General features: G+C 37.2%; 1 protein-coding gene across 2 annotated transcripts; it reads left to right on the top strand.

Annotated features, from left to right (window-relative positions):
* Positions 1-73,610: 73,610 nt before the first annotated feature.
* Positions 73,611-132,841, top strand: LURAP1L (leucine rich adaptor protein 1 like). 2 transcript variants are annotated; one of them, XM_027863092.1, is made up of 3 exons: positions 73,611-73,890; positions 74,284-74,581; positions 132,076-132,835. In XM_027863092.1, the coding sequence occupies exons 2-3, from the start codon at positions 74,300-74,302 to the stop codon at positions 132,448-132,450; spliced, it is 657 nt and encodes a 218-aa protein (XP_027718893.1). In that variant the 5' UTR covers positions 73,611-73,890; positions 74,284-74,299; the 3' UTR covers positions 132,451-132,835. The 2 variants fall into 2 exon arrangements, with proteins under 2 accessions (XP_027718893.1, XP_027718894.1); XM_027863093.1 differs by lacking the exon at positions 73,611-73,890 and having other exon boundaries at positions 74,292-74,581; positions 132,076-132,841.
* Positions 132,842-144,179: the final 11,338 nt, after the last annotated feature.

Genomic DNA, 144,179 nt, shown 5'->3' with positions numbered 1-144,179 from the left:
TGAGCCATAATTTTCTCATCTGAAAAGTAAGGGACTTTGAGAAGGAAAAGAAATAATTTTCTTTAATAAATCCCCAAAAAGGGGGAATTATTCTAAAAAAGATAAGAATGAGGTTGAACTACATAGTCTCTAAGTTAATTTTCTTCCATTTCTAAATACTATGATCCTATACTATTTTAGCTAAATTGTATGTGTATGTGTGTGTGTGTGTGTTGTTCAGTTCTTTCAGTCATGTCCAGCTCTTTGTGACCCCATTTGGGATTTTCTTTTTTTTTTTTTGGCTAGGCAATGGGGTTAAGTGACTTGCCCAGGGTCACACAGCTAGTAAGTGTTATGTGTCTGAGAACAGATTTGAACTCAGGTCCTCCTGAATCCAGGGCTGGTGCTCTATCCACTGATCCACCTAGCTGCCCCCCCCCCCCCCCTTGGGATTTTCTTGACAAAGATACTAGAGTGGTTTGCTATTTCCTTCTCCAGCTCATTTTACACATGAGGAAACTGAGGCAAACAAGGTTAAGTAACTTGCCCAGGGTCACACAGCTAGTAAGTGTTTGAGGCCAGGTTTGACCTCGGGTCTTCCTGACTCCAGGAAAGCTAGGTGTCACAGTGGATAGAACTCTGGGCCTTCAGTCAAGAAGAACCATCTTCCTGAATTCAACTCTGGCCTCAGACACTTACTAACAATGTGACCCTGGACAAGTCACTTACCCTGTTTTCCTCAGTTTCCTCATCTATAAAATGAGCTGGAGAAGTAAATGGCAGACCACTTCAGTATCTTTGCCAAAAAAACCCCAAATGGGGTCATGAGGAGTCAGACACGACTGAAAAAAATTATTGAACAGGAACATCCTGACTTCAGGCCCAGAGCTCTACCTACTGTGCCACCTGGATTCTGTAGATAGATTGATAGATAATAGATATATCAATAGATGGGCATATGTGTGCATGTGTATACACGTACATATATATGTATATCTATATATGTGTGTTTATATACATATATGTGTATAAACTATGTGTGTGTGTGTATGTATGTGTATGTATATATAAATATATATATATACATATATGTACAGTCTTTGGTTAGTGGATTTTTTTTTCTGCTTTTTATGCTATGTCATTGGACTAATATAAGGAATTGTATTATGATTTTAAAGTGTTAAAAATATTACAATGAGATACTTGGAAAGAACAAAAAAAATATGCTTGATATTGAATGTTATATGCAATGACCAAATCTATCCCTAAAGTAATGTATGTTTCTCCTTCTTTGCAGTGAGGTGGAAGGAGGGAGACTGAACATTGAACATTACATATACTGTTAGTTCCACTTGATATGTTGACTAGATTTGCTGAACTACAATTCTGTTGTTCTTAGTGGTGGTGGTGGTGTTCTATTTCTTTTTAATTTCTTTGTTGTTCTTAAAAGGGATGGTTTGTTATGTAGGGGAGAGAGGAAGAGATAGTCAGAAGCAAAAGACATACAAAAACAAAAGATATCAATAAAATTAAATTTAAAAAATAATGTTCACCAACTGTCATTTTCTTTCTAAAGGATGATTATCTCATTTCCTAAGGTTTCAGTGAAATTAAATTCAGTTTCTTGCTCAGAACACAAAGAAATAAAGAGAGCCATTTTAGCACAAAAAGGACTAACCAACAGAAAACCCTGAACCAGTGTAAAAACCTCTGAAAACATATGATCCTTAAAGTTAGTATCCTCTAGATGTCAGTATAGTACTGAATCTTACAAATTATACTTTCTAATGGAAATAAAAAGCTGAATTTATATTGGACAAAATAAAATGTGTGAACTGTGCCAGTTAAGGCAATAAAAGATTTTTACTAAGTGTGAAACTAAAATATCTGTAAATAGTTTTGAGGTTCTTTTTTCCCCCAATTGTAATTAAAGTCATTAATTTCTAAAAATAAATAAATACTTTAAAAAAAATTCCATACTGATCAATTAGGGAAAATTCTAAATGTTATTAAATTTATGTTGTTAGAAGATACTCCAAATCAAATAACTAACTGAAAAAAAAACAAAATTGCAAATAGAGAAGGAATTACACAGATGAAGAAATTTTGAATGAAAATAACTTTATTACCATTTAGAATCAGAGAAATAGCACAGTTCAGTGGCAAGATAATGAACTTAGAGTTAGATAACAAATCCTGGGTGCAAATCCTATTTCACCTCTTGTCCATGTGTCTTTACCCAAAAAGTTTCCATCTCAATCATTTTGCAGAGTTCTTCATATATAAAGCAAAGAGGTTGGCTTCTAGACAAATGTTTTCTTTTCCTTTTTTTTTTTTTTTTTGTATTTGTATCACCAGTGCCTACCAATGGACCTGGAACATAGTAGGTGTTTACATGCTTGTTTATCGATTGACTCTATTATTCCTTTGCAGTTCTGGATGCTTCCATTTCATTCAAGGTCCATATTCTTTTCGCTCCACTGAGGTAAGAAATAACTCTAAGAAAAAATAAAGTTGTCAAGTTAACAATACTTACTATTAAGTATTAAGTAAGCATATATGATATACCAGGCACTGTGCTAAGTACTGGGAACACAAAGAATGGTGGGGGGAAAATGATAGTCTCTGGCCTCAAGAACCTCATATAGGAGACACAACACAAAAACAACCATGTGCATATAAGATACACACAGAGTAAATTGGAAATCATCTCCATGGGCCAGAGGCTGGGGATAGACTGGGAAAGACTTCTTATAGAAGGTAAGATTTGAGCTGAGTCTTAAAGGAAGCCAGGAGGTGGAGGTGAACATGCAAAAGGGTTGGGGAGGGGGAACTATGAAAAGATAGAGTTAGGAGATGAAATGTCTTTTGTGAGGAACAGCAGGGAAGTCCATATTAATGGATCTTGGGGTACATGGAGGAGAGTAAAGTAGGAAGGGGCCAGATTGTGAAGCACTCTAAAGCCAAACAGAGAATTTTATATTTGATCTTGAGGCCGCTAGATGGCTCAGTGGATATAGGGATGGGCCCAGAATCAGGAAGACCTAAGTTCAAATCTGCCCTCACACACTTATTAGCTATGTGACCCTGGGGAAGTAACTTACCTTCTGTTCACCTTAATCCACTAAAGAAGGAAATAACAAATCACTCCAGGATCTTTGCCAAGAAAACTCCATGGACAATATGGTCCCGAGGTCACAAAGAATCAGACATGTCTGAATGAATGAACAATATTTGACCTTGGGGGTAATAGTGAGCCACTGTAATTTAGGAAAGGAGTGAGGATAGTCAGATCTGTACTTTAAAAAGATTATTACAGCAGTGGAATGAATTATGGACTGCATTGGGAAGAGACTTGCAGCAAGAAAAACAACCAGAAGGCTATTACAATAGTCCAGGCATGAGATGATGAGGGCCTGTCACAGGGAGGTAATTGTATCAGAGGAGAGAAGTGATGTGGATGAAAAGATATTGTGATTGGATATTTGGAGTGAGAGAGTGAGAGGGGTAAGGATGACACCTAGGTTGCATGACTGAATGACTGGGAAGATGGTGGTTTCTGCTATAGTAATAAGTAAGTTTGGGTTTGGGGTGAAAGACAATGAATTTTGTTCTGGACATATTGAGTTAAAGATGTCTACAAGATATCAAGGTCAAGTTGTTCAATAGGTAGCTGGAGATTTGAGACTGGAGGTCAGGAGAAAGGTTAGGGCTTGATAAATATATCTGAGAATTATCTGTACAGAGATGGTGATTAAATCCCTGGGGACTGATAACAAGAAAAGGTCTCAAGACGGACTCTTGGGATGGGAGAGCACCTACAGTTAGTGGTCATGGCATGGATGAAGATTCAGCAAAGGAGAGTGAAGTGGGGAGAGTGGGGAGAGACTGGGCAGTGGTCAGACATATTGGAGTAGAAGGAGGAGAGAATAGGGTCACCAAAATCTACAGAGATTAACCAGGAGAAGAAAGTGATGACAATGTCAAAGACTGTAGAGAGGTCAAGAAGGATGAAGATTGAGAAAGGGAGTTTCAGAGTTGGCAAGTAAGAGATCATTAGTAACTTTGGAGAGAGTAACTTCAATTGAATGGGGACAGATGTCAGACCACAAAGAATTTAAAAGAAGAGAATAAGGAGAGGCATCACTTGTAAATGGCTTTCTCAAGAAATTTAGTCACAAAAAGGAGGAAAGACTGAGGATGAGAACTAGTGGGGAATAGCTGGATAGAGGGAGAGTTGTTTAAATATGGGGGTGACATTTTTGTCAGGAATAGGGAAGTATCTAGTAGATAGGGAAAGATTGAAGATTGAAGGACACATTTCAAGCGTCCTCCACTTAAGGTCACTGGAATCAAATGTGTAACAGACTTAGGTTGTGAATTACAGATTTAGGATTTATCATTAGAGATGTCTGATCCCACAACAACTATTGATGCAACTGGATGGACAAGAAGCAAGTCCCAGAGTGAGATTAAGTGATTAAATGACTTGCCCAATTTCACCCTGGTAGAAAGAAGCAAAACTCCCATTTAGACATTGGTTCTGCTGGAAAGGAGAGAAGATTGCAGAAGGCTTTACTGAGAAAGGAGACCCTAAGCTGAATTTGGAAGATATCTTCTTTTTTTGTTGTTGTTGGTGAGGCAATTGGGGTTAAGTGACTTGCCCAGGGTCACACAGCTACTGAATATCATGTGTCTGAGGCCAGATCTGAATTCAGGTTCTCCTGACTTCAGGGCTGGTGCTCTATCCACTGCACCACCTAGCTGCCCCCAAGATGTCTTCTTAGAATGCATAAGGAGAGGGTATATTCTAGGTATGGGGTTGGGAGGGTGGGGGTTATGCAAATGCCTGGAAGCTGGAGATGTTTAGTTCAGTTTCACTTTGGACAAAACACAGAGTAGGTAAAGATGAGTACTGTGAGATAAGGTAGGTAAGTTGGATAGAGGCAATGTGGTAACACAGTGAATAGCATGCTGGACTTAGGACCAGGCAGGTTGGAACCAAATAGTAGAGGACCTTAAATAATAGGAAGAGGAGTTGGTAGCTACTGAAGTTTTTTAAGCAAGTAAATAATTTGGTCATCTCTGTGCTTTAAGAAGATTATTTGGAGAGCTGTGTATATGATAATTTGGAGACAGAAGAAACTAAAAATATGGAGACCAATTAGCACTATTATAATCATCCAGACAAGAAGTGATGATGCCTAAAATAGAGTAGTAACAGTGAGTGAAGAGTGAGTCTCAAGTCTCAGCTAAAGTCCCACCTTCTGTAAAAAGCTTTTCCCAGTCCTTCTTAATCTTAATGTCTTCCCTCCAAGACTAATCCAGTGTATCCTTCATGTATATTGTTTGTACATATTTGTTGTTTCTCTCCATGTTATCCTTGTCATTAGACTGTAAGCTAGTTCAGAACAGAGACAGCTTTTTGCCTTTCTTTGTATCCCCAGAGCTTAGCACATTGTATTCCTATTAAATCAAATGAGAAAGTATTTGTAAAGTGCTTACTTAACACATTGCCTGTCACATAGCAGGCACTTAATAAATGATGGTTGACTGACTGACTGACTGAAGAGAAAGAGATGAATGTTATGTAGGTAAAACTGTCGAGACTTAGTAACTGATTCAATATTCAATTTAGTTCAATGCAACAAGCATTCATTATTTACTATGTGCCAATCCCTGGGTCAGGTTGTAGGGATGCAGAGGCTAAAAGTCCCTGCCCTCAAGAAGCTTTCATTCTATTAGAGAATGATGACTAGGGATGAAGGGGCTAAGGAAGGAAGAGTAAAAGATAACTCTGAGGTTACAAGTCTGGGTGAATAGTAGAATGATAGTGTCCTTAATAGAAACAAAGAAGATTGGAACAGCAGTAAGAGACATTTATTTGTTCAGTCATGTATGACACTTCATGACCCCATTTAGGGTTTTCTTGGCAAAGACATTAGAGTGGTTTGACATTTCCTTCTCCGGCTCATTTCACAAATGAGGAATCTGAAGCAAACAGGGTTAAGTGACTTGCCCAGGGTCACACAACTAGTAAGTGTCTGAGGCCAGATTTGAACTCAGGGAAATGACTTCCTGGCTCCAGGCCCAGCACTCTGTCCACTGCACCACCTATGTGATAGGTACTATGCTAAGCACTGAGAATACAAAGAAAGGTAAAAAAAAATAAATGCCCTCAAAGTGCTTACACTGGGCAGTTTGTTGTATAGAATGAGAATTCAGAAAAGAGATTAGGGCTAGATATATAAATTGGCGAAAAATCTGCACAGAGATCACAATTGAAGCCATAGAAGTTGATGAGATCACCAAGGAAAAAGAGGAGAAGGGAGGAGTAGGGAGATAAGGAGAAAAAAAGGAGGGAAGCTTGCTAAAATATTTTTGTACCTGTGGATTGTTCTCCTCTTTATTTAATCTCTTGAGGTATAGGCCTGCTGGTGGTATAACTGGGTCAAATAAGTATTCCCAGTTTAGTAACTTTCGGAACATAGTTCCAATTGCTTTGCAAATGGGCTAGACCAATTCATTGGTACACTAACAGTACCATAGTGTGTCTGCCTTCTCTCAATCCCTCCAATTTTTGCCATTTTCTTTTGTTTTCCTCTTTGCCCATCTGATGGGTAGAAGGTTCAACCTCATAGTTGTTTTAATTTTTTAAAATTTAATTTTTAAAAAGTATTAGTGATTTAGATTGATAGCTTGGATTTCTTCCTCTGAAAATTGCTTTTTCAAAACTTTTAACCATTTATGTACAAGGGTATGACTCAGTTCATTATATACTTTGTATATAATATCTTCATTAGAAAAACTTTTTTGCAAAGATTTTTCCCCAGTTATGGGTTTTCTTTTTAATTTTAACTGCCTCATTTGGACAAAACTTTTTAGCTTTATATAATCAAAATTATTGATGATCCTCTATATCATTTATTTTGGTCATGAACTTCTTCTTTCTCTCTGTCTATACTTCTAAAAATAATTTCTTCCTTGTTCCTCTATTTTGCTTTATGATGTCACCTCTAAGTCATGTATCTGCTTGAATTTATCTTGGTGTACAGTATGAGATGTTGATCATTACCTAAGTTCTGACAGACTGCTTTCCAGTTTTCCCAACAGATTTTTGTCAAACAATTAGTATTTACCCCAGAAACTGCGGTCTTTGAATTTATGAAATACCATGCTACTATGATCATTTCCTTCCATAAATTATGAACCTAATCTGTTCTACTGACCGACTTCTCTATTTTTTTTAACCAATACCAAATCGTTTTAATGATTTCTTCTTTGTGGTACAGTTTGAGATCTGGCACTGAAAGATCTTTTTCTGTCTCATTTTTTTTTTTCATCATGAACCTTAATTTCTGTTCTTCCATAGTCCTTTCCTTATCTAAGGTATTTTCTATCTTCCATGCCAAAATATCTAATAGTATCCCCATTTTTTTTGGTCTGTGTCAAAACATCAAGGGTATATCCATGTTCATTCAGAGAAAGGATAGCTTAAAATATCTTTAGGGCAGTCAAGTTTCATAAGTGGGAAGTTTTTTTTCTTTACATGCCCATTTTGAGCAATTGGATAAATGATTATATCTAGATGTAATGGAATCTAGTACCAAATTCCTGAATTTCTTTTTATTAGACAGTAATGAAAAGTTTGTCTGTGGTCACAACTCTGTCAGTGAGAGCAAATAAACTGGTAAACTCTTTTCTCAATGGTAAGTAGTCTTCTGTGAGTTTTCCCATAGCTTAATGGTGCAGTGGATGGAGTGCTAGGGTAGAGTCTGGAAGACCTGAGTTCAAATCTGACCTCAGACACTTACTAGCTGTGTAACTCTGGGCAAGTCAATTTGCCTCTTTCTGCTTCAGTTTCCTCAACTGTAAATAAGGATAATAATAGCACCCACCTCAGAGAATTGTTGTGAGGCTCAAATGAGATATTTGTAAAGAATCTGGCACATCTTGTAGGTACGTAATAAACACTTGTTCCCTAACTCCCCCTTCCTACATGACACTTTCCTCATTTGTACTCCGCCTTCTATTTCCTCTGCTTTGTTTTAACACTTATTTCTCTATGCTACTAGGGATGGACTAGTTTTAGTGCGATATATTAAGAGATTGAATGAATACTGGAGGTAATAAGCAGAATCCAAGATCTGTTTTGTTTCTGATTGTGAATCTCTTGGGTCTTGCACAGGTTTGGGAACATAGTGATTTCTTACTAACTCCTTGATGATTGATTTTTACCGATAAGAAACCTGAGGTTAAGAGAGGTCCCAAAGCTTACTTCAAATTACTCTCCTTTACTCACTCTACAGTAGAGTCAACCTGATCTTTTTGCTGTTCTTCACATACTCACATTGCTTCTCTTCCTTCTGTGCCTTTCCATGCTGACTATCATACATGATATATACTCCCTGTTCACCTTTGCCCCTTAGCATCCCTAGTTTCCTTCAAATTTTACTTCAAACAGCACCTCCTTTACAAGGCTTTTCTTGGTCCCTCAGGAAAGTATCCAATATTTTTCTTCCATATATTTTGTATATGCCCATAAGTACACAGGGTGTCCCTCCCCCTCCCCATAGCATGTAAGCTTCTTTTGTCCTTGCATCCCTGGTGCATAATAAACAATGAATATTTGATAAGTAGTAGATTGATTACCCAAGTTCACATTGCCTCTTTTACACAGTACACATAAATATTTATAGATAAATTAATACAAATATAGGTATATGCCCTTTAATTAATTTATTATAAATGTACATATATAATTTAATAAATAATAATATTTGTTATAATTAAACTTTTTCTTTAAGTTTTTTCTATCACTAGTATCAAAGTATCTAGTAGAATTCCTATTTCACTTGTGCCAGAACATGCCTGTTTACTCACAAAAAAAAGATATCTCATAAACTGAGTCTAGTTCCAGTTCACTATTCCAGATATCTGTGTCTATGCCTCAGGGTTCAAGTATTTCAAGGTACCCTTGAAGGGTTGTAGTGACTTTCACGACTTTCATTGGCTCAAGACCTCACCAGTTGTGCCATCCCCATCCACTTTTTAGCCACAGTTTCATTTTGCCACTTAATATCTATTAACTTTTACAAAGAGACATTTACTTTTAAAATATAGTAAGAACAAAAGCAAAACAAATCCCCTTTCACACCGTGGAGTCACATTCTTCCTTATACCACCTAGATCATTGGGCAGTGTGGACTCACTCTTAGAATAGTTTCTATAGATCCTTAATCCCATCAAATTCAGATCCAAATGCACCATCAATACCTAATTATTCCTAGTCTCAGCTACTTCTGTGTTAGGTCCCTACAGTCTTTGTTCCTCAAGACTGGCTGTAAAATCAGACATTAACTCTTGACTATTGATTTCTAGGCCTCCAGAGACTACTCCACTGGCCCTTTGTAATTCACAATGTTATTGCCTCCAAATTAATTTCCTTCCCCTTTACCAAAAAAAAAAAAAAAAAAGACAAGGTAAAGGACCAAAGATTGTTCTTATAGTATCACATGTCAGCCCCAAAGGGAGAGTGTATATGACTTGTCCCTTTACATCATCTCTCACCAGATGCCATCAGTTAAGGAGTCAAAACCAATCAAAGAAATCCTCTGAGAGAAAGAGAGAGAACCAATGAGAAATGATCAAGGCTCTGGTTGACTGGCATCTTTTGAATTCACCCCTAGTTCGTAGCTACACAACCAATCAAAAGTCTGCCATTTACCACATGATTAACATGCTGTTAATAGTAACTGAATATCTACACATGTTCTAAAGTTTTTCCAAGCTGCTTCAATTTCACAACTCTCCCAGAAGCAAGCCCCCTTCCCCCCACCCCTCTTCCATGTCTGGAATAACACCAAAGGCACTCTGTGCATTCACTAACCTTCCAGCACATTTATATATTTATGGGAGTCAAGTTTCCTAAATTTTATGTTCTTTTTGCCTCAAAGGTAGTAAGTTGTAGAGCTGGAATTAGAATCCATGTCCTCTGATCTTAAATCTGTCATTCTTTCCACCATAATGCACTGTACTCAAGGTTACATAAATGGTGAAATGTCTTTTGCCAGGGTTTGAATACATATCCTTTGACTCCCCATTTTAGGCTCTTTCTGATGCACCATGCCACTAGACAGAATATTTCTAGTTTTCCTTCCTCATCCATGCTGCTTTATTTCCTTTATTTTTTTAGCAAACCTGTTTTGTTTTTTACAATATCAAAATGGTCTAACCTCCCACACTAAAGAGAACCAAGTATTACCTAATTACTCTTCTAGTCTTGAATGAATGTCTGAAAGGGTTGATGTTTTGACTTTAAACTCCCACCAGATGGCAACATTTCAGAGCACTGTATCTATTTATGAACAGAAGACTACTTATCTATTATCTATCTATCTATCTATCTATCTATCTATCTATCTATCTATCTATCTATCTACCTATCAGTATACATGTATGTATATATATATATGTATACATACACATATGTGTATATATATGCATGTATGTATATTCATATATGAAATTTCAGGGAAATCATCTAGTTTACTTTGGAAAATTCTGAAGCTCTAATAAGATGGTAAAAAAGAAATGTGTGTGTATATGTGTGTGTATCCATATGTACATACACATAGATACATATATGTGTGCATATATATAAACTGTATGTATTCATACTATTGACTATTTTAGTATGAATATATATAGTTGTATGTATACACACACACACACATGTGTGTGTATACATTTCTTTTTTTTATCATCTTAATATAACTTTAGGATTTTTCAAAGTAAACTAGCTGGTTTCCCTAAAAACAGAAAGTTAGCACTATCCCTGAAGTAGTTTATGCTATTTTTCTTTTGACAAATTTTATCTTTTTTTTTTATTTCATGGAAGATATTATTAACATGATTTTGCTTTCTCCCTTTTGGTAAATACTTTGTTTTAAAATAATGCTACCAAAAACAGAAGTAGGAAGAAAGTAGGTGAAAAAACAGATTTCTTCCATTGTTTTTGTAAAAGCAAAACCAAACAAGGGAATTTCCATTAGACTAGACTTGGTAGGGGAAAAAAAGTGAACAAATAGGCATTTTTTTGGGTCTGTGGAATGTCCACCCATAGCAGGGAGTTCTAGCCACATGTTTGAGATGCTTCAGGGGGCAGTTCTGCCTAAAGGCAGGCAGCTGGATGGACCAGATTATTTCTAGGGATCTCATCTGGACCTCAAGTTCAAAGAGTTAACAAAGTGCAACTCTATGGTGAAGTGGAGCCTTAGGAATGAGATCACAGGGTTTACCCAGGGGACCTAAGACTAATAGAGATATATGTGCGCTATCATCTTTTCTGAACTTACTCACACTCATTTCAAGGCCCCACCCTGCTATTTCAATAAAATCTACTCCTAAATGCATAGCTTTTTAATGTCACCAAGTTAAAGGAAATGAGATTTGCTTTTATTGAATGAGATTTGCACAAAAGCTATTATTAGACTCACTATATTATATCTCTTTTTCCTGCTCTATATAATGCTATCTTCCCTCCCCCTCCCTCAAGTGCATTTGACTTTGCCTTAACTTATCTGAATATTTACCTAACCAAATTCAGTCATCTGAGGCCAGCGGAAGTTCTATTCAGAATTCATCATTTAGTTAGGTCTTAAATTTTTGTTTATGACAGTTTCATGGATAATAACCTAACCATACAGTACTGCAACAGTAAAAATATGAACTTTCTGGGAAAATGCCTCATTATTTAACATCCCTTATGGCCTAATTTGTATCACCAGAGCTTAGCACACTGACTGGCATATGTAGTTGCTCACGTGTATCTGACTCTTCATGAGTGTGTACCATCACATGCCAATACTGTGCAGAGTGTTTTCTTGGCAAAGATACTGGATTGGTTTGCCATTTCCTTCTCCAGCAGATTAAGGCAAACAGAAGTTAAATGACTTACCCAGGGTTACACAACTAGTAAATGTCTGAGGCCGAATTTGAATTCAGTTCTTCCTGACTCCAGGCCCAGTGCTCTATCCTCTGAGTCGCCTAACTGTATCTGCCTAGCACTTAGTAGGTGCTTGATACATGTTTATCAAATTGAATTGAAATGGAAACGGCACTTTGGAGAGCAAATTGGATTTGGAGTTAGAAAACTTGGATTTAATTCCTTTCTCTGTCACTTACTATCTATCTGACCTTGGGCAAATTTAGAGGTTTCAGTTTTGTCATCTATGATAAAAGATCAGACTAAATGATCTCTAAGTTCCCTTCTAGCTCTGCCAATTGGAGAAGATCTCATTCAGGAACAGGCAAAGCTTGAGTATCTGCTTCCCTTGCTCTCTCAGAGCATCAGCCTAAAACTCCAGTATTAGAGTTTGTTTTGTTTTGTCTTAAAACTTTTGGGGGGTGGAGTCAAGATGGCAGAGGGAAAGCAGTGACTGTTTTGAGCTCTCTCCCAAAGCCCTCCAAATACCTAAAAAAATAGCTCGAAACAAATTCTAAAGCAGCAGAACCCACAAAAAGAGAGAGTGAAACAAATTTCCAACCAGAGACAGCATGGATGGTTGATTGGAAATGTATATCGTGCCAGGCGGGGAGAGGAGTGCAGTTTGGTGTGGGCGTGCAGGCCTCAGAGAACCTGGAGCAGGCCTCAGAGGACTGAATTGCAGGCAGCTGTGGCAGTTTCCAGACTTCTCAACCCATGAACGCCAAAGACAACTTAGAAGGTCAGTGGGAAAAGTCTGTGCCTGTGGTGAGAGAGGAGCTAGGTCTCAGCCTCAAGTCTTGAGCGCGACCCGGGGCCACAGCTTTTTCCTGAGCTTCCAGCCCACAGACTGAGGGGGAATCAAGTGGCTGATCAGAGGGGGAGTGCAGGGATCTCTTTGCCAGTGCTGAGGCAGGAATCTCTTGCTTTACCAGTGCTTGGATCTGGGTCACAGTTGTGAGGGGCGGTCCTGGGCTGAGGAGGAATGCTGGTGTGGTGGAGCTTGTTGTGGTGGTGGAGAGAAAACACCTTGCCCCTTATCATAGCACCTTGGAAGAACTGAAAATTTACAGGTCCCTAGAAGTACCTCAGAAAACAGCTGTACAAACCCCCAAAGCTTGGGACAGTACACTCTTCACATTGGAAGCAGACTTTTACCTAAACAAAGAGTTTAAAACTCACGTAATTGGCCAGGATCATGAGTGAGCAGTGCAAAAAGAGTCAGATTATATTAGCTTACTTTGGTGACAAAGAAGATCAAAACATACAATCAGAAGAAGACAACAAAGCCAAAGCTCCTACATCCAAAGCCTCCAAGAAAAATATGAACCAGTCCCAGGCCTTGGAAGAGCTAAAAGGGATTTTGAGAAGCAAGTAAGAGAAGTAGAGGAAAAACTGAGAGTGATGCAAGAAAATCATGAAAAACAAGTCAACAGCTTGCTAAAGGAGACCCAAAAAAATACTGAAGAAAATAACACCTTAAAAAATAGTGAACCCAAATGGCTAAAGAGGTCCAAAAACCAATGAGGAAAAGAATGCCCTAAAAAGCAAAATTGGCCAAATGGAAAAGGAAGTCCAAAAGATCACTGAAGAAAATACTTCCTTAAAAATTAGAATAGAGCAATTGGAAGCTAGTGACGTTATGAGAAGTCAAGACACTGTAAAACAAATCCAAAAGAAAGAAAAATTAGAAAACAATGTGAAATATCTCATTGGAAAAACAACTGACCTGGAAAATAGATCCAGGAGAAAGAATTTAAAAATTATTGGACTATCTGAAAGCCATGATCAAAAAAAAAGAGCCTAGACATCATCTTTCAAGAAATTATCCAGGAAAACTGTCCTGATATTTTAGAACCAGAGGGCAAAATAGAAATTGAAAGAATCCGCCGATCTCCTCCTGAAAGAGATCCCTGAAGGAAAATTCTTAGGAATATTGTAGCCAAATTCCAGATTTCCCAGGTCAAGAAGAAAATATTACAAGCAGCCAGAAAGAAACAATTCAAGTATTGTGGAAACACAATCAGGATAACACACGACTTAGCTGCCTCTAAATCAAAGGACCACAGGGTATGGAATATAATATTCCGGAGAGCAAAAGAGATAGGATTACAACCAAGAATCACCTACCCAGAAAAACTGAGTATAATCCTGCAGGGAGGAAAATAGTCATTCAGTGAAATAGAGGACTTTCAAGCATTCTTGATGAAAAGACCAGAGCTGAATAGAAAATTTGATTTTGAAATACAAGACTCGAGTGGAACATGAAGAGGTAAACAGGAAAGAGAAAATCATAAGAGACTTATTAAGGTTGAACTGTTTACATTCCTGCATGGAAAGATGATATTTGTAACTCATGAGACCTTTGTCAGTATTAGGGTAGTTGGAGGGGAAAAATTATAGGTACATATATATAGATATAGATAGATAGATAGAGGGCACAGGGTGAGTTGAAAATGAAGGGGTCATATCTGGAGAATAAAATTAAAGGGTGAGAGAGGAACCTAGAAGAAGGAGAAAGGGAGAGGTAGAATGGGGCAAATTATCCCACAAAAAAAAAAAACAGAAAAGAAAAGGCTCTTACAGTGGAGGGGAAACAGGGGAAGGTGAGAGGGAATGATTGAATCTTATTCTCATAGGATTTGACTTAAGGAGAGAATAACAAACACACTCAATTGGGTATGAAAATCTGTCTTACCCTACAGGAAAATAGGAGGGGAAGGGAACAAGAGAGTAGGGGGATGATAGAGAGGAGGGCAGATTGGGAAAGGAGGTAAGCAGAAGCAAACAATTCTGAGGAGGGACAGGGTCAAAAGAAAGAATAGAATAAATAGGTGGGCGGGATAGGATTAAGGGAAATAGAGTTAGTTTTTCACAGCATGTCTACTATGGAAGTGTTTTGCATAACTGCACATATATAACCTATATTTAGTTGCTTGCCTTATCAATGAGGGTGGGTGGGGAGGGAAGAGGGGAGAAAATTTGGAACCCAAAGTTTTAAAAACACATGTTTAAAAAAAAATGTTTTCACATGCAACTGGGAAATAAGAAATACAGGAAATGGGGTATAGAAATCCATCCTGCCCTACAGGAAAATAGAAGGGGAAGGGGATAAGAGAAGGGGGGGAGAGATAGAAGGGAAGGCAGACTAGGGGAAGGGGTATTTAGAATGCATGCCATCTTGGGGTGGGGGGAGGGGTGAGATGGGGTGAAAATTTGGGACTCAAAATCTTGTGGGAGTAAATGTTGAAAACAAAAAAAAATAAAAATTACCATAAAAAAAGCTTTTGTTACTTGTTAAAAATGCAAATACAATTGGAACAAGTAACTATTTAATCCTTAAGAGTGATTTAGATCTTTGTACAAATGACCGTAAGACCCTTTTCTTATGATCAGATTTTGATACTCCAAAAGTCTGAGGAGAGGAGTTTGGTTGGAAGGAGAGTGTAAAGAAAGAAGAACTTGAGCTAGGCATATTTTGTTCATTCTGAGATTTTTCCTAAGGTGGAGACTAAAGGAAGGGAACAAAATTGGAGTGATATACATATAAGAAATATTCTTAAATGACCTAAACGTTTAATAGCATTTATATGTAGTAGATTAGGTAGTTCAGTGGACTTGGAGTCAGGAAGACCTGAGTTCAGTTCCTGACATTTATGAGCTATGTGACCCTGGGCAAGTTGCTTAAATTTTCTCAGCCTCAGTTTCCTCATTTGTAAAATGAGGATAAAAATAGCTCCTACATCAAAGGTTGTTTGTGAGGAACAAATAAATTTATGTATACATATATATACATATATATATATACACACACACACATATGTGTGTGTAAAATTATATATGTATAATATAATTATATAGATATGCATGTACATATAGATATATATGTGAGTATATGTATATTGCATATATATGTGCATATATGTGTATATACATATGCATATATATGTGTATGTATATATAATATATAGTGATTTACAAACCTTAAAGTATTATATAAATGTTGACTATTATTTCTTCAGACCTCTATATTTCCTGTCTTGCTGACAGAATAGTGACACCAAATATTTGCAAAATATCTATCCAAATTTAACATGTTTTCTTCATCCCCACTCTTTGAGGGCCAGGCCTGTTACATTCTACCTCCCCACCTCCCCACAGAAACACATAGGTTTCTCTGCTACTCTGAGGATGTTCAGGGGTTCTTTCCCTTGCCTTCAGCTTAAGTCCCAACTGAATATGTGCTCTCTATTTTAGGGTTCCCTGGGTCCATTTAAACACTTGACTTGACATTCCCTTTTACAAAGATATTTACTTTAGAGATATTGCAAAAATGAATATACAAACATTTTCCCAACTCTTCAGGAGTATTTCCCCCAAACCATCTTTGTCTCTGGAGAGGGAAGCTCAAATTCTCACACTTTAGCTCAATTCCTACATGAATGAATGAATGAAGCATTTATTAAACACTTACTGTATGCAGCTATGCTAAGTGCTAGAAATACAAAAAGAAAAACAAAATCATCCCTACTCTCAAGAAGCTCACCTTCTGATAGGAGATATAATACATATTGAAGCATTGTACTACAACACAGATGGAAAAGACCCATGGTCCTTAGGGTACAGTGTCAAAGCAATGAGTAAAGCCTCTTCTCTAATGCTATTTCCACTGAAAAATCATATCAGTTTCTGATGTTAACCATTTTACAAGGTGAAGGACTTTGGTGACAAGAACTTTTTCTTTTTCTGGGTCTCTAACAAGATGTGGTTATAGTACCTGCAGGAAAAGTTGTTAAGCTGTATCTCCATAGGTGTTGCTTCCAAGAATAATGGCTTTAAATATGAGACTAGAAGCATTTCTATTCCAAAGACTCTTGGGTTCAGGGTACATAGAGTTTCTCCCACCAAGTTCAAGTCAAAAGCTTAGTTAAAATAACAGTTTCCAACATTTGCTCCACTGGACTTCATTGCTGAGCTGGCTGCAGCACTGGGCTGGGGTTCCTGGATTCCCAGATCCTAGTGGTTCAACAAACGGGGCCAGATGAGAAACTCCACCCCCTGTAGCTAGAACAGAAATGAACCAACCAACCAAAAGGCCAAAACCTAGTTGCAGTTTTTCAGGCTATGTGGCCTAAGGGTGTATAGCTCTCAGGTTCCCCCCCACCCCAGTACTACATGATGTCACCTGCTCTGAGTGAAGGAGTCCTTCACCTTCACACATAAATGCAGGGGAAACTCCTGACCATTGCTCAGTCAGTTTTAAAGACGCTTTTGTCTAAGTTTTGTCTAACTAGCCCACAAAAAGAATTGCTCTCAACCACATGGCATGACAATTCAAAACATCCTATTTACACATGCTTCTCTTCTGCACTATTCCAGAAGAAGTTCCTCCAGCATCTTCCATGTGAGTGATGCCATCTTAAATAGCCTAAGAATGCACCAAAACAACCTATTACACAAGAATCTGTTTCTATTCCTACAGTTCTCTCTAACATAGGATTTAGAGCTAGTACAGACTTTGTAAGTCACTTAACCCAATCCCTTTATTTTATAGTGAAGAATATTGAGACCCAGAAAGGTAAAGTGATTTGTCTGAGGTCACACAAGCATTAAATAGCAAAGCTGAAATTCAAATCCAGGTCTTCCAGCTCCAACACCAGTTCACTCTCCACTATGACATACTGCTGGAGTCAAAGCTTCGAGCAAGAATTTCTAGCAAGAAATCAGGGTTGTTCCTTTGTATACATTGTATACATTTCTCTGTAAACCAGAAGATTATCTGTTGCAGTGTTCCCAAAGAGCTGCATCTTTCTTTTCCCATCAAAAAAACAGCTAAATGATAAGCATGATTGAATGGCATTGGTAGTATTTATATACTCCAATCTCTTCCCAGAACTGAAGTATTGGTTTACATTGATATCTATTCAGCTTTCTTTCCAAAATGTCTTCATTTGATATAACTAATAGCATTTTACAAAAAGTTTCAACTCTAAGACATTTGAGGATTTCTATCATAGCCCTGACTGATAGATGTTAACATGCTTTTTAGTGGGGAAAGGAAGAAAATGTAATATAGCCTAATCTTTTTGTATGCAAGTAAGATAATAAAGTACAATACATTGATAAGCAAAATTTCATCACTTTAAAAAAGGCTGCCACCTTAAAAAATTCAATCTTGCTCCAGTGTCCTTTCGTTGAGTATGACCCGTATAGGAAAAACATTCTTATTTGTTTGTTAACACGAGTCTCTAATTAAAGAAAGACTCAGGGCTGTATAGCAAGTTAAAGTAAATTCATTTATTCAACAAGTATTTATTTAGCAAGATACTATGGTTGAATATCTTGGGTGCTGGAACATATCTGAATTCTTCCCACAAGGAGTTAAGTTTCATGTAGTCTCAAGGATCATAAGATCATAGACTAATAGCTGAAATGACCTTAGAAGTCACCTATTCCAAACTCTTCATTTTGTAGATGAAACTGCTCCCTCCTCCTAGTGAGGTTAAATGACTTGCCTAAAGTCATGGGTACTAAATGACAGAGCTAGAATTTGAATCCAGGTCCTCTGACCTAAATCCAGCTATTTTTCCTCTACACTATGTTTCTAGGATTTTGCTAGAAGTCCTGGGGAGAGAAGCATTTCAGATAGAGGAAATGACAAGAATAAAGCTTCAAAAAGGCAGGAAAGATAAGGTACATTTTTAGAGAAAGGAATGGGGAGATAATCTCTAATATTCCTTCTAGTTCTAAGTCCTATAATTCTGAAGAGTCTAATTTGGCTAGGACACAGATAAGGGATGTGTTAAATAATTCAATTTAATTCAACAAACATTTACTGTGTTTAAAGTACTGTGCTTTGTTCACCCTTGTGGGAGATATACCAGTTAAAAGGAGGCAGGATGGCGTAATGGAAAGAATAATGGTTCTAGAGCCAGAGAATCTGAGTTCAGATCGTACTCTGACATTGGTTAAGTCATTTAATCTCCCTGGGCCTCAGTTTCCTCATCTATAAGATTAAGTAGGAAAGAGAAGATACAGTAAGTTCTTTTTAAAAAAAAAATAGATTTTATTCATGTCTTTTCCTCTTACATTGCCTACATTTTCCCCTATATCTGCGCTGTATTAAAAAAATCAAATCTGATTTTATATACGGTGTTCCAAACCCATGGAGCCCCACTTCAGCAAAAGAGAGGAGAGATGTATCTGCTCATATATCTAGAAGAAACAAGCTTGATTTCTGTAATTTCATAATTTTCAGTTTCAATTGTTTTCTGGTGATTGCTCTTCCCATTTATATTGTTGTAGTTACCATGTGTATTATTTTCCTGACTGTACCTACTTCACTTGGTATCAATTTATATAAGACTTCTCATGATTCTCTGTAGTTGCCAGGTTTGTTGTTCCTTACAGAACTATAATATTGCATTTCATCATGTACCACAATTCATTTAGCCCCAGTTGATGGATATTCGTTTCCAGTTCTTTACTATGAAAAAAATGCTGTTACAAATATTTTTGTATATATAGACCCTCTCTTTTCGGCAATGATTTTCTTGGGGTGTTATTTGCATAATCCTAAATTATTTTCCAGAACTGTTGCATTTATATGTATATATAACATATATACATATACAAAATATACACATGTATGCATATATGTGTGTATATATACATAGATTATATACATACATACACACACACATATACACACATACACATACACACACACCAATTCACAAATCCACTAATCATCACATTATTGTGCCTGTTTTTTTCACAACCCCTCCAACATTAACTATTCCATCTTTTGTCATCTCTGCTAATTTGCTATAGGAGGTCTAACTTCAGGGTTGTTATGATTTGCATTTCTTTTATCAGTTATAATTGCAGTGGATTCCATCTTTCCTCATGTTAAGGTAACAAGAGGGGTAAATACCCTGACTTTTTTTTTTGTATGTTTGTTTTTGAAGCACTGGATTAATATATCTTTACACTGCTTCACTCCCCCAATGCCTCAGAGGACAGACAGGCTGAACCATTAAAAGCAAATGGAAATTGTGTGTATGTGTACTTGTTGAATTATATAGAACCCTGGGGTTCAATTCAGTGGTACTGTGGTATGAGTTTTACAGATGTATTAGTGAACTAGTTTGGCGAGTTTAAAAAAAAAAACAAAAACATAGATCCCAATAGCTAAAATATCCTAAGTAACTTTCAGTTTTCAGGGGAAGGGGAAGGAGGCATGAATAATGAGGACATGATCTGATTGAACAGAAATCTAGCAGCTAAAATTTGACAAGACCTAAGAGATCAAGAAGTCCAGGAGATATTGGCCTCCTTTGTGTGTCATTCTGAGCAAGCCTAAAGACCCCCTTCTCAGATTCATGTTTGGCTTTTTTTTTTAATGGATAATTGATGAAAATGCCAAATTTAAATTTTAGATAGTGATTAGTGAAAAAAAAAAGGATATATTTTGCCAATCCAAATTCATGGATCCCCTGACATCTATCAACAAAATCTCTTGGGGTGACCATGGAATCCAAGTTAGGAAACCCTGATCTAGTCTAATTTTTATTACCCAAAATATGAATTCTCTTTGCAACAACCTCAACATGTATCAGGCATTGTGTATCTATTCTGAAATTCCTAGAAATTAGGTTAAAATGAAATTGAGTTAAACTACATCTACCCAGAGGTGTTTCTATATGCCTGAAATAAACTAAAAGTGATGTTTAAAAGTTTATAGTTCTACATATACAAAATGCTAGATTCAAAGAGAATCTGTGAGTTTGTCAGCATAAGTAGCTTCTAATGTGGGAATTCCCTCTACCAAAGCAAAGGGCAATAGCTCTATGACTTTTTTAGAAAAATCAAAGAGAATTTCTTTATGCAAATAGAGGTTAAGAGACTTGCCCAAGCTTCCTTTATCCCAAGTTGCTTCTATAACTAAAAATATTTAAATAGGTTAACATATAGAAACTACTTTGAAAACCTTCAAACCTATATTAATGCTAGCTATTATTATTGTTCTTGTTCTTATTAGCTGTTCATATACAACATTGCACCTCCCACCACTTTTCTGCTCAGGTGCCATCTCTTCTTTGAGACTCTTCCTTATCCCTTCCCCTCCTAGTATCTAGGACTCTCTTTTTCGTCTTGAAATTATTTTGCATTGCATTGCATATGAGAGCCTGAAGCGATAAAGACTTTATTTCCAAGCTATATAAAGGACTCATTCAGACTTATAAAAATAAGAATCACTCCCAAAGAGATAAATTGTCAAATGATATAACAGGCAGTTTTCAAAGGAAGACATCTGAGCTATTAACAACTACATGAAAATATGCTCCAAATAACTAATAATTAGAAAAATGTAGATTAAAGCAACTCTGAGCTTCTTCCTCACACCCATCAGATTGGCAAAGTTGACAAAAAAGGAAAATGACTAATGTCAGAAGGGCTGTGGGGAAAGACACATTAGGTGGAGTTTTAAATTGGTCCAGCCATTCTGGAAAGCATTTTGAAACTGTGTCCAAAGTTATTACCCTGTACTACACACTTATCTTCTGACCCTATAATGCCAAAACTAAGCCTATGCCTCAAAGAAATTAAAGAAAGGGGAAAGGACCTATTGTGTAAAAATATTACTAGCAGTTCTTTTTTGTGGTGGTAAAAAATGGAAATTAAGGGACGGCCTAGCTGTGGGGGAAGGGCTGAAAAAAGGTGGTATGTAAATGTAATACAGAATGAAATGGGCAGAACCAGAAGAACAATTTATACCACAACATTTTAAAGAAAAACAATTTTGAAATATTTAAGAACTCTGATCAAAACCATGACCAAATATAATTCCAGAAAGGTAATAATGAAATATGCTGCCCACTTCGTGACAGAGACATGAAACTCAGGGTTTACAATGGGATGTTTATTGTTGTTCAGTCATTTTTCAGTCAAGTCTGACTCTTTGTGACCCAATTTGGGGTTTTCTTGGCAAAGATACTAGAGTGGTTTCCCATTCCTTGTTCAGTTCATTTTACATGTGAGGAAACTGAGGGAAACAGGTTTAAGTGTCTGAGACAAGATTTGAACTCAGGAAGATGAGTCATCCTGCCTCCAGGCCCAGCATTCTATCCACTACTGCCCAGATTGGGATGTATATTTCTTTAATGTGGCCAATGCTGGAATTTGTTTTGTTTGACTATGAATATTTGTTATAAGGATTTTGATTTTGATTTTTAATGGATAAGGTAGGTAGGAGGAAGAGAGAATAAATTTTTTTTCAATTTTTTTTTTACATTGTTTTCCCCGATTAGAATATAAGCTCCTTAAGGTCAGGGACTGTGTTATGTCTCTTTGCACTCTCAGTGCTTAGCACAATGTCTGGCACATAGTATGCACTTAATAAATGTTTGTCATCTCTGGCTGAATTGAAAAAAAAATAATGAATTACTTTTTTTAAAAGAATATAAACTCCTTGAAGACAAGCACTTTTGCTTTTCTATTTGTATCCCTGGAACTTATCATAGTGTTTCATTCATACTGAGGCCTTAATAAATGCTTTTTTCATTTATTCATTTTTTTTAATGGATAGAAAGCCCACCTTGGAATCAGAAAGACCTGAGTTCAAGTCTCATATCTAACATGTATTAGAGTGCGTTTATAGGCGAGTTATTTAACCTCTCTCATCTGTATTTCACCATTGGACCTAGATGGCTCTGGAGAAGAAAGTGAGGCTGGTGACTTTGCACAGCCCTCCCTACCTTAAATCCAACTTACTTGCAGGGTGCGACCATGATATCACGGTCCTCTTCAAGCACAAAGGACAAACAATAACAACAAACAGCCTCTGATCATTATCTAAGAACACAGTGTGACTGTTGGGCAAATCACTTAATCTTCTAAATGCCCCAGGATATTCTTAAGATTCCTAGTTACAGCTAGCTAATAGCTAGCATTTGGATAGTTCCTATAATGTGTTAGACACTATGCTAAGAGCTTTACAAATATTATGCCATTTAATCCTCACAATAATCCTGAGAAGTAGGTGATATTATTCCCATTTTAGAGTTGGAACTGAGACAAAGGTTAAGTGACCAGCCCAAGGTCACATAGCTGGTAAGTATCTGAGGTCAAATTTGAACTCAGATCTTACTGACTCCAAGCCCTGGGCTCTATTCACTGCGCCACCTAGCTGCCTAGTTTTAGCACAATTGTTGATCCTCATTGGTACCAGTTTCCCTATAACAATGAAATCACCTGCTCTGACCAAAACCAAAAGCATATACTTCATATTGATTGATTTGTACAGATGTTATTATTGTTCTCACCACCGCCAACTACCACCGTCATCACAATAGTATGCAAACTCCTTGAAGGCTGGGACTGTTTAATTTTTGTCTTTTGTACTTTCAGGATCCAGCACAAAATAGTAAGGATACTATTGTATCCTGAGTATTGTATACTAAGTGTACAAAATACACGTTAATTGCATTCCATGTATCATGTTTTGTTGTATTGTTTTGCACTTTGGAATGTGAAATTTTCATCAGACTGGACAGAGAAAGCAAAGGGCCAGAATGTGAATATTCCCTCCATTCTCCAGATATGTTGAATAAGGGGCTATTTTTTAGAAATCCTTTAATGAGATTAGCATGCAGGATGTCTGAATTCATAATTTATACATTCTGGGAAGTGACAAAGTATGTTTCCTGTTGCTTCATGAAGACAGTGACTGGGAAACAAAACCATCAAATTAGATTTGCCAAAGAAGTATAACAAGATACAATGTCATTGTTACACAAGGTATCAGACATCTAACCATAAATCAGATTTGTTCATTGTAACACACTATGCACCTTTGCTTAACAAAAGTGTGTGCACAGTGTGAAATTAGCTACAAGTTGGAGATCTACACACATAAGAAAACACTTCTACCCATATAAACAGCTACACGGTGCTTACAGGACCATAGAAATAGAGCTAGAAGGGACCTTAGAGGACTTCCAGCCCATTTTACAGATGAGGAAACTGAGGTTCAGAAAAGTCAAACTTGTCAATGGCCACACAGCTAGTGTCAGAGGTTTGACTTACACATAAATCTTTCAAAATCTGACACTGTCTACTACATTATACAGCCTTTAATGTAAACCACTATTTGAATAGATAACCTTTCTCAATAAACCTGGATGTCGCAGGGAGGTAGCTAATAAGAAATCATGTCCAGAACTGTTAAACATCTATATAAACAAACAAACAAAAAATAACTGTCTGAATCCTTGAGACAAATGGCTATTTCAATCATTTTCTTCAGGAAAATTCAAACTTCTTGAAACGAAATTTTGAAAGAAAGAATTGAGGTTTAAAGAAAAAATAATCAGAATCAAGAAATTCCTTTTTTTAGTACATTGATTTATTGAATATGATTTAATTAAAAAAAAACAACACAGTACTGAGAGTCAAGGATCCATTTCCTCATTCTACTCAGATAATGCAGCTGAATCAGATGATTCAGCTTAATTTACCAGCTTAAGCTCTTTCCATAACTGAGCCAATTAAAAACTAATTCTATTTTTTCCCTTTTAATGAACTGTTTCCCAATGGCTTCTCATTTTGCACCCTTACAGGCCTTTGACAATTTCTTTCAAAACCCAGTTAGAGACATAATGACCCTTACATAGAAATCGTCACTATAACAAATTTAAGTACAGGCAGGGAGTGTTCATAGAAACCTTATTCTCAGCTTGGCCTTAAAAGAAGACGAACACCCCAATTTGCTAATTGTTCAAACATTTTGGAAAGTCTACCGATTCAAATTTCACATTCACTAAAATCAACAAGTTACAAGGGGCTGAAGGTATCAACTTGACTAGAGGAAGAACTATAAAGTTATATATAGAATCTAGAAGATCTGGCATCTCAGCCCTGCATGCCTGTGTGACCTTGGGCAAGTTATATAATCTTTCTGAGGCCTCTGTTTTCTTATCTATGAAATGGGTTGGAGGATAGTCTGAAAGATAAATTCCAGATTACATAATCCCATCTGGGACCTAAATTTTGACTCTCTTAGGCCAGTGCATGGCAAAATTGTGAAGCAAAGTCTGTCTTTAGCACCCTCTGCTGTCGGCCCCTTAGTCATCACCCCACTTTTCTCTCCTAAACCCTAAAGGTATATCCTGTGCCTCATTCGTACTCCCAGCTGGATGTTAATTTGTCATTAAGGTCTAGCTGATAACAACTAAGGTATAATATCCAGCTGTTAGTTTATAACAGCTAAAATGGAATCTCTTCCGGAAACATTTCCATTTTAGAAAGAGATGCAAAAGGTAGAGAAATCTTCAAGACCTGACCAAAATGAAACAATCATGTTGAAAAGAAAGGCAGTAGAATTAACATTTTCTAATAGTTGTTGAGGCTGGCACCTCTCAAATCATGTTATCATAGGCAAGAAATATGTTCCTTTTAATTCATGAGACCAGTCTTGCAATCCATTTTAAGTATATGTTGGGATTACATGTTATAGACACTGTGTTGCTGGCCTAAGTTATAAAAGGAAATTGTGAATGAGAACTACACTGTTCAAACTAGAGGGAATTTATAAAAGTGGACAGTAGTCTATTGCTCAAAAACTAATGACAATAATATTAAGGATATCTAGGAGAATCTTTCAACAAAGTTTATCCTCACATTTTCTATTTATTTTAGGGTGACAGTCACAGAATGAACATCTCATGCCTATTCATTTGGAATAACATAAATTTAACAGGGCAGCTAGGTGGCACAGTGGATAGAGTTCCAGGCCTGGAGTTTGGAAGATTCATCTTCCTGAGTTCAAATCTGACCTCAGACACTTCTAGTCATGTGAACCTTGACAAGTCATTTAACCCTGCTTGCCTCGGTTTCCTCATCTATAAAATATTCTAGAGAAGGAAATGGCAAACCATTCCAGCATCTTCGCCAAGAAAACCCCAAAATGTGGTCATGATGTGCCGGACTCAATGAACAACAACAAAATTTAATAAAATTAAGTCAGACTTTTTTGCATGTTACTGTCAATAAAAATATACCTTTCGCACTGCTTATATAGATGTGACACAAGAGTTTCAGGAATATAGAGTATGTTTTATGGTGCCAACTAGTAGTAAAACCCTTCAATCTGCTTAGAAAGCCACTAAGTTCCCTCTGTCTGGCCAAATTTAGTCAGAGGGAAGTGAACACTTTTTGAAAGGAAGTGGGTGTTCAATGTGATTGGCTAATGCCCAATAAATGGAATTGAATCAGTCCTCCTGCTTGGTTAAGGAGCTGACTTGGCCCCATCTCTTATGGCTATTATTGTGATCCACATGGCCAAATACATCATTATCCATTAGTGAGCTAATGCCTCAAGCAGTCTATTCTCTTTAGGAATCTTAACCATTTGGTATCCAGTGCATCTGCTGCCCATTTCAGATTTCTCTAATGTAATATTTTCAGAACGTGCATAAGATAATCATCTAATACACTGGTTTCATCTACAATACAGCTTTACTACAGCTCACATCATTCATATCATAGCTAATACAACATCATACTTGGTAGGGATCTCAAAGTCCATCTAGTTTAACCCAGACCCAAACTGAAATCCCTTTGAAAATATGCACAGTATAGGGAAGACATTGGAGAAAATACCACAGGAGGACCACCATATTGGCTAAGAACTTCCATTTCATAACATATGAGGTGAGGGAACTGGGGATATTTAGCCTAAAGAAGAGAAAAGTCACGAGGGATTTAAAAACTGTCTTTGAGCACTGTCATTTAGCAGGAAATTTTTATTTCTTCTGCTTGGTCCTAGATGGTAGAACTTAAAACAATTGATGGAAGCTGAAAAGACTAAGATTAGGTTTGAAGCCAGTTTAAAAAAAAAAAAAAAAACAACTTCTTAATAAATAGAGCTATCTAAAAATGAAGTGGATTGCTTTGGGAAGTAGAGGGGGCCTCCTCATTGTCAGTCTTCAAACAAAGACCACTTGTTGGGCACACTTTAATGGGTATTCTTTTCCTATTCCCATTGATTTCCTAGTCCTAATGTAAGTCAAACTAAATAGTTACTGTGGCCTCTTCCAACTCTGAAATTTTGTAATTTTATGATTCCAGAGATGTGGTCAAAAGATGGAAAGATAGTTGAATCAAAAGTTCTATATAAGTCTAAATCCCCTCGCCACCTCAAAATGTGTAGAAAGTAAATATAAAGCCACATAAAGTAAAATAATATCAACAAATAAAAGAGTAGAAAGGAGGAAAAAATCCTCACAAGGAAATTCTCACAGAAAAACAACAAAGAGACTGAAGAATCAAGGAAGTAAAGACAAACTTCCTAATATAATGTAGGAGAAAGTAATGAGAAAAGAAATGTCAAAAAAAATAATTCTGCAATAATCACATCTAGAACCCAAAAAATCAGAAAGGATGGACTATAATATCTCTAATCTGATTAGAAAGCCTTATAAAGGAAATAAAAGAAAAGAAATAAAACCAGAGCCCTTAATGAAAAGGTTGAAGGAAGGATCAAAGAACTTAGACAAGAAGGTAGAAAATCTTCTTAAAGCAATGTACACCTCAAAAAAAATGGAGGAAATGAAAGTTAAAAATGCAACATGACAAAAAGTATTAGATCATAGTCTTCTTGAAGAAAGTATTAATAATATGTAAGTATGTGACTTTTGGTTCCTCTACAAGCTTTTGTCTTCTGTCATTTTTTATTCTTCAGTTATGTTTTCTAACTTTTGTTTAGCCTTTTTCACTAATTTTAGTGAATATTCACATAAAAATATCAAATAAAATATTAGCAAAGAAGTGGTATTCAAAGTCATTTTGCTATGATCAGATTCAATTTACACCAGAAATTTAATAATGGTTCATTATTAGGAAAAATATGTGTGTATACATCGATATATAATCAATTATATAAATAACAAAAACAACAAAAACCCCACAATTATATCATTAGATATACAAAACATTGCACTTATATATTTAAAACACTAAAAAACATAGAAATAAAAGTCTCTACATATGGTTAGAAGTATCTATTTAACGCTAAAAGCATGTACTACTTATAACAGAAATACTGGAAAATTCTCTCATACTGTCAGTGATAAAGCAAGGATGAACACTATCTGCACTATCATTTAATAAGATGCTAGAAATACTAGCTATAACAATAATGCAAGGATTAAAAATTAAGGGAATAAGCATAAATCAAGAGAAAACAAAATCATCAACGTTTGCTGAAGATATGTTGATTTACTTAAACAAATCCAGAGCATCAAAAAAAAATTAAGACAATATTTTCAATAAAATAATGTGTGAGGGACTGTCTGATGTTGGCAGCTGCCAGTTGGGTGCTGTGGCATGGGTAAGGTAAGATCTGGGTATTTTGGAAGTCGAGGCAGGGACTGTGGTAGGCAGAGTAGTGTGTACTGGGATGGGCTGGATACGGAGAAGCCATGAGGCAATTGGGCAGTGCTATGAGATAAGCTGGGTGCTAGGAAGTAGCCGAGCCTGAGCTCCTGAGGCAAGGGGCGGTGCCACGTGGGAGTGGGATGGCAGAGGACTGAGCTCCCTCTGCTTAGTCCCCTCCCTATATGCAACGTCATCCCCAGATGCCTCTTGTGACCTTCCTGACTTTGTGCAGCACTGACCCAGTCCCCTCCTGAGTCTGACTTCCTAGGTCACGTACTCTTGTCTATGCGTCAATCCCAGATGCCTCCTTCCTGTATCCAATCCTGGCCTCCTACGTCACTCCCTCCCCCTTGGTGTGCTAAACTCAGACAGCCCCTTCCGGTATCTGACCCTACAATCATTGGCTAGTAGCGGGCTGGGGAGGAGGGGCTAAGTAGGTACTTAGGAACAAGCGTGGTCAGAACACACACGTGCGCTCTCCCCTGGCTCCTGCCTGTTGCTCTGGCCTTGCTGTTTGAGCTTGCTATGATGGTTTGCTGTGTTGGCCTCTGAATAAAGCTCTGGTGTTGGTGCCTCCCGATGGCTTGTCTCTGTGTGGTGATCCGGCTGAGGACCGAAGACCCGGGAGTGGGTAAGACTCTGGCAGTGCACTTCTTTTAAGAGAAGTGGGTACTGGCGCACGGCTGGCAGAGGGCCGGCGTGCAGCCCGTATAGTAATGGGGTACAAAATAAATCCACAAAAATAATCAGTTTTCTGAATTTTAATAACAAAACCCAAGGGAAAGCTGTAAAAAACAATCCACTGAAGATTATAACAAAAAGCATTCAATAAAAAGCCATTGAAACAGTTCAAGTGAGAGGTGATGAGGACCTGAACTATGACTGGGGCTCTGTAAATAGTGAGAAGACAACTTCCAAAGACATCATAGAGGTACAATTGACAAGCCTTGGCAATTGATTATAAATAATGATAAATTTGAGTGAAAAGCCAAAGATGTATGCCAGGTTGTATACATAAATGTCTGGGGAAATTGTGGTGTTCTTTGCAGAAACAGAAAATTCAGTAGAAAAAAAGGTTTGAGGGGAAGATAATGAATATTCCTTTGGACCTAATGAGTTAATGATATCTCCGGGATAGCCAATTTGAAATGTCCATTTGACAATGATGCAAACCTAGAACTTAGGAGACAGACTCAGTTAGATATATAAATCTAAGGGTTGTCTAAATAGAGATGATAATTAAACCCATGGGAGCAAATAAGATCACTCAGGGAGTTTTGAGAGAGGAAAAAGCCCAGAATAGAAGCTTTGAGTGTACCCCTAGTTAGGGGTCAGGATATGAATGATAATTCAGGAAAAAGATTTAGCAAGAGTGATTAGACAGGCATGAAGAGAACCAAAGGAACATATTGTCACAGAACCTCAGAAAGCACAGAGTATCCAGAAAGAAAGGGTGGTCAATAGTGCCAAGTGCTTCAGAGGATAAAAAAAGCAAACAATTGTGGAAAGGTCATGGGATGTGGCAATTACAAGATAATTGGTAACTTTGAATAAAGCAGCTTCCATTAAGAGATGAGGTCTAAAGTTATATTGCAAAAGGTTGAAAAGTAGGTGAGAGGAGAGGAATGAACACAAAGAAACTAGGTTTTTCTAGTTTATTGTGAAAGGCAGAAGAGATATAGGATGATAACAAGGGTACATTGGGTTAAATGAAGGATTTTCAAGGATGGAGGAGGCATAAGTGTACTTATAGGCAGCAGGGAAAGAACCAGTAGATAGGGAGTGAATAAAGTTTAGAAAGAAAGAAAATGATTATTCTAGAAATCTTCCAGAGAAGACCAGAGGAAGACGTCTTGAGGAAACAAATAAAGGAGCTGGCCCTGGTAAAGATAAGGTTCATATTTTCATCAGAGACTAAAATAAAAAAGGAGAGAATAGGGAATCAAATCAATGAGATATAGAGTAAGAGAGAAATAGCTGGCTCTGTGTCCCTATTTTCTCAGTAAATATTAATGTTAAGGACTTCTAGCCAAGATGGCTGCCTAAACAGGAGGCAGGGCACCCAGATCTTACAAACTTACTAGAAGAGAAACCTGAAATTCACAGTAGATGGAATAAAAATCAAGAAAACTAATGTGAAAACAACAGGAGTGACTTCTTCCATCCAAAAACTGCACAAAACTGTCCTGAGTCTCTCTCCTGAGCTCTATATGCCCAACAGCAATTATCTGAAATAGAAAAAGCAGAGTTGAACACACATACAGAGTCTGGTGTAAAAACACATAAAATTCAATAGGGAAACAAACTAGGGCTGGAGAGTGGCTTAATATATAGGATAACATCAGGGAAGACAGTCACAAGTAAAACAAACTTACTTATCCTGAAAAGGAAAATTAAAAGGGAGATAAAAATAAAAGCAATGACTTAGAATCTTAGGGTAAACATGGCAAGTGGAGAACGGCCAAACAAACTGTGGTTTATGAATGCAATGGATTATTGCCTTAAGAAATGATAAATGAGACAATTTCAATGAATCATGGGTATTGCAAACTATAAAGTGAGCAGAAACAGTAGAACAATGTATACAAGGACAACAACATTGTAAAGAATAATAAATATAAAAGACTTAAGAACTCTGATAATGCATGGACACAAGGTGCAGAAAGAAACATATATTTTTGGACATGGTCACTGTGTGAATTCATTTTCCTTGACTACGCTTATTTGTTAAAAGGTTTGTTTTCTCTCAGTTTTTAATTGGGGCAGGGTATGGGAAAGTTGGGTCTGCAACAGTGATGTTAAAAAGAAAAAAGATTTCTATTGAAACATTTTCCAAATGCACAGAAGGAAACAGAAGAAAGTTCAGAAGCAAGCACAGATAAGCAAGAAAGTTTTGAATGCAACATTTATAAGTAAATATGAATTTAAACCAAGCAGTAGGAAATGGAGACTCACAGTTTCACTTATAATCATCTTGTTTTGTTCTACTGTGTATATGGATATATTATTTGGATTAAAAAAATAATTGTAACATGAAATTCTTAGCTGAGAAGGAAAATGGAGAGAGTGGTTTGGAAGGCTTGAGGAGAAAATAAAAGGACTGATCTCTGTGGAATCAAGATATCATATAAAATTTAACATTTAGATGAAACACTTTGCTGGAGAAGAGTCTTCAAGCTTGTATTTTGTTCTACTTTTCTTTAATCAGCAAACAATTAAAACACAAGGAATTTGTATTCTCCATACTCCCTATCAGTCAATTTTGTGACTGAAAATACAATACACCATGGAAAATCAGGTGAGGAAGCTTGACTGCTTCCTTTTCATGTTTTCATCAAGGACACCTATAACACTTGAATAGACCTTTCTCACAAAGACTTTATATAGATCAGAAAGCAAGCACATGAGTCAATGGCTATTAATATCTTGGTAGCGTTTGTTGTTGTTGTTGTTTTTAGGCAGGGGAATAATAATATAATCTGAGATCCTTTTCATTCTTTAGGAATCTTTTGATTTTTTTTATAGGTCCTTAAACTTGATTCCAGAGTTCCCTTAAAATTAGGTGGCCTCTGGGGCAGGTAGGTGGCACAGTGGATAGAGCACCGGCCCTGGATTCAGGAGGACCTGAGTTCAAATTCAGCCTCAGACACATAACACTCACTAGCTGTGTGACTCTGGGCAAGTCTAACCATTAACTTCATTGTCTAGCCAAAAAAAAAAAAATTATGTGGCCTCTAGCATGGATTTGTGCTGCATATATTTGATCAGTTCCAACAGTATTTTTCAGCATCATCTTCTTAAGTGCCATTTCCATTTCTGTATATAGTATACCAGATCATTGATCTATTAGTCTATTGCAAATGTGCTAGCCTCTTTGTCATTGATGTCATGAGACTAGATTGCTGTAGAAACATGGGAAAAATTGCTCCAGTACTTCCTTGTCTCTTTCCAGTTTCACCCTTTGTTTAATATAATTAGTTGGGTCCCATGCCGAGTTTTCTACAGGCTCATTTCAACCTCCATTGCATTTTGCTGTTTTCAGAGGCCAATACTGCTAGTAATTTCCTGTCATCCTCCTACACAATATTTTGCAAACAACTTTCTACTCTAAGTTGGTGCTGATCTTGGCTGTCATGAGTTTTCATTTGGCAAGAAGATCAAGTATTTTCTGACTGAAATGGCTTCTAGACTGGGATTTCTCATCCTGAAGACTGTTTTGCATTCATTAAACTTCTCTAAGGTGTGGAATTAATCAGAGTCAACGTCTTCACTTTTATTCATTTTTTTATCTTTCAATGTCTACGGCTTATTTAAATGGGTATGGTTGGATCTGTTGTAATTTCGTGCTTTGTCTTCTCATCTTTACTACTTCTTAAAATGTGATGTTAACTTTCACTTTTGCTCTAATCATTCTATGATCTGACTATATGCACAGATAACTGATTCTGAAATGACTTCCAAATGCACAACCATTTTTAAAAAATGATGCTTTAAGTTAGAAAATTTCTTTTCCTTTTTTTTTTTTTTTTTGGTGATATTGCTTGGAACTTTCCACATTGAAGAAAGTATTCTCGATACATAGGCATAAGGTTCCTGAGTAACCTATAAGGTGGGGACTTTTTTGGGGGGGGAATTCTTTAAGTTCTTTAACCTGAATTAGATTTTCCCCAAAACTTTCCCCTCTACTCACCTCCATATTGAGGTCAGTAATGTTCAAGTTACAGCTCAACTTGGTTTGGAAGCTCTTCCAGGGCAAAGGGGAAAAGGGTGAGGAATAGGATACAGATAAAATACTACTTCTAAACAAATAAATATAATACAAGGAAAATTGGGTCAGGAAATAGCATTCCCAACTGGAAGTGTAAGGGAAGGTTTCACAAAAATGGTTCCTAATTTTGAGTCTTGCAATGATTCTGAGGGACAGAGAAGAGCAATGAATGCCATGGGAAATGATTTGGATGCATTCACTGAGACAGTTCTGCAAGAATGCTAATGTAATGGGAAACCGTTGAAATTTTGAGGAAATGGATTGATCATATCATCTGGTGGCTTCAGAGGGCAAACTAGAGAGGACAGGGAGTAGAATCAGGGAGCCCAATTGGGAGCCTAATCTAGGGATAGTATGGGGCCAAACTAGGGTAGTGACTTTGTGGTTGGAAATAAAGGGATGAATGAAAGAGGTTACAGAGTTATAATCAAGAAGATTTGATAAGATCTGATAAAACCTCATACCTCACCTCCAATATTTTCAGGACTTTTCTAGATGTCTGGGTTTAAGAATACCATGACATTACCATGCCTATGCTATTGCCCCCCCTCCCATCTGACAACAGCACTTTTCAAAGTTTCCTTCCTAGACTCAGTCCTTGCTTGATGACACCACTACTCTAAAGGGGGAGAGAGAGCATCCTTGAAAATGTAGTCCAACAGTCTCTCTCCCAATGACTAATGCTCACTAAGCCCCACCATGGGAAATGAAGCCCAGAGGATTTTGTTCCCTGTTGTTCCTCAGCTGTGCTCACTATAGTGATGTTTGCATATAAGCTATGGTTATCTTTGTAGCATTCTTTTCATTTATACTCATCATACATAGCGCAAGGAGAGATAAACAAGTAATCTCTGAAGTGATATTTCTTGTTTCCATGTCTGCATGATGAAATTAAGCCTTACAACACTTTCACTTACCTCATTAGGGAGAACTGGTACTCCATCCTTTCCTTTGGGTATAACTTCTCTGCCCTCTGATTTTATTTATTATTTCCATTGAGACCAAGCCTGTGATTTCACTAGTATAGGGTAGAAATTATGTTTCCACTGTTTACATTCCTACATGGAAAGATATTTGTAACTCATGAGAGCTTTGTCAGTATTAGGGTAGTTGGAGGGGAAAAAAATTATATGTATAGATAGATTGATAGATAGAGGGCACAGGGTGAGTTGAAGATGAATGGGTGATATCTAGAGAATAAAATTAAAGGGTAAGACAGGGTTATACTGGGAGAAGAAAAAAGAGAGAGGTAGAATGGGGTAAATTAACTTACATAAAACAGACAAGAAAAGGCTTTTACAGTGGAGGGGAAGTGGGGGAAGGTGAGAGGGAATGAGTGAATCTTATTCTCATTGGATTAGGCTTAAGGAGGGAATAATACATACACTCAATTGGGTATGGAAAGCTATCTTATCCTACAGGAAAATAGAGGGGAAGGGGATAAGGGGGGAGGGAGGGGATGATGGAAGGGAAGACAGATTGGGGGAGGAGGTAATCAGAAGCAAACACTTCTGAGGAGGGACAGGGTCAAAAGAGAGAATAGAATAAACAGGGCATGGGATAGGATGAAGAGAAATATAGTTAGTTTCCAACAGCATGACTACCATGGAAGTGTTTTGCATGACTACACAAGTATAATCTGTATCAAGTTGCTTGCCTTCTCAATGAGGGTGGGTGGGGAGGGAGGAAGGGAGAAAATTTGGAACTCAAAGTTTTAAAAACAAAAGTTAAAAAAAATTGTTTTCACATGCAACTGGGAAATAAAATATACAGACAATGGGGTATAGAAATCTATCCTGCCCTACAGGAAAATAGAAGAGGAAGGGCATAAGAGAAGGGGGAGGAGGGAGGAAGATAGAAGAGAAGACAGATTAAGGGAAAGAGTATTCAGAATGCATGCTGTCTTGGGGTTGAGGGAGAGATGAGATGGGGAGAAAATTTGGAACTCAAAATCTTGTGGAAGTGAATGTTGAAAAGTGAAAATAAATAAATTAATGAATCTTAAAAAAAAAAAAAAGAAATTATGTTTCCAGATGAGGAAATTACCTCTACTGATGCAGTTTGGTATCTTCTACACAATTTATAGTCTTGGAGAACTGCACGGGAACAATAAGATGTTATGACTTAACCAGAGGTCATAGAACCAGTATGTGCCAGAGGTAGAATTTGAACATATGGCTTCCTGATTCTGAGGCCAACTCTTTATTCATTATGCTATGACTCCTTTAATGCATGATGAGGTTGTTGATAAGGATGGTTTATCTCTTCCAGAAATTGATCATTTCTTTGGCTGCTCCACAAAGATCTCATAGTCACTGAATCATCAGCTAAAAATCATGTTTTTAGGTGTGTAAAAACTGTGATTCTTTGCAGCCTTTGCTTTCTTTTTTTTGTCATTCTATCACCATCACTATGGAAGCACAAAAGGGCCACAGAAGATTAAGGACAATTTTGTCTTTTTTTTTCCTATGCTTCATGAGTTATCATATCCAAAATAATATATCACCTAATGGTCAAACTTCAATTCTTTTTCATAAAGTCTATCACTAAGACTGTACTTGAAGTATTTCCAATTTGCACCCTACCAGAAATATCTTTGAGAAGCCAGGATCACCTCCTTTTTATGATGAGGAATTAAAGTGGAACTTTGGAGGAAATATTCTTTCCTTCCTTTGCATCAATGCCTCCCAATGGGATAGCCAGGCTACAAAGCTGTGAAGAAAGAGCAGAGTTTTACTTCCCTCAATATGAGTAGCCTTTTCCTTTTGTAGTGCTGCTGGGGGTGAGAGGGAGGGGGATGTTCACAGCTGTAATCCCAGTCAAGGGTTTTTTCCAAGCTGTGTCACTCATGTTAAGCTGGCTAACAAACATCCCTGGGCCTTGGATATGAATGAAGAAATGACAGCTATATTCACCACCCTACAATAACTGGGTCCAGAGGAAGAACAAAGCTGATAACATGAGGGACACCAGCTGTTTAAATGTGGCCTCCAGATATCCTTAAGTGACCCAGATCACTATGAGAATTTAAAAACATAATAAATAAACAGAATGCCTCTTCCTTTTCTTTTCTCTATTGATATTAAAAGAATCTTAGCTCTCAGTGAACTGCTCTGAAGATGGAACTTTGTTACTTCCCATTAGACTTAAACCTGGCAGATTGACTCCCAATTCATTTTCACCTTGAGCTTTTTATGACCTTGCTTAGAATTAACTTCCACATGAAGTTGCAGCAGAACGTCTACCAGCCCTTAACATTCAGACTTATCATGAAGTCTGATTGGCATCACAATAGACCCAGATGAAAGCTCTGCTGGTTGAGGGAAAGCATTATTATAAGTCAGGCATTAAGTGACCTGGTGCTGGCTCATGGGAACGAGTTTTATGATTTTTACAGGAAGCTATGAGAAAAATGTTAGGGGAAAAAAATGTTTTCATGATGACACACACTTTTGTATGAGTTTTTACAATTCTCAGTGTGCTCACTTGTGGTGTGAGGCACTGCTTTGCCTGGAAACTATTTATTTTGTGTGGTCTGTTTCATGTTCATAGGCAGCTGGTCAAATACTTCCATAACTACCAGTAAAAAGCTCACACTTGATAACAGTGTAAGGATACACTGGGATAAACAAATCCTATAAACAGATCCTCTGTATATATGTGTGCCTATGCATGTATGCTCAGGTAAATGGCTTTCTTAAGCTTTTTATATCTTAATCTTTAAAATCTATAACATAAAAACTATGACAACATAGTTCATTTTATTGTAAAATAAGATTAATTTAACATTTGCTATTTTCTGATAGAAAAAGTGAAGCACTCCAAATGGTCTAATAATGGATTGTTTGTGTAACTATTCAAAGAGAGAAATTAGGAAATGAAGTCTGGACACCCAAGAAGAATCTAGTAATCCTAAAGATCTAAAGATGCTCAGAATGAATGGGCCTAATTCAATGAACTCTGATGGCACTGGAAATAATGGCATTCATCAACCTCATCAGAAAAATGTTCAGCCTTGTACTGCTGGCCATGGGAGAGCCAGTGTAAACTAAGGAAAACAGAACTGGACAGCAGAGACCAGATCCCCAAGATGCTTCTTATTGATTCTGTGACTTTGGCCACAAATAGCTAGTTTCTTTGTGCCTCAGCTTCCTCATTTGCAAATAGCAATGATGATGATTGTACTTTCTTTAGTTCTTTCATAAGGCTCCTTTTTTTAGGTTACTGACATCAGTAAACCCCAAAGGAGTGTGTAAGGATGGGAACAGGGAGGAAAATGCTTATGTCTAAGTCAGTCATTCATCATTCACCCACCTGATTTGGGCGCTGTTTTAATGGTGGAGGAATGTGGCTCCAGGAAGTTGGCTGCCTATAAATTATGTGATTGAATAGTATTCCAGGATTATCTAATGGCTGATACTCTGAAGGAAAATGGCTATTTTCCACCATACTTTGCTGTCCTTGAACTGTGCTATTAAAAATTCCCAACAGTTTATTGCTAATTTTATGTACTAAATTATAATGTGACTGCACGGAATACTCATCAGAAGAACAATGATCTCAGTATCACTCAAGCTTGTCTCATCTTGCTAACAGCATTTGGTTATGATGGAAAACAACAAAAGCTAATGTGGTCTTAAGCTACATCAGAGTTTCCAGGTGCAGAGAGGTAGTAGCCTGACTCTATCCTTCCCTTATTAGACCTAATATGGAGAGCTATATCCTGTCCTGGGCTCCATGATTTAAAGAAAACAGTAATAAGCCAGATAATATCCAAAGGACAGCAACCAAGACAGTTAAGGGCCTTGAGTCCATTAAATATGAGGATTGAGTGAAGGAAGCAAGTATGTTTAATGCAGAGGAGAGTTGGAAAGGAGACAATACTTTTTTTCCCAAGTATTTGAAGGGATGTCATGTGAAAGACTTGCCCTGTTTGGCCATAGAGGTCAACACTAGGAATGATTAGATAAAAATTTCAAAGAAGCCAATTTGGAGTTGATGTCAGGAAAACTTATTAAACAAATGGATTGAACCAAATTATTTCTATGGTCTCCTGGAGTTCTAAAAGTCTACAATTTTGTGACATATTGGTTGTTTTTATTCTTATCTTTTCATGAAAATAAGTTCTTTGAAGGAAGTGGAGTAGTGTAGTGAAAGAGGTAGAAAAAAACTACTTTTGCATAAAGAAAAAATAATTAAATTAACTGATAAAGGATGTAAGATATTGCCTTTTTCACAGATGAACAGTTTAATGCCTTAAAAAATAGGGAGAATATCTTTGATTTCATTATTAAAACTGTTAAAATGTTGGTGTACATTTTCCAGATGAGATTCAAGCAGTTTGGGCCAGAAAATGAACTATGGAATAAATATAAAGACTTAAATTATCTTATAAAGGATGTAAGGTGATGTTTTGTTTGTATGTGAATAGTTCAATAGTTTAAAGGCATCCTGGTAGCAGCTAGGTGGCAAGGTAGATAGGACACAGGATCTGGAATTGGGAAGCCCTGAGTTTAAATCTGTCTTCAAAGACTTAATAGCTATGTGAACCATAAGCAAGTCATTTGCCTTCTGTATGCCTCTATTTCCTCATCTGTAAAATGGAAGTAGTAATATCACCTACATCCCAGGCTTGATTTAAGGACAAAATAAAATAATATTTGTAAAGCATTTTGCATATCCTAAAGTCCTATATAAATGTGAGCTATTATTGTTTAAAGGGATGGGAAAATAACTTCCAGTTATTAAAAACTGAAGGCTATTGTTTGGACTTAGAGCATCAAGGCATTATGGTCTCAGCTCATTTGCATATAACTGTTCTAAAACTAAAAGCACAAAAAAAAAACTCTTTAGAGACTGAAGTATTATTAAATCAGGACTGTTGATTTCATTTGAGTGAAAGTGGTAAGTAAGGGGAGTAATATTCCTCCTAACAAGGTTGGCTCTAAGACCTTGTGATGCTTTAAAAGTAACCTTGGGGTAGTAACCCTTCTCTGGCAATTTAGATCTGCCTGTGTGAGATCAGATTGGTGTAAACAAAGCAGCCAACTGCCTACCCTGCAAAAAATCTATTGCTTTTCTCCCTGTATCCTATGTTTTCCCATATACTGGTTGGTTTTTCATATTTAAATGTTTCCTTTTGTTTCTGTCCTCCCCACCCCCACATGCTTTTGTGGGAAGTAGGAGGTTCTACATTGTCAGAGACACTCCTGCTTGAATGTTACATATGAAAAGAAGAAAGGCTCATTTCTTAGGAAATAACTTTCTACATAAAAACTTGTTTAATTCAAACTCAACTAGAGATTTGTATCAATTTGATTTGAACTTTAGTCACATTCTTTTTTGTAGCATCTGTAAAGAAAAAGGTAATCAAAATAGTAATGATGTAAACAAGATTATAAAAGGTACCTTAAATTGGGGGGACATTGTATTTAAGGGTTTTAGGCATTGTACTAACGGGAGTACTTGGGGACACCAATGGTCCAAGAGAGGGGTTCTTGCTCTACAGTGACCAGTTATTGATACTGATATTTCCAGGGGCCCACTAATCAGGGGTGAAGTTTTATATGATATTTTAAAATTTATGACATTTTATATATATATTATCTCATTTAATCCTCACAACAAGTTTGTGAGGGTACTCTTGTCATTTAACAAGGTATCATTCTCCTCAAACTAGGGAAACTAAAGGTCAAAGGGAGACATTTGCCATGTAGGTGTCAGAAACAGAATATGAACTCAGGCCAGTCTTTAATGTTCCATTTCAATGTAAATGGCCAAAATTAACAGGAGAAGAAAAAGAATACTTAAAAAAAAAAACCTACTTAGAAAAAGAAATTGAACAACACATAAATGAGCTCCCTAAGAAAAAACATGACAAACAAACAAACAAAAAAACAAAACCTCAGGACCATTTGTAATTACTAGCTATTCTACCAAACCTTTAAAAAAAAACAATTCAAATGCTACATAAAATGCTTGAAAAATAGGTAAAGACGGAATTCTACTTTTTTCTATGACACAAATATAATTTTGATACCTAAACCAGGGAAAACAAAAGTAGAGGAAGAAAACCATAAGCCAATTTCTCTAATGAATACCAATGCAAAAAAATTTAAATAAAATACTTGCAAGGAGATTATAGCAATATATCACAAGAATTATACACTATGACCAGGTGGAATTTATACCAGGAATGAAGGCTGATTCAATCTTAGGAAAACTATCATCATAACTGAACATATCAATAACAAAAACAACAAAAATCATAGGATTGTGTCAATAGATACAGAAAAAAGGTTTTGACGAAATACAACACTCATTCCTATTATTAAAAAAAATCACTAGAAAGCATAGGAATAAATGAAGTTTTCCTTAAAATTTTAAGTAGTATCCATCTAAAACAAAGAGCAAGGATTATTTGTAATTAGGATAAACTAGAAAACTTCCCAATAAGATCAGAGGTGAAGCAAGGATGCCCATTATCATCACTATTAGAAATGTATTAGAATGTAAATATACTAGAAATGCAATCTAAAGTAATAATATAAGAAAAAGAAATTGAAGGAATAAGAATAGGCAATGAGGAAACAAAACTATCACTCTTTGAAGATGATATAATATACTTAGAGAATCCTAGAGAATCAATTAAAAAACTAGTCAAAACAATTAACAACTTTAGCAAAGTTGCAAGATATTAAACCCACATAAATCAGCAGCATTTCTATATATTACCAACAATGTACATCAGGAAGAGATAAAGAAATTCCACTTAAAATAATTGCAGACAATATAAAATACATGAGAGAATACTTGCCAAGATAAACCCAGGAACTACATGAACACAATTACAACACACTTTTCACACAAATAAAGATTGATCTAAACCACCGGAGAAACATTAATTGCTCATGGTTAGGTCAAGCCAATATAATAAAAATGACAATTCTACTTAAATTAATTTACTTATTCAGTGCCATATAAATCAAACTAACCAAAGAAGTATTTTATAAAGCTGAAAAAAAAATTATCTGGAAGAACAAAAAGTCAAAAATATTAAGGGAATCAGTAAAAAAACAAGTAAATGAAGGTGGCCTAGCAGTACCAGTTTTCAAACTATATTGTACAACAATAATCATGAAAACAATCTGGTTCTGGCTAAGAAAGGTGGATCCTTTCTAGGTGGATAAACTAGGTACACAATACACAGTAGTAAATGACTATTCTAATCTATTGCTTGAAAATCCAAAAATCCACATTTTGGGGAAAATAACTCACTATTTGATGAAAATGTCTAGGAAAACTGAAAAGCAGTTTGGAAGAAATTAAGAATGGACCAATATCTCACATAGTACATGAAGATAAGGTAAAAATGAGTACATGATTTTGACACAAAATTATAAGCAAATTGGGGGAGCATGGAAAATTTTACTGTCATATCTATGGATAAGTGAATAATTTATCAACAAGACATAGAAAGGGTCACAGGAAGTAAAATGTATAATTTTAATTACATTAAATTAAAAAGGGTTTGTACAAACAAAACCAATGCAGCCAAATTTTTTAAAAAGCAGAAAACTAGGGGGGAAATTTACAAGTTTTTTTTTTTCCTGATAAAGGTCCCATTTATCAAATATACAGGGAACTAAGACAAATTTGTAAAGCTAAAAGCCCATTCCACAATTAATAAAAGCTATCTATAGGCATAGGAAAAAAATGCTCTGAATCACTATTGATTCTCATTGATTGAACTGATTTAATCTCATTAATTGGCCAACAATAGGTCCCAGCTCAAGCCCCAATTAGTCTTTGTTTGGGCCCTGATTGGCTCAGAATGAATGTAAATAACAATTGTTTCTGTTTTGGCCAGAAACCCTGAAGGTCTTCCCCTCCTAGATTGATTTTTTTTCTGTTTTTTCCACTGGATAAAAAGTCCATTCTCTGCCTCATTTCTTACTTAGCTTGAATAACTGAATGAGCTCTGCCTCAGTCAAACTGAGACCTAAAGGCTTTAGCTTAACAAGTCCAAGGTCTCCCACTGCATCCATGGCCATCTCCAGTCATCCTGATCTATATCTCACCACTGGACCCAGATGGCTCTGGAAGAGCAAGTGAGGCTAGTGACTTTGCATAGCCCTCCCTCACTTAAATCCAATTCACTTGCATGTCATGGAATTATCTCCCTGATGTCATGGTCCTCTTCAAGAATGAAAGACCAGCAACAACAGCAATAACAACAATTTCTTAGTAGTACTGAAAACATGGTAGGGCAGTGTGATATAGCAATTTAAGAGCCTATTTCTTGTCAGGAAGACCTGGGTTTGAGTCCTGACTCTAATGAACACTGGCTATGTAGCTCTAGACAAGTCATTCAGCTTCTTCTCTGGTCATCAACCAACTCTTCAAGACTATAAATTGCAAAGCAGTTATCAATATTCACCAGTTGTTTCCTCTATATCGATGAAAGCACAAGTCAGGCTGGGAAAAAAAAAAACCCTGAAACCATGGAGGAACCCAGAAAACCAGGTACCTCAATATGTCTCAGCAATCTTTAGTGAGCATAGCTACCACCAAAAGAATCACTGTAATACTGGGGAGTCAAATGTTAGTGATAATTATCATCATCACTATCATCATCAATCATCATAATCATCCTCATCCTCCTCCTCATCATCATCATCATATTCCTCCCTCTATTCACACTCTAGTCAAGTCACATGTGTAAGAGAAGAATCCAATAAAAATTCTCTTCCCTCCTAGAAAGATCTCCATAGCTTGCTCCTAAAACCTTAAAGTTTGTTGACAAAATCCCAGGTTCTCTATATAACCTCCATACCTCCTTTCCCAGCTTCTGGCTTCATTTTTTCCAGTACTGTTTCCTTTTAAGAAGTTAGCCAACTTTGACTGCATAAGGAGCTAACTAGTAAAAATCACCTTTTAGTTTAGTCACATTGGCCATTGCTACCCACTTTTCTGAAACATAATTGTTCAGCTGGGACAGAAGTAGGTGGTAAGGGACTGACCTTACTGTCTCACTTTTGCATCCTCAACCATTAGCACAGTGCTTGGCACATAATCAGTACTTAATAAATGCTTTTACATTCATTCATTCATTCATTCATTCATTGTGATGGACACTAATCCACCAGTAAATATATTAGAAATCTCCTAATTCTCTAGAACTTGGGAGCAAATGAAGTTTTGCACTTTCAGAATGTTTCTTGAATTGAATTAAAAATGCAAATGATCCAGTGAGGGTTGTCTCCAGTGCTTTTCCTCTCCCAGAGAAGGATGAGGACAGGATTTGAGAAGCACGGAAGGCAAGACAAAAGGCACTGAAAGGGGAGGTAGCATATTGGAGGCACAGAAGGCAAACTTCATCTACTTTAAAATCCTGTATAGGGCCAGGGCCCTACTGAAGAAGTGGTACTCTTATCCAGGAAAAACATATTTAATAACACATTTCATTATTAAGTAAGTAGAACCAAAAGGACTTATTTGTAGGCAAAAAGCAGTTCTTTGTGAACAGGGGGAAAGTTCTTATTTACTCCAGATTAAAAAAAAAAAAGCAAAAACAAAACAAAACAAACAAACAAACAAAACACACACACACACACACACACACACACACACACACACACACACCACAGAAGGGAAGTTATCCCTGTGATACTCTAGAAAAAAGGCTAAATTTGATTGACAGAGGATGAAAAAATATAATGACATATGGATCTTGAACTCATTTATTGAGTTTCTTGTTCCTTCTGATGCTTACTCTTTTTTTTTTCTTTTGGGCTAGGCAATGGGGTTAAGTGACTTGCCCAGGGTCACACAGCTAGTGAGTGTTATGTGTCTGAAGCCAGATTTGAACTCAGGTCCTCTTGACTCCAGGGCTGGTGCTCTATCCACTGTGCCACCTAGCTGCCCCACTTACCTTACTCTTAAAAACCACTGTGCTCTCTTGCCTATGAAGTGACTAGATTCTCTATCAACAAGTATTTTATTAAGCACTTTGTTCAGCATTAAGGCAGATGATGTGAGGGAGACAGAAGCATAAGACATAGAAAGCTAGAATGATATAGTAGAAAGAAACCCAGACTTTGAATTCCACCAACCTGGCTTCTAGGCCTAACTCTGCCACTAAGTCTTTATGCCAACTTCAGGATATCTGGTAAAAAAGAAAAGAGCACTGGGTTTGGAGTCAGAAAACCTCAATTCAAATTCCAGTCCACATCTATTACTTATTATATATGGCACCTTGGACGAGTCCATTCCCCTCCCAAAGTCTCTTTCTTCAACTCTAAAATAAGGGTTTTTGACTAAATGATTTCTTAAGTTCCTTCCCGGGCTAAAATCCTATCATTGTATAGGTCTAAAGAGCTTGGCCTTGAAGACCTTACATTCTCATTTGAGAAGCAAGGAAAAAAAAAAACATAATTAAAACAAATTGAGAGTAGTACAGGACAATCTATCATTCAGCTATGAGTTCAATAGAAAGTCAAAGAAGTCAAAGATGATTGGCATGCCAGGCAGTCAGAGAAGACATCTTGGAGAGTAATATCTGTGCTGGTCCTGAAGAAAGAATAGGGTTTGTACAGAGAGCAGCTATTATTACATAGCACACTGATTTTCATAATAAAAGTAAACTGAACAAAACACTTCTAAGATTTTTAGACAAAACAATTTAAGGCAACGGAAAAGTAAAAAATCTCCTCACAAAATTCCATTAAAATACTGGTAGAGTATTACTGACTTTTAAAAATACCTAAATGAAGATGGTTTTGTTTAAAAGCTTAATTATTTGCCTGTGGTCTTTTTCCAGACAAAATAAATTGGATCTTCATGATTTCCTTCATTCATTAGTTATCATTTGTTCATATGTAAGAAGCTTCCACAAACATGGAATACTTTCCAGCTACGCAATCCCTGGTGGGTTGTGATAAATGGCTTGATATATTATCTCCAGCCCTAGTCTGCCATGGGTTGCATTACAATCACTCAGCTGAATAAACTGATGTATCCCAATAAAGCTTATTTCCATAGGTTGACTTTGAACAGCCTCAAGTTTTAGGTAAACACATTTTCCTGGGGAAAAATTGTAAAATGTATTAAGTAGCCATAGACTTGACAGTAAACTATGTAATATACTAAAATAAAATGGCTTGAAACAAGAACATTTGTGCACTCCAATTAGGCAAAGCTAAAATTTAACCAGTAGATTTATTCTCTAAATAAATATTGGGAGTGTTTTAACCTACTAATAGCAACAGCTCAGCTTACTTCTATGTGTTATATTAAGAAACTGAGTCAATTAGTATGCAAACCAAATAAAGACAAAAAAAGAAAATTTGGATATATGTGTATGCATGTGTATAAACATAAAAATAGTTGAGATACAGTATTATATAGGGGATAGGCAACCTTATAATTGAGGGACCTGGGGTTTAAGAATTTTATATATGTGTGTGTGTGTGTGTGTGTGTGTGTGTGTGTGTGTGTGTATACATTTATGTGTATGTATCTATATATGTATAGATACATACATATATATACACATGTGTGTATAAATATGTGTATGTAGGTATGTATGTATGCATACTGGCTTGTGAACCTGGTCAAGTCACTTAACCTCTGAATATCTCAGGCAAATTTTTTAGTCTATAAGTTGACAAAAAGTTGCTGATCCGCACTGGCAAAGAGATTTTGCTTTCCCAGTTGACTATACCAGTGATATCATAGGTCTAGACAAACATGTATGAATATAGAAATATAAAGATATATGGATTTATCATTCCCTCCAGGGGCTACCAGGTTGGTACTCCAGTGGGCTTATGATCACAAGTACTCTACTGGTCTATACTTCAAAAACAACCATTTAAGAGCCCTTCCTAGGATAGAAAGAAAGAAAGAGAATGGAGGGAGAGAGAGAAAGAAAGAAAAAAAGAGAAAGGAAGGAAGGAAAGGAAAGGAAAGGAAGAAGGAAGGGAAGAAGGAAGGAAAGAAGAAGGAAGGAAGGAAAAAAGAAAAAAGAAAGGAAGAAAAAGAAGAGAGGGTGAAAGGGGAGAGAAAGAGAAAGGAAGGAAAGAAGAATAGAAGGAAAGAAGGAAGGATAATGCAGTTACACATATAAATGTATACATGTATTATTTTAAATGACTTTTCCAAGGTCACACAGCTAAAGGTGTTGCAACAGAACTTGCACTCATGTCTTTCTGATTCTAAGACCAGCTCACCATTCACTTAGCCATTATACTTCTATATCTCTCTCAATACACCTGTGGATTTTATGTAAATTTGATCTAGAGTTCAAAGGAACTTTAGAAATCCTCTAGGCCTTTCTTCATTTTATGCCTAAAAAGAGTCCTCCCAGAGCAGAGCAAAGACTCTCTGAAGTTTACCAATTAGTAGAACCAGGATTCATATTCAGGCTTTTTGACTGGAAACTCATATCCATTCTACTCTTTCTTGCTGGCTCCATTATATGCATACTCACAGGTACAGGCCCAAGCATGTACAGGAGTGCTCTCTTCCCTGAATGATGCCAGAATTCTAGGTAGGTTTTGGCTTCACTCTCATTCCAACCTGGAGCATCCACAGAGCAAGAGGAAACAGATCTAGTGGCTTTCCATTTACAGAGAAGCCCCACAAAATAATAAATATTTTTTCAAAAAACTAAATTTAATTTAATCATGAGACTTCTGGCTAGGACGGAATTTATAAGTCAACTAACCAAACTGTCTCATTCTACAGAGCAGGGAGGCCTAGAGAGATAATGTGCCCTAGCTCACATAGGTAGGAATTGTCCGTCAGAATTTAAACCCAGTTCTTCTGATCGCAAAACTTAGTCTCATTAAACTACACTACTGAAGCTTCTTTTATGCCATATATAACATTAGCAACATGGGTAAATGCTTCTACAGGTAGCCCATTCCCCTCACAATTTTGCATCTCTCCAGACACCTCATTCGGATCTGTCAAATATCTCTATTTAATTTCGAAATGGTACTTCGGGAATAGCTTACTGATATATTTTAGAATCCTTTTTTCTAACTCTGGGTGGAGAGCTATTTTCTTACTCTTATTTTATGAGCAAAGTCACTAAAAATTCCTCATATCAGTCAGCTTTTCCACATATAGAGGCAGAAGTTAAACCCAAATATCTTTCTTTAATTCAATTAGATTAATTCAAGAAACATTAGTTAAAATCTACTATGCTGTGTACAAGTCACTTTAATACAGTCTAGAAAACCAGGACACCCCCTCCCAAAAAAAAAAAAAACAGATCCTGCCAACAAGGAGTTAACATTCTCCTGGAGGATATAACATAAGCATTGATAAGTACATACACATATATGCAAATATGTTTTTGTGTATGTGTATACAAAAAAAATGTGAAGAGTACCAATAACTAAGGGGAATGAGTAAGGCTTTGTACAGGAAGTATAAGAACTGAAACATAAAGGAAAACAGAGATTCCAAGAGGCAGAAGTAAGGAGGGAGTGAATAAGGAACACCCTGGCAATGAAAGGGAGGGGATATATCCAAATCAGTAGGCATATGTTATGTTTATTATGTGCAAGATTTTGGGGATGCAAAGACAAAATTAAATATATGCCCTACCCTCAAGAGGCATAAATTTTATGGAGATTGAGCACACAGGCAATAACAACATTTACACAGAAATAAATATAATTTGAGGAGAAAGAGAGCAATTGACACTGGGTATGGGATGCAATGGGAGAAGAAGCCAGGAAAACTCCCCAGAGGAAGTGGCATCTGAACTGAACATTAAAATAAGCTGATAAATCAATCAACAACCATTTATTAAATACCTACTATGTACCAGACACTGTAGCAGATGTTAGGATACTGAGACAAAGAATAAACACTTCCTGTCCTCAAGGAGCTTATATACTATCAAAGGAGACAATATGCACGTATATAAGTATGCACAGAATAAGTATCAAATTAATACAAGTTATTTTGTGAGAAATGGCACTAACAGTTGGGGGAGTTGGGAAAGACTTTATGTCAAAGGTGGGACTTGAGTAAGTGGATTTTTAAAGAAAGAGGTAATCCCTATGAGGCAGGAATGAGAATAGGAAATTATTATAGACATGAAGGATAACCTGTATATATGCTAGGAAATAGGATAGGATCATAATTTGTAAGGAACAGAAAACTAATTTGGCTAGGCCACAGAGTACTGGGAGTAGAATAGTGTATAACATGACTGGGAACATAGATTTGGCCAAGCAGTGAAAGGCTTTAAAAGCCAAACAGAGGAGTTTATGGTTTGTCCTTAAGGCAATAGAGAGCCATCGGAATTTATCAGGGAGTCGTTGGAGTTGAGCAGTGAGATGGTCAAATCTAAACTAAAGAAAATCACTCTAGCAACTGTAAGGAAGACGGATGAAAAGAAGAGAGACTTGAGATGGGGAGATCAATTACAAGACTATTGAAGTAGTCTAGGTAAGAAGTGATGAGATATGTCGTAGGGGCAGAAATGGTAAGATTTGTCAACTGATTGGATATAGGAGGTATGAAAAAGTAAGGCATCCCGGATAATGCTGAGGTCATAAATCTGGGGAGACTAGAAGAATGTTTGTACTCAACAGAAATGGGACAGGGGAGGAGAATATGCATTTAAATAGTTTTACTGCGTGCCAGGCACTGTGCTAAGTGCTTTTATAAATATTATCTCATTTGGAAGATTAGATGGTAGATGATGATGGATAACACAGGCAAGGAGACTTTGCTCAGCTAAATCAAACCTAGGTGTCCTCCAGGTTGCCTATCTTCATTCAATAGCCTTCTCCCTATGACTAAGTTAAACCTCTTTTTGTTAACTGCTGAATGACTTGTGAGTGTCTCATTTGGTTCCAATATTGAATCTAAACTACTAGAGCACTGGCCTGAGTCAGGCGCAGCCCAGACCAGCCCTGTTGATCATCCTGTTCCAGGATAATCTCTCCTCATCAGGAAGTTTGGTAGTGGGTTTGAGGGAAAGACAAGTTCCATTTTAGATTATGTCATATTTGAAATGTCTATAGCACATCCAGTTTGAAATGTCCACTAGACAATTAATGATATTGGGATGTAGCAATTTGTATTTAACTTTTATGTATTTATTTATATTCCTTTTATATTTTTCCAGTATATGCTTATGTATGTATTTGTTATCTTATCTGTTGAAACATAAACTGTTACCAAGAAAGAGTAAATAGACAGAAGCATTGAACCTTGGGAAATACCCAATGGTAGGAAGAGGGATAGAGATGATGTTCCAGCAAAGGACACTGAAAAGAAGTCAAAAAGGTAAGAGCAGAACCAAAAGAGTGTCACAAAAACCCAGAGAAGAGAAATTACTCAGGAGGAGAGAGAGGTCATCAATGCTATTCTGGGCTGGGCCTGAGTCAGGCTGGTCCTCTAGTAATTTAGGTTCAATATTTGAACAAAATGAGACACTCATAAGTCATTCAACAGTTAATAAAAAGAGATTTATTTAACAATAGGAAGAAAGATATTCAACAAGTATTGGCACTGTGGACACTTAGGTTTGATCTAAGTTAAGCATCCTTGTCTTCATTATCAATTGTCATCCACCCACCATCCAATATTCCAAATGCCCCATGGCTTCTTTCTAATTAGGTGATAAGGAGACATCAGCAGTCTGAAACTTTGAGTCCCCTAAACCAACCAATGCTTAAGGAATGTGTCAATATCTTTTAAGGACAACTAGACCAACTTACAAGGAAGGCAGGGGGTCAGATAGTCTTCCTATTGGAAGTATTAAATGTAACAGAAGTCAAGACAGATGAATATTAAGATCTGACAACTGAGATGATTGCTAATATGAGAGATCTTGAGATGCAAACATCTATACAAAGACACAGAAGCTGGAAATTGAATAGTAAGTTTAGAAACCAGGCCGGTTTGCCAAGAATATAGTGTGTGTATAAATGTGGTGTATGAAGGAGAATAATGTCAATTAAATCTAGTTTTTTCCCAGCTCTATGACCCTATGACCACTGAATTTCCACTACACTATGCTGCCTCTTTATTTTCCTTATACATTTGCTCATGATTCATTGTATAAAGAAAGGAAGAAAGAAAGAAAGAAAGAAAGAAAGAAAGAAAGAAAGAAAGAAAGAAAGAAAGAAAGAAGAGAAGAAAGGGAAGAAGGAAGGAAGGAGAGAAGGAAGGAAGGAAATAAGGAAGGGAAGAAGGAAGGAGAAAACATAGCAAGTCCTCCAGGTTTCTGACTATGTCCCTTCCAGTTCTGAATCCATGACGCTGTGATCTTTCTTTGGTTTTCTTCCCTGGCTTGCAGAAATGAACCAAAGAAGCAGCTAGTTCTGATGCAGCATGTCATAAATGGCAGAAATACAATACCCTGTGCTGCCGCTGTCTGTCTCACACACTCATGCACATGGAATCTCAGCACAGTAGAACTGGGAGCTTTGTGTGTGGCTGCAACCAAATCAAAAACAAATAAGAGCTGAATTGCTATAACAACAGTAGCCTTACCACAGTTTCTGGGAACTTGGACAGCCAGGTTATCTAATGACTTGTAGTGTTTGTCTATGTCACCTCCTATCTCCCTAGCAGGTCCACAGGCCCTAAAATGTGCCCCATGAGTGACCCGTGTATGTATGTGCTCTTGAGCACACAAAAGCAGTGACCTAGTAAACTTGGAAGGTTTAATTGCAGGGAGATTTCACAAGCCACACTTGAATACAGCTTTTGAGAATATTCTGAGCTTTTATTCTGCTGTACTGGAAAAGAGCAGTTCAAAGGTAGAATTGGTAATATCAGCTATAATTTAAAAGTGTCCTGATTTATGGGTGGTCTCAGGGTTTTGGGGACAGTCTTCTGTTTGATGCAAAGAACTTCCATTGCAGATTCTGTGACTTCTGCTGCATTTAATAGTAAGTGGAAGAAAAAAAAGGAAAAGAAAGTTAGATGATAACTTTATTATATTTTCAAAAGGAATAGCAAGTTGTACATAAATTTGCAGTTTCATCTATGATCATCTTTTTTTTCCTACTATGTTATAGAAATGCTTGTTCTATTTCATAAATTAAAAATAAGATAGATAAAAAATTTTAATAGCACATGGTTTTCAGGAAGGGAGTTTCAGTATGAAAAAAAAAATCACAGAATTTCAGAGTTGAATGAGGAATTCAGAGGTGATATAATCCAATCCATACATGAACAAGAATCTCCAATCTTTCTCTCTCTCTCTCACACACACACACACACACACACACACAACACACACATATATACATACATACATACATACATACCATTAGGGAGGGGAAACTCAAAAGTTACTGAAGCAGCTATTTGCACTTTCGGACAGTTCTAATTTTGAGAAAGTTTTCCCTTACATCAAGCTTAAATCTACCCGTCTGTAACTTTCACCAATTGTCCTGATTTTACCTTCTAGGGTCAAGCAGAACAAGTCAAATCTTTCTTTCATATGACAAATACTTGAAGACAGCTGTCATAGGAGGCAGAGGGTACAGTGGAAAGAACTAGATTTTGAGTCAGAAGACCTGGGTTCAAATCCCATCTCGGTTATTTATTACTTATGTGACTTTGAGCAAATTACCCCACCTTTCTTCCTCATCTGCAAAATAAAGTGGTTGGATTAGAATGACTCTAATATTCCTTCTAATTCCAAATCTATGCTCCTATGCCATGTTGCTTTCCTCCAATATCCTCCTTTCTAAGTCAGACAGTCCCAGAGCCTCACATGGCATTGTCTTGAAACCCTTCACCTTCCTGCTTGTTCTCGTAGCATCACAGGTCTTGAGACCAAGGAACCTCATTAGTCTAACTTTCTCATCTGATATATGCTCAGTACTTGTCATATTATAGTAAGTGCTTAATGAGTATTTGGTCACAGATGAGGAACTGAGTGGCTCAGAGAGGTTAATTGACTTGATAAACAAAGTTAACACAGGAAGGATGTCTCAGAAGTGGAATTTGAACTCATCAGGTCTTTTGACTACAAACTCAAAACATATATAACTTTCTAGCTGACCAATGTCCTTACTAAAATGTGAAATGGAATTCATCATTTAAATGCAATATACTAAATACTATTCTCACATCAGAGGATCATGGATTTAGAGCTAGGAAGAACCTTGGAGATTATCAAGTACAATTCCCCAATTTTATAGCTGAGAAAATTCAGACCCAAATAGGTTAGGGTGACTGGATGAAAGTCATACAAATGTGATTCTTATGGAAGAATTGGAAAATGGAATCAAAGAAAGAGTTAGACATATTTAGAGAAAGAAAGCTTAGGAAATGAAAGTTGCTACTATAAATGACTAACTAATTAGGTTCAATAAGTGTAATAAAAGTGAAATTGTTAGGTCATCCTAGCTTCCTTGCAAGACTTTAGATTGATTATTTGATTATTTTGTACCCTAGTTTACCTGAATATTAAATTGGATGTTTTTACAATATATGTATATATTAATTTTTTTAAGAAGCAAAGAAGCCTCAAATATGTGGAATTCTTAACCTTTTCTGTGGTATGGGCCCCATTTGCACTCTGGTGAAGTCTCCACTTTTTTTTGGCAACTAGGCAGCACAATAGTGTGTTGGGCCTGGAGTCTGGAAGGCTCATCCTCCTGAATTCAAATCTGACCTCAAAATGTAGTAGTAAGTCACTTTAACCCTGCTTGCCTCAGTTTCCTCATATGTAAAATGGTCTAAAGAAGGAAATGGCAAACCACTCCAGTATCTTTGCTGAGAAAACCCCAAGTGGGGTCATGAAAAGTCAGACACAGCTGAAAAAATGACTGAACAACAGCAAGTCTATTCTGGATAAATCTATTCTTAAATCTATAAAATAAAATACAAAGGATTACAAAGGAAGCCAATCAAGTTAAAATACTTTTATCAAAACTTATTTTTAAAAAAAGTTCATGTGCCCTAAGGTAGGAACTCCTGATCTAATACCATAACGATTCTTCGTTTACTTCCCTTTCCCCAGTTTCCTGACAGCCTTTCTATATTGGTGTGGCGTCCTGGTCATTAAGGACATTAAAAGGCCCACCCACACAGTCTGCACCCTTGAGATGTGATACATGTCCCAAGACCACATGAGTCACCATACTCTGCCCTGCTGACTAGATGAGCTTCCATGTACCTGCATGTGTTCAAGTTAAATGTAGCTGTATCCTTAGTGAATACTCTTTCTACATTAGGACTAAGTAAACCTCTTCTTGTTTAATGTCCAGTGATTTAGGAGTGCTTCATTTTATCTCAACCTTGAACTTGAACCAACTTGAAGGATACCAACTTAAATCAGGCCCACACCTAAAAACCTGGTTCACAAAGATCTTGAATCAGGTAAAAGGATGTTCATCATGGATCACAGTAGATAGTGACTAAATAAAAGAAGTTAAGTGTAATGTTCACTTCTGACATTTGAGATCTTCAGTGAAGTAAAATAAGGAACAAAAATAAAAGACAACAGAAGGGGAGACAAGTAAAGAATAGCTAAAGGAAAGGAAAAATAAAGTAAATCAAAGTGTGTAGGTGGTGGGGTGAAGAATGTCGAGAATAAGTTGAAGAATAAATGATGCAGTGGGTAGTGCTGGGCCTAGAGTCTAGAAGACCCAAGTTCAAAGTCAACCTCCGACAGTTCCTAATGTGTGACCCTGGGTAATCATTTAACCCTGTTTGCCTCAGTTTCATCACCTATGAAATGATCTGGAGAAGGAAATGGCAAAGCACTCTAGTATCTTTTCCAAGCACACCCCAAATGGGGTCATGAAGAGTCGGACAACAATGAAACCAAGTGACTTCAGATAAATGAGTTCAATTCAAAGTTTAAGTATATCCAGGGCCATAGGAACTAGAACTGACAAGGACTTTGGAGATTATCTAGTTTAACCCTTCAATTTTATAAGTGAGGAAATGAGGTTTGGAGAAGTTGACTTGCAAGGAGTCACACACATCATCACTTTGTCATCCAAATGGAAATGAAATTAAGTCAGTATCATTTTGAATTGGGTTAGGAAAAAAAATAATTGGGAAACTGCCTGGAAACTTTGTGTTGAAGCTTTAGAAACAGGGAGGGGGAAAAGCTTGGCACTGTGCATATGAGAACCAGAGGGCACAGAGTAAACTATGACTTCACCTGTTTCCTCACTGTATATCTTCACACATACATAAATACACACACATATCATACTTGTTTAAATAAGGTGCAACACATTTCTTCTTAGTCAAATGTGGTTTGGCCCTTGCATGTTTTTTATTTTTAAGTGTCCCTATGTAATTACAAATGGTGTTACAATACAAAGCAAAGATATTCTGTTACACTGGGAAACTTGAGTTCTATAAAATAGGCTATATTCCAGCAAAATCTTTTTTTAAACCCTATTCATACACAATTCAGCATGATGTAATACCAGGTTAAATTTCAACTAAAGCTTTATTTTAATGAATCTTTTTTTTGGTAAATAATATTTTATTTTTTTCTAATTACATATAAAAATAGACTTAAACATTCATTTTAATAAGATTCTGAGTTCCAAATTTTTTCTCCCTCTGTCCCTTCCCTCCTCCCTCCTCAAGCCAGGAAGCAATCTGATATAGGTTATACACGTGCAATCATGGAAACATATTTCCACATTAGTCATGTTATGAAAGAAGAAAGAGAACAAAAGGGAAAAACCAAATAATATACTTTGATCTGCATTCAGATCCCATAGTCTTTTCTCTGAATATGGATAGTATTTTCTGTCATGAGTCTTTTGGAACTGTCTTAGATCACTGTATTGGTGAAAAGAACTAAGTCAATCATAGTTGATCATTGCACAGTGTTACTGTTACTGGGTACAATATTCTCTTGGTTCTGCTCACTTCACTCAGCATCAGTTTGTGTAAGTCTATTCAGGTTTTTATTTGATATTTATTTATTTTTAGTTTTCAACATTCACTTCCATAAGATTTTGAGTTTTAAATTTAATCTCCTTCCCTCTCCTCCCCCCTCCCCAAGACAGCATACAATCTGATATAGGCTCTAATTATATATTCATACTAAACATATTTTCACATTAGTCATGATGTAAAGAAGAATTAGAACTAATGGGAAGAACCACAAGAAAGAAGAAACAAAACAACAAAAGAAAAGGGGAGCAAATTGTATGCTTCCATCTGCATTCAGACTCCAAAGTTCCTTCTCTGGCTGTGGATAGCATTTTCCATCATGAGTCTTTTAGAATTGTCTTCAACCACTGCATTGCTAAGAAGAGCTAAGTCTATCAAAGTTGGTTATTGCACAGTGTGGCTATTACCGTGTACAATGCTTTCATGGTTGTGCTCACTTCACTCAGCATCAGTTCATGCAAGTCTTTCCAAGGTTTTCCAAAGTCCACTTTCTCATCATTTCTTATGGAACAATAGTATTCCTTTACATTCATATGACGCAACTTATTCAGCTATTCCCCAACTGATGGGCATCCCCTCAATTTCCAATTCTTTGCCACCACAAAAAGAGCTGCTATAAATATTTTTTGTAGATGTAGGTCCTTTTCCCTTTTTTATGACCTCTTTGGGATACAGACGTAGTAGTGGTATTGATGGATCAAAGGATATGCACAGTTTTATAACCCTTTGGGCATAATTCCAAATTGCTCTCCAGAATGGTTGGATCAATTCACAACTCCGCCAACAATGCATTAGTAAAGTAAAAGGGTTAGACTAGATAATCTCCAAAGTCCTTGACAGCTCTAGCTCCTATGGCCCTAAATATATTTAAGCTTTTTAATTGAACTCACTCATCTAAAGTCACTTAGCTTCATTGTTGTTATTGTTGTTCAGTTGTTTCAGTCATGTCCAACTCTTCAGTTTTCCCACGTCTTCTCCAACATTCATCATTTTCCTTTTCTGTCACAGTAGCCAATCAGATAGGTGTGAGGTGGTTGTACCTCAGAATTTTATTAATTTGCATTTTTCTAATCAATAGTGATTTAGAGCATTTTTTCATAACACTATTGTTAGTTTTAATTTCTTCATCTGAAAATTTCCTGCTAATATCCTTTGACCATTTATCAATTGGGGAATGGTTTGGAGTCTTATAAATTTTATTCAGTTCTCTACATATTTGAGAAATGAGGCCTTTATCAGAAACACTTACTGTAAAAATGATTTCCCATCTTTCTGTTTGCCTTCATTCTTTTTCCTATTTGGTTGCATTGGTTTTGTTTGTGCAAAATCTTTTTGACTTAATGTAATCAAAATTAACCATTTCGTATTTCATAATTTCTCTATCTCCTGTTTGGTCACAAATTATTCCCTTCTCCATAAATCTGATAGATAAACTATTCCTTGCTCTCCTAATTTGCTTATGTATCACCCTTTACATCTAAATCATGGTATATGGTGTGAGATGTTGGTCTGTGCCCAGTTTCTTCCACACTATTTTCCAGTTTTCCCAGCAGTTTTTGTCAAATAGTAAGTTCCTATCCCAGAAGATGGAGTCTTTGAGTTCATCAAACAGTAAATAACTGTAGTCACTTATGACTATGTCTTGTGTACCTAATCTATCCCACTGATCCACCACTCTTTTTCTTAGCCAGTAACAAATAGTTTTGATGATTGCTGCTTTATAATATAGTTTTAGATCTGGTATGGCTAGGTCACCTTCCTTTGCATTTTTTCTCCCAGGTGAATTTTGTTATTATTTTTCTAGCTCTATAAAATAATTTGTCAGTAGTTTGATTGGTGTGTCACTGAATAAGTAAATTAATTTAGGTAGAATTGTCATTGTTATTATATTACCTATAAGCAATTGATATTTTTTCCAGCTGTTTAGATATGACTTTATTTGTGTGAAAAGTGTTTTGTAATTGCATTCATACACTTTCTAGGTTTGTCTTGGAAAGTAGACTCCCAAAAGTTTTATATTGTCTACAGTTATTTTAAATGGATTTTTTTCTTTCTATCTCTTGCTGCTGAGCTTTGTTGGTAATATATATGTAGAAATGTTGATGATTTATGTGAGTTTATTTTATATAACAACTTTGCTAAAGTTGTTAATTATTTCAAGAAGCTTTTTAGTTGATTCTCTAGGATTCTCTATTATCCTATCATTTGCAAAGAGTGATAGTTTTGTCTCCTCACTGGCTATTCTAATTCCTCCAATTTCTTTTTCTTCTTTTATTGTTAAAGCTAAAATTTCTACAACAATACTGAATAATAGTGGTAATAATGGACATCCTTGTTTCACCCCTGATCTTATTGAGATTTCTAGCTTAATCCCATTACAGATGATGCCTGCTGATGGTTTTAGACAGATACTACTTATTACTTTATGGGAAGCTCCATTTATTCCTATGAGCTCTGTTGTTGTTAATAGGAATGGGTATTTTATTTTGTCAAAAGCTTTTTTTCTGCATCTATTGAGATAATCACATGATTTCTGTTGATTTTGTTATTGATATGGTCAATTATGCTAATAGTTTTCCTAATATTGAACCAGCCCTTCATTCCTGGTATAAATCCTACCTGGTCATAATATATTATCTGGGTGATAAATTGTTATAATCTCTTTAATAACATTTCATTTAACATTTTTGCATTGATATTCATAGGAAAATTGGTCTGTAATTTTCTTTCTCTGTTTTGGCTCTTCCTGGTTTAGGTGTCAGCACTGTATTTTTGTCATAGAATGAATTTGGTAGGACTCCTTTGCCTGTTTTTCCATAGTATTTGTAATTAATTGTTCTTTAAATGTTCAATAAAATTCACTTGTAAATCCATCTAGTCCTTCTTAGGGAGTTCATTGATGGCTTGTTTGATTTCTCTTTCCAAAATGGGTTATTTATGTATTTTATTTCCTCTTCTAGGCAATGTCTATTTTTGTGAATATTCATCCATTTCACTTGGATTGTCAGATTTAATGGCACACAGTTAGACAAAGTAGCTCCTAATTATTGCTTTAATTTCTTCTTCGTTGGTGATGACTTGACCATTTTGATTTTTGACACTGGTAATTTGGTTTTCTTCTTTCTGCTAATCAAATTAATCAAAAGTTTATCTGTTTTATTGGGTTTCTTTTTCATAAAAACAGCTCTTAGTTTTATTTATTAGTTCAATAGCTTTCTTTCAATTTTATTAATCTCTCCTTTGAGTTTCAGAATTTCTAATTTGGCATTTAATTGAGATTCCTAATTTGTTCTTTTTCTAGTCTTCTTAATTGAATGTCCAATTCATTGATCTACTATTTCTCTATTTTATTCATGTAAACATTTAGAGATATAAAATTTCCCCTAAGTACTGCTTTGGCTGCATCCCATATATTTTGGGGTATTGTCTCATTGTTGTCATTCTCTTTGGTGAAATTATTGTTTCTATGATTTTATTGTTTGACCCACTCATTCTTTAGGATAAAATTATTTAGTTTCCAATTAATTTTAATCTATCTTTCCATGGCCCTATATTTCATGTAATTTTTATTGCATCATGATTTAAAAAGAATGCATTTAATATTTCTGCCTTTCTGTATTTGATGGTGAGGTTTTTATGTCCTAATACATAGTCAGTTTTTGTGTAGGTACCATGCACCACTGATAAAAAGGTATAGTCCTTTCTATCCCCATTCAATTTTCTCCACAGGTCTAGCATATCTAACTTTCCTAAAATTCTATCTACTTCCTTAACTTCTTTCCTCTTTATTTTGTGGTTAGATGTATCTAGTTTTGAGAGAGGTAGGCTTGCTAGACACTGCCTGTGCTAGTCTACAGTCTCCTTTTACTCAAGTGAGAGAAACCTTTCCTGAAGTTCTTCTAAGTTGTTTCACTCCATCTTTTTGTGGATTCTGTCACTTCAGAATCCAGTTAGAGGCTTGATTTCATGTTTCCATGGGGAAAGCTCAGGCAACTTCCTAGCTTCTCTCCACCATCTTGGCTCCACCCCACCTCACCCCCATTTTAATGAATTGTTGATCTAAATGTGACAAGAAACTGTCTGGAGTTGACAATATATGACAAAAAGAAAACCCTTTATGCCACATCTATCTAATATAAGAATATAAGATGTGTATAAAATGTGTATAATGTGTGTATAAATATGTATAATTACCTATAATGTGTATAAAAAATTTAAAAGTTTATATAAATATATAGATAGAAGATATAGATTTGGAAAAAATATAAAAGTCTAAAATAATTCAACTGAATGTGACTCTCCATCAACTTGAAAATGTTTATCAATGTTATCAGAACATTAAATAGGATTATAATGCAATGTCTGGAAATTCTTTTATGTGGATTTAAAAAATATTTTCTTGTATAGGATATTACTGAGTTTACATTATCCTTTGGTAATTTCTATATGAAGCCTTTCCTGAACTACCTGCCCCACCCACATATGCCACCCCAAGCTGCTGGTGCCTTCCTCCCCAACCTAATCACCTAACACCTATTTAGTATGTACTGGATCCACACAAAAAGAGGCAATATGGCATAGTAGACAGAGAGGTGGTTTATGAACTATAATACCCCCTTCCACCTCTGACACCTACTGGACATGTGACTTTGAGCTGGTAATTTAACTGCTAGTACACAAAGCAACCCTCTAAGACTGAGTTTCAGAGGAGGCACCATTGATAAAAGGACTTTCCTCATTCAGACATTTCATGTCTCAGTATGCACATTTCTCTGCTAAGACAATATAACAGCCTTGAGTAAAGAAACAGTTTCCCTTTTGTCTTTATATCCCCAGTGTCTTGCCTAGTACATGATATATGAAAGACATTTAATAAATGCTTGTTAGTTGCTTGATTCATTCATCCATTTATTAATTCAGTAAGTGTCAAGTACCAAAAAGCACCATGCTGTGCACTCAGTAATATTCAAAGTTTGGATAAGACATGGCCTCCACCATCTTGGAACTTACAACCTAATAGGAGGATAAAGCACATTGTTCATCAGTCAACTACTGTTTGTTAAGAGTATAGAGAACACCTTAATTGCTAAGGAAAATCCACAGTTTTAGCTAAGGGAAAATCCCTCCCTTCACCTATCTTACCACCTAGTTGACTAATCCAATATGGCCTACTGGGACGCCCTATTAGAGGTTGGTCTCCCTGGATACTTGATCATCTTCTAGGCCTCTTCTCATCTTTGGCCCAGATTGAATCCATTACCCTTATATTTTATTCCTTAAGGACCTGTATCGATGACAAGTGCCAGGCAACAAACCTGATAAACTAATCTATGTGCTATTGAAATGTATTAGTTTAATGTGCATTTTAACAAGGTCATTATATGAATACAAAGTCCAAGCAAATGATTTCGATGCTAGTCAATTCATGCAAGGTAGGATGTTAGAGAAAATGTCTTTAGTGGGAATGTCAATGTCTTCATCCTAACTGACAGAAAGCCTAAGCAGGCAGCATAACATAGAAAGGGCAGTGGCTTTGAGTTCAAAAGGTCATAGATTTAGAAAAGGAGGACACCTCAGAAGTGCTAATAACAGCCCTCCACATGACAGACCTGTTTTAACCTAAGCTCTTCCACTTAACCACAGTAAGTCACTTGACCTCTTAAGGCTTCTTTTTCCTACTCTATAAATGAGGGAATTGAACTAAATAATGTCTAAATGTTAATTTTTTTAAACTAAATGTTATCTGGAACAATGTAGACAAATACTTTACATATGACTCATAATATTAGAAGATAACTTAGAAATGCTGGTGCACTGAGCCGTTAAATGACTTGGCCAGAGCCACACAATAGATATTTGTAAGAGGAAGGACTGGACCCTTGGACTTCCTGACTGGGAAACCACCCTGCTATACACTATAATGACTATAAAGTATGGGCTACAGCATAATGACTACAGTGTATGGTCTACATTACAATAACAACAGTGTATTATACAGACAATACAGGGATTAAAATAATTTACCTCTTGGGGCCAAATTAAATGATCTCCAAGGGTTCCTTCATCTTTTGTTTTTATTTGAAGAGTAAGACTTCTTCTTTTCTTCTTTAATTCTATGGTCTTATTCGATGGCTCTTCTCTGCCTATTAAATTTTAACAGCAACATTTATCCAAGAGAAATCACATTTGACCAACACTCAATATTCAACACTCAACACTTTTTGCCAAGAACCATGGATGAGTGTTTGGAAAAGTCTGGACCTCTGGGCTGCTCTCATCTCAAAGATCAGATCCAGGAGTAGGAGCATCAAATGACTCAGGGGAAGAGTCTAAGTGGTAATAAGGTATGATCTAGCTAAGGGATTATGATAAATTATTTTACTTTCACTTATTTTCACACTAGGTGCACAAATTTAACATAGAGGAAGCTATTTATGTTCTCTTAGAAAAGGGTCTGCAATTAGAATATGTTGACATCAGGGGCACAGTCCCTTACATAAGGTCTCATGGCCCAAAAGCCAGGCTTCTGGGAGGGACAGTTAACTGAAAGAACATTCACCTAGTATCTTATTCACTTATTTTTATTTTTCAAATAAAAAGTAAATTCTATTAAACAGGTAAGCTTAAATCAATCAGTCAATAAGCATTTAATTACCTACACTTGAGCTCTGTGCTAGGGGATGGTGATTCAAAGAACTAACAATCCCTGCCCTCAAGAACCTTGTATTAAAGAGTGAAGTAGATATTCCAAATGACCAGCTTTTTCAAAGAAATGCAAATGCCTAGATATAATCTGGTAACTTTCTCAAAAATAATCAATAAATTAAATATTTACTCTAATGTTGTTTTCTCCCAGATTTGAAGAGAATCCTTCTTTCTACTTACACTGAATCTTTGTCTTCCATTCCAAAGTCTTTTTTAGGGCATATTCATGGGCCTGAAGCTCCAGGTTAGATTGATGTCAAAAATCCTTTGAACTTTTCCCTACTGAGACATATCTGACTACTACTTGCTGCTAATCAAAGAACAAACGTTAGTTTGCCTATAATGGATCTTGCTTCTTTTCCCCCCTTGCATCTCTAGGGCACAAGGAAAAAACTGCGAAGGGAGACAAGCAATCTCATCTCTCTGTTCTCCAGCACCTTAAATCCCTGACTTCTCAAGCACACAACTACTTCCCCTACCCACCTCCCACTCCCCTTCACCCCCCACTTCAAAAAAAAGGAATTCATTACTGGAATAATGAGATGGATCTGGCCTCTGAAAAGTTTGTGATTCTTTTTTTCCTAATCCAAAGGTATTCTTGTCACCTGAAGAGGGTCCTTTTGTTTATTTGTTTTCTTATTTGAGGAATCTGAACTCTTGTACCCTACCTTCGGGGAACCATATACAGCAATTTCCTTATCAAGAAGTTCTTACATGCTTGTTTCTAATACAAAGTGCTTTGTGTTAAAGGGACTTTATCCTTTCCACAGCACATGACATTAAGTATATATGATAATATATATTTTATATTTAATCCACATGATATATGTTATTCCCAGCATATAACATTAAGTATATATAAAATTATATATAAATATACATATGAATGTGTAGACATAATAATAGCTAACATGTGTATAGCACTTTAAGGTTTGTAAAATACTATATAGATATATACATACATATATAATTTATGTATATATATATATAATTTCATTTGATTTGATATTCAACCTTTAAAATAGGTTCTATCATTATTTTTATTTTATAGATGAGGAAACTGAAACTGAGAGAGGTTAGGTGATTTGCCTGGGGTCATAAAGCCAGTAAAAGTCCAGGTGGCATGAAGAATGCAGGTCTTCCTGACTCCACGTCCAGCTCCTATTCACAGTGTCACCTACCTGCCTATGCAATAACTACAGAACTTAACAAGCTTTTGAATACATATATAAGGCGGTAACTTGACTACAAGGTCATTGCCCATATAAGGGTCAGCAACACAAAGTCAGAAGCCTAGGCAAAGGCTAGAAAGGGTGATAGGACAAGATTTCCAAATGAGAGCATTGGTGATGTTAATGCAACAGGGAGATAAGGACTTTAATGCAACCATTTGCAGCCTGTAGTGATAGGATGATTCAGCCTCTTCTCCTCCCCTGCCCCATTGAAGATTTATGCTGCCCATGACATTAACCATAGAAGGTTGAGATACAGCAGTGTTCTGCTCAAAGGACTGGAAACTCTAATTTCCCATCCTCTTTATTGCTCGCTTTTGTATACAGCTCTATTTCATTCATGCTGTTGTTCTGCCGCCATTCCTTTTAAGGCTTATGTGACCTTACAATCCTAAGACTTGCCATAGTTGGTCAGACTCAAGATACATCCATCCTGGTAGTGTTTCTCCCATAGTGGTGCCAAGGCACATCTTATGGGAAAGATTACTGTCCTGAAAGTAACCTCAAAGGATAAGGTTGTACATCAGAGCATTTTAGTAACCATTTACGGATCTAACATTCATGAATTTACTCAAACCTTTTTTGAAACTATTATATATACCTTCAAACTACAACACTTTTTTTGTGCTTTTTTTTTAACCTCTTTGAATCTGGAGGAGTGGAAAGAGTATTGAACTTGGAGTCAAGAAGACCTGGGTTCCAATCCCACCTCACACATTTCCTAGCCATGTGATCCTAGGTAAACCACATTACCTGTTACAGCTCCAGGTTCCTCATCTATCAAATGTGAAGACTAGTACTACTTATATCACAGAGTTATTATATCTAATGGTATAGAGCTCTTTTTGCAAACTCAAAGTGCTATATGGCATATAGGTGGCACAATGGATGGAGTGCCTGGCTTGAAGTCAGAAAGACTCAACTTCCTGAGTTCAAATCTGGCTTCAAGCACTTACTCCCTGTGTGACCCTGGGCAAGTCACTTCATCCTGTCTGCCTCAGTTTCTTCATCTGTAAAATGAACTAGAGAAGGAAATGGCAAACCCACTCCAGTATCTGCTAAGAAAACCCCAAATGGGGTCACAAAGAGTCAGACATGACTGAAATGACCAAACAACAACAAAAAGTGCTATATAAATGCCACTATTACTTCCCTTTAAATTATTTACCCTCTGAAGTTGTAACTTCAGTTACGTAGTCAAGATAATCACCCGGGGTAAGTCACTCAGCCTCTCAGTATCCCAACTCTCTAAGACAATAAATCACAGAATTGGAGATTTCTGTTGGTAGAGGGAGTTTCCTTACCAGGGGTTCCATACATCAAACAAATCTCAAGCACTTCTCTTCCCAAAAAATACTGAAGTAAAGATGATTAACATTTGCTGTGCCAATAGTTACAATTATTGTCACAAAAAAATGAATTGTGAAGAATTCAGAGAAGCAGGGGAACACTTATATGAACTGATATAAAGTAAGGAAAACCAGAAAAGCAACAAACATACTGAATGTAACAATGTACATAGAAACAACAGCAAAAAAAAAAAAATTAAAAAAAGGAAATTGAATAGTGCTTAAATGCAGTGACCCAACTAGACCCCAAAGAAGGAAGGAGGAAATGGATCTCCCTTCTTTGAAGGAAGGACTTGAAATGTGGAAAGTTATGCGTATTACCAGACTCAGATGATGTGTTAGGAGTCTGTGCTAAACTGCTTTCCCACACTTTGTAATTCTTTGTTCAAAAAGATTATGTGGAGGATATCTATAACACATTTTAAAAGAAAATAGTCAAATATATCCCCACAAAAAATAGTAGCCCCAATTCTAAAGGCTAATATATCTGCCTTACAAATTGAGTTAATTATCAAGCATTTGCTCTATCTTGTTATATGTGACCTAACCAAACGTCTATGATATGGTTTGAGTATGCCATTTCCCTGCTCAAGAAGTACTATTGGTTTCCACTTTAACTCTAGGATTAAACATAAACTCTTATGTTTGACTTTCAAAGCCTTCCCAATATGGTTCTGGCTTCCTTCCCCTCACCTTCCTTCACCTCCCACCTTTATTGTATCTTACTTTCCTTGTCCAAGCCTGACTATTTGCTATAGCCCATATGTGATAGGACAACTATTTCACAGTTCCCCCTCCTTACATTCATAGGTTAGGCTAGTGCTTTGCTTTTTGGGTTTGTTTTTTGCTTTGTTTTCCCTTGAAAAACCCACGAAGATGTCCCCTGGACTTGATTGGCCCAGAGAGCTAAGGCTAAAGCTTCGCCTACCTTGGTATAGTTTCTTGGTAGCCTCTTGATGTGGCTTCTTGTTCACCAAAGGGCATAAAAAGACCCACCCACTTGGAGTCGGGTCCCTTTTGACTTTATTAATACCCTAAGATGGGGCAAGTCTCCACACTCTCTCCTATTGACAGTGTCCATAGAGAGAAGAGAAGGGACACATCTACTCAGGCCAATTGCCACAGTATCTTTGTTGAATAGCCTTTCTATACTATGAATAAATAAATCTCCTTTAGTGAAATGTTGAATGACCTATGAGTGTTTCATTTTGATCCACCTCAGAGTCTGGATTAAAAGGTGACTAGCCTGGGGTTGACCCACCTAGCACAATGAACATGCTATCCTGTCTCCTGCCTCCACATCTTTGAGTAGGCCTCTCCCAAGTCTTAAGTACACTCTACTTCCTCCTTACCTCTACCTAGAGGAATCCCTGCCTTCCTTCAAAGGTCATCTCAAGTGCCACCTCCTACAGGAAGTCTATCCTGATATTCCTCTCCCAAGAATGACTGATTTTGTATTCATTTCCTATACGCCAGTTGTTCCGCCACTCCCCAGGAGAATGTAAACTCCTTAGGGGCAAGAGTCTATTTTGCTTGTATCTCTGTATCCTCATTTCCTAGTATAATACCTGGCATTTCATAGGTGTTTAATAAATGTTTGTTGAGGCCCCTCTCTGTCTCCTCTGCTCTTCAGGCAGCACTTCAGCTTTGCCCCCTCACACCCTGAGAATGTATGCCTGAGCTGAGTAGACTGTCATCTGCAGTGGTGCTAAAATGGCCAGAGGTTCGGACAGATGAGAACCTTAGCATTTTGGCAGCATCAGGCCCCTTGACCTCACTCTTCCCAAGATGTGGAGTACCTCTACCACTTGTCCTTTTCTTTCACAGGACAGGAGGCTTCCCACTTGACATGGGGCCGATGCTGCTGAAATGCAATTAAAGCAATTGATTTTCTAGTGCTGGTATTTATTTGACTACCGTGCAGAAGGGCTATCTTTCTATTCACATGGAACCTTTCTATTCACATGGAAACTAGAGCCATCTCAAGGGACGTTGACACAGCAGCCAAATTCATTGAACTCCAGAGTTGGGATTGGGACTGTGTTTGGAAGTCTTATCATTGGTTATGCCAGGAACCCCTCCCTGAAGCAGCAGTTATTTTCCTACCCCATCCTGGGCTTTGCCCTGTCTGAGGTCATGGGGTTCTTTTGCCTGATGGTGGCCTTCCTCATCCTCTTCGTCATGTGATAGAGCCATTTCTATCCCCCAATGTTTCTGAATGTTCCTCCTAGTCATCCTGGTCCTTCCATGTCTCTTCCAGCCTGTGTATACCTCCCCCTCCATCTTACCAGGAAGCCCTGGGGAAAGCCATGGGTCAGGGTTTGACAGAGGGAAGACAAATAAATACTGTATTAAAAAAAATAAATGCTTGTTGAATGTTGAATAATTGATAGGAACACTAAATATACAATAAGTCCAGGTAGTAGCAAACCCTGTTTTACTGGGGTTCTAACGTTTCAATATAATTAAAGCCCATAAACTTTGTAATGACAATTAACAAATTCTGACTTTTTTTTACCTTTCAACTCTCATCATAAGAAGCACTGACCTGATTGAAACACTTTTGTTTTAAACTGCATAGCTGTTGCTGACTTGCCAAATGAACATAATGAGAAACCAGTTGGTACCTGTCCTTGAAGACATAATTGTGACAATTAACCTTTATATAAGATGCAAAACTTAGTTGGACCTAAACTGATTCACAAGATAAAGCCTATCCTATCCCAGCCACACACAGATAAAATGGAACACTTCATTTGATAGATAGTACCCCAGCATCATTGTTGGGCCACTAGAAAGGTCAAATCATGAGCTACAAAGGGGTGGCTTCCCGGATGGCCAGGACCTCTTTTGCAATCTTAGGAAAGAAACTTCCTAAACTTGTACTCCCTAACAATAGAAATCAAATATTAGCTGGAAATACAGTGTTGTTTTAATGAATGGGTTGTTCTTGTCAAAAGTTCTGGGTCTGAATTCCAGTGTAGACACTTGCTAGCCTTGTAACCATGAACAGGACAGTAACTGACCTGAGCCTCAGCTGGAGAGAATTTAGGGTCAAGGGGTATTGACTGGAAAAGTCCTGGGCTTGAAATCAAGAAATCTGTGTGACCTTAAGACTAACATATGGAACCAGGATATAAAATAAAAGGAAAATATGACTGCCTATACCCCTGAATTGCAAAAAGAACTATGTATTCAAATGATCCAATTTGGTTTAATGAACATCTAGTAAACTCATATGTGCCAGATTGTTGATATGTAACAATTATGTAGGTTATAGTCTTTGCTAACAGAAAATTACAGTTTGGTAATGGTATAGAATATAGATACAGATAATGATATTTTAAAATGCATTACAAGTACAAACAAAGGTAAGTTATAAGGAGGAAAACACCCTAATTGACCTGACCTCTTTATGGCTAGGGTTTCCTTACCTTTCATAATGTCTGACCTTTAAGGACTTTTTAATAACATTTCAAAAAGAGATTGGCCAGGCACATTTTTATTATTGATCATATTTTTAAGTGGGTAGTGCACTTGAAAGAATGAAAACAAGCTCTTTGCTGCATTTTGATCTATTGGCCAGACCCACCAGTCACATTTCTTCATCAGACCTGGAATCATTCTTGCTGCTTTCCCTGGAGAACTCATATCAGCTAACGAGGGAACCCAGCCTCTTTTCATGTTTACCAGGCTTAGCTCCTAAACTGCTATTCCCTAGGTCAGTTATTGGGAATGTTGGGAGGGATTCTGAGGTTGAGCACTCAAGGAGAGCAAGTAATGAGAGGCCAAGAAGGGAGAATGAAATCAGAGTGAGATTTGATAGGGATTGGCGAGGGGGGCAGGGAGGCAGATAAAGAAGACTTAGAAGTCTGTGACCTATTTTTAGTATCAGTAGCTAAGTCTCCTAAGAAAGAAGTGAATGCTGATTACAAATATTAATGAGATTTCAATCTTAATAATAAAGTGTCCTGTGCTCAGGACAAGGAGGCACTACATATAAATACATGTTTCTATGCTCAAAATTCTATTTTATTGGCATTTTAGCTAGTTGTCTAAAGAGATCAAATAAAAAATGAAAAGATAGCCTAAATAGTCATATTATCCTATGATGGAATCAGAGAGGACTTGGTTATTTCAACAGGCATAGTAGTCTTCTACTGAGAGGCAATGTGTCCAAGGGCACAGAGAAAGCCCAGGGTATAAGGCCTGTTTGGATCCCTACTAGGTTGGTGATCTCGGGAAAATCACTTAATCTCACAATCTACCAGACAACTGTTTTTTTAATAGTATTTTCCTTTTTCCAATTACATGTAAAGACAATTTTTAACATTCATTTTTTATAAAATTTTTAGTTCCAAATTTTCTCTCTCCCCCTTTTCCCTCCCCTTTCCCTAAGACAGTAAGCAATTTGATATAGGCTATATATGTGCGATCATGTAAAAACATATTTCCCTATTAGTCATGTTGTGAAAGAATAAACAGACCAAAGGGAAAGCATGTGCTCACTAGAGCACACACACACACACACACACACAAAGTGAAAAATGTATGTTCCAATGTGAACAACTCTTCTAAGACTTTACAGAAGAGTTGGAGCTATGAATCAATGTGGGAATTCCTACCTTGGTATGTTCCTACACAGATAAAATTATAGTTCCACTCAAAATCTTTCTATAGTTCTTTGACATCATTATATTATTTTATGCATTTCATCAAGTAAGCGGGCAAAGACAATGGAAGAGAGACACTGCTTCATTATCATTTTAAAGCTAACATTCAAAAAATTTTAGTTGACAGGCAGCACATTAAAATGTAAAGCATACTAGACTTAGTCAGAGAACCTGAAATCAAGTTGCTATTTACTACCAGTGGGATGTGGACAAGTCACTAACCTCTCTAGAGTTCAGTTCTTCCTGTATAAAAAGAAAAGGTTGGACTAAAGGGCCTTGGAGTTTCCTGAAAGTTCTAGATCTATGATTCTATAAACTCAACATGCACCCAACAATGACCCTTTAAAGACTTGGCTACTATTGGGCCTCTTACCTTTCTTTCCATTTAGACTTTTATTTTATTGATTTTATTTTTCCCTACAAGGAGCTCAGGAGTGAACCCCTGGGTTAGGTTCTTTCTTCAGTTCCCTTGAGCTCTGTGCCCACAATAGTTGGGAATGCTTCAAGTTCAATCAGTGCCAAAGAGAAGGGGGAGTGCCTTTCTTCTTTTAACCACAGACCCAGTGGAGGATTAAGGAGTGGCTGTTATCCACACCACATAAAGTCTTGTTAAGACCACTTTTACCCTAGGAACTAGGCCTTGTGACGTGGAGTATTCTAAGTGTGGAATGCTTGAAGCATGCATTACATCAGCCTGTTTGTCTGCCTGAAACAACCCTAAAAAAACTTCCCTCTGAGTTTAGCAATATCCCTCTTTAATTGCTAACAGGGGTTTCTATTGAACAACAACAACAAAACAAAAAACACCCCTTTTCTTCATTATTATTATTGTAATTGTTCTTGTTCATAATAATAAGCAGTTACATTCATATTGCTCTTTGTAAGTTCACAACAACTTACATAAAGCATTGTATTTGATTTCTATTATAAATGCCCAAGGCAAGAAGTACAAATATTGTTATTCCCATCTTACAAATGAAGGATCATAAATATAGAACTCCAAGGCACATCAGAGGTCAATCTGGTCCAAACCTTCATTTTACAGATGAGGAAACTGAGGACCAAATGCATTAAGTGACTTGCCCAATGTAACTCAGTAAATATCAGAGGCAAGTGCAGAGAGTTGTGATTCATTTAGCATCACACCGCTCGTAAGAGATAAAAATCAATCTTGATCCTGGAAGTTCTTCTGCTGATCACCTATTATCCTCACTACAACACTTATCATTTCTCTTTATTGTGCATCCCAACCTGTGGGATGGGGTTGGGAGAGGAAAGAGAGAGGACCACAGTGTTATTTTAAGAAATCGCTGAATCTATTATGTACATTAAACATTGACATTATTATGTCATTAGGTATTTCCTCAATCACCAGGTAATGCTGGTACAAAAAGAATCATGTGGGAGATCCTCCAATTTTTTTCTTATGAAAAAGGTGTTCCCAAATACCGAAATCCTGGTGCAGGTCCCATTACTGAAAGGTTTTATTTTCACCTAGTGGTCCAGTAATTCTTTAAATTATAATCGATAATTATGTTTCATGTTATTATATCATGTACATGTTATATGATATTAGTCACAGATGACATTATATACCAAAAATAATTGTCAACTGTCTCACAGGAAATTATTCAACACAAAAAAGTCATCAATACTCCCTCCTTCCCCCAAAGAAATATCTAATTTCCAATATAGAAATCAGTCAAATGATATATTTTTTAAGGGAGGAGTCCCTCCTCAAGCCTCTCAAATCTTATGTAACCCAAAAGGAGTGCTATGAAGCTCATCTACTTACATGGCCATACATAGTAGGGATAATACATATACATTATCCCCACTGAATTTTCTGTGGTCCCAATGATTTATTTTTTAAAAAACTACAATATAGGCTAGCATTTAAAATAGCCCTATATAAATGCATAATACCATCCTACATTAAGTTGTACTTACATGCTAAACATTTATTTTTCAAACCAGTTAAACTTAGTTTGTGATATAATTCAGTTCAATTCAATTCAACAAGCATTTAATCATATTTGTGTTGTTGCAGTCACTGTGTAGGTTGTTTTTCTGCTTCAGCTAACTTCAATTTGCATCAGTTCATATGTCTTCCTATGCTTCTCTTTATTCCTCATAGCCATCATTTCTTCTGGCACAATAACCTACTATTACACTGTGACAATGCCTATCCTCAAAGAACTTACATTTTAAGGGGAAAAGACAGCACAGAAAGAGGAGGTACAAAGGGAGGAGGAAATGAGGAAACAGAGGGTTGGTTGGGAAATGATGGAGAAGTAGTGGAGTAATAGACTGATTCTGAACAAGAAAAGAAGAAAACTCACCTATTGGAACCAGTGGGCCTAGGGGTAGAGTGGGGTCAAGAAAAATGATGAGGATGGCTGCAGTGCAGATGACATGATTTGGAAATGGCCAGGAAATACTGTGGTGGCTTGGTTCTAGTTAAGAAAAGGCAAAAGCTTGCCAGTGAGAACTTAGGGTGTTGGGGGAAGAGTCTGAGTAAACTATTAAACTACTGTCTACTGGCATTTCAACACGAGTTTGAGGAAACTGCTTGGTAAGCACTAAAGCACTATAGAAATGAGTTATTATTTTGTATGGGCATTTATAAGAAAAGTTGCTTTATTATAGAACGAGAATAGCCTTCCATCTTATTCCACTGTAGCCTCTTTGGGATAAAAGAGTCAGTTCAGGAATGCTAAAAGTAATAGAACTTTTTTACAGGCACATTTTAACTCACCCAAGAAAAGGCATAAGGCCTAACTTGAGCCATCCAAGAACATATGAAATCAATCCAGGGTAGAGGGGATCAGGTCAAAGGAGTCATCCACATCTCAGTTGTTAAAAGGTAAGATACTAGACCTCAGGAACAAAAGTCTTTCCCTAACAGCAGAAGGAAGGGGGTCAATGGTGGTCTTGCAAAAAGTCATGTAGACCTGCCACACCCAGGTTATATCAAGCCTTTTTTCATTCTTTCTAGCTGCCAAGTAGGGACCATGGGTCCTTTATCACCTCAACACTTGGACAGTTCAGTGAAACAAGTGCATGCTGTGGATTTATTGGGAGGGAGGTGGTTCCCAGTCACTTATGTTTTATTGGTTTCCCATCTTTGATGTAATAGTCAGGGAAATACCATGGATTGGCCAGCAGTCCCCACTTTACAAGCAAGGAAGATTCTAGAATAGAAGATGCCAGAGAAAAAAAACGTAGGGTCAGACCAGGTGGGGGTGAGGGGAATATTGGGGAAAAGGTACAGTCTAGAGGAGGCCATCAGTTGCAAGAAAAGTTTTTGGAACTAGCATAAAACCCCAGTACGATTCTTTATCAGAGAAGACAAGGTTTTCCAAATATGGGACAAGGCATGCAGTTGCTTCAGTTAAGATTTAATTTTGTTCTTCTCTGATTCCATAGAGGGTGGCTCTTATTTTAAATGAAACATTTGATTCACAGCTATCTGCTAAATACACTCTAGTTGTTATTGTTGTAGTTATTTAGAATGTGAACTAATACAAGGATTTTTAGTATATTGACTTCAGTAACAATCACATTGACAAAATAAATGTAATTAAGTAAGGTCTATGTTTCCTAGCCTTAAAAGGTTTCCTAGATGAGAATGTGCTGAACACAAATTCTAGGCTGAATAGATACAAATGAAAAACTTCACTCATGTTAATGGGAATGAATCCCAGGCCAGATCAGGAACTCAAACATTCCTTGGTCTCCGTTAAGTTGAGTAACCTATTCATTGAAAAATCCAAACAAAAATAAAATCATTTGACAGTCTTTTGGGTGAAAACATTCTAATTCTTTAAATATTAATATTTACAATGTGCATTTATGATTTGTTTTATGTTTATAGTAATATCAATAAAAAATCTTTATTTCCAAATGCTAATTGCTGAGTCAATTCAATGTCCAGGTAGCTCTGAGGAAGCCTACTTTGTGAAACTCTTTCAGGTAAACAAATGTGACATCACCTATATAGAGTCAAAGCTAAAAAACAGTCTTTAGTCAAACTAGCAAAATAAAATCTAACAACTTTCCAATGGTTTTCTTATAAAATAACTGAAAAAAAATTTTAAAAATACATCTGAGGGTTTATATAAACTACTCCACAGTATAACGTTTTCTGACTGCAGTAATGAACTAAAAACAGTGAAGTCTGAAGTTTGCAACACTGTTCAGTAAAATTCTTTTTTTTTTCTTTTTCACATAAAGTGATTTGAAAGTACCTTAAAATGCTGGTCTTTCTTTTTTTTTTTTTTTCGTTTCTGGACAGTGACATACCAGTCGTCTTTTTTTCCTTTAATTTGGAATAATTTTTGAAAGTGTAAAGTAAAAAGCTACTGTGTCAGAGAGCACGAAACCTAATGATCTTATTAGAGGCTCCCTTTAAATGTGACGCTTGTGCTCCTTACGACCAGCAGGGTTAGAATAATTGAAACTTGCTCTTCTTGTCTGTGATGTACGGTACAAGGGTTGGCCCTGCTTTGGTCCACCTGCCAGTGGGGTGTAAAGTTTCAGAGGATCGGAGAAACACAATGACTTGGATCAAACCGTCCAAAGGAGAAGGAGTCCAGTCGTGTTAACGTCCAGGAAGCAGTTGAACTCCAGCTATGCTGAATCTCTCTTTTTAATGCATATGTACACACGTCCGGCATTTTCAGTGACCAGAGGTTTATGACAATACAGGATAAATCAGAAAACTTGAAGACATGGTTGGAAAATGAAACAATCCAGGAGTGTTACTACATCATTATATTGTTGCCGTGTTCTTGCAGATGGGCAGTCAATGAACACTGCTATGGTGTGAATGGTTAGTTATTGGGATTTTTTCCCCCATAAAGATAAACCAGCTTTTATATTTTATTTTTTTTCCGTAGTCGCAATTGACTACTTTGTAGTGGGTGGCCCCCCAAAAAATGAAACCCAATAATAATTATGAACTATTTAAAGATAAGCCACTACCCCTAGTTAGCTGTGGTCCCTACTCCAGCTTGCTGCCTGTGTGACTCTCAAGAGGCTAATACTAGACCATGGAAAGGAAGATGAACTCTGCACGCCGCGGTTAGATTCAAAGAGGATATAGGAGGAAATCTGCTGTTCCTGCTGCCGCAGCTTGCAAAGGCTGCAGCTCCTTTTAATCCGAAGAGCCTGGAGTGTGTTTTATTTAATTTCTTTTTTTTTTTTTTTTTTTTTTTTTTTTTAGAAAATAAGAAGAAGCCATGGAAGACGGCCCAGTGCCAGACCTGAGAGACATCGAACTGAAGCTGGGGCGCAAAGTGCCGGAGAGCCTAGTACGGTCGCTCCGTGGGGAGGAGCCGGGTAGAGACAGAGACAAGGACAAGGACCAGGGCAGGGGGTGCAACAGCAGCAGCTGCTGCAGCTTGTCCCCCTCTTCTTTCTCCTCTTCCTCGTCTTCCCCGGCCTCTGGCTCTCCTAGATGCAGCAACTCTAGTGCCCTGGAGAGACTGGAAACCAAGCTACATCTTCTCAAGCAGGAGATGGTGAGTAGCGTGCTGCCCTCGCGCCGCAGGCAGGGCCAGGCTGGCCCAGAGAAGTAGGGGTGCAAGGCGGATGAGCGAAGGGGTGGGTGGAGAAGATGTATGACAAGTGTCGAGATCTAAGCTGGAGGACTAGTGCTTTGCTGAAGCAAGCCAGCAAGCCTAGCTCAGGACAGGAGGGGGGTGGTGGGGAAGGAGGAGTGGAGGGAGCGTGTGCGTGATGGGAGGGAGGGAAGGAGGGAAGAAAAGAAGGGAGGGAAGCTACTGCCTAAAGCGCTTGTTTATCCTGAACTTTGCTCGGTCAGAGTTCGCTCCAACCGCAGCCGGATCCTTCCTTCCTGTGTACTTTGGGGTAGAGTTGTCAAGGTGCGCCTACCTTTTTCTCCTCCCCCCTCTACGCCCCACTTCTGCTCTTGAGGACTCTCCCCCACCCCCTACCCCCAAGGCTAATTGTTTATTTACATAATAATTAAGAAGGGAACGCAGGAAAGAAAGAAAACTAGAAAACCTAAGAAGCTGCGTGGCATTATGAAAAGAGCAGCAAGCCCTGGGCTTGGAGAAAGCATGGATCAGAAAAGGACCTTCAGAATTGGACCCAAAGAGCCCATTTTGCAGAGAAGAAAACTGAGGCCTTGAGATTTACTGGGATTACTAAATTTTAAGTTGTTAGGGCCTTCCGAGTTGGAGTTCACATCCACCCCACCCCCACCCCTACTCCCTTCATTTTACTGAAGAGGACCGAGGCCCAGAGAAGTCATAGGTTTTGAACTAGAGAGGACCTTAGAGGTTATCGAGTTCAACTCCTTTAATTTATAGATGAGGGTACTGAGGCTCCCAGAAGCATTTAGGGACTTTCCCAAGTTTCCACCGGCAACTAACTAAGCCAGTATTTGAACTCCTTGTCTTCTAGACCACGAATCCAGTGTTCTAGATCCTACACCTGGCTATTTGGGTTTACCGTTTGCTAGTTGTGGGCGTGTTTCTTGTTCTCTCTGGGTCTCAGTTTCCTAGTTTATAAAATAAGGATGGGCTCAGTGATCTCTAAGGTTCCATCTAGCTCTAACCTCAGATCCTTTGAGGGGGCCAGGGTAGAAAAGCTATCCAGTCCTTTTAGTTCTCACAGTTTGAAACTCAGTGACCTTAGCAAGTCGCATCTCCTCTCTGGGCCTCAGCCTCCTTCATAAGTAAGAGAAGGGAGTTGAGTTGGGTGGGATGATATGTGAGGGCTCTCCTCAGTTTGACATTATGTGATTTTTTGGGGGACGGCCTCAGGTAGTGTCCCATTGCGTTGCCTGGAGTTGCATTCCTCCTGCAGATCAGATCGGATGGCCCACAGTCTTCCTGAGTGGTGGGGAGGAGGTGGCCAGGTGTCTGGAGCTTAGTGCAGCAGCAGCTGCAGTTTCTCCGGAGGCCCTCGTTTTCCTCCCTCCTCCACAGCTGGATCTTAAAACAATGGCTCCGTAGGGTCACAGTAGACACTTTGAATAGCTTCTCGAGCCTCCTTCTCCCCAGCTGTGTACAAAAGGAGTCACGTGACTTTGGCATCTTTGATCCTGGGGAGCAGGTGATCTCCAGACTTAGTGAGCCTTTCTGTAGTCGTTTCCTCCCTCCCTCCCGGTCATCTGCAGTATACATTTGTGGTCACTGATTTGGCAAATGTTAACCCGTGAACTCAATACCCGGGAAAGCTTAGCACGGGTGCATGGAAAAAGGAAATAAATGAAAAGCAACTGGTCTATGAGCAAGTCTTCCTTCTTTGCCAGATCTTGCTTCCAGCGGGGGGAGGGGCTTAGAGCAGCAAGAGAGTGGCGTCATGGGGCGGGAGGTGGGGGGGGGGCGGTGTGGAGGGAGCTGGGCAGCAGGAGGGATTCGCTTGACTGCTTTTGGAGACTCTGAGGACTGGGCAGTAAAACGAACCAGCCAGTTGTGTTTACTTAGTTCCTGTCTTAATACACTTTCAAGAACCTTGGTAGACAGCTAAACATCTTGAAGTTACCATAGCAAACAGAGAGAAGAGCCAGTCTTTTAGGGTCACATGCCGACTTTAGCTTTCTGTCTACTGTCTATACAAGTGCTTCATGTTGTCCCACTCAAAACTCTACAAAACAAAAAAAACTCAGAGCACCTGAGAATACTCTAAAAGAAAAGCAATATGAAGCTTTAACCTAGGTTTTGTTCCCCAATTGAATATGATAATTTTTTAAAAAATAAAACTTGAGGGGCAGCTAGGTGGCACAGTGGATAGAGCACAGGCCCTGAATTCAGGAGGACCTGAGTTCAAATTCGGCCTCAGACACATAACACTAGCTGTGTGACTCTGGGCAAGTCACTTAACCCCATTACCTAGCCAAAAAAATAAATAAATAAAACTTGCAAGATCTATAATAAACAAAATTTTATGCAAGATATTGGTTTATATCTTTATATAGATTGTTTACTGTAATAAATATATAAGCAATATTTTTCTTAAAACAACTCTGCAAAGTGGTATAATTATTGCTGTCCTCATTTTTTTTTTCTAAGAGGATACATCAGTTCAGCTAGGTTACAACTGGCAGACCTCTATCTGGCTGGAAATCCATTGCCCTTCCCACATAGCTGGGCTGCCCTCTGCCTCCCCCCACAGCAATGAGATACATCACATCCTGTGTATAATGTTTCTGTATATATCTATAGATCATAGATTTTTGTCTTTAGTTCATTTGAGAAAACACTTAATAACCACCTAACATAGTCAGGGTATTATAGGCAGTCAATCAATGCCTTCCAGGAATTGAAAGTTCATTATTGGGGTGATGACATGGAGTGGATTTTGTTTCTACCATTTAAGTGTTAGGACAAAATAAGAAGGCAAAGCCTGAAAATCTAGGGAATTTCAGTGAAAGATCTGAAGGCCCCTGATATATTCAGCCATTTTCCTTTAATGTTTTGTTGCAAAAGATATGTCCTCTAAAATAATTTTTGACACATAGTATGACCACTTTAAAAGCTGTTACATTAACCACTTACTACATTTTCTGTGAGGGATATATGAATAAATAGACTAAGAAGAAACACAGTATTTATCTTGGAGCTGATGGTTATATGTTAATCTGTGAAGTGGATTTCCTTTGGAATATCTTTCAATCAATCCACCAAGAATTTATTAAGCATCTACTACATGGTGAACTCTAAAGATGCAAACACAAAATGAAAAACATTTCCTGCCTCGAGGAGATTGCATTCTTCTTGGGGTGGGTGGCATAGAGATACAACAGTTACACAGACAAATAAGCAGAAGACCTAAGGGGAAAAGACTTTTTGTAGGATGTGGTGGTGGTGGAGTTGGGCCTTTGAAAGTTAAAGAGCCTAAAAAGTGGGGTTGATGAGAGAGTTCATTTCAGGTATGTGATGTCCTGGGTAAAAGCATGGAGGTGAAATTTGGAATGCCATCTTCAAGAAAAACCAAGCAAAGCAGTTAGATTGGAGCAGAGAGTAGTTATACTGTGAAGAGCTTCAAGTACCAAGCTGAGGAGTTGGGGAAAGGAATAGGGAGCTAATTAGAATCTTAAGCAGGGGAGTGACGTGGTCCGACTTGTGTTTTAGGAAGATTATTTTGGCAACTGGCTTGACAGTACATAGCAGGCACTTAATATACGTTTATGGATTGACATTGATTTATTAATTGACTTGAATTGAATTCCAAATATCATGAGAGCTAAGAATAACTGTTGGACAGCCTATGTGTTCCATTGGTATCTTCATTATTGTCAAAAGAAATCAAGGAAGATCCCCAGTATGTTTGGTTGACACCCTATGGAAAACATGGGAGGATATAGACAAGACTCATATAGGTTAGGCAAACATAGATGAGTGTTTACATTGTTGCTAGCATTACTCACATAGGTGAGATCACATAGTCAATGCAGTATTTAATTACTCACATAAAGTACTCAGTATTGAGTATTTACATAAGGGCAATCATTTCTTTAGTCATGATGAAAATAAGGTTGTAACATACACAATTAAATACTTTGAGGAAAGTACCAAAAAACCACCATAAAAATTGCAATGCAAAAGTATCACACAAAAAAACTAGCATATAATTGCAATGAATAATTAGTAGTGTCAACTTAATTGCTAATAAAATATAACAGCTTTAAGTAGATAGTATATGTATGTTGAAACTTAGCAAATTATTTCAGTTAGGTGTTTGTCAGTTTGAATATTTTTAATCTCTTATTTCTTCAACTAAAGGTCCAAATATTTTGACATGTAGCTCTCATGAATGACTTCTGGATTTCAAAATTGAACTATTAATTGCCTATGTAATCACTTATTTAAAACAAGTTAAACCTAATCCAAATGATTTATTGTCTTTGTCATCACTATCACTCTAATTCAGGTATAGATAGGAAAAGAAGGAGAGGAAGAAGATAAATGTTTGACCAGACAGAATTTCTTAGGTACAATACCAGTGTGTATACAAAATACAAGGTTGTCACATATTGTTAATCCCTAAAAACCTTTTTTAAAAAGATACCTAATTAGGTTGATTGGCAACTATATGAAAGAACTGAGTATAATTGTGTATATATGTGTGTATATGTAAATATATACACTGTACACACATATACATATATTATATATATACATGAATTATGATATACACATATGTACATCTATGATTTTATTACTAATAGAGAGCATAGTCCTGTATACCATCTTTTCATCTTGATACTAAATGACTTGTCTATGGTCACACACAGTTAGTATGTATCAGAGATAGAATTGGAATTCAAGTCTTGCTGACTCCAAAGCCATCATTCTACCAATAACCTGTGCTGTGTCTCTGTTTTGACATGACAAACTATGAGTTAGAAGGGAATATCACAGACAATCTAATTCAACTTATATATTACTGAAAAGCCCTTCTGTTAACATTCTCCTTCCTCTTCTCCCTCAACAAGTGTCAGCCAGCCTTCTCTTGAAGATTCCCAGTAAGGAGGAATCTACCTCCTAAGACCACCCATTTCATTTGGGGTAGCTCTAATTATTAAGCTCTTTTTCTTGCATCCAACTAAAATCTATGCAACTTTCACCCATTGCTCTTACCACAGTTCTGCTTTCAGGAGACAACCAGAATAAATATAATTCCTCTTACTTATGACAGCCTTTCAGAGAAATCTACCATGTCTCTTCTAAATCTTCAGTTCTCCAGTCTAAACATCTTTATTTCCAATGGTCCTCATATAGCCATCCTAGTTGTCTTCAACGTACATTTTTTAGCTTATCAATATCCATAAAATATGATACCTGTAACTGAACTCAACACTGCTGATATGATATGAGCAAGGTATATCATCTCTTTCATTCTGGACCTTATGCATCTTTAATGTAGCCTAGGGTTACATTTGTTATTTCTGTTGACATACCACACTTGTTGTACTGTATTGAAGCAGCTTGTTATTCTGTATTGAATGCTGGTCTTGGAGTCAAGATGCCCTTGGTTAAGTCTTGTCACTAATATGTACTAGGTATGTGACTGGGAATTTGTTTTCACCTCCTAATGATTCAGACAAATATCTGAGCCTAAAAGTTACTAGAAGCTCTCTGGATGCCTCAGAAATCATGGAAAAATGGCAAGAAGGTCCAGAATGGTCCAAAAAGATGATAAAACTTTTAAAATGATATATTAGGGTGGCAATCATATAAGAAATAAGAGTTCGTAAAGTAGAAATAATAAAGACAAATAATGGAGTAGACAATTTAGAAAACAAATGGAAAATCTTTCCAACATTCTAATCACTGAGAAAAAAAAAGAATGCTAGATTCAGAACACATCTCTCCAATCAGTTCACAAGAATAGTGTTTTAGATTTTGTCAACTATTAATTTGCCAAAAATCTAGATACTCCTAATCTACCATCTAATAACCTTGCCAAAAAAAAAACAGGAATTATATTGGTCTGGGATGAGCTCTTCTTGGTAAAACCATACTAACTCTTTGTCATCACTGCTTCATTTTCTAGATGTTTGCAAAACTCCTATTCAATAAAACCATTTCAAATTATTGCCAGATAGATAGTTAGAACATTTATTAAGCACTAACTGTGCCAGGCACTGTGCTAAGCATTTGGGGTACTTATACAAGTAAACAAAATAGCCCCTGCCCTCAGGGAGGTCACATTCTATTGGGGGAAGACAACTACAGGAGAGGTATTAGAAAGAGGGTGAGGGTATAGTGGGGAGATGGTCTTTTAGTGGTATGGAGGCTAAGACCCAGGGAAGATATTGCCAAAGTCCACTTCAGGGGACCCAGCAATAGAGTATAAGGTTTTAGCAGGAGGGGACCAGAATGATTGCTGGTAAACAGAATATATGATGAGGAAACAGCTCAGAACCCAAATAAAGAAAAGTTCCAATGGGCTATAGTTTATACTATACTCTACTATATTCTAGACTATATACTATATATATATACTCTAGACTATACTCTACAGACAGTACTCTCTTTTCTTTGGAAATTGGAACATTTGCCCTTCTCCAGTCATATATCACCTCTATTATTCTCCATGAAATTTCAAACATCAGAGACATTGACTCAGACTATATCTACCAATTCTTTCAAGTACCTTAGAATGTAGTTGCTTTAGGTCTGGTGTGAATGTATGTAAATTATTAATTTAATAATGTACATGTAGTATCCAAGTTTTGTTTTCAAGTCTTAAAGTTTGGCAATTCTAGGCATATATAAGGTAGGTGTTTTCTATATCCAATTGGTTGTACGTGCCTTCATAATTATAACTAGTGTTGTGATCATTTTGTTTGTTTTGCATATTCAATTTCCCTTAAAGCACAATTTGCAACGGCGTGGTTTAGCAATACTGCTTGGAAATTATAGTGCTCTGATGTATAACAGTTAGAGATGAAATGGCCCCATTGAGCAAAAATGCTGCATGGATTTGATGAGGCAGAGCCAGAGCAACACTAGCCTCTGCAAACAGAAAGTACAGCTGTTAACCAAAGACAGACATCACCATATGCACTCAGTATGGGAACAAAACTGTTAGCCATAATTATGTGTCTGCCAGTCACTCATAACTAAGGGTAGAAGTACCATAATGCAGAGGTTCAAATGCAGAACACAATGAAGTAAACATAGGTTCATGACTTATTTGTGAATGAATAATACATGAAAAAAAATGAGTATTTTAAGCTGGGAAGTTTATAGGAATGGATTCAACTAGCACGTTCTATACATCTCAAGAACTACAGCTATACACAACTTAAATTTAACCACAGAATTTATTATAATATAAAGACCATCAATGGCACACATAGACAGGATGCAAGGATTCACATGCCAATCAGCTCCATTGACCACCTCCATTTGTCAACTGTCTGTTCTGTTCCCCGAGAACCAATTCAGCATATTTGTGGTATGGCCCCAGGAAGAGCCTACCACTGTCATGGCTCTATCATTCATTCTAGTTGTTTCTGTCTAGTTTTACCTTTCTCTCAGTGGGGAACCAATCATGCTTTGGCAGGACTTCATCACCTACCACATTTCTCTCCTTTCAGGCTTTTTTTTTTCCTTTTCCCTTTATGCTGTGTTCTTGAGGGAAGGGATGTGAAAATATGTAACATGTTACTTTCTTATATTCTTCTTGTCTCCCAAAATCATGGCTCAAGGTATTGGGTTGCCTGCCTCATCTCTCTTTTCTCCAATTTATCCTCTACCTAGTTGCCAGATTGCTATCCCTAAAGCATATGTTGGATCTTTTCTCTTCCCTGCTGAAGAAACTTCAGTGGCTCTATTTTGACTTTACTAGAATAAAATACAAATACATATGTGTGTATATATGTATGTATGAATATACACATATTCTCTCCTCTGATAAAATGTACGTCCCTAGAGGGAAAGGAGGCTTTCATTTTTTCCTTGTATTCCCAAGGCCTAGAACAATGTCTGGCACACAGTAGTTACTAAATAAATGCTTATCGATTGATTGGTGTTTTCCCAAATAGAATGTAAGCATCTTGAAAACAAAGACTTTTGTCACTGTGTGCCCTATGCCAAGCATAATAGGGAGTTAATAAATGTGTTTTGATTGATGTCTTCCCAAAATAGAACATAAGCTTCTGAAAGGTAGGGACTACTTAACTTTTGTCTTTGTATCTCTATGGTGGGAATAAGACTCATCACATAAATTTTTGTTGAATCAGTAAAAAATTGCACATTGAAATTTAAGAAAATCTACTTTGGAAATTCAGGTAAATGTCTGAGACCTATTACTCATTGCTTTCAGCATGCCAACTAGTGCCAACTGTGAGTCAGTCCACAATTTATCAGTGACTGGCTCATATGTTCATTAACAGGTTGATTGTTTCATATTTTCATGACCTGGGCTCATGGGAGCCTTACTTTTCTTGTAGGGAAAGTTGAGTAAAAAGTAATAGAATTAAAGCAGAGGCTAATAAAGGGTGTGGAAGGCAAGTCAGGCCAGGCCCAGAACCGAGGAAGAAAAAGAAAGGAAGTGAGTAAGACATTGAAGCCTGAAGGTCTCAAGCAATGAATTGGTCATCAGATTCTCAAGATGATGAGTTAGTATCTCCTCATCTAATTTGGCTTTCATGATTTTCCTTAGCAACATGACACATTTTGTTTTGATTTGTTTAAAAAAAAAGATAGTCCATTTAAGGTCTTTATTTGTGATGTTCCTTCGGTTTTTAAAAACAATTTTACAAAGCAATAGAGTTTGTCTTGGAAAGTAAAAATAAACAAAATGAGGAATTGAACCACAAATAGAACCATAACATCTGAACTTTATTTCTTTAGCTTGAGTGGATTCAGAGTTGTTTATTCAGCATGTCTGGACTAAGGATTTAGAGCTGGATGTTCCCTTCTCTGCATGTTGGCATATTCTACCATGTTGTTTTAATCAGTTAAAATCTTGAAGTATAAGAAAATGTTAGTACTATATTAGACTTACAAGGTTCGCAGTCAATTCATTCACTAAATATTATCAAGTGATGTAAAGAATGCTCAATCTACCCTTGAGCCATGGGTCTTAGGGACCCACAGTCTTCTTTGGATGGCACCAGTTTCTCCCAGGTTGGTGCTCTAGCAGTTCCCACTCTTAAGCCAAAGACTCTCTCAGCTTTCACATCTTAATTAAACTTCCCTGATCACTGAATCTCAAGTTGTGCTCTTGATCTTCCAGATCACTGAGCCCAAGCTCCTTGGATTCACAGACTTGCCAACACCAAAACCCAGTTATTATTTGCCCCTCCTGCTGTTGCTACTGTTGTTTCTGAGTGCCCTATTCTTAGCATCCACTTCTTTCTTTCCTTTCTATCACCTGAACCCACACAGTGAACATCCTAAAGCACATTTTCTAGTTGGTTTACAAATGAAAGAGAAATGTACCTTTCTGAAATAAAATATCAAAGTAAGATAATTAGAAATATGTATAAAATAAATCTAACCAGCTCTTTGATACATGTGTCTCCCCCCACCCATCTCTAACGTGGAAGTTGGTAGTGGTAATTCATTCTAATAGTCCACTTTATGGTAAAATAGAATCTGACTATGTGAAAAGTATCCCCCAAGTAGTACCCAAGAGAAAACCCAAATGTTATTATGCCAGGGACAGATCTTCCACCAAAAGAATGCTAAATTTAGTCCAAGCCAGGGGTCATTATCAGTGGGCAATGCTGCTAAGTACATTTGGAAAGCTGGGCAAGTCAGTTTATCTTTCTGCACCTCAGTTTTTCTATATGAAATGAGGGACTAGATGAGTTCTAAGGTTCCTAAATCTCTGATTAAAATGAAAACTTTGTTGTTATTGTTCATCCTTCATATTTAAAGAAGACCAATGACATCATAGTGTTGGGGTCAAAGTACAGAGTGCTCTACTCTGGCTGATCAATCCAATATGAACTTGGAAGGCTCTACCACAGGTCAGGCACAAATAGTTCAATTCTGCTTCGTTCATAGAGCACAGCACCTTCTTTGATGTGAGAATGCCATGCTGGGCAGTCCTGTGCCACTGGCTTCTATGTCTCACAATTGATATTAAAGTTTTTCAGCGAGACCTTGAGAATGTCCTTGTACTGCTTCTTCTGACCTCCTCACCTTAACGTTCAAAGCTTTATACATCCTCACCCATTCTTTCTCACCAACTTGCACAGCCTCATCTCCTAGGCTCTTTCCACCTCACAGCAGAGGAAAGTACCAATAAAACTGGTCCCTTACCCCTCCTTGCTTAAACCCCTCACAACATGACTTCTGGATTAAGCCACTGTTGTAGTGAAAAAGCCAAGAGTGGCAACCCAGTCAATGTATTTATAATGAGGAGATCTAGAATCATCCCCTTTACCATTTACCATTTTTAAAATTCAAAGATCAAATTGTAGAACTGTAACATAATAAACAAAGCTCCGTAAACTATGACTTCATTCTGTTTTCTCATCCGATTAATGACCTTGGTCACACTATAAAAATTTCATGACTTTATTAGTAGACTAAACACAAAGTTCTGCCCAATCTGACACTTTCTACATTAAAACATTGTTTTAAAATGTTTAGAAATCTCTGGAGCTGCAAAGATCTCCTCAGGGTGAAAACTTGATTCCTTTTAAAACCATGGTTTAAGACAACTTTCCATATTCTAGGCATGTCATGATTTTAGCTTATGCATGCTAACTTGGTAGTGAAGGTAGATGATATGCTCAGTTCTCCCCTTTGTATTTAGAAAAGAATGAGCAATATTCCCTACCTGAAGGGTGGAACAAAACACCTTATTTCTCAATGCCTCCTCAGTCTTATTCTTTGACTTTTGGAGAAGAGAGGAAATCAATTATTTCCCCAGCATCTTCAGCTTTGATGCTTACCTACAAAAGAACTTCACTGCTTGCTTCAGAGATTGGCATGGTGAATTTCCTGCTGGATGCAAAGAAAAGTTCTCAAGGGCATCCTAGAAAGTATAGGGAAATTTGGGTCTCTTCTTTTCTCTCACTCTAGCCATATCCCATCTGGCTACCTCAGAAATAGTGGCTATACTTAAGGGTTCTGCTGCACTGAGGCACCATTGTACCTAAGCATAGGGTTAGAAGTGCTCATCCTGTCAAGTAAACTCGCTTCTGTGACCTAATCTAGTTTACTCTGGTTTTATGTCATTCCATTTTTACACTCCAGGATAGGATAGCAGGTGGGGAGGAAGAAAGTAGAGCATCAGTTGGATAGACAATCCTTGCATATAAGACAATGATTTTTAATTCTACAAATTAATTGAACATTTCACCAGAATAAATTCTCAAGGTATCAGTCCTCTCAGTACCTTTGTCTTAGCACATTCCTTGCTAGACATATGGGATTTTATCTTTACAAGTAATTCTAAGCATACTTAGAATGTACATGTCATATTTTATCCAAAGATTTTAGAAACATTAGAAAATATTCACTAATATCACATCATGCCTACTCTCTCCACCTTTTTTTTTTTTTGTCCAGACTTGTGACTTTATCAGTGTAGGGAATTCTTGGCGAGGAAATCCTTTCCACTAATGCAGATTGGCAATTATTCTGATTTATAATTACTTTGATTTATAAGCTTAAAAGTTACCCATCTGTGCATAACTTCAAGATTACTAAACTTGACTAGAAAAAAAGTTAGTTAATAGGCTACTGTGGATTATAAAAACAGTCAGTACTAAACCTAGGTGGGTGAGCAAGCATATTAGAACATGGTTACCTGAGGCCCAGAGGTTGAACAGATTCCTAAACTGGGGTTGATGATTTGGGGACGTCCTGGTATTGGATGAAATTAGGAAATCTTGTTTTGTCTTGTTCTTATTGTTTTGTCATTTTATCTCCAGTGCCTAGGACAGTATCTCAAACATAACAGACATCTAATAAATGCTTCTTAGATCAGATTGGAATGGAATATTTGGAAATTCAATTAGATAGGTTGGTGATTCCTTTGCTCAAAAATCTTCAGTGAGTAAGGTTCACACTCATTTGTCTGGCATTCAAAACCTTCTACACTCTGGTGTTATCCAGTCTTTCAAACTCTATATCATCATTCTTACCCATCCATTAAAGTTCAATTCAATTGACACCTCTTTGAAGCCTTCCTTAATCCTTCCGGTTGGTAACAACAGTCTTCTTCCTTGGACTCCTCATCGTATTTGCTTTTATAACTCTCTGATGCACTTTTCATTCAAAATTATGTGCTTCAACTACCTGAGTTTATATCTGATCCCCCTGTTAGACTGTAAGTTCCATTAAGGCAGGAACTGTGTCTTATTTCAACTTTGTGTCTCCCTCACCACCTGGTACAATGCTCTGTAAATAGTATGTAATCTGGCTTAATTCAGCAAATACTTATTAAAGGTCCACCATGTGCAAAGTACAGTGCTAAACTCTGGAGAAACAAAGAGAGAAATGAAAAGGCACCTAATAAGTATTAATTAGTTGAATGAATAGAAAGCAGGTCCAACAATAGGAAGCAGGTGGGTTTCTCTGCAGGTGAGCAGAGCATGGCATCTAGGTAATCTGGTTGCAGACATTAGGCAATGGTCCAAGTTGGCAGTCAGCCTCAGGGAAGTCTGGCAGCTTATTAGTGGAGCCCTAGTCACAAGTACTGTGGTTCATGATGGGAGAAGGGGAAAAGGTGGGAGAAGTGGGAGAAGGTGTTCAGTCCAGAGGAACTAGAGTGTGGAGCAAGGTGCCAAAGCTAGCAATTAGGCAGAAAGGAACAAGACAGGGGAATGAGGTTGTTAAACATCTTAGGGTTTGGTCACAATGGTTAAAGCATGAATCTAGTTGTACAAACCAAGACATAAAATCAAAGCAGGACCAGCCGCAAGGGTGACTTCATGCAGAGCTGCCTAAGCTATGATCAAGAAGTGGAATGGACCATAAAGATCATCCCATCCACCTGCCTCATTTTAAATATAAAGGAATTGAGGCCTGAGAGAGGAAGTAAAGTGAACAAGTTCACAGAAGTGGTCTCAGTAGGTCTCCATAATAGTATCATCAGTGATAGTAGCAACAATAGTGTCAGTGATGGAATTTCTAGACTGCTATAAAGCTTTTTTCATACCTTTACCTCACCTGAGTCTCACAACAACCCCATAAGGTAGGTATTACACATATTATTAGCCTCATTTTATTGATAAAAAGAGAATATTGAGGCTCACAGAGTTTACTCATAATTATAAAGCTATCATCAAAGATGAGATCCAAACCCAGGTCTCCCAATCTCAAACCCAATATTCTTTGTTTTGATTTCCCCGCTTTATGAAACAAAATGCTTACAGAGATTGGCTCTTGGTTAAACCTCTCTAATTTAATTGTGTCTAAACACAGTGACTAGAAGCATTGAGGGCAGAAAGAGTTATCACAGAAGTAGTGAAGTATTAGTGAATGCAGAATTCTATACTTGTATTATAAAATTCTAAAATTGTAAGCAGTTTCAAAAAATCAGTCTGTCCTTCTGTGTTTAAGTAAAAACCTATAAATCCAGCCTCACCTCCTCCAACTCTATGGATTTGTATTCTGCTATGGCCACTAAACCAAGAACTATTCAATTATCAATCTCAATGTGTTTTGTACTTTGCCCTATGGCCCTGGAGAGAAAATCAGTTGTTGTTTCCTTGACCTTCAACTCTTCTTGAGAGGCTAGATGAGCAGATTAGGTGATCACATTTGTTATCTGATAGCAGGTACTCAACAAGCTCGATATTGCCCAAATTTACCCTTCTCATTTGTTGCAATTTTCAGTAGGCTTTGAACCCTGATAAGATGTATGTGGCCCTGAGAAGGGGTAAACTCTAAGCTCTTAATGATTCTTTACACCTTAATACAAAGGAAAGATCTGAGAATAAATTTTTTTTCAGGGAATGAAATAGTGGAAATGATAACATCTTGTGGGATAATGTAAGGGAAGAAAATGGCACAAAATAAGGAGACTGTGGTACAATGCAGACATATTTTCCTTACTACACGTTGCTTTGGACTAGTCCTCCTCCTATATCTACTATTAGAGAAGGTTGCCTTTTCTTCCTGGGAGAGTGATATTTAGAAAATGGCTAATAAGGAATTTAAAACCAAGGTAAGATAAGAAAAAGCAAAAGAGCACTTTGCTTCTTTCCTCAATAACTGAGTCACCAAGCCTCAGAGAATTCAGCAATGAGTGAGAGTTGTAAAGAAGAAAATTTAAGCTGACTTAAGAGGGAACATCTAGCAATTAGAGCTATCTGAGGGTGGCAGGGACAGCCTCAAAATCCCCTTCACTGGAATTTTTGGGGCAAAGGTTGAGTGACCACTTATCAAGAATCTGTAGAAAGGATTCTTTTTTCCGTGTAGCTGAGGATGTTCTGGGTGGATTGTTGGACCACCTTCACTAATCATGGAAAACTAGATCATGGAGAGTGGGAGAGGTGCTGCAGAAGGGAAAATGTGATACCAACTTTCAAAAAAAAAAAAGATAAGGTGGAATCTACATAGTATAGTCTCCTGAGCTTGGATCTTGTCCCTGGAAAAATTCTAGGATGCATTATTGATAGGATGATTTGTGAATATCTAGAAATAGAAGCAGGGCTTCTAGTGGATAGAGTGCTGGGCCTGGAGTCAGAAATACCTGAGTTTAAATTCATTTGCTTAAGGGAAAAGAGCATTTTCTAGTTTATTAAATAATAATATTTATTATCCGCAACTAGGTGGTGCAGTGGACAGAACCCTGGGCTTGGAGTCAAGAAGACTCATTTTCATGAGTTTAAATCTGGCCTCAGATACTAGCTGTGTGACCCTGGGCAAGTCACTTAACCCAGTTTGCCTCAGTTTCCTCATCTGTAAAAATGAGCTAGAGAAGGAAATGCCAAACCATTCCAGTATCTTTGCTAAGAAAACTCCAAATGGGGTCACGAAGAGTCAGACATAACTGAAAACAAAGGAACAACAATAGAAGAAATAGTTGCAGTGATAATAAAGAACTAGTATGGCTTCACCAGAATAGTTCTTCTTAAGATGCTACTCTCATTTCTTTATATATATATATCTCATTAGACCAGAAGGTCAGGAGAATGCTATAGAGAGTTTTCTATTAGATTTCATCAAAGTATTGACCAAATCTCTACCATTGAGAGCATAAACAATGCTCTCATGTGGACAAGATTGTCCACATAGCACTGGATATGTGGATTGTGAACAAGAAAGAGACCTTATGAGCTAAATGAGAGTACATGATGAGAGTACGTTATGAGTTTGGAACTAATTAGATGACCAAACACAGTGGGTAATGATAGAATGTTAATCTGAAGAGTTACCTGTAGTGAAGTTCCCCCAAAAGTCTGGCATTGGCACTGTAATATTTAACATATTAGTGACTTCCATAAAGATACAGGTGGAATACCTATCAATCATAGGGATGACACCTGGCAGGAAAGTGTAGCTAATATGTTGTATGACCAAGTTAACCTCCCCCAAAATTTCACCATTATACAACATTGAGCCAACTTTAATAAGGTGAAACTTAACAGAGATAAATGTAAAGTATTATTCTTAGATTAAAGAATCAACTTCACAGACATGACTTGTGAGGGGGCATGGCTAAATAGGTTGTCTGGAAAGGGCCTGCAGATTTTAGGTGATCTACAATGTTATTAAGTTGGAGCTTAAAAAGCTAATGAAATCTTAAGCTGAATCAAGATGTACAAATAATGGGCAAATGTACAAAACAAGGGAGGTTATAGGTCCACTTTGTTGTGTTTAATTGTAGGCATCATGTTTCAGGAAGAACAGTATGGAGGATGGAGGAGGGTAGACAGCATAGTAAAGGGCCTGGAGATCATCCATGTTAAAATGAATTGAAGTAATTCAGTATGTTTAATCTAAAGAAGTGAAGCACTTAAAGGTGATAAGATATCTGTCTTCAACTGTCCAAAGGGGTGGAATGTGAAAGGATTAGACTTGCTCTAATTATCTCAAGAGGACAGGAAAAAGGAAGCTGCAGAGAGACAGATTTAAGGAACTAATAATAAGAATATAAAGAAATACTTGATATAATAAAAACTTCTTAATGTTGAGAGTTGGATTAACCCAACTCTCCAATTCTCTGTTGTAATGGGCTACATTAGGAGGTTAGAGGGAACCACTGAATCCTTCAAGAAAAGGTTTTAGAGAGGGATTTGTTGACCAAGTATATATAGCCTCTAAAGGTGCCTTATGGGATTCTTACTTTCCTCTTTTTTATAAGATTAGTTTCCCCAGTCCAGCAGTTGGTCTTGAGTGCCTGCTCTCCAAGAAAGATGTTGTGTGATTTTATAAGAGCAATGTTATTTTATTTTATTTTGGTTAGCTCACTTTCTGCTGCCTTTATATGGAATTCTAACCTGAGCTTAAAACATTTATATAATCTCTGATAAAAAACTCAATAAAATAAAAAACCACCCAAAGCACCTTCTGAGATAGCCTATTCTAAAAGTAATTGCAAACCCTGTTTCTTTTTAAGTGTAGCTTCATAATAGCAAAAACAAAAACAGAAACAAAAAATTCCCTATCAACTTGAAGCAATTCAACCCCCTGTATATAGATACGTAATATACATATGCAAATGACTATATGTCAAGCATGATTCTGCAATAGAGTTCCACAAACATCTCAGAAGGACTAAAATTCGATGCTTCAGTTTACCAACCCTAGAACCAAGTATTATAGCACCCACCACTTTTGGAGCTCCAGGCTTGAGGACCCAACCCAGATACAGAAAAAAAAGGCTTTTCAGGCTTAGTTTAATTATGAGCCACTGTTATTACTATGTCGGTTCTTCTGTAGGACTAGAGTAGGTCTTTGAGTTTATTTTGAAATGATTTACAAAGTCTATGTGCTCCTGATTCTACCCTGACCTAATGAAACTGTTGGATTCTGTTCTAGCATATAACAAATCAATCAACAAGCATATTATAAAATGCCTACTATGAACCAATCATTGTAAAACATGCTGGAAACAGAAAGACAAAAATGCAGCAATCCTTGTCCTCACAGAAATTAAGTCCATAATATGTGATCAGTCTCCAGAGGGCATAGTTTAAAAATGGAAATGCTGAGATGCTAGAAATTGCCCTTCTTCTTCTTCCTTATATTGAGCTCTAATTGGTCAACAGAAAAAACCTAGTTATGATGACGGTGGACAGTTGTGTCAAAATGCTGGAGTTCAGGATGTGGTAGAAAGAACACTGAAATCAAATGGCCAAGGTTAAATCCCAACTTTGCCACTTATTATTGGTGGGACTTATATTCTCTTGGCCTCAGTTTCTTAATCTGTAAAATAAGGGGTCATCCTAGATAATCGCCAAGGTTCCAGCTCTACATTTATAAATGTATGTGTTTTAAAACCATGCCATAGTCTATAAAAAAGCCTTCTACCTGCTATGATATTTGTGTCACTGTCAAAAGAAATCGAAGAGATGTTTGAGTGTGAAAAGAGTTAGTCGAAATGTTCCAATTGCCATTTATTCCATTTTGAATTATGTAAAGTATCCTAAAGACTAATACATCTGATATATATATATGTGTGTGTATTATATATATATATGTGTATATATATGGTATGTATGTATATATTTGGATCAGATCCATGATTTCATTAGTCTAATAAATTCCCAGGGAGTAAACTTCCTGTACCAGGACAGATTAGTGCCTTTGCAATTTACAGCCTTAGAGAATTGCTGGGGGCATTAGATAGTTAAGTGACTTGCCAGAATTATATAACCTGTGTCTCATAGATAAGGACTTGAACCCAAATCTTCCTGTACCTGAAGCCAATTTCTATCCGTTATGACATGCTGCCTCTCTTGGAATTTATTGTCTTTAAAATTTGGTGAAACTTTCAGGTTCAGGATGTAGGTTATGCGATAGAGGGAGAGGGGTGATATTAATAGACAAGATAACTTTTAACTACTTAGAAAGAAAAAAACGCACAAGCCCAAACCATTCTTTAATGTAACCAGTATATACAAAAAGTTGCACAACATTTGGAGTTCTCAAAAACATTTCTAGAAGGACATATTAAGAGTTTCACTGCCAAAGTTATACAACCTATGCAACCTCTTATTTTCACACTCACTCTTATAGTAAATTGAACCTCATACCCCACTTCCATAGCAGGTACCAAGCATAGTCACAACATATGAAATATTCATTAAAGGGAAATCTGGGTGGGTTAGCAATTACACCCTTCTCCAGAAGAGAAAGGTTTACTTTGGCCAAGCTTCTTTCAACTGTTAGACCAATTCTGCCCTAAGAAAACAGGTTGGTGACAATCTTACTTTCACCAATGAAATATTAACTACTTCATCTTCTTGAATATCCCAACTAGATTCTCCTCTATACATTCCCTTGATCTATTTGAATGAGTGTTAATGGGCTAGAGAACCATGTCACTAATGATCCTTGATAAAATGAAAGTGATATTTCTCTAGAAAGTTAATGGGTCAGAGGGATGACCAATCAACATTCTTTTCTAGCCCCAGTGTATATAAAGCACTTAACCCTACTTTTTGTACAGATAGAAACTTAGAGATCACATACCAGGGCTAGGGAACATGTGCCCTTGAGGCCACACATGTCCTTTTAGGTCCTTGGGTGCGGCCTTTGACTGAGTCTAAGTTTTACAGAACAAATTCTTTTATAAAGGGAAACATAGTCCCACTACTTTATTTTACATAGGGGGAAACTGAAGATCAGAGAAGTTAAATGATTTACTTAAGGATAGTAAGTGACAGAGTCAGAATTTGAACACAAGTCTAGTTACTAAAAATCTAATGCTCTTTCCACTGAAACGTACTGCCTGGTAACATATTATGACCCACTTATGCCCACTTTGAGTTTTCCTATTGCCTTTTGAGTTATCTGTAATTCAAATCATTAAGAAATCACTTAAGAGATTATTCTGTGATTCATAGTCAATTAAAATTGCCAGTAGAATGCTATTGGGAAAAAAATACACCAGAATGTTGGTGGTTTTTAATGATAAAAAAAAATATGGTATTTATGTGCTACATGGTTGTCCATGTTTTTTTTTTCCAGTTTAGTCAATGTTTTTGGGAGCCAGAAAACATGGTATATACATGGAGAGGTGATGTGGCTTAGAATCTAAGACTGGGAGATTAAGGGACTTATCCAAGATAAATAACTAATAGATATCAGTGTCAGAGTCAGGATTTGAATACAAAACTTTCAAGTCCAAATGCTCTTCCCACTACTCTACTACTGCATCCATTACCACCCACCCCCCTCCACTGGTTTGTTGAGCTTTCAAGTAAGGAAGCAAACAGATCCCAAACTAGTCAACCTTCATTTTCTGCTCCATATTCTCTTTAGGAATCATTATTACCACCATCACCACCCTATCTCAAGGCTTTAGAAAAATGAAAACTACCATAGACCCAGGCTATTTTTCTTCAAGTACTTAGATAACTGTATTGGCAGCATTTTGTTTTCATTAGGTAAGTTACATCTTATTCTATTAATTCTTCCACACAACCATGAACTTACCCTATGTGCCCATCAAAGTGATATTTAGATGCACACTGTACATCCTGCCATTTGTTTGCTGACATTGTTGACTTACTAAATGACAGAGTGGTGTGGATTCCTTTCCTGTGCATCAAAGCCAGTATTTGGTGGAAAGGTAATAAGTGACTACCACATTTCCAAGAGCTGAGTGAAACAGACTAATTTCACAGCAAGTAGAGCGCTTTATTCAGTGAAACAGGTCTCTGTTACCACTGCTCTGAAGTTGATATCTTTCATGGAATTAGAAATGATAAGATCAGGAAGTGTCAGAGGATCTTAATGACCTCAAGGTGTCTGATTGCCCCATTCAGTGACGATGAAGTAGTCTCTTTAACCAAATCACATGCTTTGCTTTAGCACTGGACTGGGAAAAAACAAATTACTTCAAAGGATGTTGCTAACTTGGGATGAAAATGTATTAGCTTTGGATTACTGAACTCAACTAATTTAAAATACCTATAGGAACACCAGAGTTTGCTGATACCCAGTTTTATGTTGTCCTATCTAAGTCTTTTTACTCTATTCTGATCAGCTCCCTGTGACTTCCTTACATAACAGTTGTTTCAAACATCTAGTCTCAAGTCACTTACACTCCCCCATCCTTCGCTGAAAAAATTGAGGCAATCTGATGACATCTCCTTCTCCAGGGTTCCATGCTTTATCCCATCTTACCATCATCCTCTCCTCCTTTGTTCCAGCATCAAAGCAAGAGGGAAGTTTTCTCCTTGCCAATGCCAACCCATCTGTTTATGCCCTTGATTTTATCCCATCCTGTCTCCTTTGGCAATTTGCCCTTTAGATCATCCCATCTTACTCCCTGATTTCAACCCCTCCTTACATTTACGGATCTCATCCACCCTAAAAACAAACAAGCCAACCCTTCAGTTGACTTTACCATCCAGTCTAGCCAAACTGGGAGAACATATTGTTTTGTTCTTAATGCTTACATTTCTTCTCCTCCCATTCACTTCTTAACTCCTTGTAATCTGCCCACTGACCACATCCCTGGAGGGAAACTACTCTCTGCAAGGTCACTAATGTCCAGGCACTTTACTAAGCACTTTATAAATATCTCATTTGATCTGTGAAGTAGGTGTTGTTATTATCCTCATTTTACAGTTGAGGAAACTGAGTCAAACAGAGGTTAAATGGCCTGCTCAAAGTCACACAGCTAGTAAGTGTCTGAGGCCAGGTTTGAACTCAATTCTTCCTAACTCCAGGCCAGCATTCCCTACCTACTGTATCACTTAGCTGACTTGATTCTTATAATACTCTGCCACCACTACTTCCTTCCCTTATTAAGTTACTTCTTGGAACCTTAGTTTAAGTGTCCTTTAAGAGGGCTTTTCTGATTCCCTCCACTGTTAGGATTCCACTCCCATTCTCACCCCAACCTCTCCACCCTTGTCAATCACCATGGATATTCGTATTGTATTTGTATATTGTGTATTGTATTGTATTGTATTGTATTGTATTGTATTGTATATGCCTTGTTTTTTTTATTTATCTCTGAACTTGAAAGGACTTTGAGTGCAAGAATTGTTGCGACTTTTGCATTTGTTACTCCAGTGAAAAGAATAGCACCTGGCATATTATATGCACTTAATTAACACTTCTTGCTTGATTTGATTGGATTTTGAATCAAAATTTTTTTAAAAAATCACAACATGACCAAATTATTTTACTGGTGTATCCAAATGGACGAGCTGAAATGATCATTGTTTAGAATGAACAAAACTTTAGGTTTGTTAACTGCCTGACAAATTACAGTAGAAAGAGCATTGCTTCTAGAATTAGAAGCCACGCACTCAAATCCCAGATCTAACACTTCCTGGCTGTTAGAGCAAATCACTTAATGTTCATGAGCCTCACTTTCCTCATCTGTTAATCAAGGGGGTTGGACTAAATGACCTCTGGGGTCCATTCTCACTCCAGATCTAGGAACCTATGATCCTGCTAGTTGACTCTCATAGGAGCTATTACTAATATCTAACTATAATACAGTGATAGCCAAGATTTATTAACTGTACATCATAGGTACCTAATAAATATTTTTGTATTATATTGTTTTATATTGTGTCATGCAATGTTACATTAAGGATTTGTTGCTCAATCAAACCCCATTTGGGGGGGTTTTCTTGACAAAGATAATGGAATGGTTTTGTCATGTCCTTCTCCAGCTCATTTTACAGATGAGGAACTGAGGCAAGCAGGGTTAAGTGACTTGCATGGGGTCACACAGCCAGTATTTGAGGCCAAATTTGAACTCACGAAGATGAGGCTTCCTGATTCCAAGCCCAGTGGTCTATTTGCTGTACCACCTAGCTGCCTGGCATAAGAGATAGAAAGTACTGTATATGGAATCAGGAAAAATAAGGTTCAGATTCTGCCTCTCTAACTGAACTGGAACTTAATTAGCTCTGAGTCCCTAGAGAAGTCACCTAATCTCTCTGAGTTTCAAACAGCTTTTGAAGACTAAAAGACATAGACCAATGACAATATCTCAGGTCCTTGACATATCAATCTAATTGTGCTATAATTAGTGATAGAGCTAAGCTGAATTTCACAAACTGGCTTTCTAACTTTTGTTAAGCAAGAATGAAAATAGATTTACCTTTATGTTTGTTAGTTCCAAAAGTCTAGGCATGATTGCCATGGACTGTTCTCCCTCTCTTTTTCAATTCAGTTCCTATATGGCTAGGAACTGGACCTGTGATTTCATTCATGTAGGATACACCCAGAAGAAACGATTCCCTCTACCACTTCATGTCATCTCCTCTTCTACAACTTCTAGTCTTGGAGAGCTGACTAGTAGTTAAGGGTTGATTAGAACTCTGAGAGATTAAATGAATTCTCCAAGATCACCTAGTTAGTATGTGTCAAAGGTGAGACTTGAACTCAGGTCCTCCTGGCTCCAAGATTGGTTTTCTTCCCACTATGCCATACTACTTCTTACTGAATGCCTATCCATTCCTTAAAGCCCAGGTTAAATGCTATTTTCTTCACAAGGACTTGACCTGTCGGATTTCACATAGTACTTTGAATCTCACTATTGTTACATAAGTTCTTGTGATTTTTTTTTGTGTTTGGTGTCAACCTTCATTTACTAGGCCATTAGCTCCATGAAGGCAAGGACCATATCTTTTTTAAGATTTGAATATCTCATATTGCTTAGCACAGTGGTTTGCTCACAATCTTCTTACATCTTACTTCCCTCTATACCCCTTAATGTATTCTAATTCAATGACACTGGCCTCCTTGCTTTTACTCCCACAAGATTCTCCATCTCCAGGGGCAATTAGGTGGTGCCTTGGATAGAGTGCTGGCTTTGGAGTCAGGAGGACCTGAGTTCAGATTTGGCCTCAGATACTTGATACTTACTAACTGTGTGACCCTGGGCAAGTCACTTAACCCCAATTGCTTCACCAAAAAAAAAAATTATTCTCCATCTCCAGACTCTAAATATTTTTACTAGCTGTTTTCCATGCCTGGAATACTCCACTCACCTCTGCCTCCTGGCTTCCCTGGCTCCTTTCAAGTTCCAGATAAAATTCTACTTTTTAGAGGAAGCCTTTCCCAAACCCTCTTGATTCTTGTGCTTTCCCTCTGTTGACTATTTCCTATTTATCCTGCATATATAAATTGTCTTTACATAGTTATTTGCGTGCTTTCTTCTCCCCTCCAATAGATGGTGAGCCTCTTGAAGACAGGGGTTGTCTTTTGCCTTTCTTTGTATCTTTGCACAATGCCTGACACTAACTAGGCCCTTAATAAATACTTAGTCATTGATAGTAGGTACCTAATAGCTGTGAGTCATATCATATTATATTATATTGTGTTATAATAGGTTACAGAGGGTAAAATTGGACTTTTCACACTGACTTCCCCATCTTTGGCTGCTCAGTGGGCAACATTTCTAAAATAAAGAAAATGTATTTTTGCTAACTTTAATTTTCAAGTAGAAGCATGATTACTATGGATTACCTAGTGAAAAGAAATAATTGAATGTGGGGTCACTTCTCACATTCAGTTTTGAGGAGAAATAATTGATAATTGAATTTCTCTCAGTTCTGAGGATGGAAAAATGTACTGGTTTGCTATCTATCTATCTATCTAATTATTAAATCCTTAAGATCAGATTGCTTCAATTAGGTTAAGTAACTTGAAAAACCAGTCTTATAAGTGAAGATTCTCAAATGCTTTTATGTAAGCAGAATTAGGAGCTACACACTGATAGGCTAAATCCACAAAAAAAACAAAGTTAACTATTAAGGTTCCATTGAGAAGAAAAAGTCAGATTGATTAATACATCTGAAAATGAGTCTAAAGACACTGTCCAAGTCTGTGACTTCACACATGCAGTTGAATGAGCCGTGACCAAAACAAAAACCCTAAACCCAGGGTCATTCTAATTAACCATGGCTCATTCAAGGCAGATTTGAAGAACAGGAATTAGGTATTTCTGGGCCCCACTTGCTTGACCATGGAAATAGAGTGACTCTTTGAGCTACAAGCATTTACTTTGGCAGCCATTTCATTTAACTTTTGATTTCAAGAAGAGATTATATCACATCTTAAGTGAAGTCAACATGAATCTATGAAGTCCTAATTGTGTGTTCCTTAGTGTGCTAGGCACATTGGTGGGGTGGTTTGGGATTTGGGAGAGGGGAAGAGAAAGCATGAGGGCTAAGATGTGATCCAAAAGAACTGAAAATCATAGTTCTCAAGGAAAGCTGGGGAGAGGATGATGATGTAGAGAAGGCAAATGTCTTTGCCTTCAGATGTGCATCTAGGTGAGGGGGAGTCAGGAAGACCAACGTTCAAATTCAGCCTGAGACATTTATTAGCTGTGTGACCCTAGGCAAATCAGTTAACCTCTGTCTGCCTCAGTTTCTTCAACTGTAAAATGGGGCTCAAAATAGCATCTACTTTCCAGGACTGTTGTGAAGATGAAATGAGATAATATTTTATAAAGTGCTTAGCACAATGCCTGGCATGTAGTAGGTGCCTAATAAATATTTGTTCCCTCTGTCACTATTTCTGACTGACAATGCCATTCGACTTTTCCTTCTCTAACTTGTCATATGTAGTAGATTTTACTTCTACAAGGCCTATCAAACCTTCCCCTTCTCTAGTTCCCTTGCTGTACCCTAATACCACAAGTTATGGTTACTTATCAGCTCTAAATTTAGGATAATTGTGTGTAAGTGTATTTGTGTGTGCATTTACATAGACATTATATATCATATATATTTATATGTATATGTATGTATGGATTTTGGGGGTGAAACACACATGTAGCCTACATGGGTTGGTCACTCCTTTACCTACTAATTGGTTCATAACCACATTCATTTTCCATATCTTGAATTTTAAAGTAATCTAGATGTTGTTTGGATATTTATCATTTTCCATTTTCCTAAAATTGCAAACTCTTTCAGGTTAAGTAATCAGTTTACTCTACCTCAGTTTAATGAATATTTGTTCAGTAGTTGCAGTCATGTCTGACCTTTGTGACCCAATTTGGGGTTTTCTTGGCAAAGATCCTGAAGTGGTTTGCCATTTCCTTCTTCAGCTCATTTTACAGATGAGGAAGGCAAACAGGGTTAAGTGACTTGCCCAGGGTCACACAGCTAGTATCTGAGGCCAGATTTAAACTCATGAAAATGAGTCTTCTTGACTCCAAGACCAGGGTTCTGTCCACTGCACCACCTAGTTGCGGATAATAAATATTATTATTTAACAAACTAGAAAAAGCTCTTTTCCCTTAAGCAAGTGCCCCTATCTTTCTATATAAAACCTCTGATCTTTTTTAGGCTTAAATTAAACATCAAAATTACTGACTGGCCAACTTATTAATAGTGTAACAAATAATAAAACAAAAATGTAAGTAGTTATTTACAATATTTCATTGGTGAGAAAAACCATAGCCAGACACTCCTCTAATCATCCCTTTAACTGTAGATTTCTCAGTTCTAGAATAGTTTACCACCATTCAGCTCCTGGGATAGCAGCCAATATCTTTCAAGAGTCCTCTTCTTGTTCACAGTATAAGCTTTAAATTCAGTTCCGTCAGGGAATAAGTTTCTCTCTGTCTCTTTGTCTCTGAATCTGTCTCTGTCTCTGTCTCTCTCCTTTTGTCTCTCTGTCTCTGTCTCTTTTTGTCTCTCTCTGTCTCTCTCTCTCTCATATTCTCTCTAGCTATGACAGTAAACAGTTAAATTGTTAACCTCTTAAGAGGTTATTATCCAGGGACACTGGATTTCTTGATGTTCCTTGAACTCAACACTCTCATCTCCTGATTCCTGGCCTCCATGACACCCCCCCTCCCATGCCTGAAATGCCCTGCCCCTGACTTCCCTAACTTCCTTCAAGACTTAGCTCAAATGCACTTCCTACAGAAGGCCCTTCTAAGTCCCACTCAGTGTTAATTCTTTCCCTCTGAGATGGTCTTCCACTTAGACTGTATATGACTTGAAGGTACAATATTTTGCATGTTGTTTCTCCCATTAGAATGTGAGCTCCTTGAGGACAAAAACAGAGCACCTGTCATAGATAGAGTGCTTCATTAACCTTCGGTTCAGTGTTCAAAGTCCATAATCTGACCCTCTCCTACCTTTCCAGTCTTTTTACACCTTACTCCCTTCCAGTGACACTGACCTCCTTACTGTCCCTCACACATGACACTCCATCTCCTGCCTGAGAACATTTCCATTGGCTGTTTCCCCTAGGGCTGGAATTCTCCCCCTCCTCATCTTTGCCTCTTGGCCTCACTGGCTTCCTTCACATCTCAGGTAAAGTCCCCCTTACTTCTGCCTTCACTCTGAGATTATATCCAATTTATCCTATATATTCCCATGGCAAGGCCTGCCCCCTTTTCTCCCACTGGTGAATGTCTGTTCCTGATTTTCTCTGGAGTTCAAAAGCATATTCTGTAGTTTTCAGGGGCCTTCCTCCTCATCCTCTCTCCTCTTTGAGCTCCTTTTTGTAAGTTGTCTTTCCTCATTTGGATACAAGTTCCTGAGGACAGGGATTGTCTTTCTTTTCACTTGCATCCTCAGTCTTTAGCATATAGGAAATACTTAACAAGTGTTTCTTTCCTTCCTCCCTTCCCATATGTTTTATTCTTTACAGTTGTTTGAATTTTATCACCCCCAGTAGATTGTATGGGCAAGTTACTTAACTCTGTTTGCCTCCCTTCCTCATCCATAAAATGAGCTAAGAGAAGGAAATTGCAAACCATTCCAGTATCTTTGCCAAGAAACCCCAAATGGGGTCACAAAAGGTCAGACAAGACTGAACAACAACTCCTACTAGACTGTCAACTCTTCATGGGCTGAGACCGTCTTTTGCTTTTCTTTCTATCCTCCAAACTTAGCTTTGCTTGCCCCATACCTGAAAAAAGCAGGCACTTAATAAATGATTGTTGGCTAACTGAATACATGCTTGTTAACTTGATTGTGTGTGTTCATGAGCCTGCACATATCAAATGTTGGATTTTATAGTACAAAATTATAAGTAACATTGAAATTTAGAAAAGGGAAAAATCAACATGGGGAAATTAAGATGTTTCATGGAGAATGTGGGCCTTCAAGATAGTAAAGGATTTTATTTAGCAGATAGAAGGGGAGAGGGGATTCTAGGTCAACCAAAGGAAAATACTTCATTTTATATTTTACATATAGTAGAAGCATCACAAATCTTTTACAGTCATCTTATGACCATATCCAGCAAAACCACTGTATTATTTAGCATTCTTACAAAAAGCATAAGGATATCCTGGGTTGGAAAGTCATATTAAAAGTCGACATGTCCACACCAGAACTCATAGTGATATTTTCTCCACAAACTATCCAAACTTATTTCTCTTGATGGTACCATCAATACCCAGCTTCGCAGTCTTGTAGACGTTCTTGGCTCTATTTCCTCCATATCTAATCAGGTTTCAGCTATTAGATCTCATTGATCCTATCTCCTCAATATCGGTTGCCTCCATCCCCTTCTCCCTACTCTCATAGGCTCTACTTTAGTTCAAACCTTCCTCATCTCTCATTTGGCATATTGCCTAGCCTAACTGGACTCCTTAAATCCAGCCTCTCCTTTCCCTAATCTAGCCTCCACGTAGCTGCCTAATAATATCCTTAAATATAGACCTAACTATATCCCTACCAATCTTAGACACTCAAAATATCTAATGGCACTCTGTTATGTCTAAGATAAAATACAGAATCTTCAGACTGGCAAACTTGAATGCCCTTTACAAACTGGCTCCTACCTACTTTTCCTGCCTTATTTCATTTTACTCCCTTCACACATATTCCATGACAGTCAAGCATCTTGTGAGCAGTTGACATCAATGTTCGTGACATTTTCTCTCCTGCCTCCATGCCTTCAGACAAGTGGTCTCTCTTGTCTAGGATGCATATTTTTACTGTCTCTGTCTTATAGTATCCCTAACTTCCTTCAAAGCACAATTAAAGTACTTCCAATAACTAGAAGTCTTTCCCAGATGCTCAGTGATTAGCACTCTCTTCCTCCTGAAATTGCTTTGCATATACTCTATATTGACTTGCATACAAGTTACTTACTTTGGCAGAATGTAAGCTCCTGGAGAGGAGGGACAGATTTGTTTTCATTTTTTTTTTATCCTCAATGCCTAGATCTGTGCCTTGCACATAGTAGGCTCATTTTTATAGAATGTGTTTATTGAATTAATTTCAACCTGGTAGGAAGTCACAGTACTGAACTAGCAAAGAGTTAATGAAGGCTAGTGAAGTCACAAATGGGGTGGTAGAAGGGGGAATAGAGAGAGGTATGAAGACTGCATAGTACATGTGGGAAACTGATGAAAATAATGTGAATGAAATGGAAGATGCTATTGAAGAACAACAAAAGATGAGGTCAGACAAAGTTAAGCTCAGGCCAGTTAATGGAGGAAAGAATAATTATAGGTGCTCACATGAGGAAATGGTATGATGAAAGTTCTGTTGATTTTCACATTTAGTTGTTTAGACCTTTACTCTTAAAAATACTGCTTGGGAGTTAAATGATTTCACAATGTTTATATTGCGGACATGCTAAGTATGTTTGGAGTTTTGAAATAGACATAAACAAGAAAGACTGTTGATTACTTTGCTAAGGAAGGAAGATGTATTTCATTTGTATTTTCATTACATGCTTTTGGAGAACTGTTCAAGGCAAAGCAGAAAAAAAATATCCTATTATAGTACCAGTAATATACTTTATTAAAACACAGATCTTAGCACCTTTCATTAAGTCAACATCTTCCCCCAAATTTTATCTAGTGCCTGAGTTCTGCACTGAGTTTTTTTCCCCTACAGTGTGTTATGATAAGAGTATGTTGACAATTTTGACTAACATATTCAGATGTATGTTTAATTGCCCAAACTGTATTAAATGATTATATTACCTATTTATAAAATATTTATTTTAAAAATGGTTCTACCGGACTAAAGAATGATTTCATCAGTTCAGTAGCAGTAGCAGAGTCCTAGGGAGATGCCCAAGGCATCAGACAGAGAGAGGTTACGTGATCTGCCCAGGGTCACACAGCCAGTGTGTGCGTGTCAGAAACAAGAAATTGCTTACTTATCCTTGTTTTGAGACCAGTTTTTTATTAACTACTCCACTGTATAAAGTTCCTTAAGACATTTTTAGTTGCCCCAGTGATTAAGGATCAGTGAATTGTATTTGCTTTAATTGAGAAATTTGTCATTAGTGAAAACCAAGCCACTTTTCAAGGTAGTATTTGTACCCAAAGGTACATACTTGATTTTACATCAGCTGTGTTGGGCATATCAGACATCTTTTACAACCTTCTCACTGCTAGGCACAGAATAATCACTCTGTTATTAATCATATTTGTAGAAATATAATAGATAATCTTGGACTTGACACCCAGAAGCTGGTGACTTCTGCTGGTTTCAGTTTCCTTATCTGTGGAATACAACTAATATCTGACTTACCTACTTCATAGGGTTGTTGGGAGGATTGAATGACAGTGGATTTGTGAAAAGTCTTTGGAAACTCTAAAGCCCTATAGCAATGTGAGCTTCTGTAACTAGATAAAAGTAAGGTATCATTATTGCTTCTCCACTGAAGTCTTCCTCTCTGCCTAATGGAGAGGGCCCTGTGGTTTCTAAAACTGTGCCAGTAAAGCACAGATTCTGATAAGTGCTGGACAGAGTTTTGCGGTGGTTTGGTTCAAGGGGCATATATGTGTCATGCCAGGACTGGCCTAGCTAAATTGAGACAGGCTTGCCATCAGATGGGTGGCCATGAGGTGCTGAATTTTTACACAGCGATTAATGAAAATAACATTCTAAGGTATGGAGGGACGGCAGTCATCATGAGCAGAGAGAGAACCACACAAATGAAGTCATGGATCTATGAAGTTGAACTGTAAATATTATTTAGGGGAAACATAGGATTTCTGATTTGTAATTGAGCTTAGATGTCCTCTGACCCTACCCATATGCTGTTTTTGGAGTACTGGGTGCCAATGGACTGTAGTTCATATCCCAGCCTTGATGCTTATCACCTAAATGACCTTGGGTAGGTCTCAGTTTCTTCGTCTGTAAAATGAGAAGTCTGGACTCATGATCTCTGAACTTTCTTCCAGTTCTAGGTCTAGGAGCTTATGACCTTTTCTTTTTAAATTTTTTTCTGAATATTTCTCTGAAGGATGTTTGAAACTAGACTGACTAGTCCTTAACAATAAGACTTACAATTCAAACACGTTGCTTCCTATACAGTAAAATAATTGAACAGCTATTTTGGATGATAGCCGACTGGGTATCACCTTGTCTAACTGTGTCCTGTGCAGTGTGTTCTTGGCGCTGACTTAGCATTCTATAATAAGCATCATTCTTAATGCTAATTTACGATGAAAGACATGCATAATATAGAGGTTTAAATGTCCTGTAGCTGAAATCCTAGGTGTTCTTCAGGGATAGGATGCCATCTGATCAGGAGGAGTAAAGCTTTGTTTTTCAGTGGAGCCAGATGTCTGGACACATTTTAATGAATCCACTGTGTACCATCTGTTCTAACACTTTCTGCCACCAGCAGTCATGTCTTGCCAGTGGGTATTGACCTAAATGGCTGTGCTGGTATTAGCATGTCTGCAGTTGTATGGAGGTTTCCATTGCAGGTTTTCATAGCTGGTTCTCCCCATTGATAAGACATGAAACAAACCAGCAGCAAAGGGATCTTATTGCCCAGGACCTTTCACAAAATAATAACAGAAAACTCTAAAATATGGAGGAAAACGAGAGCTCTGCCCGTTTTGATTAGCTTTGATTATTTCTTCTCCATCTCCATCACCCTTTAGTATGTCCTAAGCACATGCAAAAGAGAGTGAGAAATTATTTCCAATAGCTCTCTTTAAGTGCAATGACCCATCTGCTGCCATATGCCAGACATCTGCTTTCATCACATTCATTTATGGTCTTTGAGAGCAGGAAGTGATGAATTAACTTTGAATTTATGTTAATTTTTATGTGTATGAGGATTGCTTTTTTATACATCACTTAATCTGGCTGAATTAATTTTTCAGCACTGAGACATGAAAACATAGGGATGGAAATAAGGAACACTGATTTTTATTCTAAGCCAACTTTGTAAGCCAGGGACTGACCTTCAATAAGTTACTTGCATATTGTGCCCTAGTTTCTTTTACATAAAATGTAGCTATAATGAGCCTGCCTTGTAAAATATTTAGTAACCTCTTCAGCTAGCGTGCTAGCATTTCCCATGAATGTTGACACATTTTTGTATCATTGGGTATATTTCATACAATCACAAAAATCAATTAACAAGAAGGGATCTCAAAACCTTTCTAGTCTAACCAGTGTCTGACCAAGTAAATCCCATCTAGAACACCCTCAGTAAGCGGTCATGCAGTTTCTGTTTGCTGACTTAAAGAAGAGTTCATGAAAATCTGTTTTTCTTAGGATTACTATGATTTTTAGGAAACATTTTTCTCATGTCAGGCCCAAGTCTGCCTTTCTGTAATTATTATTACCCATTCCTTCTTGATCCACCTGCTTGGGCCAAGCAAAACACATCTAATTCTTCTTCCTCTTCCATGTGGTAGCCCCTGAAATACTAAGAAGCAGCTGCTACATTTCCTTCTAAAGTGGGGGTATTAACTTGAGGTCCATGAACCCCCCAAAGTTATCTGTGGATAATTTAGGAGTCCATAAACTTGGATGGGAAAAAAATTTTCATGACTTGTTTTTGAATACATGCTAGGTCTTGGTTTTCTATAATAAATGAACTAGATAAGCCCTAAAGTCCCTTGAAATTAGAAATTCCTAGGATCCTATTATATGAATTAAATAGTAAATTTCCATAGTTGTTGCCTTTGGTTAAAAACAGAAAAATCTTTATTCCAATATAAATGGAAATTATAATATCATTAATTTCAATTTCCAATGTAATCAAAGATCTTCAATATAATCAGTTTCCTTTGTAATTCTTTTAAAATTGTATTCTTCACCACACTGCCAAAGGGATCCATAAAACAGAAAATGGTTAAGAAAGAATCCATGGTCTAAGATACCTCTTTTTCAAGCTAATTATCCTCATATTCTTCAGTCAGCCCTTATGTGCCCAGTTCTCTAGTTCCCTCAGCACCCATTGCTTATTCTGAAAATGCTGTAGCGTGTATATTTCTTTCCTAAGCGCTGGGGCATACTAGATTGTGATCCGAGCAAGGCAGGGTCTCTAGCAGAAGGATCACTTCTCTAGCATTCTAGGCATCATATTTGTCTTAAGGAAGCCAAGGTAGCATTAGCCTTTTTGGCTGCCATGTCAAACTCTTGATTATATATTGCAGCCCCCCGAAACTCCCAGCTTCATTTCAGAGAACTGTTGTTGAACTATGCTTCTTCTATCTTACATCTGTGAAATTGATTTACAGAACTTTATGTCATTACCTGCTAAATGTCATAGTATTTGAAATGCCCACTGTTTAAGAGATCTTTTAGGCTATAAAGTCTATGCAACAACATATTTGCTATTCCTTCAAGCCCTGTGTAATTTTACAAACATGCCTTTCATGCTTTCATCCAAGTAACTGATAGAAATGTTAAATCACAAGAGCTCCAGGACAGATTTCTGGGGTACCATGCTTATGACATCTCCCCAAGTTAATTCCAACTCTTTAGTTCTTTAGAATTGCTATTGATGATGATGCCTCTAGGTCCAAATATGCCAAACTGTGCTATTATCTTATCCCTTGATCTTATCTACAATCATAGCATGAGTGATGTCAGATTCTTTGCTGATATCAAGTGTCCAAATATCTTCAACATTTTGGATCATGCCCTTATACTGTCAAAGTTTAAGGCTCCAACAAAGGAAGTATCTGAACAGACCTCGAGATAAGACTATCTTTTTTCTTAATATTTGAAGACATTCATTCAGAATCATTCACATTTATTATCAAGTCTCTGTTCTAGTCCTAAATTTCTTCATCTGTGGGGATTGGACATATATTTTATGATCTACATTTTATGATTCTAAGTATTATACATAACAGGATTCTGAGAAAACATCTTTTATGGGCATTTAAATGCATTATTGTGGATTTTTGCAGACCAAAAAAAAACTGTGGCAAGATGATCATCGTCTCACAAGACCAAGTGCTCAAATGGAAAAAAAAAATAAAAGTGTCTTTAAATGACTACTTACTTTAATATGGCCCAACCATAAAATTAATTGTCACAGTAGGGAGTGAAAGCAACCAAAAATATGTGGTACTCTTGGATAATGATAATGACCCAAATTCTCATCCTGAGCGAGAGATGGGTTTTCCCAGTGGGTTACATAAGCTAAGAATGTGGTCTGCTAATTACAATAGTAATACTGTAAACATTCATAGCACCTTTCATCCCAGGATTTCTAACTGCTTTATAAGCAGTAATTAATTAAGCCCCACAGCATTCCTCCAAAATTACAACAGTGGTATTATTTCAAAGGTGGTTAAGCATAATCACATGGGGTTAAGAGACTTGCCCCTCGTCAGCCATTGAATTAGATGCCTACTGGTAGCAAATCCCAGGAGTCCTAATTATCTGATCCCCACACCCTAGCCCTCATCCCCAGTCAGGAATGAATTTTCCTTTCTTTGATGGTGCATAACACTTTGTGCCTCCCTTATTCTCTTATCATAATCTATCCTACATTAGAGTTAGGAGGGAGGGATTTGGAGTCAGAAAGACCTAGGTTCAAAATATGCATTCTACATATTCTTCCTCTGCTACCATAACAAGTCACAACCTCTCTGATCCTCAGTTTCCTCTTTTGTATATCAGTACTTGTAGTATTTTCCTCATGGGGAACCTCAGGAAGGGATCTCAGAGGCCATTCGATTCCCATCCCTTTATTTTACTGATGAGGAAACTGATGCTCAGTGAGATGAAGTGATTTTTCCCGAGGTCATATTGGTCGTAAATGACAAAGGTGAGGTTTGAACCTAGGTTCTGGGAATACAAAGTCAATGCTTTTTTCGCAGTGCCTTGTTTGAATCCTCAAAAAAATACCATATGTAAAAATTTTGTCAAACTTTAAAGTGTTGTTACCAATATTAATTATTAATGGATAGTATTGCAACATAAGGTGTCTCCAGAGTCTTGGTGTGGTTTTAAGCTGTTACATAAAGTTATCAAAGCTTAAAACTGCACTAAGACTTTTGGAAATATTCTGCATATGCACATGCTCTGTCAGCATTGATGTAATATCCCTCTAAGCTAGAATGTAAACTCCGTGAGAGCAGACACTATATCTTAAATATCACTGTCTCCCTACCCAGGGACAGCTAGGTGGTGTAGTGGTTAGAGCACTGGGTGGACCTGGAGCCAGGAAGACTCACCTTCCTGAGTTCAAATCCAGCCTCAGATACTAACTAGCTGTGTGACCTTGGGCAAGTCACTTAACCCCATTTGTTTCAGTTTCCTCATCTGTAAAACGAGCTGGAGAAGAAAATATCTTTGTCAAGAAAACCCCATAAGGGGTCAGGAAAAGTCAGACACTACTCAAACAACTGAACAGCAAATCTCCCCCCAATCCCCCATAACCCAACCCAGCAACCTTGCACACTATTCTGAACAAAATCAGTGTTTTATAGGGCCACAGTATCATAGATTTAGAGCTAGAAGGATCCTCAGACCTCCTCATTTTATAGATGAGGAGACAGCCTGAAAAGATTAAGTGACTTGCCCAAGGTCACACAAATAATAAATAGAATAATCAAAATTTAAACTCAGATTTTTGACACCAATGTTTGTTCAATGAATGAATGAAGGGAATGACTTTTCCTACTCTCCCTGCTAACCTAAAGTTTGTCATGGCCTGTTCCGATTTGGCAATGTAGGCCTCAGTTTCCTCAATTGTAAGATGGAAGAAATGGAATAGATAAAGCCCAGAATCTATTGTATTTATGAATTAAATAGTAAATTCTCCTAGTTATTACCTCTGGTTTAAAAAAAAATGTGGAAAATAGTCCCGTTTTTCCTCTTTTATTCTCTGAGTCAATCAGCTGGATTTTCCCTGGGAGTGCATTTGGCACTTTAGAAGGGACATTAACACAGGCCACCAGGGTGCTGTTTAACAAAATGAAGCATGGTAGAAAGTGTTTACTTCCCAAAATGCATAATCTACTTCCAGAAAGCAATTTGCCTGCTAAGGTCAGGTCTAGACCAGTGAAATCACATTGGCCTTGATCTAACTCAAATTGACTCCTCATCTGACTCCTCCCCGGCACAGTCTGAGATGGTTTAAACACCCTTTGTGACGGTTACTCAGGCATTTCTTACGCACTAATGAACAGCTCACAGATGCTTGGGAAAACTCCCTTAAGCTCCTTTGACAGTAGAGACAACACAGAGAACAGCAGGGGCCCAGCCCCTGTGGTCCAGGATAGATTCAACCAAAGAGAATTGGATTGAGCTTCAATTTTCCTCCTGTGCTATGACTAATGCAGGAGGTGGACTCTTATGAAATTGTTCAGTGTTGTCTCTGCTCCAGATGCAGTGGTCTGCTTCCTTGGAGTCCTCCCCCACCCAGAATCAAGCTATGTTGGAATTCAGTGTGTGCTACAAGTCCATACCTCAGAAAAGGGGGTGTGGTGCCCATGGGGAGGGGGGAGGAGGAAGTGATGAAGTGGGCAGTGTTCTGCTTAATCCAGATACACTTGGAGTCCAGGGTAGATAGCCCTGACCCAGTTTATTTGACCTTCTGCTGATGCCTTTGTGTTCTGAACTCAGCTGTTGCCACATAAAAATGAAAGGATTCTACCCTAAATTTGACTGGCACAAAGAGAGAATCGCCATGTGGTGATGTACTGCTTTAAATGCTGCCAAGTAAAGTGTTAGTCTTGGGGGTTAGACAAAAGGCACCTATGGATTAGGCAAAAGAGAATCACTTTCCCTATTTGTAAATCTCTGTCTGGCTCAGCTATCATCTCTCAAGAAAAGAAAACCACAACACTCTCTCTTTCTCTCTCTCTCTCCCTCCCCATCTTTGCCTGACTTTCTGTCTCTGTCTCTGTCTGTCTCTCCTGTGTCACTGTCTCAAAATAAAATAACAGTGTTCTATTGGACACATCAAGTATTCCTGTCCTTGGATTCCAGACCCTGCTTTCATCATTTTCAGCTTACTCTAATTCAGGGAGACAGAACTGCTTTAAAGTTAAAGGATTGTTCTAAACTGAGCATTTTGTAGAAAAGGAAATTAAGGCATGGAGACTGAGTTGCCCTGGGTCATATATGGTGAGCAAATGGAAGGTAGGACTCCTTTGCCCTGTGTGTTTTCCATTCCACCACTATGTTATTGGGTTTTATGGCTACCAAAAATTCTTTTCTGATCATAGATCATGCAGGCAAGAGAATGGGATATTGTGAAGAGTGTCATACATTTGTAAATCACTAGACAAAAGTTGCACAAGTGAGGAAGACAGTCTACAAGAAAACCACCATGAATAATATCAACCTCAAGAGAAAATGGGCTTCTTTAGAAAATTATATGAAAAATTCTGAATTAAGAATTCTGAAAAATTTGTGGGTGAGTGTAAGTATATGGCTGTACCATGGAAAACTCCAGTTTCCTAAGAATTCACAAAATCACAGCATTTCAGAGTTGAGAGTGCCTCAGTGAACATCTAGTCAAACTCATACCTGGAAATGAATCCTCTGTAGAATATATCTAGCAAGTAAGCATATAGTGAAGAACTATAGTTTAGGCCTATAGTTTAGGGGAACCCACCACTTCCGAAGCTGGCCTGTTTCCCTTTTGGATAGCTCTGATTGTTAAGTTGTTTTTCCCCCTCATTTCAAGCCTAAATTTGTGTCTTTGTAAATTTCACCCTCTGTTCCTTAATCCTATCCCCTGGAGTCAAACAGTATGAATCTAATCTCTCTCTCACAAGAATTGAAGTTGGGGAGCACCCCAATACCAACAGAGAAAGACTTGATGGCATGAAGAGCCTACCACACATTACAAGCAAGGAAACATTTAGCAAAAGGAATGTAAAGGATGCCATCTAAGGAATGTATATAATAGTAAGAGTGAGTGATTATGCAGTGAGAGGCCACATTTTCCCTTAGTACACATCTGCGCTGTATCATGAAAACATAAAGAAGATTCCCAGGATGTAAGGTGAAACCGTTGTGCTCTGGAAGTCATGAATGGGCTGTGATTAGTGTCATTGGGGCAAAATATATGCACATTCAGGTGATCACATATTCAATGGCATCCTGGGGCTTGAAATATTCGGGATTCTTATCATTACTAGGTTCATCCAAAGAACTGAAAGAACATACAGAGGATAGTGCTACTTCTTTGTCTGTGATCTTTTGAATGTTGTGGAAAATGGAAAAGATGCTTCAGAAAAAAATGATTATGGGCAAAAAATGTGATTTTTTTTTTAAAAAGGGGAAGAACATAGATTCTTCAAAATATGGACCTATGAGCTTTATCACCATTTCTGGCTTAATTCTAGGATGTTATACTTAAGGGACGGTTTGTGAACATTTAGAAAGGGAAGTGGTCATTACTGAGAGCGAATCTGAGTTTACTAAAAACAAGTCATGCTGGACTAACTTCATTTCCTTTTTTGATGGGGCTACTGAACTGGTTGATCAGGGCAATACCACAGGCATAGTATACTTTGATCTCAGAAAGACGTTTGTAAATGACTTTTAAAATAGTCCTGTGGATAAGATGGAAAAATGCAGGTGGAACTAAAGTTAAGTTAGGTGAGTTTAGAACTAGCTGAACTGAAATCAAAGAGCAGTGATGAATGAATGCATAGCAATATAAAGTCTCTAGTGGAATGGATAGGGTCTTTGCTCCTTCTCTAGTAAACACTTTTTTTAATAAATGATTTAAGTAAAGGTATAGATTTAAGAGTTACTATATTTGTGGATGACGTGAAGCTCAGGAGTATGGTATCATTTGGCCCAAAGCATCTCTGTAGTTTAAAATGATAGACTAAAATGACCAAGATAAAACTTAATAGGGATAAATGTAAAGCTCCACACTTGGGTTCAAAAGATCAATTGCTTAATCACAGTATGAAAAAAGGGTAGTAAAATATGGAAAAGGTGTAGCTAGGCAACAGTATACGTATAAAAACAAATCAAATCAGGTATTGTAGTTCAATGCAAACTCAATGTACACTTTATTCCAGAATCAGATATCTAGAGTAGGACTATAAAGTCTCAAGTGAATTGAATTAGCATCATGGAACTGGCATCATGATATAGTAGAATAAGCACTGAATTTCAAATCAGAAGAATCTCAGCTCGGTGACTAATTAGGTGTGTTACCTTGGATAAGTCTCTTACCTTCTCTGTAGGCCTCCTCTGTAAAACACAACAGTTGGAGTACATCTTTAAAGTACCTCCCAGTTCCCATGAGAACTATCCAATAGAATTAGCCTCACCTATAGAATAATTTACTGACTTTACTAACTTGGTAATTTATATTTCTCTAGCAACTTTCAGATAAGAACTAGAAGAATGATTTATAATTGAGAGCAATCAGCAGCAGAGAAGTAGTAACAGTGGGCTGTTCAGTGAGAAAAGGAAGGGAGATGAGAAAGGAATCCCCACTTAGAACAGCACCACTCTAGGTAGTGAAGGGATATATAGTCCTGTATTTCTCATTAGCCCCACAGGGCATTACTGAGTGAAGAATAAGTAACTTGAAGAGCAGAGCTATTATGGAGACATTAGTGAGAAGGCCATCTAAGCTCCATATACCTTGATAATAGACCCTGAAAACAACACTGTATTAGATTATAGTTAAAAAGCACGACCCTGACCAGATTTAGTATAATGAAGACAACATCGGGCTGTTACTTAGGTGAACTGCGTTAGTCTTGACATTGGCTCTTCTTTTTTTTTTTAAATTAAGGCAATTGGGGTTAAGTGACTTGCCCAGGGTCACACAGCTAGTAAGTGTTAAGTGTTTGGTCTGAGGCCGGATTTGAACTCAGGTCCTCCTGACTTCAGGGCCGGTGCTCTATCCACTGCACCACCTAGCTGCCCTGACATTGGCTTTTTTGTTATGGCACAAGAGCTAGATTTGGAAAGTACCTTAGAGGTCAGTTAGTCCATTCCCCTCATTTTACAAATTTGGAAACTGAGAGGAAGTTATTTGTCCATTGACACACAGGCTGCAAGTGGAAAGTGAAGATTCAAATCCAGATCAGCTGTCTGAAATTTATCTATCTTTATATTGTATGGTGCTATGGTTCACTATGGCCCTAATCAAGGCCCTTATTTTCTCTGAGTCTCAGTTTTACCATCTATAAAATAGAGATATTCATATAGACACTATCTGGAGAGTTGACCAGGCAGTTCTGGGTTCAGATTCTGCCCCTTATACAAGGTGACTATATGGTCCTAGGCTAGTCACAAAATTTTTCAATGCCCTTAGACTGCTTCCTAAGAAAATAAATAGGTTGAAGAGAAAGTTCCCAACTTCATTGGTAGAAGAAATTTCCTCACCTGGAAATTCCTTCTACCAATGAAATCACAGGTCCAGCGCCATCCCTGCTACCCATCTCACAGTGCTGTTGTGAGGAAAGTTCTTTTGTAAAGCCCTATGTAAATGTGATGTATTATTTTTAGAAAGTTATTTATGTTCAATATACTCTGCTTCTCAAGGAAAGTCACACAATTTTTTTAAAGTTTTCCACCAAAATGGTTAGATTAAAAAAAAGTCCATGCTTTAAAAATAAAAGATTAGTGCAATTATTTCTTACTTTTAATAAGGACTCCTCATTTCCCTGTGTTACTCCATAAACAAAGCATTACACTACCCGAAATTGCCAAAATGAAAGGCACTAGGTCAACTCACCACAGTTATTGCACATTTATCTCACTTCTCAGTTTAAAAATATCAAAAAAAAACTTTCAAGATTCTTATGCTTGTAATTGACATATTAAAATCAAGGGGGGGAAGGAATGAAACTTTTCTAGAATATACTGAGCCTTGCACCATCCTATAGGATGAATTTATCAAGTTACATTTTTATTCTGAGCCCATGTTTTATTTCAATCAATTAAATATTTGGGGGCACACAGTGGATAGAGCACTGACCCTGGAGTCAGGAGGACCTGAGTTCAAATCTGGCCTCAGACACTTGATACTTACTAGCTGTGTGACCCTGGGCAAGTCACTTAACCCCATTGCCTAGCCAAAAAAAAAAATCAATTAAATATTTATTAAGTGACTACTAGCTATGTGCTAGCTATTTTGCTCAGTAAGTGCTAGGGAATACAAAGAGATGAAACAATCTCTACCCTCAGAGAACTTCCGTTCATTGGAAAAAAAAATACGTATTCATGTAAATGCAAAACACACAGTGTGTACATATATGCATGTGTACAAATATGTGTAAATGAAGTAATGTAAGGTAGTTTATTGCCAGGGAGATGGATTGCTGGGAGGAGAAGGAAGACTCAAAAAAGTTTTCTGGTAGGACCAGGTACTTGAGTTGAACTTTTAAAGGAGAGGGATTCCTTGAGGCAGAGGAGAAAAATTTGTTTTCTACATATGGGTTACAACCTATGTAAAGACTGAGAATGGGAGATAGAATGTTATTCGTGAGCAGCAGCAAATAGGCCAGTTCAACTGGAATTTAGGGTGAATGAAAGAGAGTAATGTGTGATAGGCCTGGAAAAGTAGACCAAGATCCAGAATTTTAGAAGCCCAACAGAGGCATTTGTATTTTGTCCTAGAGGCAATCCTGGAAAAATCCATGAATGCTTTTTTGAGCTGAGGACTGATGCGATTGGAACTGTGCTTTTGAAATATCACTTTGACAGAGCAGCGTAAAGGGTGGATTCTACTTCAAACCACCCTGTTGCTCCCAGAGAAGATGCCCTCAATCCTCATAACTCTGCCTTCAACTTGGGGATATTCTGCTGTGGTTCGAAGTGCAAAACCTCACTTTAAAGGACACATTGCAAATGACTGAAAATAATTCAAGATCTATTTCTAAGTGAAGCTATGGTTGCAGAGGAACCATAGTGACTAGAGTTGTCATTTATGATGGGATTATATGTTTTGTTAAATCGTTCTAATTAAATCTGCCTGGGCTCAAATAATTTTGGCTAATGTAATCAACTATAAATTAGAAGCTGGATATGCATAATGTAATCATGCAGGAAAGCAACTTTTCTTGTATTAATCAACATTCATTCATTCATTTGACAAATGTATATTAAGTATTGACTGTTCAGAGGTACCAGACTAGACACTGGGCAAGATACAAAGCTTAGGTTAAGATACAGTTCCTCCCCTCAGGGAGATTTTTTTCTAGTATGGGAATAATGCATAAACTCCTAGGGCAATTGCTCTAGAGAGGAGCAAACCAAAGTACTTTATGAGGTCTGAGGAAGAAGATTGTTGTAAATGCCATTCAATAAGCCTTTATTACTACCTATTGTGTTCAAAAGAAGCAACTTGTAGTGGGAGGTGGTGGCCTTCAGGTCAGGAAGATCTGCCTCTAAACTAATAACTATTTTACTATGAAAAAGTCACTTAATCTATCAGTGACTTAGGCAACTTTCTGAAACAGAATAGTACAAAGGAGTTGTTAATCTGTATTTCCACACTGAATGGTGCTCACACTATGAAAGGTACTGGAATTTATAGAAAATATAGCATTTTTAATGCTATTTAAATTTAGAGTAGAAATTTAGCAGGTTTGAAAAGAGAAAGGGAGGACATTTTGGTCACAGGGATTAGCGTGAGTCAAAACAGGGGAGCAAGGCAGCCTAGAATATGCTTTGGGAGCTGAGAAAAATCTAATTTTCTGGAGCACGGGATGTGTGGAGGGGGGATAAAAGGTAAGTGAGGGCTGGAAAAAATAAAGAGGAACCGAAATGAAAAATAAAGGGTTTTGAAATTTATTTGGAAGGCAATTGAGAGCTATTGAAGATTTTTGAGTAGGGGAGTGATGTGAGGAATATATTATATATGGACTAGATGTTAGAGGGCTGGTCTCTTTGGTCTGATATTTGATGAAAAGCAGCTGAAAACTGGCATCGTCATGCTCTTCTTTGAGATTCACTTAGAAGTTTAATCATTTGATAGGAGGGCATATCCAGGAATATTCCATTGTAGATGGAAGAGACAGATCTGAAGTCAGAAGAGGGCTGAGAATTTTGGCTAAAGTGGACAGGCCTGGGGCACATTGGTGCACCGAATTTACAGGCAAGATTCAAGGCTGTCTTCCTGTTTGTTGCTTTTGAAGCCAGCCAGATGCAGCTTTCCTTTCCAATTTCCCAAAACAACATCAATCAGGCAACTGTGCTGATGACAGTGTTTTCTATGTGCATAATTTAACTGGCCTTTTGGGAAATTACTCTTCACAAAGGTTTTGTTTTTGTTTTGTTTTTCTTTTTGCTTTCAATTCACCAAACAAGAGCACCAGTGGAGAACAAAGCTGGCTGATGCCACTGTGGACGCCTGGGTTCTCCAGACAGCAGTAACAGATTTATTTATTGAATTTTCCACTCTATGTTGAAAGGAACATGAAGCTGAGACTTGGTGGGGGATGGGAGAAAGAAAGATGCTCTGGAACGAGGACATAGAAGTTGTGACACCTAGTGTTCCTGACATCATCGTGGGCAGAAAATATCATGGCTTTGCTTTGCAGACTCCAAGGATAGAATCAAATTTTGAAGGTCCTGCTGAGAAGATAATTTGGAAGGTGGTTTATAAATATGACTGTTAATACAGCTGTCTGAAATGGAAATTCACAGTGCGAGTAACAGAGAAGCAGCTTCCGAAATAATCCCTGCAGTAAACCCAGAGGGAGGGGAAAGAAGAGAGGAGACTGGGGAGAACTGGTGGACAAGCAATTTTTCAAGCAATGGGAATCAAGGCTGTACAATTTGGAGCATTCTGATGCTTTTTGAAATGTAAAAAAGTATGTATGGAAAGAAATGTGGCCAAGAAAGGGGCCTTGCTAACCCGAGATAAAGAACTCACTTCCTCCAACTACTGATTACTTTCCAAGCAAATCTGAATGAACAATGCTGATTCTATATTCTTGTATAGAAATTAGGGATGTAATATCTATCACACTGAAAGGCAGCTGTAATTTGTTTTCCTTTCTTCTCAGGACAGAATGCCTTTTTTTTTTTTTTAAATGAGCATGCAAAGTACAATACCATCCCTGGAATTCAGACTTCAGCTGCCCTAGGAGTTTGTGATTTCCCTCCTGGGGCCTCGATTTTAACATGGAAATGCACAAGCAGAAAAGATATCCCATCTTAATCTGATCAAAATGCCCAAGAAATGGAGCCCAAAAAAATTGCAATGGAAGGAAGATGATAAAGGAGAAGAAGTTATCTGGCATTAATTGCTCTGAGTTATACTCAAAGTTTTCCAAATTTGACAAACCTATTCATCTGTCCGTTGTATTTGAAATATTGCTTGATGGTTTGATAAATTGAAGATAAATATATGCATAGTAGTACTGCAAGACAAATATCATTTCCCAATTCAACCCTAAAATTCCAGAGCAGAAACTCCTATGACATCCTTGACTGCTTCTTTTTTGAGCTTTTTTTTTGTTTTATTTATTTTATTCTGGACTTAAGAAATAAAATAAGTATTTACATAATATTATAAAATAGAAAAAAAGATGATTGCACATGAAACTGCAAATCTATAATGTACAACTTTTGCTATTCCTTTTAAATGTATAATAAGGTTACCATGTAACTTTCTCTTTTTTCCCCGCCCTAGACATGGCTATCATTAGACACAAATATGTATATATAATTTATAAAACCATTTTATACATCTATTTATCAGTTCTTTCTCTGAATGCAGATAGCATCTCCATTAGATATTTCTAGTTAATTTGGGAATTTATAATAGTCAAAATGACTTAGTCACTCAAAGTTGTTTTTAAAACAGTATTTCTGTTTAGTATATACAATGTACTCTTTGTTCTGCTCATTTCCCTCTTCATTATTAAGTGCAAGTCTATCCATGTTTTTCTAAGATCATCGAGCTCATCATTTCTTATAGCTCAGTAGTATTTCATCATGATCATATACCACATCTCGTTCAACCATTCCCCAATTGATGGACATCTCCACAATTTCCAGTTCTTTGCCACCACAAAGAGAGCTACTATAAATATTTTAGAACACATAGGTTCTTTTTCTTTTTCCCTAATCATCTTGGAAAACAGGTACAGTAGGGGTATCACTGCATCAAAGGGTATAGGCAGTGTGATAACTCTTTGGGCATAATTCCAGACTGCTTTCCAAAATGGTTGGATTAGTTCACAATTCCACCAACAGTGAATTAGTGTCCCAGTTCTTCTACATCTCCTCTAACATTTGTTGCTTTTCCCTTCAATCATCTTAGCCAGTCTTATGTGTATAAACTGATATCTCAAGATTGTTTTAATTTTCATTTCTCTAATCAATAATGACTTAGAACATTTTTTTTTCATAAGATTATAAATTGTTTTGATTTCTTCATTGGAAAACTGCTTCTTCATATCCTTTGTCCATTTATCGATTAGGGAATGACTTGTATTCTTATAGACTTGACAAAGTTCTTTATATATTTGAGATATGAGATTTTTATCTGAGAAACTGTCTATAAATTCCTCCCTGGCCTCCAATTTTCTCTTTTCCTTATAATCTTGGCTACATTTGTTTTATTTGTATAATTTTTTAAAAAATTAATGTAATCAAAATTATCCATTTTACGCCTCACACTGCTCTCTATGTCTTGTTCATTCATAAATTGTTCACCCATCCATAAGTCTGATAGGTAATATGTTCTATGTTCTTCAAATTTTCTTGTAATATATCTTTTCATATATAAAGCATATATCCATTTTGACCTTATCTTGGTAAATGGTGTAAGATATTGTTCTATGCCCAATTTTCACCAGACTGCTTTCCAATTTTCCCAACAGATTTTTACCAGATAATGAAATTCTTATCCCAAAAACTTAAGTCCCTAACTGCTTCTAAGATAATTGAAACCCAAATAGAATTCCCAGTGTTTGTTTTACCTATGTGTTGTTGTTGTTGTTTTTAACTAAATCTTAGATCAATTATTTGTGCCCCTCTCAGTGCCTTCCTACTTTCTCAAGGTGGCTCCAATCAGTCAGAAAAGTGGCTGAAAGGGAACACAGTAAGGTAAAGACACTTGAATTTGGAGTCTGATTCAAATCTTGCCCAATACCACTTCTCCATGTGTGACCATGACAAGTTATATGCCCTTAGAAAGTATTTCATTCTTACCTCTCAATCCACAAATAGGGAAACTGAGGCTCAAAGCAAGTCAATGATTTATCTGTAAATAAATGGACACTTAGTAGCTAAGCTGGATTTGGCCATATATCTCTGGACTCCCAGTTGAGTATTCTAACCATTGCGCCACAAGGAACTCATCTACAGAGTCCCTTAATAATCTGAAGTTGTCAGTGCTCTTTCCCAGTCTTCAGTACTTTGGCCAATAATACTCCTCCTCGCCCAGGATTAAATTCACAAATCCTAGAGCTGCCATGAGCTCTTGAATAGTTGAGACTGTATTCTTTGTCCTTGTATTCTTCTGTGAGATAGAACGGAACTGGAGTGATTTCATCTGTTAGGAGCTCCCAGGGAAAAACTTATACTAATTCTGCTAATTATCTCCTTTCCAATTTATAGACTTAGAGGGATGTAGGCAGCTCTGAGGAGTTATTTACTTGATTAGGGTCTTACACAGACATATGTTTCACAGGCAAGACCTAAAGCAAAGTCTTCCCAACTTCACAGTTAATTTGTTGTTATTGTTGTTGCCAGGCAATCAGGGTTAAGTGACTTGCTCAGAGTCACACAGCTAGTAAGTGTCAAGTGTCTGAGGTAAGATTTTAATTTAGGTCCTCCTGACTTCAGGGCCAGTGCTCTTTCCCCTACATCATCTAGCTGCCCTCAAGGTTAACTTTTTATCCACAATGTGCAGGCATTCCTCAGGCATGAGAGTTCTTTGCTCCCCGAACAGAATTACAAATCTTAGAGCAAAAGTTATAATTGAAATAAACCAAAAGCTGAGATTCCCCCACCCCCTAGTCCACTTTTTATTATCATTAGCACAGTTTCATGACTTTGAGAAAAGGAAATAGTTTTGTTTGTGTGTTTGTTTGTTTTTAGTTGACACATAATTAGTAACACTGGTCATGCCACCATCCTGCAGCAAATGGGATTTGGGTTAACTAGAAAGAACTCTCCAGCATTTAATGTTGCTAAATGCTAAACTATGAGTAAATAGCAAAATGAGTAGAGAATCAGAACCACTATACTCTTTAAACCCCCTAATGAATCCTTCAGACAAGACCACATTTCTTTTGTTAGATGTCATTTTGATCTGTTTCCCTGAAAACAATCAATTAAACAAGTACCTATGTGACACCAGTCACATGCTAGCACTGACTTATCTCTATCCAAACAAAGAGATGGATATTTAGGTTGTGACTCATATGGTGAGTTCACTTCCTTTTAAAGATATTGTCTTATTACCTGGGAGATAAAACTAGAAATAGCCGTGAACCAGTTATTCTCTGATTGACCTCAGATGCTGAATTCCTAGACCTGCCCAGATGACCTTGGCTGCCACAATACCTCATTCTTAAAATGCTATTTCCAGAAGCTACCGCCTTTTTCTCACTTAGATTTTGATCTGCACTAATATGATATGATTTGAAATCAAGAAGACATTCCTTCCTAGATTTACCATTCAGAGAGAAAGGTACTGATAACATAAAATAATACCCTCCACTGCCCCCACCTCACCCTATCACCCTCATTAGTAGTTCTATATTAGGAGAAATGCAAATATCTATAACTCACATTTCTATTATACATTAAGGTTTAATGTCATGCTGTCTTCACAAGCACCACATATAAAGTTGTTCAGTTGTTTTCAGTGGTGTCCATGGGGTTTTCTTGGCAAAGATATTTTGGAGTGGTTTGCCATTTCTTTCTCCAGCTTTTTTTTTTTTTTTTTTTTTTTTACAGATGAGGAACTGAGGCAAACAGAGTTAAGTAACTTACCCAGGGTCACCCAGCTAGGAAATATCTGAGGCCAGATTTGAACTCAGGAAGATGAATCTTCCTGACTCCAGGCCCCCAGCACTCTACCCACCATGCCACCTAACTGCCCTTATATGCAATAGATAATATTATAGAATAGAAGCTCCTTGAGGACAGGAATTGTTTGCCTTTTTGGGTCTTTGTACACCCTGTTCTTAGCACAGTGCCTTACATATAGAAGTCACTTAATAAATGCTTGTGGAATTGAATAATGAATATCATTTCATCCATTTTATAGATGAGAAAACTGATTCTGAGAGAACTATAACTAGTGAATATCAGAGCTGGGATGATTTAATTGGCTTGCATGATGTTTTCAGAGATTGAGGTACCAGCCTCCCCCTTCTCCTCTAAAAGCTAACCTCAAGCTTCAGGACTCCGTATAAATGATTGCCAGACTTTATACATGAATGTGGCAAGAAAGGGTGGGGCAGCTGCTGAAGACAGAGGCAACATTGTAATTTAGTAATTTAGTGGGTTGCTCACATGTTCAAGGTTGAACAGTAATTGCAACCTCTCCAAAGTTAAAGAGATACTGCTATAATGATATCCCAGGAAACTAACATGTCCCTGCCCTTTTTATATGTAATACAGAGAGTTTATTCTTCAGTTTGCCTACTATGTGCAAGTCCACCATGCTAGTGCTGGGGATAATACATATGACAAGTACAGCCTGTCATTCCTGTATGGCCAAAAGTATATGCAAAGACATGGACATGAGAGCAGACAGGGTGAGAGCTGAGGAGCAAATGGGTGCTTTTGGGCTGTTTTAGGTTTAGCTACGTATGTGGCCTCAGATACCTATTAGCTATGATACCTTGGACAAGTCACTTAACCTCTCTATTGCCTTAGTTTCTTCATCTGTAAGATAGAGATAATAATAATAATACCTGCCATATAGTAGGTGCTACATAAATACTATTATTATTATCATCATCATCACCACCATCATTATTATTATTATGATTATCATCATCATTATTATTTGGGAGTGTCCATTCATTCAACTCATCTTCACTGTATTACTAGGAGGACACAATGTCCATGTTAAAGCCACAATAATTGATCAGCCAGATTAGCAAATTCCACTTGACTTGTCATTTTATTTTTTCCAACTGTGGTTCCATGGCTTATAGATATTTTACTTTCAGAGAGTAATTTTTCTAAAGTGAGTTATTTCATGATCAAAGGAAGCTTTGTTTGCTTCCTGCTTCAACTCCCTTCTTTATTGCCCAATATATTTGGTTGAATTTGATTCATGGAAACCACTAATCACTAGAGTGATTAAAATTGCTTAAGAAATCAATGGAGATAGAGAAGACTGCTTTCCACATCAGATATTGAATGTGGTTAGTCCCTGACTTAAAAATGACTCATGCTTATATATATGCATGGCTGCTGATGTCTGCCTCCTGCCACTGGGGCCCCCCTTCCACCACTAGTGTTCTTTTCTTTTCTTCTAATGCTACTCTGTTCCCATCCAGCTTGTGGAATGCTCCTTATTACTAGAGTGACACTCCTATACGGCTATGGAAGCAGCCTGGCCTCCAGGACGCCCATGCTTGCACCCTGAATCCCTTTCTCTCTTAAAGCTGAGAAATACTGGAGACTCAAGGAACAAAAGGACAAAGGGAGGTCTATGTTTTAAAGTTAAAGGGATACGGGGGAACTTGGGGTCCAAAGCTTCTAATCAATTCTGTTCAACCAATATTTATTAAATGTTTATTGTGTTCCAAGTACTGTGCTGTGTACTAGATATAAAAATTAAACAGTCCCTGCCCTTTAATTCATTAATTATTTCATTCATTTAATTCATTAATTATTATGGTGTAAATAGGTTTTTGTGGGCTTACCTTCAGTGTGAAGTCCTCTCTCATCTTCTCAGCTGAAAGTATTCTTTCCTTCCTCAGATTTTCCCAGAGCATTTTCTCTAGATCTTTGCATTGTTCCCATGGGCCACTACCTTGGGCCACACTTTATTTGCACACCTGTTGTGTTCTCCCTGCAGGCAGTAAACTCTCGAGGGCAAAGTCCAGTGTTTTTTCTCACCTTTGTATCCCCTGGGCCTAGGTCAAGTTAAGGATGTAATAAAAATGAAATGAATTCAATTCAATCAGAATTGCCTAGTAATCTAATCATTTATAACAAATATCTATGGGACAAAGTGTTTTCAAAAGACAAATTTTGGGACCAGAAAGTTTTCATAACTGAAGAATTGTTTAGCTACTTTTATTCTTGGATACAGAGGATATGACTTGGCCCTAAAATGAACTTTTAATATTGACATACAGAAATAGTTTGGACACACATAAGCTTTCACTGTTGAAAAAAAAATTCATTTCTGGACCCAGGCATTCCATATATATTTATTGAGCACTTATCAGTTAGATGTCCTAGTGGATAGAGTATTTGATTTGAAGTCAAGAAAACCTGATTTCAGGGGCAGCTGTGTGGTGCAGTGGATAGAGCACCAGCCCTGAAGTCAGGAGGACCTGAGTTCAAATCCGACCTCAGACCAGACACTTGACACTTACTAGCTGTGTGACCCTGGGCAAGTCACTTAACCCCAATTGCCTAAAAAAAACAAAACAAAACCCTGATTTCAAGTCATCCTTTATGAGCTTACTAGCTTTCCTAGCTCTTGTGACCCTGGCAAATTATTTACCCTGTCTCAGCCTCAATTTCCTCAGCTGTAAAATGATGATGCTAATAGAATCTTCTTCATTGGGTTGTAGTTAGGATTGATTGAGATTTGTAAAGTGCTTTACAGACCTTGAAGTGCTAGATAAATGTTGGCTGTCATCATAATGTCCTTCTTCATGCTAGACCCTTAAGGGAAATACAGATGTATAAGACATTAGCCATATCTTCGGGAGGGCGGGCAGGGTACAGGCTGACTTGTTGTGAAGACAAAATGAACACTCTTGAAATAACATTGAGCAAAGCAAGATTCAAGGTAGTTAAAAAGAAATAAATGGTAGTAAGAGGGCCAGCCTTGGAGTCAGGAAGACCTGCCTCTGACCTCCTATCAGTTATGTGATCATGGGCAAAGACACTTAACCTTTTAGTCCCCCAGGCAACCCTCTAAAACTAAGTAACAGACTGATTCCCTTTGGTGGAGAGAATTTCTATACTGGGAGCTCTTCACATGGGTGAATTCACAATTCCAGATACCCTCCCCCCATACATATATACATATAACACATATATACACACACAGAATGAGGAGATTATGGCCCTTTAAATCCTATAGGAGTTCAGAGAAGGAGGAGACCCAGGAGATACAACAGTCAGAAAAAGCTTCACGAAGAAAACAAAACTTGAAAGGTTGGTAAGATTTGCAGCGAGAGGGTAGGGCACTTTAAGTGAAGAGAATAATTGTATAAAGGCACAGGAGTGGAAATGAGTGTGGTTGGTTCATGGGATGGTGAGAGGGCTAGTGTGACCAGAGCAGAGATCATATATCAGGAAGTAGTGAAGAATACAATTAAAATTACTAGTGGCGTTCACTCTTCAGTGAGTCACTTATCCATAAGTATCTGTAGATGCCTGACTACTGAGCTCTGTAACCTTATGATATTTGGGGCCCTTCCTGTGTTGAACTACGTGTTTTGGCTCTTGTGCATGGTATGGTAGAAAGAGGACTGACTGAAGTGAGAGGCCCAGGTTTCAAAAACCAGCTCTGATGTTTACTACATCTGCGGTCCTGGGCAAATCATCTGACCATGATCTTAGCTTCCTAATCTGTAAAATGAGGAAGCTAGACTACATGACCTCTGAGGTCTCTTTCAACTTTAATCTATTATTAAGATAACCTTAGACTGTTTTGTTGGTGTCAATAATTTCTTTCAAACTTTATTATAAACTACGAGAGCTCAGAGACCTAGTATTAAATTTCTTTTATAACCCTCTCAACAGTTAACATGGTGCTAAATGAGTGTGAAATAAATACTTGGCGAATTAATCACTGCCTATCTTCAGTCTATGTCTACTCTCACGAATGCACCCTTGCGCCAAGCAATCTTTCCAACACATGGCTATGGTTATGTTCTTCCTCTACTCAAACCATTAGGTGGCTCCCAGTCGTCTACTGGGTAAAGTTTAAGCTCTTCATCTGGGCATTTAAGGCCTTCCACAATTGAGCGTAATCTATCTACCCAGTTTAATTTTAGACTACCTTTACATACTATCTTCTGGTTGAATTGTACTACTCCTCACCCATGATTCTCATTTTATCTTCTCCCATTTTTGTGCCATTGTTCATTGATAAAAGTCATGTTGTTCCCAATACCATCTCCCCTAAAGTACAATCTCTTGTAACAGAGACATACAATTAAAACAAAATAGACACATTGAACACATCTGCCAGCATATGCCTCATTGCACACCTGTGACCCCCCCACCTCCCTACCAAGACCATTTCCACATCTTGACTACATCAGCCTCCATGCCTTCTACCAACCCCCTTCATACACTTCTCCCTATCTTTTGTTGTTCCTCCCTTTCCTTGAGATTCAACTCAGATATCACTGTCTCCAGGAAGCCTTCCCTGACTCCCTCAGGTAAAAATGGTCTCTCCCCACTCAGGCTTCTAAAACTTTCACTAGACTTTTCCTTTGTACTTTTCTCATTCTCTCAAGTCACAGTTATGTGTGTATTTAACATTCCCCCTTTAGGATGTAAGCACCTTCAGATCAGGGCCCCTGTCCTATTTCTCTTTGTGTCATAAGTACCTGATACACATAACATAATAGGCACTTAGTCAATATATCCTGAATTTTTAACTTTCTTCAACTATGTTCATGGTCAGGGCAGCCTCACAAATGAAGCCACCTATATTTAAGTTGATACATTTTTATATATGTACAATTTCATGTAGATAAATGTGATCCTATATTATGTTCTATGTCATGTTTATTTTGTGTGGTTTTCTGGAAGAAGATCAGGAATTCATCCAAGTTACTTTAATTTCCTACCAAAGACTTGTCTTTTTTTTTTTACTTTTTTTGTTATTTATATAGTTACTTGAAACCTGTAACCTAAGCTTCATTGTACTTCAAGTAATCTATGGACATGTCACCCCTCTGAATGTTAGTTTGCCAGTTTCATTCTGTTTCCAAGGTTCTGTCAGATTTATGGATTAACCCATAACCAGAAAACTCATTTTTGGAGGAGCTATAATTATAGGATGTATATGCATGCATTTGGAGCAAAGAGGCCTGATTCTCCCCATGAGACATGAGGGTGTGCCCTGTAGTATTCCACACCCACACAATTCTGACACCTTGGGGTTATACCTGGATCTGGAAAATCATTGGTCTCAGCTACTGAGAAATTATTCATTTTCAAACCAGTGTGTGTGTGTGTGTGTGTGTGTGTGTGTGTGTGTGTGTGTGTGAGAGAGAGAGAGACAGACAGAGACAGACACACACACACAGAAGGGAAAAGAGAAATAGAAAGCCAGAGAAAGAGACAGAGGGAGACAGAGAGAGACACATACAGAGAGAGAGACAGACACACACATACACAGAGACACATACAGAGAGAGAGACAGAGACAGAGAGAAAGAGATGCAGAGAGAGACACAGAGAGAGACACACACACACACACACACACAGAAAGAGACACAGAGAGAGAGAAAGTAGGCCCTCCAGTGGTAAGACAGTTAGGCATTAGTATCATTCTGAGGGTAAGAGTATGGCTGAAGGATCCTTTGGCCAAAGCCCTTCTACAGTGAGCCCCGCCTCCTCTCCTATGCAAAAGGGAGGCAAGATCAACACCCACAGAAGCTAATTTTTGTATAGTGCTTATTGTGTGCCAAGCATTTTACAATTATTATCTCATTTGACCTTCACAATAACTCTGGGGAGTAGGTGCTAATATTATCCCTATTTTACAGATGAGAAAACTGAGGCAACCAATGGTGAAGTGACTTAGAGTGATTCAGCCAGTAAGTGTCTGAGGCCACATTTGAACTCAGGCCTTCCTGATTCCAGGCCTGGCACTCTCTCTATTATCCACCTAGCTGGCCCAAACAGAACTTGCCACACAAACTGTGGGAATTTAAGTTAGTTTTCCTTTAATTCTTCCATAATGTCTTCCCTCTCTCTTCCCCCAAATCACTAGGAAGTGCCAGTTATGCATACAGTCCTGCCAACATGGAGTCTTAGCCCTCTGGGGGCCTCAGACATTTGCAAAACCTAGGTAAAAAGCAGGAGCAGTAGAAAGCCAAAGGCAATTTTTGAGAATTTAGGCATGTTCTCTCTCCTGGTTAAAAAAATGTGTAGAGAAATAAATATCACTATTTTTCTGAAAGTAGTAGAAAGCACACTAGATTTGTAGTAAGAGGGCCTGGGCTCAAGTCTGGAATCTTTTATGTGACTTTGGTTGAGTCACCCAACCTTTCTAGGCCTCCATTTCCTCATCTGTAAAATGATGCTTCTAAGGTCCTCTCAACTTTGAATCAATGACCCTATGATATTCCTTCACTCTCACCCTCCCTTAATACTTTATGCATTCTTCCATTCTTCCCCAACTTTCAGCTTACATGGTCACATAAATTACTCTGCGATTACAGTATATATAGACACATACTTCCCTGCAATAATTTGCTTATAATAACTTAATAACAAATATACTGTTATTAATAACTTTAATAGTAGTAAGAGGCAGCTCAGTGATGCAGTGGATAGAGTGCTGGGCCTGGAGTCAGAAAGACTTATATTCCTGAGTTCAAATCTGGCCTCAGACACTAGTTGTGTAACCCTGGGCAGGTCACTTAACCCTGTTTCCCTCAGTTTCCTCATCTGTAAAATGAAGTAGAGAAGGAAATGGCAAACTACTCCAGTGTCTTTGCCAAGAAAACCCCAAAAGGGGTCACAGAGAGTTGGACACAACTGAAGTGACTGAAAAACAACAACAAATAAGAATAAAAATAAATTAATAATAACTTGCAACTGAAAAGATACCACTGCATGCTCATTCAATCCAACCAGCCTTCTTTGACTAATGTATTTAAAGTGTATAACCTCTTTGAAATAATTAACAACTTTAGCAAAGTTGCAGTATATGAAAATAAAAAGTATAGAAAATAAATCCACATAAATCATTGGCATTTCTATATGTTAGTAACAAAGTTCAGCAGCAAGAGATAGAAAGAGAAATTCCATTGAAGTAACTGTAGACAATATAAAGTATTTGGGAATCTACCTGCCAAGACAAACCCAGAAACTATATGAACACAATCACAAAACACTTTTCACGTAAATAAAGTCAGATCTAAATAACTGGGAAAATATCAGTTGCTTATGGGCAATAAAATCAGTAGCTTATGAGCTAATAAAATAAAAATGGCAGTTCTGCCTAAATTAATTTACTTATTCAGTGCCATACCAATCAAGCTACCAAAAAGTTATTTTATAGAGGTAGAAAAAATAATAACAAAATTCATCTGGAAGAACAAAAGGTCCAGAATATCAAGGGAATTAATAAAGAGAAATGCACGGGAAGGTGGCCTAGCCATGCCAGATCTAAAACTGTATTATAGAGCAGCAATCATCGAAACTACATGGTATTGACTAAGAAATAGAGTGGTGGATCAGTGGAATAGGTTAGGTACACAAGACACAGTAGTCAATGACTATAGTAATCTACTGCTTAATAAACCCAAAGACTCCAGCTTCTGGGATACAACTCACCATTTGACAAAAACTCCTGGGAAAACTAGAAAACAGTATGGCAGAAACTAGGCATAGACCAACATCTTATACCACATAGCAAGATAAAATAAAAATGGGTACATGATTTAGACATAAAGGGAGAAGCTATAAGCAAATTAGGAGAGCAAGGAATAGTTTATCTGTCAGATCTGTAGGGAAGAGAAGAATTTATGACCAAACAAGAGATAGAGAACAGTGTAAAATGCAAAATGGATAATCTTGATTACATTAAACTAAAAAGTTTTTGCACAAACAAAATCAATATAGCCAAAATTAGAAGGGAAACAGAAAGCTAGGAAACAATTTTTATAACCAGGATCTCTGATAAAGGCCTCATTTCTAAAATATATAGAGAACTAAGTCAAATCTATAAGAATACAATTCATCCCCCAATTGATACATGGTCAAAAGATATGAACTGGCAGTTTTCAGATGAAGAAAATAAAGCTATGTTATAGTTACATGAAAAAATAATGTAAATCATTACTGATTAGAGAAGTGTAAATTAAAACAACTCTGAGGTACCACATCACACCTATCATATTGGCTAACATGACAAAATAGGAAAATGATAAATGTTGGAGAAGATGTAGAAAAATTGGAACACTGATGCATTGTTGGTGGAATTGTGAAATGATCCAACCATTCTGGAGAACAGTTTGGAACTATAAGGGCTATAAAACTCTGCATGCCCTTTAATCCAGCGATACTACTCCTAGGCCTGTGTCCCAAAGAGATCATAAAAAGTGGGAAAAGGACTCACATGTACAAAAATATTTATAGTAGCTCTTTTTGTAGTGACTAGGAATTGGAAATTGAGGGCATGCCTATCAATTGGGGAATGAGTGAACAAGTTCTGGTATATGAATGTAATGGAATACTATTGTTCCATAACAAATGGTAAGCAACCAGACTTCAGAAAAACCTGGAAATACTTGCATGAACTGATGTTGAATGAAATGAGCAGAACCAGGAAAACACTTTACCCAGTAACAGCAACATGATGCAATGACCAACTTTGTTAGACTTAGTTCTGAACAATGCAATAATCTAAGACAATTCCAAAAGACTCATAATGGAAAATGCTATCCACATCCAGAGAAAGAACTATGGAATCTGAATGCAGATTGAAGCATATTATTTTCTCTTTCTTTTGTTGTTTTTTGTTTTTTCTTTCTTGTAGTTTTTCTCTTTTGTTCTGATTCTTCTTTCACAGCATGACTAACATGGAAATATGTTTAATATGATCATACATGTATAGTCTATATCAGATTGCATGCCATCTTGGGGAGGGAGGAAGGTAGAGAGGGGGTAAAATTTAGAACTCAACATCTTATAAAAGCAAGTGTCAAAAACTAAAAATTAATTAATTAATTAAAAATAAAATGCATAACAGTGTTGTTGACCACATCTCTTGTAGATTCATGGGACTCTCAGACTAGGAGATTTTAGACTTTTATACAGGAGTTATAATAGTCCTTCAGTAATTCAAAGATCTGTAATTCTTTCAATGAGCTTCCCCCACTCATACAGACTGTAGCCCTTGACATTCAATAGAAGTTTTCAGAGGGTTACTAGAGCTAAAAAATTCATCACGCTGTGGATCAGCCTGGTGATGCACTCTCCCCTCCCTCCATACACAAAAAACCCTGTCAGCAGCAGAGCAAAGAAAATCAGTTTCATATCTTTAGAGTTATACCTTTTAATTTTCTAATGTGTTTGTACAACATTCTGTCTCATTCCTTATAGTTCCACATTATATATATATTTTGGGGCGGGGCTAGGCAGTGGGGTTAAGTGACTTGCCCAGGACCACACAGCAAGTAAGTTTTATGTGTCTTTGAACCCAGGTCCTCCTGAATCCAGGGCTGGTGCTCTGTCCACTGTGCCCCAGCTGCCCCCCACATTGTGTATTTAATGATAGCATGCACATTCACAACCAAAATGGCGTGTCTTTGAACAGCATGGCAACATAAGTCCATCACTGGCTCATACTTGGCACCTTTCAAGCTTTGTGGGTCCAGCCAGAGCTTCCAGTCCACCGTAAGAATGAGAATCTAATACTTTAAGTAGCCCAGGCTCACTTCCATGCAAGGAAAAAGAAGCGGAGTAGTGAGTGAGTGATTGGAGACACTAGTAATAATTTAGATTTCTATAGCACTTTATGCCTTCAAAGCGCTTTTATATACTGTTCCATTTAATTCCCATAGCAACAGTATGAAGTGGGTAGTGAAAGTATAATGAATACCATTTTACAGTTAACAAAATTTGGGATTTATAGAGATGAAGTGTCTTGCCCAAGGTCACAGGATTGAGCTATAGAGTCAGAAGGTGAACCCTGTTCTCACTGGATTCCTGTTGTCCTTCCCATTGTTCCATGCTGCCTCTTTGATATCACTTCTAAGACACTGGGTTCTTTTTTTTTTTAAGAACATTTACTATTTTTTTTATAGAGTATAGTATATAGAGATTCATACTATATGAAATGATACTAATGTATTTCAATCTCTGAATATATGGGAAATTCTAAAAGTAAATTCTGTTTCCTCCTTCCTCCGTACAGGTTAACCTCAGAGCCACTGATGTTCGGCTCATGAGGCAGCTGCTTATCATCAATGAGAGCATTGAGTCCATCAAGTGGATGTTGGAAGAGAAGGGTACAATCACCAGCCGAGGCAGCAGCCTCAGTGGCAGCCTTTGCAGTTTACTGGAAAGCCAGAACACCTCCTTACAAGGAAGCTACAATAGCTTACAGGACGGCAGTGATGGATTGGATGGGATATCAGTGGGCAGTTATCTGGACACTTTGGCAGATGATGTCCCAGGTCACCAGACCCCCTCCGATTTGGACCAGTTCAGTGACACTTCCCTAATAGAAGATTCACAGTCTTTACACAAGCGTTCCAAACTTGATTCTGAGTACTGCCGTTTTGGCTAATAGCAAGGGCTTTCTCATGGGACTGGTGTGCAATTAACTTATATTTATCTTCTTTCTCTGCTGCTATTTTATTTTTTGTGGCAAAAAAATGCAAACTTTTCCAAGGAAAGCTTATTTTGAATCCTCTTTACAACTCTTCACTTGCTCCTAACATTTCTTGTGGGGATTGATTTCTCCTCCTGCCCTTCTTAATTTCCATGCTTAATTTATTGCAGAGACTTTTCCCTCATAGTATATTGCCACAATTAAAGTGGGAAAAAAGAAAAAGCAATAAACATATTTTTTTTCTGTTTTTAAAACACGTTTTCAGGGATTACCAGTAAAACTTTGTGCTAAATTTAAAAATAAACCATGTTACAATACCAGCAATTTTGTACCTCATGTTCTTAAATGATTGTAAGTATTGTCATCTAGCTATCTGTGAGGTCTGATGTCAATGATTTCTGTTGATTTGTTTATTCTAAACTGGCCAAATGTTCAATGGGAATCATTAATTCTAGGCCCACTTTTCTCAATCTTTCCCCCTTGTATATATTGAACACTTTTTTCTGCTCTTGAGTGTGCATAGATGAAGTCATTTGGATATGGGAACTCTTCTCCTCTCCCTATCATCGTATGAGATCATATGAAATCAGCCTCAGATTTGTGATGTATTAACTTTTTTTTTAAGAGTTAGAAGCAGCACACACAAGCTGCTAATCATATGGAAAGGTTTTGGGGTCTTTAGGATGATGTAGTAAAGTAGATGGCAATCCATCTTCTATTTCACCTTTAAGTGAGGCAGGTAGATGTTGGGCTTGGCATCAGAAAGACCCGAGCTCAATTCTTCCTTCAGAAAATTAGTAGCAGGAGGCCCTGAGGAAAATCACTTAACCTTTGTGATGTGTTCCTCATCTTTGAAAAAGTGACAATAGTAGCACCTACTTTTTAGGGTTGTTGTGGGGATCAAACAAGAGGAGTGTGTAATGCTTTGCAAACCTTAAAGCACAATAGAAATGTTAATTATCCATGTCATTTCTATGGATAAGCTCATATCCATTTCAAGTGTGAATCAATTGGTATCATCGATTGACATCTTGAGCTTCTTCTACATGACAACACAGTATAGAGTCAGGGGGATTACCTTTTAGATGAGGAGAAAGCAACAAATAAAGACTTAGAGGCAGTCATGTTAAAGGGATGCTATTAAGGCCTTGACTAGAATGGTCTTGTGACCAGAATGACCTCAAGAAAGGAGAGTTGGGAGGGGGTAGAAGGAGTTATTTACATGGTATAATTTGAGAGGTATTGTGGGTTCAAAGTTTCTCTCATAAGAGGCATGCCATAGCAATGGAAATTATTGCTGGTCTATTGACCCTCTGGGTACTTTCTCCAAACCTTTATAGTGTAAAACATGCATTTTCACTGGGTCAAGATATGTTGTTGCCCAGACCCTAACATATGGACAGATTAATTTTTCTGACTAAGCCTATTAGTATCTATTATTACCTGGGAGAATACAGGGTCCAGTATTGTTAGATTGGTAGGTTGCAATGGGGGAAAGGAATAGAATATCTAGAGAAGCAATTCCAAAGAACATGTTAGGATTTCAGATACATTGACTTGGAAATGCTGCTTTGGAAAAAAGAAGGAGCCAAGTAAATTTTAGAACAAAAAAGAGGAAATTAAACATATAGTCATTATTATGTGACATTTAAAAAGTTCAAGTCCCTAAATTATCATAGACATAATTAATTAATTTTTTTAAATTAATAATTCTAGCATATTACCAATAAAATGGGTCAGAGACACTCTTCAGTGCTGAAGACAAATCAATCACAATTTATATGCCCTTGGAAGAGTGGGTCTTCCTGAGGGTGGCAATCAACTCTGATTGGTTAACAATGAGAGAGAATGACTATTACAATGAGAGGTGGACCTATTCTAATGAGAGACTGGGGCAATGTAACTTTGATTATGTCATTTACTTCAAAATTACCCAGCCTTGAACAATCTGTTCAAAGAATTTATCCCCATCCATACCTATGTAGAACACAATGGGCTTCCCAACCTGGGTAGGGTCTGAACAAGATTTAGAAGAAAGTTAATTCAATTTCACTATCAGCCATCCTTCAGAGACCGAGCCTTGAAATGAGGACTTTAGAAAAAAGGAGGAACTCTGCATGTCCTCAGCTCATTGGTTATTAATAACCATTTCTCTCAATTTAAAAATATGCCACATAATCAGTATTTTAATACATACTTTAATTGTAAACATTTCAAATGGAAGAAAAAAAAAAGCATTGCGAATATTTAAATTTGCCAACCTGAAGTACCACCAGAAGAGGGCAACTAGGATAATCAAGGATCTAGAGATCATGACATTGAAAGACAGGTTAAAAGAGTTGGGGATGTTTCACTTGGAAAAAAAAATACTTAGCAGGAACATGACAGCTGGACAGGTGGTGAGTAGATAGAGTGCCAGGCCTGAAGTTAGGAAGACACATCTTCCTGAGTAAAAATCACCGACTAACTCTGTGACACTGGACAATTCATTTAATTCTATTTACCTCAATTCCACATCTGTAAAATGAGCTGGAGAAGGAAATGGCAAACCACTGTAGTATCTTTGTCAAGAAAACCACTAATAGGGTCAACAAAGAGTCAGACACAGCTGAAAAGATTGAACAACAACAACTGCACATGATAGTTATCTCCAAATATTCGAAGAGTGGAAGTTAGAGAGAGGCAGGTTTCATATTTCAAAAACAAACCCAACAACTAAAACTGAACAGGAGTGCATTCCGTATTACTGAAGGGCTTCACACTAAAGCTGGATTCTCAATTGTCAATTTTCAATCTTGAAGAAGGGACTCCTGTTAAGGCAGGCATTAGACTGGATGATTCTGAGCTCCCTTCCCACTATGAAACTCTGAGAACTTGATTAAATTGAGTTCCCTAAGATTTTGATCCCAATCTGCTGAATTACATAGAATCTCAGAGAGGGAAGATGTCTTAGATAAGAACTAGTTCAACCTCTACTTTAGCAAGAATCCCATCTACAAATATACCCAAATGCTCATTGAGTCATTAGTTGTACATGTCCAATGGGAGGGGATTTACCATCTCCTAAGGCAGTCCATGAAACTTTTAGATAGCTCTCATTGTTTAGTTCTTCTGCATATCAATCTTAAGTTTGATTTTTTTTTCTTTGCAATTTATCCTCATTTTCCCTGGAGCCAGGCTTCTCTTCTTTGGAAGGACAATTTAAATACTTGAAGACAACTATTATGACCCCTTTAGATAGGACTGTATCTTTAATTTCATAGGGATACAGAACACTTTGGTGAGAAAATTCATTGTGTCAATGCAGGTCACCACCTTTCCTGCAATATGTAGTCTTAGAGAGGTACCTAGAGTACTGAGAAATTTCTTGACTTGCCCAGAATTCCATGGTCAATATATGTCAGAGGTGAGACCAGAACCCATTTTTTTCTGGTTTTGAGGTCAATTCTCTCTCCATCCAGCAATGCTTCTTCTCTATGGGTCCTCTGTGCAACAATGTGCTGGAACCAGTTTGTACAGTTAGGGAAGGCTTATTGTTAAATTACACCTTTGGAATTGACAAATTCTCCACATTTATTGGACATGATTTATTTTGTTTATTTCTAGACTTAAGGAAGTGATTAATAAAATATTAACAATGAAGATTAAAATTAAAGGTGCTTAATATTGTCTTTTTTTTGGGACAGCTAGTTCTTAAACATTTATCAGTACACCTCTACTTCTAAATCTTCTCATTTCAATTTAATTCAACAATGACAATCTCTAGTCTAACAGTAATTTTATATACTCTGATTGTGCCATCCAGCATGTTAATTGTACCTAGCAGCTTTGTATCATCTGCAAATTTGTAAGGCATGATATGTATGCTTTTATCCAAGTCAGTGATAAAAATGTTAGATAGTATAGGGCTATACACGAATTTCTGGAGCACTTCCCAGGAGACCATCTTCCAAGCTCACATTGAACCAAAAAAGACTAAACTAAGCCACTTAACAAATTCTGAATCTACCTAATTATTCATTATTTAGCCAACATCTCTCTCTCTGTTTGATGTGAGAATAGCATCAGAAATCTTAGAACCAGCTGATCTGGATTCCAATCATGAATCCAAAGCCTACTAAGTGCATGATGAAGCACTTAACCACTCTAAGCCTAGGTTCCCTCATTAGTAAAAGGACTGGATTTGACAAGATATCCTCTGAGGCCCCTTCTGGCTCGAACTCAATGAATCCTATGTTCTGCATTCTAATTGCATTTCAGTGGTACCTATTAGATAAAATGCATTCTCTCAAATTAAATTCTCTAGTTTATCTTCCTTACTACCCAAATTTTGTGAAGATTTAGGTTTTATTTCCAGCACCTTTCACGGATTTTTATCTTGGGCATTTCTTGATGTTTCTACTACTCTTCCTACATTGTAGCTGCTCACTCTGGTATGGAGCATGGTAGATATAGCTTTACATTTTTCCTCCCTCCTCTTTACTTTTCAGCTTTTCTTTCCTTTCCCTTCCACCAATCTCCTGGTGCTGACTATATCTTGCACCCATTTTCAGCTCACACTTTGGTGTGAAAGGGGGTTTAGGAAGGAAGGAAAGAAGGAAATAAACATTTAAGTGCCTACTATGTGCCAGGCATCTTGCTAAGCACTTTACAAAATTATCTCATTTGATCCTCACTACAACCCTCTGAGGAAAGTGATATTATTATCTCTATTACAGTGGAAAAAACTGAGGCAGACAGAGGTTAGTGACTTGTCCAGGGTCACACAGCTGCTACATGTCTGAAGCTGGATTTGAAAACTCATGTGTTCTTGACTCCAGGCCTAATGTTCTATTCATTGTGCCACCTAACTACCTCCAGAAGGTTGAGATGAATAGAAGTAGAGAAGAGTGGGAGGTGAAGGAGATGGGCTGAGTGTTTTGGAAGAGTCTGCTGTTACTCCCTCTGACTCTAAGAATTGTGTGTATGTGTGTATTTCCTTAAAACCTTCAATTAAGGATGAGGAAAATTCACTATACATTTCTCAGTTTCCTCTTTTTATGGTTTCAAATCCTTTCCAGTTCCTCACTGGTAAATAGCAATGTGAGTCAGATACATGGAGCCATATGTAAATTTCTAATGTTTTAATAGTTGATTTTACTGAGGAGATAGGAATGAGCAGTTAAATGACATTAATTAAACCAATGTTATTCGTTGGTCACAAGAGAAAGAATATGCATAAGCTCCTAGCTTTCAGTCCTAAAGAATCCTCATAACTAATTTTTGACCTGGGGCCCTTGATATTTGATCTCTGTCATCACTCCAAGGAAAATGGGTAAAAGTTAAAGGAAAAATTTCCTTCAAGTTCATCTATTCAAACTGCACTATGCTATCCTGGGGAAACTGGAATTTTCCTTAACTTTAACTTTACTCTTAACCTAGCTATTTTCTAAGAATGTGTGTGTGTGGTTTTTTTTTTGTTTTTTTTTTTCTTAGTGACAGAATTAGGAAGAGAGGGTGAAGGGGAAAACTAAAATGTGATCCCACTGAGGTGTCTTTAGCTATTTGGGAGAGCCCAGGTGACCATTTAGGACATCTGCAAAATATTGGAGGAGGATCTGGGCTCTGGGCTCACATTCTTCAACTGCCAAGGGTATAAGAACATTGAATGTTGTTTCAAAAAGCAGCCTCAAACCTCACCCAGGCAGGGAAGCTGACTTTCCATCCATAAGATCTCCCCAATTTTATTGTTCAAAAGCACTTGATAACATTCCCTGTTCTCTCCTCCTTTACTCTTGTGTCTTCACCAAGACCTGCTCCTTTACTTGGGCCCTTGATCTCATCCCTTTCTATCTCTTCTGGTAACTGGCTCCCTCAATCATTCTTTCTGTTTTTGTAATCTTTAATTCATCCATATCTAATAGCTTCTTCTCTGATGCCTCCTAACATACCCAACTCCCCTAGTCTTAAAAGAACCTTCACTTGACTCTAGTTTCTTCTTAAGTTTCACCCTAAATATTTCCTCCTTTTCATAGCCAAACTCCTAGAAAAAGCCATCCCACTTGTCACCACCATTTCCTCTTCTCCCAAGCATCTTTCAATGTCCTACCATTCCTATGCCCGGTCAACATTCCACTAAAACTCCTGTCTGGATTATTATCACTGATGTTCCAGGGAATTTAAGTTCTTTGAAGGCATGGCCTTTTTTTTTTTTGGGTCTTTTTATTCACAATGCCTGGCACATAGTAGGTGCTTAATAAATGGTAGGTTGCTTATTCTTGTTGTTAAGCTGTAAGGATCAAGGGACTTCCATAGGATTGGGGTATTAATTCCATATTCTTTGCACCCTTAAATGGCCAAAGAGGCCCTCAGAACCTCGCAAAGCAACCAGGAGTCTCTTTTACACCAACATGATTATTTGTATCTATTATATACCTGGGATAAATGAAGATAAATATAAAAGGTTCATTCTATATTCTATCCCTTACAAGCCATCCCTCAAGTGTCCTAGGGATTATAAATAAGATGTTCTTAATATTGTATTTTGCCTTCCTTAACTTTATTCAATCACATAAGGAGCTTGGGAATAAAATTACTGCAACCTTTTTGAGTCAAATGACATAGATTCAAATCCTGACTCTTCTAGTTATTTCCCATATGCCTTTGGCCAAATCACCTAACTTCTTGAGGAATCAGTTTTCTTATCTATAAAATGAGAGGGTTGGACCATAAGACTTCCAGGATTTCTTCTAACCCTAACTCAATGTAAGGACTATCTATTTCAGGGCTCATTATGATTATATACCTTCATGTCATGAACTTAGAAGTCCTCAAGTCTAGAAACTGAGCTAATGCCATAATTGTATTATATACCTTGTACTGGCCTGATGACACTCTGAAGAAAACCAAAACAGGTAAAGTCTACTACTTAGCTTTCTTCTAACACTTCCTTCTTAGAATTTTGAGCTTGAAGGAGAACAAATTATAGTGTTCAAAATCTCCTGAAAGAAAACTTGGTTATTTCCATTTCTGCCAAATAATCCCTTTTGACCATTTCCTTTATTGCCTTTGTGCCCCTGGTGGCACAGTCAGATGGATGATTCATTTTAATGTGATCGTCTTTTGATTATTATGACTTGGAAAGTCATCAAAACCTCCCTACAGTCAAGATGATCATTATGAGGTAGATGTTATTAACAATCATTCATTGAAACAGGAAGCTTTTCACAAACAGTGCTCTTTTTTCCTTTTTTTAATCCATCTTCAAAAACTTCTAGGTCATAAGCATGAAATTAGCAAATGAGGGATGAAGAAAGTAAGAAATCTTACACAATCCTCAGATTTTCCAAGGCATTTTACTAGAATACATTGCAGTGCCTAGATGAGAGGTGTCAAACAAATGGCCTACAATATTCCTGAGTGCTGCCTACACCAGATTAAAATGTAATTGGGAAATATTAACAAAGTAAATAAAAATATAATATGACATAGATAACATTATATTTTTAAATTAAATCGATCTGTGGCCTATAGGTATCTTCATGTTCAGATTAGTGGCCCCTGTTTGTATTTGAATTTGACACCACTGACTTAAATCATAAAAATGAGCTTCTCTTGAATTGTTTCAGAATCATCTCCATAGTTTATTTTACACATAAGAAATATAATAAGAATGCTATTTGACTGAATTTATAAAATTAATTCTCAAAATTAATAAAATACAATTCAGGGTTAGAAAAAAAACAATTTAAATCAGATCCTAAAATTAATGAGTCCATACTCATTGCTAAAAGAATAATTTAGAACACAGGAAAGATAAAATGGTGTGTAAAAAAAACCTAAATATTTGTCACTGGATGTTTCTTTTCAAAATTTTATTTGTTCTAATTTCCAAAGTGATGAATTCAATAAGTTGAAAATCAAGCCCTTGATTATGACCAGACATCAAATACTGAATAGTACAGCTGGCATATTAAATTCAGTCAGTTTTATTCTGCTGTGTATCAGTCAGTCAATAAGCTGAAACAATATCATTGTACAATGATCCTAGGGAATGATGTCAGGTACAGTAGCACAGTTATTTCATTTCCCTCTTTTCTAACCTTAAAGGTATCTTTTACCTTTTAGCATTTAAAGAAAAAAATTATGGAAACACCTGTTATTTCTGTAGCTTAAAAAGATCTTTGAGAACTAAAGTTGACATGCCCAAATACTTGCAAAGATCTCTAATTTGGTTATGTTTGTTTTGTGTAATTTCAAAATATTACAAATTGTGAACAGTGTAGTTCCCTGAAATATAAGAAAATATATCAAGACTATTAAAAAAAGGTCACTTATTAATACTTATTGTTTACCATTGTTGGCTTGCTTTGACCAGTCTAATGAATTGATATACTGGACTTTAAGCTTACTCTAAAAAACTAAGCAAACTCAAGTGAAATAAGTTAATTTTTTTTTTAGTTCTAGTCAAAACAGCAGAATGAGAGTTCACAAGGAAGGCAGGAAATACACACACACATACACACACACACACATTTTTAAAAATCATAAGTATCAAAGATGGAAAACAGCCATTATCCTATAGAGTTCAAGGATCTGTGATTTTGCCAGTATGGGAACACCATTCACCACAGCTCACAGTCCATTGATAGTTCATGGGTTTGAAAAAAAGGCAAAAAAGTTAAAAGGAAATAATGAAAAAAGACATATTTAGAATATATGTATAAAATATAAAATATAGACTATATGTATAAAAACTCAAAAATTTAATGAAAACAAATACAACTATACTTATTACTGCTGAAAGAGATGGAAAGTGGATACAAAAGAAGAGGTGGGTACTGGAGGAAGTCCAGAAAATTGTTCAGCTATTGAAAGAACTAGAAATTGTTCAGACAAAAAGTGACATTTAGAAAACTAAGTCAAGATGCAGAAACCTCAGGATTATTGACATCCTACGAATTTTAGAATGGAAAAGGAAGAAAGAAAGAATTCGATAAGAAAAAAAAAGAAAAGAAGAAACTTTTTGACTAGACATTTCATTTGTGGAATGTGTACAAAATTGATTACATGCTAGATCACAGAAAACATAGATAAATTTAGAAAAGGGGAAATTGTACACACTACATATATGGATCACAGTACAATCAAGTTAGTAATAAATCATGATAATCTGAGTAAAAGTTGTAGGCCCACATGAATGATTTTTAAAAGTTTCCTAAAAGTTGGGATGGAACATTAAAGAAAAAGTAGCATATAATATAAAAAGTAGCTTACAATATAAAAACAAAGGTAGCTCATAAAGGAATGCAGATAATATATATCAAAAAAATATAACACATCAGAGTCTATGAGATACTGCAAAAAGTCACTGGATATAAATTTATAGTACTGAATGCTTATATCTGTAAGAAACAAAAAGAAATAGTAAGTTAAGGCTATACTTTTAAAAACTTAGAAAAAGAATAAAGCAATATACCAACAAAAAGAAATAAAAAATACATATGGACATTCATTAGATTAAAAATAATAATTCACTAAGATTAGATGAATCTATAAATTAATTCTGCCAAATTTTTAAAGAACAAATAATTCCTGTACCATATAAATTGTGTCTAACCATAAAGACAGGAGGCTACTTCATTCCTTCTAGGAAACGAATATTATCCTGACCCCTGAAATGGACAAAAATAAATTCATTAAAAATACCAATATCATTAATGCTTATTGGTGTGTGATATTAACAAATAAAAGAGTAGCTTACATACATGCATGTTCAACTGTATGTATGTCTATAAAACAAGGCAGAATTTCATAGTGGATTGATTGCTGGTTTATAGTCAGGAAGACCTGAGTGCAAAATCATTTCCCTGACAGTATCTTTGTGGCCATGAGCAAGTCATTTAGTACCTCTGACCCTCAGCCAAGTTTCTTGAAAAAGAAAGAAAAATAAAAACCTTGTAACATATATGCATAATAAATTCTTACATTGTACATGTCCAAAAAATGTCTCAATCTGCAACCTGAGTCCATCATTCTCTGTCAGGAAATGGATAACAAACCTCATCACAAGTCCTCTGAAATCATATATGATCATTGCATTTATAAGAATTTTTAAATCTTTGAAATTGTAAGTCTTTAGAATGTAGTTGGAATTGTCTAAATTGTTCTGGTTCTGCTCATTTCACTCTGCATCACTTCATATAAGTCTTCCAAGGTTTCTCTGAAACTGTCATTTTCATCATTTCTTATAGCACAACAGTATTCCATCACATTCATACACCATAATCCTTCAACACTCATCTCAAATCCCACCTTCTACAAAAGACCTTTCCTAGCCCTCCCCCTTCCCCCTCCCTGTGCTAGCACTTTCTCTCTGAAATTATATCCCATTCATTTATCTCAAAATTTATCTCAAATGTACATAGTTATTTGCATGTCCTGTCCCCCTGCCCATTGAAATGTGAACTTCTAGAAGGTAGGGACTATTTTTTGCCTTTCTTTTTACCCCAGTGCTTAGTTAACTTGGTATATAGTGGACATTTAATGAATGTTTGTTGATGATAATACATAATCATGTGGCATCACCAGAAGAAAATTAATGGTAAATTTAAGAATGGATTTTAATCAGGGTGAAACTCGGGCTTATTGAATGCACTTTATAATTTCCAAATTCAATCTAGCCTTCTCCCTTTCTCTTATTCAATTCTGGGCCCATTTCATTATCCAACTGTAGTGTCTGTGGAAGATATACACACTTTGGGTTAGCTATTTGTGAGGTTTGTTAAACTACAAATCACAGTCTGGACAGAAGTCATTCTTCTTTCTCTGGGCATTTCCTGTGGGATTGGTTGGTCTTAAATCTTGTAAGTGATTATGAACCTCCTTTCAGAGATCTTTCTATTTTCTGAGGCATGGTGAAAGTAACACAGTGTCATCTACAAAAAGAAACATCTGGAGGACATCACCACCTATCAGAAATCTTTCTTCAATTTAGACTTTGAACTGGACATCCCTATTTTTGGTGAACATACATATTCCTTTCCTTGATATTAATAATCAGATTAATGAACAAAAGGTCTTTTTGTCATTGTGTTTTCCACATTGTGTTAATGACTTTTACATATGCATGGGAAGTACCATGTTGAAGGAGGCTCTCTAAGGCTGCCTTTTACTTAACCAAAACATTTTTTTTATGGTCAACGAATAATCAAAGCTTTGTTTTTTGCACCTTTCATTCCACTATTTGACCATAAAGCCATGAAAGCCATCCTATTCCTTTCTCGTGCTTTAATTTAGAGTGGCTTCATTAGACATGTAAAATATTTTTACCAACATTTCACAAAGATGTGAAAATGAGCATATTGTCATTAGCTTCAGTACCTAACTAACTGAAATCACTTTGATCTCCTTTTCCCAGCAGTAAAGCTGTCTGTGACCTTTTTTCCCCCAATCATTAAGTATCTTCCCTTCTTTTCAGGTATATTATGAATCAATTCCTCCATATTCTCAAAATCATGTCATTATCCTCACAGGCCTCTTGTTTGTATATTCAGACTGGCTCAGTTGCTTTTCTGGTCTTTGATTTTTTTTTAGTGCCTCTGTTTCCTCACTTAGTACTTTGAGAGCTATAAGATTAGAATCTTATGTGGCTCATTGGTTGAGAAAAGAGTTTGTTGCAGATATCTTGACAGTTCTGTTCTTTT

The sequence above is a fragment of the Vombatus ursinus genome, unplaced genomic scaffold (genome assembly GCF_900497805.2).
Source record: "Vombatus ursinus unplaced genomic scaffold, bare-nosed wombat genome assembly UNPS02014770.1, whole genome shotgun sequence".
NCBI classification, from domain to species: Eukaryota; Metazoa; Chordata; class Mammalia; order Diprotodontia; family Vombatidae; genus Vombatus; species Vombatus ursinus.
This window is presented reverse-complemented; position numbering and strand designations above follow the sequence as displayed.

Coding starts and splice junctions, on each gene's coding strand:
- LURAP1L (XM_027863093.1), top strand. CDS start 74,300: ATGGAAGACGGCCCAGTGCCAGACCTGAGAGACATCGAACTGAAGCTG. Junction 74,582..132,075: donor ATCTTCTCAAGCAGGAGATG/GTGAGTAGCGTG, acceptor TCCTCCGTACAG/GTTAACCTCAGAGCCACTGA.